The sequence below is a fragment of the Apodemus sylvaticus genome, chromosome 22 (assembly GCF_947179515.1).
Source record: "Apodemus sylvaticus chromosome 22, mApoSyl1.1, whole genome shotgun sequence".
In the NCBI taxonomy this organism is placed as follows: Eukaryota; Metazoa; Chordata; class Mammalia; order Rodentia; family Muridae; genus Apodemus; species Apodemus sylvaticus.
In genome coordinates, this window is record NC_067493.1 from 14521722 (window position 1) to 14664624 (window position 142903).

General features: G+C 44.0%; 5 protein-coding genes, 1 non-coding gene and 1 pseudogene across 14 annotated transcripts in view; 4 read left to right on the plus strand and 3 right to left on the minus strand.

The window, feature by feature from the left end:
• Positions 1–42664, plus strand: part of N4bp2l2 (NEDD4 binding protein 2 like 2) — a 69925-nt gene extending 27261 nt beyond the window's left edge. Inside the window, exons 7-10 of one of the 5 annotated variants that reach the window (XM_052168926.1) lie at positions 33901–35591; positions 38463–38553; positions 41063–41158; positions 42105–42664. In XM_052168926.1, coding sequence (XP_052024886.1) covers positions 33901–35591; positions 38463–38503 — 1732 coding nt within the window. In that variant the 3' untranslated portion in view covers positions 38504–38553; positions 41063–41158; positions 42105–42664. Of the gene's footprint in view, positions 1408–26281; positions 26310–33900; positions 35592–38462; positions 38554–41062 lie in introns of those variants that run through there. The other 4 variants (XM_052168925.1, XM_052168927.1, XM_052168929.1 and 1 more) reach the window with 4 other exon arrangements.
• A 5820-nt stretch (positions 42665–48484) lies between these two features.
• N4bp2l1 (NEDD4 binding protein 2 like 1) lies at positions 48485–72105 on the plus strand. The gene is made up of 5 exons (XM_052168723.1): positions 48485–48826; positions 67183–67310; positions 67626–67714; positions 69653–69729; positions 70732–72105. Exons 1-5 carry the CDS (start codon positions 48654–48656, stop codon positions 70979–70981), a joined length of 717 nt encoding a protein of 238 aa, XP_052024683.1. The 5' UTR covers positions 48485–48653; the 3' UTR covers positions 70982–72105.
• Positions 72106–73965: 1860 nt separating this feature from the next.
• Positions 73966–114690, minus strand: Brca2 (BRCA2 DNA repair associated). 4 transcript variants are annotated; one of them, XM_052168718.1, is made up of 27 exons: positions 114625–114690; positions 114043–114146; positions 110594–110821; positions 108850–108958; positions 108309–108358; positions 107741–107781; positions 107446–107557; positions 105766–105815; positions 104797–104908; positions 103004–104110; positions 96865–101652; positions 95181–95276; positions 91927–91996; positions 90984–91333; positions 88728–88909; positions 87306–87493; positions 86382–86552; positions 84524–84878; positions 83570–83725; positions 83340–83484; positions 82217–82338; positions 80423–80615; positions 79859–80022; positions 79627–79765; positions 76211–76452; positions 75650–75808; positions 73966–74772 (listed from the first exon to the last, which is right to left on the minus strand). In XM_052168718.1, exons 2-27 carry the CDS (start codon positions 114107–114109, stop codon positions 74194–74196), a joined length of 9975 nt encoding a protein of 3324 aa, XP_052024678.1. In that variant the 5' UTR covers positions 114110–114146; positions 114625–114690; the 3' UTR covers positions 73966–74193. The 4 variants fall into 4 exon arrangements, with proteins under 4 accessions (XP_052024678.1, XP_052024682.1, XP_052024680.1 ...); XM_052168720.1 differs by having other exon boundaries at positions 74566–74772; positions 75661–75808; XM_052168721.1 differs by lacking the exons at positions 73966–74772; positions 75650–75808; positions 76211–76452; ... (2 more) ...; positions 80423–80615; positions 82217–82338 and having other exon boundaries at positions 83383–83443.
• Positions 92662–92815, plus strand: LOC127673429 (uncharacterized; annotated as a pseudogene).
• A 2694-nt stretch (positions 114691–117384) lies between the features above and the next one.
• On the plus strand, positions 117385–125739 carry Zar1l (zygote arrest 1 like). Its single transcript, XM_052168494.1, has 4 exons — positions 117385–117969; positions 118483–118575; positions 123047–123121; positions 125537–125739. The coding sequence occupies exons 1-4, from the start codon at positions 117385–117387 to the stop codon at positions 125669–125671; spliced, it is 888 nt and encodes a 295-aa protein (XP_052024454.1). The 3' UTR covers positions 125672–125739.
• A 2298-nt stretch (positions 125740–128037) lies between these two features.
• Positions 128038–142903, minus strand: part of Fry (FRY microtubule binding protein) — a 393490-nt gene continuing 378624 nt past the window's right edge. For both annotated transcript variants that reach the window (XM_052168890.1, XM_052168888.1), the window contains 4 exons: positions 141378–141461; positions 130863–130973; positions 129800–130002; positions 128038–129531 (listed from right to left, as the gene is read on the minus strand). In XM_052168890.1, coding sequence (XP_052024850.1) covers positions 129273–129531; positions 129800–130002; positions 130863–130973; positions 141378–141461 — 657 coding nt within the window. In that variant the 3' untranslated portion in view covers positions 128038–129272. The remainder of the gene's footprint in view (positions 129532–129799; positions 130003–130862; positions 130974–141377; positions 141462–142903) is intronic.
• Positions 133816–133918, minus strand: LOC127673421 (small nucleolar RNA U13). Its single transcript, XR_007975160.1, has one exon. It is a non-coding gene; the product is annotated as a small nucleolar RNA U13 (small nucleolar RNA).

Consider the following 142903-nt stretch of genomic DNA (forward strand, 5'->3'; position numbering starts at 1 on the left):
ACTTCAATAAGCTGTATTACAAACAGTATTTTTTGTAGCTGGGACACAGCCGTGGTGTAAGCACTAATCTTAGAACTAGACAAAACCACATTACCCACCATTACACCTGTTTAGTGGGAACTGAAGACTTTGTGTTGAAGGTGATAGTCTAGCACTTTTTTGGTTTTTGTTTTTCGAGACAGGGTTTTCTCTGTGTGGCCCTGGCTGTCCTGGAACTCACTTCTGTAGCCCAGACTGGCCTCAAACTCACAGAAATCCACCTGCTTCCCAATTGCAGGGATTAAAGGCCTCATCTAGCTCTTAATTCTTTTTCTTGTTCACTTTTTACAAACACCTTTTGTAAACTAATGGGAAGACTGAGAAAGGAGCCCCTGAGTTGTTTGCCTCTCAATTGTAGTTGTGGTTAAACTTGTGTTTACATTTAGTAGAGTTCATTAAAAGATTGGGGTTTGGGCGTTGCGTCTTGTGTTGTAGTCTTAGTTGTCTTTTCATATGCGAAATCTAAACATTTTACTTTTAGGGTTAATGAATTCATCCACAGCTGGTTATTATAATTATACCATCTCCAGTTGGAGTTCTGAACTCAGTTTTGGGGTGTGTTTGTGTGTGTGTGTGTGTGTGTGTGTGTGTGTGTGTGTGTGTGTGTGTAAATGAAAGAATATTTGTTTAGGAAGGGCTTGGAGATTTCTTTTTTCTTAATAGTTTTAGAAGTCATGTTTCTTTTCTTTCATAGTCTTTTTCTGTGTGTGCTTTCCTTCTGTTTTCTGCTTAGCAGTCTTCCTGTAGACCCACTGAACCCAGTGTCTGCGCGAACTGCACCTGTGGCCGCAGGTCAGCATGTACTCTCTTGACCTTGTGGGTTAGTACAGTTTTGATACAAAAGGCTTCTTTGAAAGGTTTATTTTAAAAATCTATTATTGTGATACTCATTGGTTGAGATTCTCCTAAATATGGTGTAATTTGATGTATAGATTTTAAGAGGAAGTGTTTCAGCAACTATATTATGGTGATGGGAGAATTCAGTTGATAGGTTATAGCTGAAGACTAATGTTACATAGGTCTGTTGGAGAGTTAAGCCTCCTGCGGTGCTGTTACAGCACACCTTAGCTTACTGACACTTGTGGAAATGACTGCTGTCAGGTTAATGCCTGCCATTGTTGAGCCGTGATCCTAACACAGGCTTTTATAAACAGAAAAGTAATTTAAGTTGAACAGTTTGTCCTATATATATTTCTCTAGTAAGAATGGAAAAATTTAAATCTAGGGTGTATCTTTAACCACACAGACCTCTTTTTAATTTAGATTAAATCTGTAGTACTTATCAGTTTTTGAAAAGTCAATATTGAAAGAAGAGAAATTATAGCCATTTAATGTTTAAATGTTTTACACAAATTATATATTAATATAAAAATGTTAATATTTGCTGTTGTGTTTTTAATGCTTAACATTTATTTTTAAAATTTCTCATTTTAATTCACATTTGAAATGTATATTATTCAATAAATGGATTATTAAATTATATAAGTTGGATTTTTTTAGTCATGCTTAATTTTCAGACAGCATTCCCTAAAATAGGTAAACATCGTCTTATTTCTTTTTCTGTTTTGTCTGCTTATTATCTTAGATGTATTAGCTGTAAGTGTTATGGAAGTTGCATGATTTCCTTTTGTGATGCTTTAATTTTCAAAAATTAAAAAATAGAGGAAGCGATTTCTTAAACTTGCTTTATAAATAACATGGATTAATAAGTTTTATAAGGAAAATGTTTATACACTGGAGAATTGAGTATTTGACTTTGTTTTTACTAAAATAAATTAATGAACTGGGCTTGACGTTTGTTTCTTAATTGCGCAAGAGTAGTTTGTGATAGCTTTGTACTATTTATTGATGGTTTTATTTAAATAGGAAAGGCTAAATGAAAGAAGAGATAGATGGCATTGATTTTATGAGTGGATTATGGTGACTTTGAACTCAGGAACTGGAAAGCGGTAGATGGACTATTCTTGGAAAATAGTGAATTATAACACTGGCTACAGATCCAGTTTTGTAAGCTACCAGGTGGGTGCTAGGATCTGAACCTGGCCTTCTTCACCACTGAGTTATTTCTCTGCCTTCCAAATTGTCGACTGTGTTAAGTCTAAAGAATTCTCACCATTTTATGCTTTGTAAATTTCAGAGCACAAAATTGTTGTGTTGTGTTTATATTTCTGTCACGTGCAAGCATAGAAAATTTAAATAATTAAAAATGGTGAGAAATGATATCCTTAGAATTCTAAGGAACAATAGTTGTTGAAAATGGTATTCCCCTGCCTCCTTACCATTTGCTGTTTAAAAAACAGTAGAGGCCAGAATGAAATAATAAGATTGTCATAATGTCTTCAGAATTTCAGTGCCATGGAAGCTTAGATCTTATTTCTTTCATGTTTGAGGTATTTTTTTTTTAACAGAAGTCAGTGAACATGGTTAAGTATGACACCCAGGCTCCAAGCTTCTCCCTGAAACAATCAGTAAGAAAACATTGATCAAAACAGAGCATCTTTAGCGGGGGCGGTGGTAGCGCCTATAATCCCAGCACTTGGGAGGCAGAGGCAGGCGGATTTCTGAGTTTGAGGCCAACCTGGTCTACAGAGTGAGTTCTAGGACAGTCAGGGCTACACAGAAAAACCCTGTCTCGAAAAAGAAAAGAAAAAAAAAAAAAAAAAACCTAGGGCATCTTTACAGGGAGTTTGTCCTGTAATCAGTCACTTTTGATAGCTGGTGTCATACCAAAGCCCCTTTCTCCAGATTGACGTTACAAGGAGGCTTTGAGATAATCATGAACTACAATCAAGTCTGTTCATGCTTTTGATTATGTTTTTTAGGCCGTTTATAGTTATTAGCACTTCTCTAGACAAATCTGAAAAAAAATCTAGATAGTTGTTATCCTAATCTTAGGTGATCCACCAAAATGGTCCGTGAACATTTTCAAAAGTTCTCAAAAGAACTGGGCAGTGTGATCCTCAGCATAAATTTCAAAACAGAAATTCTCTCCACTGCTGGGAGCTTAGCCCCTAGCTGGGTCCTCTCTGAAGCAGCCAATGGGGAGAGCATTGGTGGGGGGCAAGGCTTGGTCTTGTGAGACAGTAAGGTTGCTTTCTAAAATAACGTTTACCTGTCTTTAAGTTGCTCTGAAGCCAGAAGCTTCAGACCTCTGGATGAATTAACGCCTGTTGATTAATAGAGGAAATGGAGGGCTGAGGGTGGTCCCTAAGTAAAGGATTGATTGCTAGAGTGACTTTCTTGCCAGGCAGGAGGGAGGTTTAGAGCAACAAACTTATATCGAACCAGAAGACGTCAATTCACAGAAGGAAAAGTTTTTACACAAATATGCATAAACACACATTCATTTGTATACACATTCATGCATACACACTCATATACCTTCATATACTCCTGTGGGGCCCAGCTACTTATATTTATGTGTACATACATACATACATACATGCATATGGAGCAAAAGACCAGTGTAGAAAGAATTCACACATTCTGGATGAAAGATAAGCTTTCAACCTTTATTGCATAGAGGGGGGGAAAGTCTTTTATTGCTAAGTGGATTAAACCCAAATCTGTAAGAAAAAAAGTTTTCTCCTCTTTAGTGAGACTAAGCTTGTCTTGCTGTTAAGGAACCCGTCCCATCCCATAGGAAAGAGAAGCCTGCCTGGTCTTTCTGCAGTCTGTGTACTCCTTCTCTCTTCCTCCTAATTCTGCTCTCTCGCTTCCTAATGCCATCATTTCTAGTTTTGTTTTGTTTTTTTGTACCTATTTTAGGAGAATAGATCACATTGTATCTTATGTCAAAGCTCACCACAAAGTTAAACATAAATTCAAATCCTAAATTGAATAGGACTTTGCAACAGTGATGCTTCCATATGTTTTCATTAAGTCTAGTTATTTAACTAGATACTCACTTTCTGTCACTAGCTTCATTGAAAGTTAAAAACTGATCCTTATATCTAAGTAATGAGGTTTTGTATAGATAAACCCTATCAATATTTTATCTTCTGCCCTTGAACCTATACTACTTCTTTCCTTTCCTTTTATAACCTTTGGTTAATTGTTTTACTGTTCTAAAGAATGTATTCAAAAGCTGACAGTTGGGAGGCAGATGCAGATGGATTTTGGAGTTCAAGGCCAACCTAGTCTACAGAGTGAGTTTTGGGACAGGCAAGGACTACACCAAGAAACCCTGTTGTGGGGGGGGAGTGAATATTCAAAGTTGTAAATACCTGCTTTCTATCTCATAAGCAATTAACTCATGATACCTGAAGACTGGTAGAGATTTTTGGTTTTTGGAAGCTCTAGTTGTAACCCTAATTATAAAGTACTTAATAGTTACTAGTATAATTTGAAGAATTCTTATAGAATCATCATTGGGAATTAAATAATTTGTCTATATATCATCACTATAACAGTACATCTTTGCTGATCTGCAGAAAATCTGCCCAGTAGGGTAGGCTGGATGCCCAGGAGTTACTACTTTCATAAGGACAGGAAAGGTCTATCAGCTGCAGGAATCAAATCCTGAGATTTGTCCCTCGGGCTTTGCCTGTAAAGGCTCATTCATCATAGTTCCATGGTGAAACATCTCTGACAGATCACCTACTAGCCTTTCCTAGATGGCGCCTGACACTCCCCTCACTTCATACTCCACCTCACCCTCCACCCTCCACCTCCCCATCACTTTCCAAGAACTTGAAATTTGAACATAAGTATGTATGATAGTGACGATCAGTATTTGTAGTGCATATGTCTACATAATTATCTTTAAAATACATCTAATCAGTTTATTATTTAACTGATTCAAGCTGGTGAATCCCAACTTAACTTTTTAAATCATTCTTTTATTGTCTTAGGAAACTTTTTAAAATGTTCACGGGTTGCGATTTTTAGTAAGAAAGGGATAATTTATTACTAAAGTCATTTAGTCTGAGTCCACATTTATCCTGTCTGTACTCCTTTTCATTAGAGGCTGTGATGGCTTGCATATGCTTGGCCCAGGGAGTGGTACTATTAGGAAATGTAGCCTTGTTGGAAGAGGTGTAACACTGTGGGCGTGGGGTTTCAGACCCTTGTCCTTGCAGCCTGGAAGCCAGTCTTCCTTAGAGGCCTACAGATGAAGATGTAGAACTCTCAGCCCCTCCAGCACCATGCCTGCCTGGATGCTGCCATGCTCTGGCCTTGAAGAAACTAGACTGAACCTCTGAACCTGTAAGCCAGCCCCAATTAATGTTGTCCTTATAAAAGAGTTGCCTGGTCATGATGTGTGTTCACAGCAGTAATGCTAGCCTAAGATAGAGACTTGCTCTTCCATTGCTAAGGCTTTAGCACTGCAGGCTCTATCACCTTGTGTGGAATCACAGTTTATTACCAGGGCTTACTTCCTTTTCTAACTCCAACCTCATCCTTGTTCCTGAGATCAGCACTTAAATACATTCAAGTCTCTGTTAAATCGTTTGTTGACAAAATTCACTGAATTATAAACCTCATAAGCAATCTATACTTAATGTCTTATTTCCTCATTTGTTACTGATTATATTCAACCCATTCTCACTCTAATTTTACTTAATTGACATAGAAGTCTCAAGAATGTTCATTTATATTGATAATGTATTATTCATTGCCAATCTTTGGCTATTTTGTAGCGTTTGAGTTTTGAACCTTTCTATAAGATATTTAGCATCATCCAACAGTAGTGGCACATGCCTTTAATCCCAGCACTCAGGAGGCAGAGGCAGGTAGATCTCTCTTAGTTTGAGGGCTGCATAATCTGCAGATCAAGTTCCAGGGCAGCCAGGGCCACAGAGAAACCCTGTCACAAACAAAACAAACAGAAAACAATATATTTAGTCTTACCTGGGCTGACTCAATAGGTAAAGCACTTTCTGCCCAAGCCTGAGGACTTGGGTTCAATTTCCAAGACCTATCTAAAGGTAGAAAATCATCTCTGCTAAGTTGTTCTCTCATGTCCACATATGTGCTGTGGCACACCCACCCCACCTCCATTATAATAAATGCAAGCAGCAGTTAAAAGTCTTTGGTATTCATCTGGAGGATGAATTTGGTTCCCAGCACCCATATCAGGTCCCTCATGTTCCCCTTTCTCCAGCCCCAGGGAACTGCACATGCTATATGCTTCTTTGACAGTGTGGCTTCTGTTCATAGCTCTGGCTGTTTCTTGAAAGTGTTTGATGCCTTCTGTTCCTCTTACTCTTTAGCTTCAAATTCCTCACATTCAGTACTAGACGGTCTTCTGTTGTGGTCCTTTCCAGTGAACCTTTCCAGTCCCCTCCTCCCCACTTTTGCTACCCCATAATTTTTATCTACACAGCAACTAGTTTAGTCTAAATTAAGACCTTGGAGCTGTGACTGGGTAGTAATATATATGTATATTCATACACATTAATTAGAATTCCCCTTTAATTCTACATAATAATGGAATTTTAATATTGCCTTTTTCTTCTGGACCTCATTTTATACCAGTCCTTATTTACAATATTGCTCTCTGTCTTTACTGTTCTTACCATCCGTGACCCGACCCAGAATAAAATGCCCCACCTTTTTCCTCTTTGCACTGTCCTATTGTCATACTGCTACTAAATTAGGTGTTATTTAGTTTGCCCATATGCATCTGACGCTGGCCTAGAACTTACTAAGTAAAACAGGCCAGCCTGGAACTCAGACCTGCCTGTCTCTGCTTCTGGAGTGGTAGGGTTCAAGACATGTCCCACCCACCATGCCCTGCTAGAATTTGTTCGGTTCATAGCTGCATCCACAAAAATCTAAAGTAGTGTTTATCATACTGGGCGAGTGAATAGTATTGACCCCAGATATATTTTTTATACTTGGGTTTCTCTTTTGAGCTCTAGTTTGTACTGAATTATCAAACTTCTTTTTCAATCCAGAAAGGTTCCTATAAACCTGTGGTCTCTCAAAATCTGGGTCTCCAGAATTTTCTGGAATGTATAGATTTACCTTCCCACTAGGTTTTCCAAATGGAAAACTTATAGTCTGATACTTTTCATTTTCTTTTTCTTGTTGTTATTAGAAGGGATTGTTTGGGGTTTTTGTTGGTTTGGTTTAGTTTGGTTTGGTTTGGTTTTTAAATAGAGGGCTTCTCTGCATAGGCTGCCCTGGACCAGGCTGGCCTCAAACTCAGAGATCTGACTGTCCCCAACAGATGACTTTTTTTTTTTTCTTTTTTGGTGGTTTTTCTGAGACTAAGGTTTTTCTGTGTGGCATCCCTGGCTGTCCTTGAATTCACAAAGATCCACCTGCCTCTGCCTCACTGCTGGAATGCTAGGATTAAAGGCATGCTCACCACCCAGCTCATTTCAATCCATCAAAAGGAATTTGCAAATTTTGCCACCTAAAATGTTTCTTGAATGTGGGTTTTAACAGCCAACATTTTACAGGTTTTTCATAAAAGGAATACTCATATTCCCTGTATTCAGGTGAAGAAACAATATTATCAGCAGCCCCTGTGTCTCTTCCTTGCTAGTAATCTTTTCAGAATAAAACCATGTTGTGGCCATGGAATGTTAGTGCACACCTTGAATCCCGGTGCTCAGGAGGCAGAGGCAGGTGAATCTCTGAGTTTGAGGCCAGCCTGGTCTACAGAATGAGTTCCAGAACAGTCAAGACTACACAGAGAAACCCAGTCTTGGAAAAACCATAATTGTGTTTAAAGCCTCAGTTGTTTTCCCATTGTTCTTAGGACGAAGTCTGGTAATCATGATGTGGTAATCAAGATGCTGGATCACATCCTCCTCCTTTCTGCACCACCTGCAGAATACCTTTGTGTGTTCTCCTTTTCTTTAGAAAAATGCTCCGACCAAATTTGGGAAATTACAAATGATGACCTGGAAATGGTGTCTATCTAGACAGCAATGTGAGCAGAAAGTACTGAGAGCCGGAGTAGAGAAGGGCTTTGTAGTAGGACTGCTGGCAGCTGAAGCTTAGGGTCGGTGCTGAGACAGAATGAAAGAAGTCTTTGAGACGTCAGGGGCTCCAGCACGTGGGTCTACCCTGGGAGAGCTCCCTGCAAGCATGTGTTCAACAAAAGACACATCCACAACAGTGGGTTTCAACCCCTTTTGGGTGGTCAAACAGCTTTTTCACAGGGGTCACCTAAGACCATATTTGCATGTTTATATTACTATTTACATTGCTATTCATAAATGTAGCAAAGTTACAGCAATGAAGTAACAATGAAAATAATTTTATGGTTGAGGATCATCAAAATATGAAGAACTATATTAAAGGGTCACAGCATAAAGAAGGTTGAGAACCATTGTCCAGAAGATCTCTCTCTCTCTCTCTCTCTCTCTCTCTCTCTCTCTCTCTCTCTCTCTCTCTCTCTCTCTCTCTTTTAAGGTTTATTTATTTATCATGTGTAAGTACACTGTAGTTGTCTTCAGACACTCCAGAAGAGGGCATCAGATCTCATTACGGATGGTTGTGAGCCGCCATGTGGTTGCTGGGGTTTGAACTTGGGACCTTCGGAAGAGCAGTCAGTGCTGAACCATCTGTCCAGCCCCCGATCCAGAAGATCTCACCAGGGCCACTGTTGCCACAAGAACAGAGGAGTCAGGTCCTTATTATAAGTTAGGCTGCTCCTCAGTGTGGAGGAACTTATGTTACTACCCTGGGCCTACAAGGCAAAATCGCCACTCATCTAAAGCCAAATGCTACAGTGTGGAACCTAGAAAGCTTTTCCTTCCGCTTAAAAATTTACTAAAGTAGCCTAGACTAGCTTCAAACTTACAGCTTCAGTCTCAAATCATAGGCTTATAGGTCTTATTCATTATATCGTGCTCAAAGAGAATCATTTGTAAGAATTAAAAATCTAAGGGCTGGGCGTGGACTCAATTTGATAATGCCTAATATACACTAGGCTCTAGGTTCAATCCCCAGTTGGCGTGGTAGTAAATGTAACTACACCATTCAAGAGGTGGGGGAAGGAGGACTAAAACTTCAGCGTCAGTCTTAGCTACACAGCTTAGACTACAACGGCCCTGTCTGAGAACCATCACTGCCAATAAAAACAATACTGGCATTTGCCTTGCCAGATTGCAGGACTTAGTGTGTGGCCTACTACATTTTGATTTCTTGGTTTTGGAAGGGGGAAGTTTCTCTTGTGTTTATCTCACCATTTGAATCTTGGAAGAGATGACTTTTCTGGTTTCACAGGCTTCATAGCTGAGGATAAGTCACAAGTTTAGCCATACCTGATTTTAATGGCACTCTGATGAGATTTTAGATGTAAGAGTTGATAAAATGAGCCAGGTGGTGGTGGCGGGGCACACGCCTGTGATCCCAGCACTCTGGGAGGCGGAGGCAGGCGGATTTCTGAGTTCGAGGCCAGCCTGGTCTACAGAGTTCCAGTACAGTCAGGGGTACACAGAGAAACAAACAAACAAAAAAAAAAGAGTTGATAAATGGGTTAAAATTTGGGGGCTACTGCAGATAGAGTCCTATGCCAGCATTGTACACTAGAATATGTCCAGCTCACATTTGTATGTGGAGGTGGTAATCCCTGTTGTTGGAATAGGACTGCAGGCTCTGACTGCAGCTGGAAGGCCTTTGAAGAGGTAATAAATCTTAGGTTGTCACTGGCCTGGAACTCACCACGTAGGCTAGGCTGGCTGACCGTGGGCCTGAGGAACCTGTATCCCTCTGCAGCACTGCAGTTGCAAGCCTACACCGCCACTCTTTTCCCCCCTGTGGGCTCTGAAGATTGAACTCAAGTGACTGTGTTTGTGAAGCATCTGAGTCATCCTGCTAGCCCTAAGTTATCACCTACAGCTTTTCTAGACTCGTGTGAAACTATTAACACCGTGACTAATGAGCGCTTTGTACTTGTGAGTGGTGGGAACAGAAAAGGAAGGCTAGGTTGTTCCATCCACTGCCCCATCTTTGCAAGCAGGCTAGTTTAACGCAGCAGTGGTCCTGAGTGCATAGTTGGTGATAGCACTTGCTGCCAATCTGAAAACCTGAGGGTGATCCCCTAGAATCCACACAGTGAAACCATGTTGTCCTCTGACCTCCACAGTTGCACAGTGGTATGACCCACACACATATATGCACATGTATGAACACATGTGCAAGTGTGTACAAAGTAAATAATTTATATTTTTTTAAGAAATCATTGAGGAAGGTATGCTGGAAGCTGAGGTGGGCCAAAAGCTGGTCTTATTGTGCCAAGCAATCAGCCATGATTTGAATGCAGAATAAAAACAAGTTTTTTTTTTTCAATTTAAAAAAGAATTTTAAGGTATTTTATGTGTATAAGTATTTTACCTGCATGTATGTTGGTGTACCATGTATGGAGGTACAGAAGAGGCCAGAAGGAGGTGTGGATCTCCTAAAACTGGAGTTAAGAGCTGTTTAACCACCACAATTGGGAGTAGGGAGTTGAATGTAACTGCTCTCTAGAAGACCAGCCAGTACTCTTAACCATTGAACCATCTCTCCTGCCCCGAAAAATAAAAAGTTCTTAAAGAAAATTACAAAATGATAACTGAAGTGCACACATGAGTTTTAAGAACTAGACTTTTGATGAAACAAATTTGCTGTGGTTAGAAGATCAAACTAGCCTCAACATTCCATTAAGCAATGGGCCTAACAAAACTTCAGTTCTACTAAAGCTGAGTATAGATAGCTTGAAGCTAGTAGAAATTGGTTCACAAGGACTAAGGAAAGACACTATCTTTTAAAAAAGTGCAGTCACAACAGCAAATGTTGACACAGAAGCTGTAGCAAATCATCCAGAAAACCTCGCTAAGATAATTTGTGAGGTTGGCTATTGGAAGATGCCATGTAGTGCTTTCATTGCTATTGAAGACCTGTTAAGGTAATTAAGGAAAGTGGCCACACTAAATACCCTTCACTGTAAATTAAAATTGGAAGAGCATGCCATATGGGGCTTTCATAGTTGTTGAGAAACCTTGACTTCAAGAGCTAAAATATAGTCTCAGCAGGATTTCTGGCATCTGGTGACTTAAGTTGAATCAAGTGCTTGCTTACTAAATTCAGAATTCCTAGGGCCATAGGTTATTTGGGAGCAATCTTATCTATGTTGAACAAATGGATCAATAAAGCCTTGATAGCAGCACAGCTGGGTAAAGTCCAGTATTAAGATCTGATAAGAAAAAGCATTCTGTGACTCTACACTCGGTCAAGAATGCTCATGTGCAATGAGATTTGTTGTTCTCATGCCTGATCACAAAATCGTCTATAGCACATGAATCAAGGAGTAACTCCACCTTTTTTGAGTCAAAATTTTAAAATACAACTTTTTTTAAAAGATTTATTTATTTATTATATGTAAGTACACTGTAACCGTCTTCAGACACTCCAGAAGAGGGAGTAAAATCTCATTACGGACGGTTGTGAGCCACCATGTGGTTGCTGGGATTTGAACTCAGGACCTCCAGAAGAACAGTCTGTGCTCTTAACTGCTGAGCCATCTTACCAGCCCTTAAGCCAAAATTTTAAAGGAACACCTTTCATAAGGCTCTAGCTGAAGTGGTGAGTCCTTTGGTGAATCTTTCAAAGTAAAACGAAAATGCTGGAAAGGAATCACCATTTTAAGATGTAGCCAAGAACATTTGTGATTCACAATAGAACAATACTCAGAAGTAGATTTCTGTCTTCCAGAATGACTGAGTGGTTAGACTTCAGGGGATAAACTGTAGATACGATAGACACTGAAAGGACTTAAAGCACCAGGATGAAAGGGCTTAAAAGGGGGGAGTATAGGGGGTTAGGTGAGTGTGGCTAGGGGGTATGGGGGAAGGTGTCCAGGCGGGCCCTTGCCTGGGTACCTTTGCCCCTGAGGGATCACACACACACACACACAGACATGGTATAGAATAGAGTTTATTCAGAGTAGGGGATGGGAGTTAGTGGTAGAGAGAGGTAAAGAGAGAGAGAGAATAGAAAGAGCAAGAGAGTGGAGGCCGGCCATTACCACATGGAGGGGGGAAGAGCCCCAGGGGCCGAGAAGTGAGAGAGTGTGAGAGAGCAGAGAGCAAAAGAGGGAGAGGAGGAGCAAGTAGCCCCTCTTATAGTGGGCCAGATCTCTGGGGCGGGGCATACCTGGCTATTGCCAGGTAGGTGTGGGGTGGAGCTTAGACAAAACCCCAACAGACACAGCAAGAGAACCAGAGTTATAAGCAAGGTTGAAGATATTACGACAATCTCACTGTAAAATGTCATAGTTGGGGTTTGTATCCTACCCATGATCAAAAGTTCCTTGGGGTCTATTCCTCAAGAAGTGTGAACAATGGTAAAATGACAGCAAACAATTTAGAATATTGTATCAATTCAGGTGGTAATTTGAAATATATGAACAGAATGCTGTCAATCAGCATCTCATATTAGAGAAAAACCTCATGAACGCAAGAGTCAATCAGTACAGATACCCTATCATTTTAGCCATGGCCACAGAGACCACCACAACCACAGCAGCCACCATCCTGATCAGTCAGCAGCTTTCTGTATCAAGGCAGTATTAGGAAGAGCAAAATCGTAAGTTGTTCCAAGTCTACATGGAAATTAGTGGGCTTTTTTTTAAAGCCACAAAGTACTTCCAGTTTATGTACATTTAAAAAAAATTACATCGGGCTGGAGAGATGGCTCAGTGATTAAGACCTCTGACTGCACTTTCAGAGGTCCTGAGTTCAATTCCTAGCAACCACACAGCTCACATCTGTAATGGGATCTGATGCCCTCTCCTGGTGTGTCTGAAGACAGCTACAGTGTACTCATAAATAAATCTTTAAAAAAAATTATGTCCTTGAAAATTAGATCACGTATAGTGAAACCCTGTCACAAAAATGAGCTGGTATGCTGTAAATATAATAGACTATCATGTAGTATGAATGTGTCTTCTGTGTGATTTGCTCTCTTGGAAAGGTACAAAACCAAGCCACCAGAGCCCTGAGAGGGATGTCCCCGGAAGTGTTCTCGTGGCACCTCAGTGCAGTGACTCTGTGGCTTTAGACTTTTTTGGAGCTACCTTAGGGATGATTCTAAAGGGTGGTGGGAGTTAGGATCCTCCTGTATGACTTAGAATCTCAAGTAGTGTGATGTCAAGTTAGTTTTGAGCAAGTGACTCAATTCTCTGAGATTTCCTTACAAACATAGTACCTTCGTAGCAAGGTGGTCAGGCGGGAAAGGCAGCAGAGGATGCTGCGCTTCCGCCTAAATATTTAACAGTTTTGTCATTTGTTCTGTGATTTTTGTTCGTCTGTTTTTGATCACTTTTTGTTGCTTGAAATGCACTAAGTATGAGCAGAGGAAAGAATAAACCAGTTAGAGATGCCATGAAAGGCCCAGAAGAGGAAAGTTTTATTTTTTTGTTAGATTTATCAAAATACTTATAGACAGAAATTAGCCTATAGAATGATTCAATTACTGATACATGTACCTTTTAAAAATATATTTGTTTTTATTTTATGTATATGAGTGTCTTGCCTGCGTGTAAGTATGTGCATAGCATGCATGTAATACCTGTGTAAGCCATAAAAGAGCATCAGAGTCCCCATGGAGCTGGAATTGCAGGCCATTGTGTAACACAGTGTAGGTTCTGGGGACGGAGCCAAAGCTGAACTGAAAGAACAAGTTCTTCTACCTGCTGAGCCCTTCTTCCAGCCCCCACTCGGGCCTTTTTGTGGATATTGGCAAGATTTTTTAATCACCTATGTTGTATGCATTTTTAGTAGAATTCAATAAGTGCTATCCTGTTTGAGGTTGGAAACTTCATATACATAGTTCTTTATAATTTAGTAGGATTATGAGGACAAATTTTTTTTAGTATTTCGTTGCTGTTTCTATGTTTTGTGAGTTTGATTTACCAATGAGTAGTGGGGTAATGGATAATAAACCTATTTCTGACTCATAAAACAACTCATACAGAGTCTTAAAAAAATAGATCTTCTTTACATCAAGCTTTGTATGGTATTCTCTTTAAAAAAAAAAACCAACTATTAAAAAGGAATGTAAAGCTTAATGAAAACAGTAAGCCCTCACTGCCTGTCCCTTGTTTGTCTCGGAGGACCACCCCACCTCCTTTAGAGTACATAATGTCCTGTGTGACGTTCGTGTTCCCATGTGAAATTGCTAGTTAATTGCAGCCCGGGCTCCTGTGAATGAGTCATTCAAGAGAGGAACATCAGATTGAGCAGACGCAGTCTCTGTTTCTATAAACAGCCCCGGAAGTGACAGAGCTGTCAAAAGACAGCAGACAGGTGAGCCGTCATGGGCAGGAGTCAGGAGAGACCCATAGGGTTCTAGGATAGAACCTCGTCAGCCTGCTGACTTTTAAATTAGTCTGGTCTGGCCTTTTCACAACGTGCCAGTGCTCTCGCCGCGCTTCTTAGGTTCTCACACTCAGAAAACAATACTTAGAAACAGTTCCCAGAAGTGTGGCTTTACTGGTTCCGGTGTGGACTATATATTTGTATCATGTATTAGGGAGATGGAGTTCATAGAACCGTTAGCTGGTGACCAACTTAAACTGCATAGGGAGACCGTGTCTCAAGAAAATACAAATCACAGTGGTAGGCAAGATACACAGTGCTCAGCAGAGAAAGGCAATCAAGAAGGGACAGCTTATCGCCTTATTTATCGTTAAGACCTTACAAGCAAGATGTGCATCAGTTCTTATAGAATCCATACAGAACTCTCTAGAAGTGTATGTGTGTGTGTACACTGAGATGTGTAGTTTTGTGAACTAAATCCAGATTTAAGCATGTTAATAACATGCTCTATTACTGACCTACATACCAAACACACCAAGAAATGTATATTCAGTGTTATAGATGCTTCCATTTTGGAAGCTAGGTAGACTTGCTGAAGACAGATCTGGATCCCCAGATCTGAAACTCAAGTGGGCATCAGTCTATGGGCAGCCAGAGTAAAAAAGTTAGCACCAAATGCTATGCTATGAAATCCTAGGCTGAGAAAATACTGGAGGGGGGCATGGGAGACTGTGGGGTCAGGAACCAGAATGGAACTGAACGACATTGATGGAGAAAAGAGTGACAGTCTTGCTGTGTGTAGACTGGGGCTCTGCCAGGCTCACTTCATTTGGCTGCACACTGTAGTTTTCCTTTTTATTTTTTTAAAGAATTATTTTTTTATGTATATGAGTACACTATAGCTCTCTTCAGACACACCAGAAGAGGGAATCAGATCCCACTACAGATGGTTGTGAGCTACCATGTAGGGGCTGGGAATTGAACTCAGGACCTCTGGAAGAGCAGTCAGTGCCCTTAACTACTGAGCCATCTCTCCAGCTCCTACACTGTAGTTTTATAAGGGGTTAATTATTGCATTTTAAAAAAAGTAGACTTTTTGAATGGTGGCAGACGCCTGTAATCCCAGCACTCTGGGAGGCAGAGGCAGGCGGTTTTCTGAGTTCGAGGTCAGCCTGGTCTACAGAGTGGGTTCCAGGACAGCCAGGGCTACACAGAGAAACCCTGTCTCAAAAAAACCAAATCCAAAATATGTATGTACGTAATATATATATATATACACACATACACTTTTTGTTCTGTGCCTATATGAGTGTCTGTGGGGATGTGCACACATGTGTGAAAGTACCTGCTGAGTCTGGAGATATTGGATCTCTCTGGTGCTAGAGTTGGAGGTGGTTGTGACCTGACCAATATCAGTTTTGAGAATTGACCTTAGATCTGCTGGTAAGCAAAGTTCTTTATTGAGGTCTCTCTAGGCCCTTTTATTTTTCTCCTTCATTGCTTCCTTCCTTTCTTCCTCCTCCTTTTCCTTCTTTCCCTCTTCTTCCTTTCTTCCTCCTCCTCCTCCTCCTCCTCCTTTTATGACTCTTTGTCATGTGGTCCAAGCTGGCTCCTTGGTCACCGTATAACTGAGAATAACCTTGACCTCCTGGCCTTCCTGCCTCCTACTCCTGAGTACCAGCCTTACATGTGTGCACCATGACACCCAGCCTGGGAGGGATAATTTTTTAGGTTGGAGTAGAACCTTCCTTCACTGTCTTGATTGCCCCTGAAAGTCACGGAGCTTGATAGGAAGTGAACACAGGGAAATTTCCTCCCTTCTTAATCTAGTTGTGAATGTTCAGCATAGGCATAAAGATTGAATGCACAGGCCAAACACAGGGAAGAGCATGGTAAGTATGAACAGAGTTCAGACTGGGGAAATGACTCGGGCCCAAGAAAAAATAACTTACTAACTGAAAATGTGGAAAGTATGGAAAAGAAGAAAGCCTTTGTGTTGTGTTTCCGTTTCTGTTTTGTAATCCAGACTCCCTGGAACTTATTATATAGCCCATGGTAGCCCTGCACCCATGATCCTCCTGCCTCAGTGCTGAGGTCACAGGCACAGGCCACCATCCACAACTCAATGCTTTTAGCCTAAGGGTGCTTGCTGTGGAAGAGTAATGGGTGGAAGCTAAAAGTCGAGGGTAGGAAAAAAGTCTTCTTCCTGCTTGGAAGAATGGGAGCCGTAGTGAAGAGGCAGTAAACGTTTGTTGTGTCAACAAATGTGTAACAGTGGAATTAGGTTTTCACCGTTTAATGGAGGATACTTAATGGTTAGAGGGAAGAGTACAGTGTCAAGTTGGGGGTCCAGGGAAGGTTCCACGGGAATTAAGAACTAAATCATCTTACAGTGGGATTTAGCAACTGGACAAGAATATAGAAAATGTATAGGCAGTGGCAACTGAATGATCAAACTTAGTGGCAGGAGATGAGAATCTGTTCATGCTGCAGTAGTTCTTGAGTACCCCACAATATCGGCATTGTTCTGTGTGGTACAGATGGCAGTGGCAAAACCCTTGGCCTTTGCCTTTCCCCAGTCAGCGTGGAGAAGCGGCCCCTGCTGTAGCCAGTCACACGGCCCACCGTGAAGGGTGGGAAAGCGTGTGAGCAGAAAGGCAAGGCGTGAGGAAATGGCTACCATTTCATCTGGAGTGACTGACAACCTCTAAACAGAAACTTGAGAGCAAGTTGGAGAGAGCAGTGAAGGTGCAGTTCAGGCAGAATCCTTCAAGTGGGGGTCTTGATGACATGAGACCGCAATCAAGGAAGAGCAAAGAAACCACTTGGAGTCAAGTCAGTCTAGGGCAGAGCAAAGAAGCAGGTCAAGAAACAAGAGAGAATATGAGGTCTCAAAGACTGAAGGACTGTGGACCTTCATCATGCTCGAGAAGGGGTGCCACTGAGTTCTGAGCTAAGAGATAGTGACATAACCCATGTTTTAGGACATAATCCAGCCCAACAGCCGTGTAGGAATGGCTTCAGTGACTTAAGAATGGCGGCAGGATTGTGTAACTTGCAACACCCCATGTAAGATAACTGTGACTTAAGATGGTTCAGCAGGTGAGAACCCTGGCTGCACAGATGTGAGGTACTGAGTTTAAAGCCCCAGAGTCCATGGAAAAAGCCAGGTATGGTCGTGTGCACCAGTAACCGTGGTGGCTGTAGGGGTTGGTGATCAAAGAATCACTTGGGCTTGCTGCTTGCTGCAGGCTCAGTGACAGACCCTGCCTTGGGGGGAGGGGGGAAGGGAGAGGGGGAGAGAGAGAGAGAGAGAGAGAGAGAGAGAGAGAGAGAGAGAGAGAGAGAGAGAGAGAGAGAGAGAGAGAGAGAGAGAACGAGAACACAGGACACCAGTATCCTCTACTGGACTCCTGCATAGCACACACATGTACACAAAAACATTTTAGACACCAGGCTCAAGTGCTGAATGTGTTCATACTTCAGAGAAGTCTGAGCTGGAAAAACAAGTGTGGGTAAGTGAGGGGAAAACTGGAGCATATTTGGCATACAAGGTAGGAGGCCAGTGAGTCTCAGCCTCTTCTACTTCATTTAAAGACTATGCTAGAATTATGCTAAGAGGCCTCTCTTCCCAAAGCATGGGAGCTCCCCTTACAGGTTCTATTTGTCACCCATTTGAAGAACTGCCAGTCATGCTGTTTTTGAAAGTCATGCTCTAGAGAAGTGGTCAGAGACCAAACCAGAAAAAGAGGAATCACTGAAGTCCTTGAAACATTTAGCAGCAGTGAGTCCTGCTCCCTTGTCTTAAATGGATCCTCCTTGGCCTTAGAATAGATTTTGAGAAGTTCCCAGGGACTAGCAGTGGCGTGGTGCTAGTCAGTAGAGGGCTTGCCTGTTATGTGCAACATTCAAGTTCAATAACCAGCTCTCTGAGTGCTACAGGACTGCAGTCCCAGCACTTGGAGTATGAAGTCTGTAAGGTCAGAAGTTCACACTCATCCTTGACCGAGTGGCAAGTCCAAGGCCAGTCTAAATTACCTGAAAAAAAAAAATCCATCCACATGTGAAAAGTGAGTTCCTAGAAAAAAATAATAAAGGTCAATACACCAAACTATACAATAATACTTTATCCAATACACATAGAATTACTGTCAAAATCTATGAAGATTTTTTTTAAACAATGCAAACACAACTTTTTTATCTTGTAAACAAGTAGCAAAACTCGTCCTGTGCTAACATCTATAAGGTAGCAATTTATGTTGCCCTGTTAGTAACAGTAGAAATGGTTCCTCTGGGTATCTTATAGACTGGAGGTTAAACATCATATTGTTGAACAGGTCCAGGGCTGAGGCACCTGTTGGTATTGGTTTGGTAACTGCATAAGATTAATGCAGGGAGGGGGCTAGTGAGTAGACATTTCTGGCCATTTTAGTAGTGCAGGTCCCTCTGTTTCTCTGCTAGTATTCTGCTTTGGGGACTCCTACTTCTCGGAGACAAACAAGGAAAGGGAGGATGCTTGGAAACCTGATGTCCTGTCAAATGGGGAAACCCATTTCCAAAGTGAAGTTTATGTCTTCTACTATAGAGAGAGGAACAGAAATGGAGGAGAAACATCTTCCATGCTGGTGCTTTCTAACAAAAGAAAAGAGGAACCACCCCAGGGAATGGTGCTCTTTTGATCTTGGTTAGGCGTAGCTTACTTCAACTACTGTGCACTTTTAATCAAGTTGATTATTTGTCCTAGTTTTAGTGATCGTAAATATCTCAAGGTACTGGGTGAGCCATCGGTCAGCATGGCTTCTGTCACCTAGTGTTCCAGATCTGTGACAGAGAATGACCTCTTAGTCTTAGTACCAAGGCAGGGCGTAGTATACACCTATCAGCTGGCACCTGGGAAGCAAAAGCAGGAGCTGACAAGTTCCAAGCCTGCCTGGGTTATGCAGTGAGTTCAAGGCCAGCCTGGTGCCTTAGTGAGATCCTACCTCACAAAGCAAAGCAAACAAGGAAAGGTTCTCTCTTAGTAACAGAGGGAGGCTTTGCCTAGGTTGTGCTAGGCCCTGAATTGATTGCCTGCTTCTAGAAAAAGAAAACAAACAAACAAAAACCCTAAACATTTCATAGAATGGGAGTCTCTGTGTGACAGTTGAGTCATTAGACTTTATCCAGTTATTACACAGACCTGGTCCTGAGAGAGGCACCATTCCCTGGGGTAGTTCCTATTTTCTTCTGTTCGAAAGCACCAGCATGAAAGCTTTGGTTCTCCTGCATTTCTGTTCCCCTCTCTATTGTAGAAGACATGGGTTTCCCGTTTGACAGGATACCAGGCTCCCAAGCATGCTCCCTTTCCTTGTCTGTCCCCAAGAAGCAGGAGCCCGCTAAGCTGATTTGGTCTCCACACTGTCCTTCCCAGCTCCCCATCCTAACACAGGGTAGACTTGTCCTGTCTTAGGCCAGAATACCACCAGGAGTGGCAGATTCAAGGGTGATCTTGAACTCTGAGTGAGGAGCATGGCTTTTAGGAATCTGGTAGTATTTCTGCTAATTAACTCAATCCTTTGGTACAGTGAACAAGTGCTGACTTTCTTCACCAGAGCAGACTATAAATATGTCAGAAGGGAGGTCAAAAGAGATAGCTTAGCAGCATATGCCTTCATATGAAGATAATACAGAGATTATAATACAGTATAGTGGGCCTGTGGGTCAGCGGATCTGTTCTCTTACTGGCTGCTTCATTCAAAACTCTAAGGAGGCTGCAGGTGCTACATGAAGACACTGGGGAGTCAGTGGCCAGCAGTGCCAGCCTGAGATTCACCTCGGCATAGCCAGACATTCCTTTTGAGAGACGTGCACGCTTTTGGTTTCACATCTGTGCAAGAGGCAAGCAATAGAGCAAGACATCTCTGTTCCTATCAAGACCCACTAAGCTCTGAAGGTCTGGGTGGGAGGAAGAGCACAGGCTAGCCTATAGGAAACTCATTTCAGTGGGGGTTGGGGGTGTAAGGGAAAGTTAATGACATGGATGTTAACCAGTCAGGGTGCAGCTTGATGGTGTGCTAGAGAAGGAACCTGGGGCTCTTTGGAGTCCCCAGTCATTGTCCTGTTAGTTGATGGGTCAGTAGAAATCCTGAAGGATTGGAATGCATAATTAGGAAGGCTAGGGGCTCCATCAGCCTAATGGTAAGCATTTCAGTAGTCCTACAAGCTAGGACCACAGGTTAGCTCCTCGATGTCTGGGATGTATACTTGGGTATCTGCTGCTGGGTTGTTTTGTTTTGTTTTGCTTTTTTCTCCTAATTCTTGGATGGAGCAGGTGGAGTCTGAGAGAACTGAGAAGAGGGTGGTTGATATGGGTGCATAGTGCTGCTCTCAAATCTGCTTTTTTTAGAATTAACTGAAGATTGGTTAGAATTACCCCTTCAACCTCTCCTGGGTCCAGGGAATAGAGGAAGGCTTCATACTTAGAATGTTAATGATAAGTCTGAAAACTGAAACAGAAGTGATAGAACAAAGAGACTTGGTTGATGTGGCCCGATGTGTTAGTGACAGGCCTGAGGTCTTGGAGGGCACAGCCGGGCAGTGACTACCTGTGGAAGTAGAGGGCCTTCCTGAGTCAGCGTCTTTAGAGAACTTAAAAGGAGAATTCCGCTTAATTCATTTCTAGAAGAGACCTAAAACAGGGCTAAGAGACCTAAAACAGGGAATGAAGGGACAGTCACAGAGGAAGGCACACAAACTATGTGACAAACGGTGCAAAGAATCTACTCGCTCTTTCAGCCACTTGATGCTTGGATGTATTATATCCACTTAAAGGCACAGGCTTGTAGTAAGTGTTGGATGTAAAAGTGTCAGGGACAATATTTAGGGTAAAATTTATATGGACATTTACTACAAATGATGCTGAAATGAGACACTTAGAACCTGGAGGTAGGCTCTTAGAATACAAGCGAGGCAGTCCGGATGATATTCCTCTAAGTTAAGAACTAAAGAGGCAAGGGAATACTGTGGAGACATCAAGCTGTGAAACTTGAGCAAGGAGAGAGAGCATTAGATAGCACAGTGGCTTACCGTGTGAGGGAAGTTCAAACCTCGCTGAGGGTAGTAAAGTCGCAGTGCCGGCGCAGTGACTCTTCAGTCCCAGGCAACACAGGCGATCCTGCTCCCAGGACGCTGCAGGTGCGTGGCTTTCACAAGTTGCTGCCCAGTGTGACCTTTGCATCATGCTACACTTAGGGCAGTGAGGGAAGAAAGAAAAGACACACGGAAAAGCAGACCGGTGGACAGAAAGCTCGGATCAAGTTCTCCAGCCTCCCGGCTAGAAAACGCACAGGGCTTAACTCAGTATGTTTATTGTAGTGTTGAGCAGACATTCAGTGTTAGTGCATACGTTAGTGGGCAAAGATTGGGGCTTATTACATAGAGCTGAACAAGGAGACAGGTCTCTCTAACTTGGCAAGGGACGTCTGTAGGGAGCAGTCATTAGGCAGTAAACATCCAGGTGAAGAAAAGCTATTGTAGACGTTTTCTGCACACCGTCAACAGTCCCATTTGGGCTCCCGTGAAGTCTTTGCCATCATCCAAGCCTCACCCCAGGGGAGTGGCTGTGGCATTCCTTCCTGGGTTTGAGCCTTTGGGGTCTTTGACAGATCTGGCTCACGTCAACATACATCGACTTAGGAGGGCTTCCATCGGGGCTTTCTACAGTATGGAGGGAATACATCTTATTTTCTCCCCCTCCTTTTTTTTTAAATAGCTACTGATACTAAATATCATTATTGATTTCTATTTGGTAGTATGTGACAGGCTACAGAACTGGGCTCTTAGTGCTAAACATACAGGGCATCTCCTTCAGCTGTCAGGGAAGTCCTCAGAGGTGAATCCACTTACTTCTAGCATCAATGGAAGAGTGAGGACTTCGTGCCTCCAGGACCCCGTCTTTCAGTCATTCTTTCTCATATCTGGATCTTTCCCTGAGTGACCTGTGAAGTCACAGTTGGAGCATGAATGAAAATAGACTCGGGTTTGTATCCACATTCTGACTTTAAATAAAAATCTTAGACTTGAACCTTGCTTGGCTGCTGAAGGGCCCGCTCAGCAACATCCAGAAGCTATTAATTTTGTAGCATTTCATAAATGATTTTGTTGAACAAATATGACGATGCTGACTGCTGATAAAGCCCGAGGATACGTGAAGACAGGAACACACCATTCACTAACTGGTGGTCAGCTGCTGGGTGTGTAGCCAGCAGTCGTAGGTGTGGTCTCCAGTACCAGAAGAGCAACACGCCATAGCTCCACGTGTGCGTGTGTAACTTAATGAAGCACGTGTAGACGGGGAAGCCATGCCTGCAGGACAACCAGGGAAACAAGTGTGGATCAGCCTCTTAGACATAAGTCCTTAGGACTTAGAGGATACATAAACTATCCAAGAAGTCACCTGGCCCATCCCAAAAGTCAGTTTCCAGATCGCACCTCTGGCAATGTGTGTGCTAGTGTCTCCCTAGAAAACGATAACGAATCACACAGCGAAAACTGCAAACAGGAAAAGAAAAGGGAAATCAGATGTATTCCAAAGCTATGGCTTCAAGCCCAGGGGCTCCACCTGTGCCGTGAAGACAGCGCACTGAGCAGCTTCTGCAAGTAGGAGGCACTCCAACTGAGCAGTACCTGTGGCTGGAAGAACTCAGCCCGGAGCAGCGCCCCAGGAGCACGCTGAGTCCTCAAACATACCAACCGGTATGTAAGTTATACACCAACAGTCTAAATGATAAGGATGAATGGGGCAGAAGCAGGAGCCGCCTTCTTCATCTTCCACGAGTTCCGTTCTGTAGACAGGACTGGCGAGCATGCAGGGGTACACACACCAGCACTGATGTAGGAACTGCTGTATTTCAGCTTCACCAGCAGCACAAATACAGCAGTTCACAAACTACTCACTTTAAAAAAAAATATGTATATATATATATATATATATATTAAGGAAAAACAAAAGCGAACACATTGGCACTGGACAAAACAAACAGAAGGCAAAGCGCCCAAAAGAAGACACAAGAATCAAAGACCCACTTATGCACACATTCAGGAATCCCATAAAAATACTAACCAGGGTCGGTCTGTAATACAGGACAGAGGACTTGCAGTTGACTCTTGCAGGACCGGTGCATGCTGTGTGCGTCTCTGAGTTCATAAGAGCTTCGATCAGGTTGATTCAAGGGCCTTGCTGCCTCAGTGACCTCCATCCATCCCCTCTGCCTCTTACACGCTTTCTGCCACCCCTTCCTTCAAGGGGTTTCCTGAGTCCTGAGGGAAGGGATTTGGTGGAGACATTCCATTTAGGGGTGAGCATTCCAAGGTCTTCTTACTCTGCGTGTTTGGCTGTGGGTCTCTGTCTGTGTCCCCGTCTGCTATAGGAGGAAGCCTCCCCGATGATGGCTGAGCAAGGGGCTGATCTGTGAGGAGAGCAGAATGTCACTAGGGCTAATGTTATTGCTACGGTGTTAATTTTTCCCAGAGCTATCTTGTCTCGGGTCACCCAAGCACTGACGGGTCTGGGTTCTATCTCGTGGAGGGCCATAAATAAAATCAGCTATTGGTTGGTCACTCATCCAGGCTTTGTGCCACCATTGCCCTAGCATATCTTGCAGGCAGGACACTGTCGTTTATCCAAGAGGTTGTGGCTTAACTGGTGTTTACATTTCTCCTTTGATAGTGTGCAGAGTACCTTCCTGTACCAAAGATGCTAGAACAAGGCGGTAAAGGCTGTGTGTTGGCACCAGCTGCATTTCCCCATGTTCGATGAATCAGTTTGTGGAGAGCAACAGCCTGGATCATATGGGGTTCCCATGGGGTCCCCTTTGGCCAACAATTCAATTACTTGTAATCCATTCCTGGACTGGAAGCTTCATGTGGTGACAAGAGGTGATATATATATATATATACATACATATATATATACACACATACATATACATATATGTGTGTATATGTCTGTGTATATGTGTATGTATATGTATATATGTGTGTGTATATGTATATACGTATATGTATATACATATATATATTATAATTTTAGAAAGTTTCTACTCTATTAGGTTTCCATACTAACCCTCAAATGGCCCTTAATTTTAGCTGTTCCTCCCTCACCCCCCCTCTTCCATCTGCCTCCCAACTTGACCCTCTCATTGCAGCCACCTTATCCAGTCACAACTCCTAAGTTCCATCTCCCCCTCCCCAACCAAGTCCTTTACTCTATACCTAACCTCTGTGGTTCTGTGGATCGTAGCTTAATTATCATTGTCTTAGTAACTAATATCCACATATAAGTGAACACATACCATATTGGTCTTTCTGGGCCTGAGATACCTCACTCAGGACGATTTTTTTCCTCTAGTCCCACCCATTTACCTACAAATTTCATGGCTTCGTTTTTTTTTTAACAGCTGAGTAATACTCCATTGTGTATTTACCAAATTTGCTGTTCTGCCGAGGGACATTCAGTTTTTTGCCATTATGAATAGAGCAGCAATGAGTGTGGCTGAGCAGGAGTGTCTCTGTGGTAGGATGAAGCATCCTTTGTTGTGTGCCCAAGGGCTGGATCTTGAGGGAGATTGCTTCCTGTCTCCCCGAGGCACGCCCACACTGATTTCCATAGTGGCTGCACAAGTCGGCACTCCTCCCGCAGTGGAAGAGTGCTCCCCTTACCTCACATGCTCGCCGGCCTGAGCTGTCATTTCTTTTATTGATCTTCGCCATTCTGACAGATGTAAGATGTTGAAAACTCGAAGCAGTTTCCATTTGAATTTCTCTGATAACTAAGGATGTTGAACATAAGTGTTCCTCAGCCATTTGGGTTTCCTCTTTTGACCATACTCTGTTTAGATCACTGCCCTTTTTATTTATTTATTTATTTATTTATCTATTTTCAATCATATTCTTTTTTTATTAATTAAATATTTTTTATTCGATATATTTTTTATTTACATTTCAAATGATTTCCCCTTTTCTGGACCCCACTCCCCGAAAGTCCCGTAAGCCCCATTCTCTCCCCCTGTCCTCCCACCCACCCCTTCCCACTTCCTCGTTCTGGTTTTGCCAAAAACTGCTTCACTGAGTCTTTCCAGAACCAGGGGCCACTCCTCTGTTCTTCTTGTATCTCATTTGATGTGTGGATTATGTTTTGGGTATTCCAGTTTTCTAGGTTATTATCCACTTATTAGTGAGTGCATACCATGATTCACCTTTTGAGTCTGGGTTACCTCACTTAGTATGATGTTCTCTAGCTCCATCCATTTGCCTAACAATTTCATGAATTCATTGTTTCTAATGGCTGAATAGTACTCCATTGTGTAGATATACCACATTTTTTGCATCCACTCTTCTGTTGAGGGATACCTGGGTTCTTTCCAGCATCTGGCAATTATAAATAGAGCTGCTATGAACATAGTAGAGCATGTATCCTTATTACATGCTGGGGAATCCTCTGGGTATATGCCAAGGAGTGGTATAGCAGGATCTTCTGGAAGTGAGGTGCCCAGTTTTCGGAGGAACTGCCAGACTGATTTCCAGAGTGGTTGTACCAATTTGCAACCCCACCATTTTTTAATCAGATTATTTGTTTTTTTTTATATGTTTTTTTTTTTAGTCCTTACTATATATTGGATATTAGCCCTCTATCAGCTGTATGATTGGTAAAAATCTCTTCCCATTCTTAGCCTGACACTGTCTAAATGAGGTGTCCTTTAACGCACAGAAGCTTGTCAGTTTCATGGGCTTGCCTTTATTTGTTGTTGCTTTTAGTACCTGTGCTAATGATGTTCTGTTCAGAAGGTCTTTTCCTGTGCCAGTGAGTTCAGGGCTACTCCACACTTTTCCTTCTATCAGGTTTAGTGTGATTGGTTTTACGTTGAGATCTTTGATCCGTTTGGAGTTGAGTTTTATGCAGGGTGTTAAGCATGGATCTATTTGTGTTTTTCTACTTGTAGACATCCAGTTTGACCAGTCCTTTTGTTGAAGAAGCGGTTTGCACCTGTGTGCCTAGATCCAGTGAGTTAGTTCAGAAGCCTCCCTGTCCTGCGTTCTCTTTGTGACAGTGTGTGGAAGAAGTCAAAGCTGGGTCTGCTACTTAGAGAACAGTCACAACTTAGACCAGACGGTTTGAAAGTGGTTGATATCAAAACACTGGATGCAGATAGACTTAAGCAAAAAAAACAAACCACACAGAGCTACTGGGAACAGCCGGAACTTAGCTCTCACGGTCCAAAAGCAATGTAAGTTAGATCTCTTTATAGTACAGTAGTGATGACACATTTAAAGTGACAGTATGTGGAAGATTGACAGACTCACACACATCAAAAACACGTAGAAGTATCAGCAAGTTCCCAGTGAATAGAATTATTGTCTAACAGTTGACTACATTTATGTTAACCTATTAATGTTAAAAGAAGGACTACAAAGGCCACAGCCACTGGGAAGTTTACCTTACTCAAGTAACTAATCCCCCATGTGCAAAACTAATAAAACACAGAGGGTCACTAAAGGAAAGAAAGGAGGAAGGGAGAGAGCTAGGGAGGAAGGAAGGTAAGCCTCTTGGGAGGAAGGAGGAGTTTGGGAAGAATGGAAGGAAGAGGACTGGGGTGAATACGGTCAACAGCCTTGCATATATTTGGAATTATAAGTAAATAAATAATAACTTTAAGATACATTTTCTTTTTACTATTGCCTTCTGATTGCACCAGTGTTGTGTGTAAGAAATAGCACTTTTTTTTTCCCCCTGAGACAGGGTTTCTCTGTGTAGCCCTGGCTGTCCTGTAACTCACTCTGTAGACCAGGCTGGCTTTAAACTCAGAGATCCACATGGTTTTTAGGCCATATACCTTTAGACAATTTTTATAGCCTAAGAACAGAGTACTTATGAACCTTGTGTTTGGAAAGGTTTAGAAGTACAGCTGATAAGTTTATCATTTATTTATTATTTTGAGATTTAGTCTCAGGTGTGTCAGGATGGCCATGAACTTGCTGCAGCCAAGGATGACCCTGAACCCCTAGTCCTGTGTCTACTTCACAGTCCGAAGGTTACAGGATTGAATCTGGACTCTCAAGCATGCTGGTAGACATTTGCCACTGAGCTGTATCCCCACCCAGTTGCTAAACTATTAGAACAACAGCTACGACTGCCAAACACCACCTGTGCTATTCCATGCTTCCGCTGTCCCGCACAAGGGCGCTTTGCAACTCTGCCCTGGAGATTGCTTCCTGCTGGAGGAGTGGGGCTTAGGGATTTCTCAGCTGCTTCTTCACAGACATCCACACTACCACGGCTTGGGCCTTCTAATTTCCAGCCCTCATCCCTGCCTTTCCTTAAATGTCTGTCCTGCTGTTATGTCAAGTCTCATGTGTGTTATCTAATTCATTTCCCTTTAATGTGTTCAGCAAACATCTCTTGCCCTACTGTTCTCAAGAGAGTTTGAAGTTAAGTCATAATGAAAGCAAGCCTGCCATGTGTGGTGGCACACTCTTTCATCCTAGACTTGGGAGGCAGAGGCAAAGCTGAGCTCTAAGAATTCCAAGGTAGCCTGGTCTACGTGGGGGAGTTCTAGGCCGGCCAAGGCTGCATCATAAGGGCATATCTCAAAATAAATAAATAAATAAATAAGGAAGTCATGGATGGAACCAGAGAGGCTGAAACAACCATAATGATTGAAATTATTTCTGCTGCCTCTGATACAGAAGCTTACACCGAGGTACACTTTGCTGTTTTTTAGGGCCAACGGGAATATTGGCAGCATTTGAGTTCCAGTGAGGGATAACACAAAGTAAGAAACAACACAGAGTCTTCTTACCGAGACTTCTGAGTCTGTCTTGATTTTCTTGATTCTGAAAGTCCTTACCAATTGCTGTGGTGCTGGGAAGACAATCTGGAGTTTGTTACTCTCCGTGTGGTTTCCCTGAATCATAGTTTTAAGCCTCATAACATTTGCCAAACTTACTTATTAATGCTGTTAATTCATCTACAGAGTCTTGTAACTCTTGTAAACTCAAATTTACAAGTCTTGTCAACTTGTATACTCAGATAATTATCTCCCAGAATAACATTTTTCTCCTTCCTTTCCATTTAGTTGACTGAACGAATTAATTAGGATTCGGGGATGGTGATATTGATAAAGTGCTTGATTAAAATGTATTAGGCGTTAGGTTAGGTCCCAATCAACCACAGTAGGAAAAGCAACATAGTGATGAATTCTTGTGAAACGATGTCACGATTACTGTAAACATTTTATATGAATGGGAGGCAAATGCCATGCCCCTGGTTCTGGTTTCACTAAACTTTTGTTTTTTCACCTTAAAGCAAAACAGCCTCATTTTATTGATCAGAAACTCAGTTGAATTTTCCCCATGAAAAGCCTTATTGCAAGCACAGTTAAAAGTGATAGGAGAGAAATATTGACTCCATTTTTCTCCATGCATTTCCCCAACTTCATATGTGATTCTCTTCTTTTCTCTTTCACACGTAAGCCATGCCTGCAATGTATTGCCAAGAACTTCTAGTATATATTGATTTAAAAAAAAAAAAGTGGAAGATGAACCCATAGACATTTTCAAAGCAATATGCAGGCATGATGACAGGGTTTCATGACTTCTGAGACAAATGTTACTGAGGTCCTATTCACAGCTAATTTTTTGTTTGGTTTTTTGTTTTGTTTTGTTTTGTTTTTTGAGACAGGGTTTCTCTGTGTGGCCCTGGCTGTCCTGAACCTCACTCTGTAGACCAGGCTAGCCTTGAACTCAGAAATCCGCTTGCCTCTGCCTCCCAAGTGCTGGGATTAAAGGCGTGTGCCACCACCTCCAGGCCACAACTAATTTTAACTGCTTTGGCATCTCACCTTTACCAAGGTGAACCACCTCATTATCCTACCAGTTATAACTGATATAGACAGATTTGGGGATAAACTCTTTGGCTCTTTGAAAAGCGCAGTTCTAAACACAAGGATCTGGAAGACCAAGTTCTGATGGAAAGCAGCCATCTAGCTGGGAATATTCAGTGTACCATCAGCGTGTGTCATTTCATTTAGAGGAAGAGGAAAGATTCGGTCATCTGTCCTATCCCCTAAATGGATGTCATTTAAGAGCACCTGTATTAATCTGTATGGCCATTCCACAAGAAACGTTGCCCCATTTGAGAAAGCCGCATAGCTACCTATGATGCTAGCTCATGACTGAGCCAGTCGGGGCCTGATCTGGGCTTCCCAACCGTAGCCCTTCCACAAAGCTGCAAGCGTTTCTCTAACCTGCTGTGCACTGACCTCTGATTGGAGGGATCACATAGATGGAGGTGGTGCTGTGGAGTTCTGCAGTGGACCTTGGTGCACCTGGCTTCCACCCTGGTGACCTGTCTTTGTGAACTCATTACCAACCACGCCCTTTCTTTTCATTCCCGCTTTCCCTGCTCCTCCCCACAGTCTGGGCTTCATGTGATGCCCCCTTAGTTTTGGTCAGGTTGGCTCACCTCTGAGAGCCCCTCCTCGTTCCTGAGAAGAACATTGTGCTCCTGCCCACCCTGCCCCGAGCCCTCGTCTAATCTAGTCTTAGTCATACCAGATGTGTTTTTCTTGCTTGGCTCCCATTTCTTCCTTCCTGTCAAGGCTGCAGTCTGTGCCTTTAAGTCTCCCGACTTCCTGCTCATGACTCACTCTTCCTTAGTGAGGCTTTTCTCTCCTCGCAGGGCCATTCATCCTTAAGTGACTCAGCGCAAGTGAGATCAGGTTTGACAGTCCTTGACACGACTCTGACGAGCCTCTCGCACTGTCTAGATCCATGTTCCTGATGAAAGTGCATCTACTGATGAGCCACCTCAGAGGCAAACACGTCCCCCTACCACGACCACCATGTCTCTTGTCTCACAGCAGCTTAACAAGGCTGCCGGTTGTTTCCAGAAGGCCTGGTTGACTCATTGCTTCTAGAAAAAGGACAGTAACTCCAAAGAGCATGAGTGGATTTGACGTGTCTTTGCTCACACCTCTAAAGCCAGCACCTGGGATGCTGAGGCAAGGAGGATAACTGACAATTTTAGTCTAGCCTGGGCTATAGAGAGAGTGCCAGGACAGCCAGGGCTATTCAGAGAGACCCTGTCTAGAAGGAGAATTGCCCCAGTTAGAGTTACTATTGCTGTGATAATACACCATGGCCAAAGCAGCGTGGGAGGGAAACGGTTTATTTGGTTTACACATCCACAGCACTGCTGTTCATTCTCAAAGAGTCAGGACAGGAACTCAAACAAGGCAGAAGCTGTTACAGAGCAGAGGCCTTGGAGGGTGCTGCCTACTGGCTTACTTCCCATGGTTATTCAGCCTGTCTTTTTGTAGAACCCGGGGCTAGCTAACTATCACCTCAGCCAGCGTGGTACCAACCCACACATAGGCTCCGCCCTTCCTCATCAATTATTAGTTAAGGAAATGCCCTACAAGCTCGAATGCAGTCGGATCTTACGGAGGCATTTTCTTCCTGAGGGTCCCTCCTCTCCGATGATACATTAGCTTATGTCTTGTCTACACAAAACTTGACAGTAATAATAATAATTATATTACTAATAACTGAGTGTGATGACACATGCCTTAAATCTCAGCATCCAGGAGGCAAAGGCAGGTAGACCTCAAGAGTTCAAGGGGAACATGGACTACAAAGTGAGCTCTACGCCTTCCAAGGCCACACAGTGGGACTCAGAAAACCGGGAGCAGCAGCGGGAGCAGAGGCTGGTCTTAATCCCCAACGCCTGAGAGGAGGAGGGAGGCAGATCACAGAGCAGGACAAGGCTCCTTCGTTCTAGGAAAGCTCAGGGACGCATTTTATAACTAGGTGTTGCACTTTGGACTGAACTAGAACATTTGTTGGATTACTCCAGTTCACAGAACTGACCATAGATGAAGTCTGTGCCCAAAGACTTTGTACAATATCTCTTTAGATGGAGGCTTCTGGGTACATTGACCTTCCTTCCCGTTCTTTCTAAGCCAACACTTGGGAATGTGTGAGAAAGAGTAGCAACAATTACATGATGCAGAAAAGTTTGCAGTGTAGGACCCGGGTTAGGAGACCAGACGAGGTTTACATAGCGTATCAGTGAGGCTGCTGAGATGGCATTAGTGGGTAATGTGCCTGCCGCGTGTTCTTACGGACCTGCGTGGATCCCTGGCACCTGCATAAGGAAGCAGAGAGCCAGGCACATGTCACTCCAGCACTGGGGCAGCAGAGACAGGGTCCTGAGGACGTCGCTGGACAGTCAGTCTACCCAAATCAGTGAGCTTTGGGGCCAGTGAGAGACCTTAAACATTTAGGCAGTACATGATAGAAAGGACAGAGAACATTGGCGTCTGGCCTCTGGACACTCACAGGCAAGTGTACCTGTACAAACACATGCACACCATGTGACAGACAGACAGACAGACAGATAGAGAAACTCACATTCGCCTTTTTGTCCTTCCATATTCATCTCTTTGCTGACTTTCACGCCTTTCTATCTATTGCTCTGTCTTTGCTGTTTCTTCCTATTTCTTTTGTAAAATTATCCTGTCTGTGTATTTTTGCCTACACACAAGTATATATGTTAGGCGCATGCTTAGTGCATTCAGAGGCCAGAAGCAGCATTTGATCCCCTGGAATTGGAGTCCCAGTCAGTTGTGAGCCACCACATGGTGCTGGAAACTAAACCGAGATCCTCTGTGAGCAGCGCTCTTAACCACTGAGCCGTCTCTCCAGCCCCATCTCCTAGTTCCCCTTCTAGGCGGTTGTCTAGGCCTCATCTCTGATCACTCACTGAGGAAGAGAGGAAAACTAGCCTTTATGTGCAAAATTAGAAAGTTCACTAAATCATCCAAAAGGGCCAAACACTGCCCCTTAGTACCATCTTCCAGGAGTGTCACCCTTTGGACACTGAGACATGTCATCTCTAAAGCTCATGATTAATTATGCAGTTGAGTTACAAGAAAGAAAAGAAAAGCCGGGCAGTGGTGGTGCACGCCTTTAATTCCAGCACTTGGGAGGCAGAGGCAGGTGGATTTCTGAGTTCAAGGCCAGCCTGGTCTACAGAGTGAGTTCCAGGACAGCCAGGGCTACACAGAGAAACCCTGTCTCAAAAAAAAAAAAAACAAAAACAAAAACAAAAAAAGAAAAAAGAAAAGCACACAAATCTCACAGTGGTCTGCGTAAACTCAGTTTTATGCTGGGCTACATTCACAACTCCTCTGGGAGGCATGAAGCTCATGGGCCACAGGTTGGACATGCCCAGCAGCATCGAGTACTGTGTTCACTTATGAAGAGCTTGTCACACTGTGCGTCATGGGGTGGTTAGGATACTGGCTTCAGTGCCATATGCTGTAACACATTGCCAGTCACTGTGACCACCAAACACCTCACAAAGAAGCAGCTTGGCCTCTGCCTTAGGATCACTGCTAGCCAGACAATGCCATTCCAAATACATCACCAAATCCAGGGCTTGGGGCCTCGGGGGCTCATTAGTAAGCATTATGTATAATGTGATGGAACACCTCGACTGTCAGCCTTTTGCTCTACATAGCCTGGTTATGAAAACCACATAAAAACCAAATCCAAAAAACCAAAAAAAAAAAAAAAAAAAAAAAAAAAAGAGCCGGGTTGTGGTGGCACACACCTGTAATGGGAGGCAGAGGCAGGAGGATTTCTGAGTTCGAGGCAAGACAGCCAGGGCTATACAGAGAAACCCTGTCTCAAAACAAAACAAAACAAACAAACAAACAAAAAACCTCAAATCCAAAAATCCAAGGTGAAAAAAAAAAAAAAAAACCACACAAAACCCTGCCATACCGAGGCTCTTCCAGCCACTCATCTTTCAAATCTAAAGTATTATAAAATCTGCTTCATTCTAAGAAAACTGCGGCTGAGGTGCTAAACAGGTTTTTTTTTTTTTTTTTTTGGTTTTTGGTTTTTGGTTTTTTCAAGACAGGGTTTCTCTGTATAGCCCTGGCTGTCCTGGAACTCACTCTGTAGACCAGGCTGGCCTCGAACTCAGAAATCTGCCTGCCTCTGCATCCCAGAGTGCTCTAAATAGGATTATAATTAATAAATCAATTCCTTTAAAATATCACAAAATATAAGATACCTATTCTGTACACACAGAATATTTTCTTTCATATAAATATTAGGGTTTCATAAATTGTTGGCTTATGAGAGGAGTGTGTGCATGTGAACTTTAACTTCCTTAGTGTGTCTTAATATCAGTGTAGCAGACTTTAAAATTTTATAAAAGTGATTGCAAATATGGTACGAAGTATACAGGCACTCTTTTTTTGTTGTTTTTGTTTTTTTGTTTTTTACTTTTTGGATTTTTTTTTTTTTTCCGAGACAGGGTTTCTCTGTGTAGCCCTGGCTGTCCTGGAACTCACTCTGTAGACCAGGCTGGCCTCAAACTCAGAAATCTGCCTGCCTCTGCCTCCCAAGTGCTGGGATTAAAGGCGTGTGCCACTACCGCCTGGCTTACAGGCACTCTTGTACTAATGAGTTTTGCACAATAATATTTTAGAGTGTGCTAATATTACACAAAAGCTGTTATGCATTTTGTTTGTTCTTTATATTTCAGAGGAAGAATTTTGAAGAAAAGTGGATATAGGCTTGACAAAACCAAACAGAAGAGAAACAGGACAGGAAAGAAAAGGAACAACGGTTTTAGTGAGAACTCACTTGCAACCTTAGGTCACCTTGTGCCTGGAGGTCAGGATCTGTCTCAGAGGGAAGGGGAAGGCTTTGAAGAGGCCAAGAGGGAACCAGGGCATCCCTTACCTCGTGATTGTAGAAATGGCCAAGAAGAGCAAAGCTGGCACGACAGAAAGATATCAAAGAGTTTCCAAAAGACTGTGTGTAGAATTGAGTCGGACCACACACCTAAGAACTGCCTCCCCAAGGAGGCGGAAGAGGAGAGGAGCTCATTTCCGGCTTCACCGTCGGTACCGCCTGCCTCTCATCGCACAAGCGCTCAACATCTGTCTCGTGCAGGGAGGGATGGCTGCTCGGGCATGAGGGTGGGACAGCATATGACGAATAGACATAACTCAGCCCTAGACACCCAGGTCGCATGTGCTCAAACCCCGTGCTCGTTTGTGCAGAAGACAGAGATGATGCATAAAAGTCGCCCAGATGAGTTTGCTGTGAATCATCAGGGTGGGACCAGAACGCCAGAGGAAAGGTTGGGAAGGGAACAAGGAGTCAAAGGCGATTGCTGGGCTTTTTTTACAGCTAGTTTGTGTGATGAAGAGTCACGGTTCGAGTCTGAGAGTCAGCCATATTTGGGCAGTTGGCCAGAGGGACCTCATAAGTTTGTGTGTGAACAGAGACCCAAGAAAGCTAGGTCTCGAAGACTGACCTGTCCTGATAGGGAAGAACAATTGGTTAAGTTGATTTCCACTTCTGAAGAAGCAACAGGCTCAGGAGGCCTAGAAATACCAACAGAGAAGAAGCTACTGATAGACTCATCTCCGAAAGCTGAAACTGTAGGTTTACCCTCAAACCCAGGAGCAGATATCGCCAACAGCCATGTCCCCTGTCTGAACTCCCCAGAGCACCCCTTAGAATCAGCAAAGGGTACCCAAGGGGTGCAGAGGGAGATCTGCAATTTGCCACCAGGGTCTAAGTTACTGGGACAGACTCATATCAACCCTGAAGAAAAGGAGAAATGGGACCTCTTAACAGGGAGACATGGGCTGAACACGGTTTCTTGGGGGAAAGATATTTCTGATAACAATACAGATGAGAAAAAGCAAGAAGTGATGCTCTTTGACTGTCGTCTGCCTTGGTTTTCCCTTGATAACCCCCATGACTCTCCTCTCAGTGTGACAGGGAAGGCTTGCTCCTTTCGCCTGGCCTTTTACAGACTAGGATGCACTGTGTATTTTTATAAAAACCCTGTCCCTTCTCTCATGATACATTACCTGTCTGCCTTTTGCATGGTATCTTTTCACAGCAAAAGAACACTTTGGACTTTGAAGTCTCAGAAAAGAGTGGATAGGACACTAACGGATGGCGGGTTTTTTCCCTCAGAAGTTTTAAGCAGCCAGCCCGATACTGTTTGTGCTCTGAGGATTTCTTCTGATCGTCGTTTTTCAAATGTGCAATTCGATGGAAAGCTGAAGATGTGGGAGGCCCGGGACCCGGTGCAGCATGGGCCTGCTGAGGACATCCTGGATGAAAACGGGAACTGTCAGTCCTTCGGGCCACTAGCACAGGCGGTTGCCTGTCACCCAGCCAAACTTTTGGGATCTCCTGGAGATTCAATGGGTAAATTGTTTTTATTTATGAAAAATGAAAGTTTAGGCTGCCAAGGTGGTACACACACCTTTAATCCCAGTGCTTGGGAGGCAGAGGCAGATGGATCTCTGTGAGTCTGGGGCCAGCCTGGCCTTCAAAGTGATTTCCTAGAAAGCCAGGACTATTACACAAAGAAATCCCATCTTGAAAAAACAAAACAAAACAAAACAAACAAACAAACAAAAAGAGCCCAGTACTATATGCAAATACTTTATGTCCTGGGTTCTCTCCTGTGTTAGTGACATCATGTAGGGTTGATCTTATGGTTCACAGAAGCAGGGAAAGCGAGGACCCCAGTGAGTAGCGCTGGGCTTGTTAATTCTTCATAAATGTCTGAGTGTCTCTCTAGAGAGACAGCTCAGCAGTTAAAAGCACTGGCTACTCTAGCCACAGACCCAGGTTTGGTTTCCAGCATCCGCACGATGCCTCATAGCCATCTGCTAATCCAGTTCCAAGGGATCTGCCACCTTCTGGCCTCCCTGGGTACCAGGCACAGGCATGACACACAGAAGCGTGTTTTTGTTGTTGTTTACTTAGTTTACATATATATGTGTTTTGCTCGCATGTATGTCTCTGCAGAATATGCATACCTGGTCTCCACAGAGACCAGAAGACAGGGGTCTGGTCCTCTGGAAGAGCAGCCATTGCTCTTAACCACCAAGCCATCTCTCTTTGTTCCTCATTTACATTTTTAAAAACATATCTGCGTATCTTTTTACTTGGTACATCTCCCTTCTTTGGCATAGTGGCCCCCAGGCACAGGTCTCAGTTGTGGGATTGTGAAAGAGGAGGAAGTAAAGATTGAGAGGCCCAAACCATCAGAAACTGCTGCCTTTTTGTTTGTTTGTTTGGTTTGGTTTTTTGTTTTTTTCCGAGACAGGGTTTCTCTGTGTAGCCGTGGCTGTCCTGGAACTCACTCTGTAGACCAGGCTGGCCTCGAACTCAGAAATCCACCTGCCTCTGCCTCCCAAGTGCTGGGATTCCACCACCACCTGGCTAACTCCTGCCTTTCATAAGCTTCTCTGAGAAGGCTCTGGGGCAGTCTGAAGAGAGGCTCACCATTCCACAACTGTTCCCTGTTCCTCCTTGAGTCCAGGATCCCTGAGGAGCCAGCAGGCCAGTGTTCTAATCCCCGAAGGTCTCTTGGGGCTTCCTAACACGATGAGTTTGGTGGGGTTCCTCGGTCCTGCACTCTTAGTGCTTAATTCCCCTCCTTACCTACTTTGCTCTAAGTTCTGCTGCTTCAGACAGACTTCATCTCAGAGGCTCAGACCCACGACTGGTAAATCTCACAGCAAAACCATCTCGATGCTTGGCCTCCTGGCCACGTTTATGACCTCTGAGATCCCCAAATAATCACATCTAACTACTGCTGTGCTTGGCTGTGCTCCTAGATGGCCAGCAAGACACCTGCCCAGACTTGAACAAAGGGACAACTGTCTTCTCTTATTGTTTTAACTTTTGGTAATCTCGCCAGGCACGTTGCCTCACAGACTCCGTGTGGCATCCACTTTTCCTTTTGACCACAGCCGTTTCTAAAAGGAACATTCTTGGCTTCCGTTTTTCCTTCCAGCCACATTCCTCCTTCCACAAACACTGTTTATTATCACCTTCTCGTTCTTTTCCTTTTTCTAGAGACGGGGTCACAGGTCTCTCTGCAGCCCTGGCTGGCCTGGAACTCTCTAGGTAGACCAGGCTGGCCTGGAACTCACAGAGCTCCAGCTGCCTCTGCCTTCCAAGGATATGGTTGTAATCCACTTCCATACTGAAGGAACCCCAAGAGAGCCAGAATCCCATTTCCTATTCAGTGACGGCGGTGATCAACTTTACTCATGGAGTATTCATTAGCTCATCGTTTGTTTGTTTGCAGTGATTTTAACTTGTGTTAAATCCTCATTTACAAACAAGGCAAGCTATTGATGAATGGGTTGTTTTTTTTTTAAAACTCATTCTGAAGTTTAATTAATACTTGATTATTTATTGATTTATTTAATACTTTTAATCATTATTAATTTTAATTATTTGATTGATTGGTTGATTGATTTAATACTTGATTATTGTTGATGATGATGTGTACGTAAGAGTTGATGATGGCCAGGTAGTGGTGGTGCACGCCTGTAATCCCAGCACTCTGGGAGGCAGAGGCAGGCGGATTTCTGAGTTCGAGGCCAGCCTGGTCTACAGAGTGAGTTCCAGGACAGCCAGGGCTATACAGAGAAACCCTGTCTCGAAAAAAACAAATCCAAAAAAAGAAAAAAACAAATCCAAACAAAACAAAACAAAAAAAGTTGATGATGATGTTGTATATTTAAGAGAGGAAGAAGTTTAGAATCTATTACTGGTGCCTCTGTCCTTTCCCATGCTGATCTGAGGTGACAGTTGTTAACAGTTTTAAGTTAGGGACCCCTCTGACATGCTCATAAAATCTATGGACTTTCTCTCAGGAAGGGGGCAAAATATGACACAAACATTTTCTGTTTATGATTTCAGAATAGACCTTAGGCCAAGGTTCCTGTCTGAAATATCTTCAGTTATTTAAGTTTTATGCCTGTGACACTTTCAATAATGTGTGTTTGTTAATGCTTGTGCATATGTTTATGCTTGTGGGAAAATCTGGTCTGGTGACATTTTACATATAAACATCAGGAAGATTTTTCAGTGAGTCTGAAATACTGTTCACTAATTGAATTCTGATACAAAGTCCTGCTTAGCCATTCCTAGAAATCTTCAAGATCAAACTTTAATCATAGTTCAGACAGCACATTTACATAACTTTATATTCAGAGTAAAAACATGTGTGACTTTGGAATGAATGTTGTCCCATACTTCCTATGTCCCCAGAACCCTTGTTACCGGATGACCTGCCACAGGATTCCTTTTGATATGGAAGTCACTCAAGATACTGCCTTTGCAATGGAAGATGTCAATAAAGGTATCTTTTTTAGGTTTCAGAGATTTCTTTTCAAAATAATTATGTTTGTTATACTTAATTATTGTGTATGTGCCTCTCTCTGTGTGCACATATTTGTGTGTGCATATGTATGTGGGTGCCTACAGAGGCTGGAACTATCAGATTTCCCTGGAGCTGGACTTATAGGCAGATGTGAGCTGCCTAAAGGAGGTGCCTATAAACACCCACACTTATTTCCCAGGCCAAGGCCACCTGATAGGGCCAGGAGGCAGGAAACCAAGCTTGGGTTGGAGGGGCCACAGTAAGACTGGGGCTGTGATAGTTTTATCCAGAGCAGACATTTTATCCCTTTATCAGAAACAGAAAATAAAGGCAATTGTCAGGATCGATGCGGTTACAGTTGCCAGGACACAGTGATGTTTGCAAGTTATACAGGGTCCACAAGGTTACTGTCTAAGACCCATTGGCCTGTCAAGCTTCTATGTTTCCTTGACTTCTGCGGGAGCATACAGAGAAACTAAACGGCCTAACCATTTCACTGCCTGAGGGAGTGCATAAGTCTCTCAAGAACGGGAAGGCTCATTGTGCCTCATGAGCCGTGGGCTCTAACTGGAAAAACTTAGAGCACATGCCTCTCAAGGTAGCCAGGCCAAGCCAAGTCCATGGCTCCTCACAGGCTCTGAGAACCAGTCAGGGCTCTGCAAGAGTAGTATGTATTCATAACTGCTGAACCATCTCTAGATAATATTTCTATAAAAATAAAATTGGAGGGTTATTTTTTATGAAAATTAGAAAAAGAATATGCATAGATGTTATTGTAATTAGCCCTAAGAGAACCTTGCATTTAATTATCTAAGTCTATTGAAGGCTATGCACTCTGAAGAGCTTACCGTTTTAGGAGAGTCTGCTACTCGTTGCATAACTTCTCCTGTCCAGCTCTAAATAACTTAGATTCATATTTGCTTGACTTGAAAACATCTCCTTGTTGGTGTGGTCTTGTGGTCCACGTGGTAAATACCCCTGCTCTTTTTTTGTTTTGTTTTGTTTTTTGGATTTGGTTTTTTCGAGACAGGGTTTCTCTGTATAGCCCTGGCTGTCCTGGAACTCACTTCTGTAGACCAGGCTGGCCTCAAACTCAGAAATCCATCTGCCTCTGCCTCCCAGAGTGCTGGGATTACAGGCGTGCACCACCTGGCTCTTTTTTTTTTTTTTTTTAAGATTTATTTATTATTTGTAAGTACACTGTGGCTGTCCTCAGACACTCCAGAAGAGGGCATCAGATTTTGTTACAGATGGTTGTGAGCCATCATGTGGTTGCTGGGATTTGAACTCAGAACCTTTCAAAGAACAGTCGGTGGTGCTCGTAACTGCTGAGCCATCTCTCCAGCCCAGCATCCCTGCTCTTAAGGGTTGCTTGCTTTACCCAGGTAGCCGGCGGAGGTAGCACGTAGCTGTTTTTTGTTTGCTTGTTTGTTTGGTTTGGTTTTGGGCTTTCTTTTTTAAAGATTAATAAATATCGAAATAAATGAGGCCTGAGGCACCTTGGGGCACATTTTGGAATCAGTTGTAAAATTTAAGTTTAAAGACAAAATGTAGAGCTGTTGCTTAAAGGTAGCAGCTATTTCTAATGGGCACGTTTGTTTTGCGTGTAAAACCGTATGTGCACTTTTATAAGCTGCTTTTTTGTTTTGGATGAGGTCATCTCTGTAGCCCTGTGTGACTTCAAATCCCTGCCTTAGTCTCTCCTGTGCTGGGCTGCTGCTCTTGGACCTCCATGCCCCGCTCATCGGTGTGGACTTCCGTCTCTCCTTAGTCCTGCGAGAGTCCATGTTGTCGCTCATGCACACAGAGAGCAGTGCATACAATGTCCAGACTGACAATGGTAGGGAGTGTCTCCTGATGTTTCTTTTGATATGTGAGGAATGCCTGAGCAGGAGAATTAATCATTATTTTATGTATTTCAATGATTATTCCTAGAGAAGGCGGAAGAATCTTGGTAAAAATAAAAATCCCTTGACCTGTAAGTACCTCTTGCCACGGAGACCACGATATGGTCAGGAGGGAATGAGTATTGGCGTTGCCGGGTTGTCATGGCGCAGATGGAAGAGTTGTTACCATGGCGCAGTTGAAGAGTTGTTACCATAGCAACCCTGTCTGTGCCACTCCATGTTCAATTCTTTTCTTCAGTCTCACATCTTTCTGTGAACTACAACAAAGCGTGGATTGTTGCTCCCTAGATTTATACCCCATTTCACCAGTAAGAATGTATTTCAGAGCATTCTGACAACACAGTGCAAACACACACACACACACACACACACACACTGGTGTGTGACCAGAGCTGCTGTAGTTTACATGTAAATATTGTATGTTAAGAGATGCTTTAAGAAAAGATATAACATGGATAGACCCTGTGTCATATATTTGACACAGAGAGCGACATTAAATAAACACATGTGTCGGAATGTCAGTGCATACATGTCTATGCTTGATAAGAAAGGAACACACACGTGTTTGGCATGTTTCCTAGATGTTTTCCTCTTGCCCCTGCTTCTGCTGGAGACGGAGCACTGCATGCTGGGAGAACTTAGAGCTTTGGAGAGGCCGCTCGAACAAGATGAGTGTGGTAAGAGACTGTGGGAGCTCTGAAGAAAGGGGTGAGAACTCTCATGGTGTTCCCCAGTGCATCTTAGACCTGGCTCTGTAAGCCGAGGGACAGCGGGTGAGCTCTTCCCTGCCCTCCATGCTGTGTGTGGCAATGGTAGGGAGTGTCTCCCTGCCCCGCCCCCCCCTGAGGTGAGGAGGCCCTACAGCTGAGCTGCCCATCCAAGGAACCTGCAGCGGCCTTGAGTTTATTTAGCTGTGGCCAATCCGAGAGTCTCTTCTCGGTGTTGACGGACGTGCAGCGCCTTAGTGTCGAGGACCGGCTCTGTATGTGCTTCTGGTTTTGAAGTCGCTCCTCCATTCCGCCCCAACTGTTCTCCGTGGCACTGGCCTCACCAACAGCCTCATCCTAAACCTTCATCTGAACATCTCACGAGGGCTGGAGCAATATGTGTATTCACTGCAGTTATTCCGAGAAAGAGCCTTCCGGTTGGGTTTGCACGGCATACTGACAAGGAGGTTTTAAAGGGCAAACAGAAATATAGGAAGGAAGAGGCAATTATAAGGTTCTCCTGCTGGGCTGTAGAAGTCCCGTGGTGGCTCCTGCCTGTTTCACAGTGCTCGGCACTGGTTGCCAAGTGTTGACAGCCACAGTCCTCTGTGGAAGCTGAGGCAGGCCAAGGATGTGCCTGTCCTGGAGCTGCTACCTGCTGTGTGACCCGAAAACATTAATCTCCTCACATCCTTGATTTTCTTAACTATAATATATAAGTAGATAATACCGCTTTACTAATGCGCACAGTACTTGGGATAGCGCCGAGAAGTCCAGGCTTTAGCGCGGGTTCATTTCATCCTCGCACACCTCCCGGGCAACGGCCTCCGGCAGCACCAAACTGTAGTGTGGTGTCTTAGAAGACAGAAGGATTGAGTCGGGAAACCTGCTCACAAATTTGCATAAATCCCTGTAGTGGTCACTATGAACGTCTGTACTACAAAGGGCCGCACCTCAGGGGCTGAGGAGAGAACCTGGCAGCATGGACTACAGGGAGAGACGGGATGCCAGGGCATGGCACGACCAGGGCAGCAAAGGGGACCCATTGTGTCTGCACATGTCTGGGTGTGTGCTACCTGCGGTGAAGATCTCTGCTCCCTGTCCTGCTGCTGAGAAATCACTGAGAAAAGCCAGGGAGCCCAGTGCTGACCCCCAGAGGCCTCCCACGCGCCCCTACTGGTCGCTGGCACTAGCCTCCAGTCATTGCTCCCGAGAAGCTGTGTCAGTGAAAAGAAAGAAAACTCGGCAAGCAGCAACAGTGTGAACACGGCCACTGCCTGATGCTGTTAGCTCGGACTTCCAGGGGAAAGAGAGGCACGGACAGCCCTGTAATAGCTCTGAGATTGGCTTAGTAAACCTTATGCAAGTATTGACCTATGGCCACAGCTCTAGGATCTGAAATCCCCAAAGGCTCTAAAATCCAAATGCTGTTTTGTTTATTCAGTGGTGAAATATACAATAAAATATATTACCTTAGCTATTCTTTGGAAAAATATTCATTTATTTTATTGTATGTGTGTGCGTGCATGAGTGTGTGTTAGTGCATAAAAGGAGCTTGAGGGGCTGGCAAAGGCACCAGATGCCCTGGAATTGGAGTTCTGGGCAGTTGTGACCACGGTGCAGATACAGGGAACCAAACCTAGGCTCTCTGCAAGAGCAGCGAGTGCTCCCAACCTTCTCTCCACCCCTATCTTCGGCTCCTCTCGAGTGTATTTAGTTTATTCATAACACACCCAGAGTCATGGCCACCCACCCCCAGGGCTGCTTTCAGTTTGTAAGCCCACTGCCCTCATCCAGCCTAGCCTAACCTAACCCAACCCAACCCAACCCAACCCACCCCACCCCAACCCAACCCAACCTAACCCAACCCAACCCAACCCACCCCACTCCACCCCAACCCAACCCAACCTAACCCAACCTAACCTAACCCAACCCAACCCAACCCAACCCAACCTAAACCAACCCAACCCAACCCAGCCCAGCCTAACCTAACCCAACCCAACTCAACCTAACCCAACCCAACCCAACCCAACCCAACCCAACCCAACCTAACCTGGTTCCCTAATCTGGCCTTCACCACGGCATCCACTTTTGTTTTTGAATTAAGCATGACATTAAAATTTGTCAGCAAGACTGACCTAAACAGACAGGGCGTGGCTTTTCTTATTTACTCATTTGGCATGTAGTCTTCCTGTCTCACTGCAGAAAAGGTGTGTTTTCCTTACTGTGCCCCTCGTTTTCAGAGTTCTCAGACAATGTGACCTCCAGGAATTTGGTTAGAGATCATGGAACCTACAATATAATTAGTGGCTACTATTAGTATTTTGTCCTATTTTGATTTAGTTGTACTTAAAATTAAAAAAAAAAAAAGTTTGAGGAAATACGAGTGATTGTTCACTTCCTCACAGTTCAGTGCAGGCATTTGCTTAACTGCTGACATCCTGCCTTCAGAAAAGGTCCTTCCTTTGCAACCCCCTTGGCCTACCTTCTCCATGGAATAACTTTTACAAAGCATGTGTGTGTGTGAGTGTGTGTGTGTGCGCGGGGGAGGGGGGTCTATTGCTGGGGGACTCTGGGCTTTCAGGGAATAGCCACACCATCCCTCAGAGGAGGTGGGGTAGTAGTAGGGGATAGGGGGAGGAGTCAGGAACTTCTTGCTCAGCCACACCTCCAATCTTCACCTCTGTGTCTTAACTGGACTCTCAACTCCCCTCAGTCTAAGCTCCGCCCATAGCCCCCACACCTTCCAGTGCCTGAATTTCCTGGGTATGTTGCATGAATTGTGCTTTTTGGCTCTCTGTAATTTAGAGCACTTTTGATCAAATCAATCAGCATTTGACCCTTTGCTGTCCAGTTTCTAGAACCCTGTTGCTATGACCCCTCCACAGTTTACATTTAAAGTGGTACCAACAGAACAGCAGGGGCTTCCCAAGAAAGCCCAAAGTAGCTTCCTTTGCACTCCAGGGAGGTTTCAAGGAAGAACACAAGTTACAAGCTTGCCTTCAACCTGCCGTGTCTGTAGTAGGGTTGTCATGTTCTTCAGAGTGGCCCAGCGCCTCCTCCGAGTTTACCCTGTGCCGGTGGAGTTTGTGTTGTTGCTAGACCGGAGGTTTTCAGCCACGGTTTGTGGCCTGCACTTGTCTTCTTGCACTCTGAAGTCCCGAAAGGCCGAGGAAAGCAAAGGTTGTTCACAGAGCAGGACACAGGATTCTAGCAGCACAGATCTCCCCATCCTATGGGCTGCTGTGTTCTCCTTTCCTTCCCTGTTCCCTCCCGCTGTCGTTTTGAGATAAGGGTTTCATTACGTTCCCCAGCAGTCTTTGAACTTTCTGTGCTCCTGCTTGGGCCTCCCAAATATCTAAGACTAAATGTGCTTAATTTAAGGTAAAGTAGCCCAGCAGTTGCCTGACCTCACCTGCCTCCTACAGCCTCCCTCAGGCATGCAGAAGAGGGATGGGGAAGAGCCTACAGCCCAGGGAGGAGACTGGCATCTGGAAAATTCCTTCTTTGGTGCTTAAAAAGCAAATTGTGTGGCTTTTTACATTAGAAGCCATAGAAGCCACTCGGCCTTAGCTGTGCCTGAGGATAGTATTGGACATATTTAATAGGATATTTAATAGGATAGCGGGCATACTGAGGGCAGTCGCCAGTTTGGACCATCCTTATGATTTAATAATGCTTACTGAATCACGGGCCACAAGGCTTAGGCTTGGTTCTAGAATGTTGCAATTTTCTATACTTTTTCTCTACATTTATCTATCACCTTCTAATTTCCAGAAAGACGCTTTGGGAAAATGGGCTAGAACTACTCTCCTTGGCGGTTTCTTGATAAACCGTGTGCAGTCACACCAAGTGTCCTTGCACCTGATAAAACGTGTGCGGTCACACCAAGTGTCCTTGCACCTGATAAAACATGTGCAGTCACACCAAGTGTCCTTGCACCTGCGGCAAACATCAGGCGCACTCCTTACCTCTGGGGAGGCGTCCGACAGCGGGAGAGTGACAGACTGTGGCAGGGATGCGCTTGAGACAGTGGAGTGCTGGAGTGCTGCTGTAGAGCTAGCTGTGTTTGGTCCATCGAACCTCATGTGCACATGAATGAGGGGCGGGGTTTGCTAGAGTTGGGTGGGACTTGCTGGAGAAGGGGTGGGGCATGTGGGAGTGGGGAGGCTAGGTAGGCGGGACATCCTTCTCAAGCTGGTGCAGAGGGGTTGACTGCCCAGCTTCTCTTTCACCCTGTGCTTCTTGCTTCTCCGCATCTTTTTTTTTTTTTTTTAAGATTTATTTATTATATCTAAGCACAGTGTAGCTGTCTTCAGACACCAGAAGAGGGCGTCAAATCTCTTTACGGACTTGAACTCAGGACCTTTGGAAGAGCAGTCGGTGCTCTTCCTGGCTGAGCCTTCTCTCCAGCTCCTCTCCACATCTTATTAAGATGTAAAATTTAGAAAAACATCAGTTCCCCAAAATGGCTTATCCGATGATGTCCCCCTCGTCCCCTTCGGTTCCGTCGCACCTGTGTTGCCCAAGCTGCCCCGGCTGCCCTGGGCTTCTGGGCTTAAAGGCTGCTTTTGCTTTGCCCTCCCTTTCTCCCACGCAGCGCCCAAGTGTTAGCTCGCTACGCCTGCCATCACTGTGTTCTCTCCGTCAAAGGGGTCATTTCCAGGACAGCACTGACAGTGAGGCATTCACTGTTTCTTATGCTGAACCATTTTTATTTTGTTTTCCTTTTGTTTGTTTGAGCAGGGTCTCTACACAGCCTTGAGTGTCCTGGAACTCACTGTGTAGACCAGGTTGGCTTCAAGCACTCACAGAGTGCCTGTCCATGTCTCCCGAATGCTGGGATTAAAGGTGTATGCCACCATGCCTGGCTTATATTTTTTAAGTCTTCATTTGTGTGTGTGTGTGTGTGTTTTAGAGTATGTATGCACACATATTAGGAAGTCAGAAGGGCCTTAGATCCTATTGCTAAAATTCTTTCCCTCAGAGAAACATAAACAACATCTTTATCCCTTCTCTTCATGGCCAAACAACAAACTGAGGCATGATTCCATCAAAGTTCACTCTGGAGAAGCAGTGAGTTTATCAGGCCTTCTTACACAGCATAGATGAGTGGTTGCCTTCTAGGGCATGAGTGGTCCTCACCTGAGAGGCCACACCAGAAAGTCTTCACCCAGCAAGGATGGGCGAGGGCCTTCCCATGGCTACATAGGTGGAGCCCCCTTCCCAGGCTGCGTGTTGTTAGGACACAGTTGCATTCCACAGGTGGAAAGAAGAGTCTTGTGACTCTCCCCAGTCCTCTAGTAGGAGAAGTAAACAGTCAACCACCCCGGCTTGGATCTGCGCAAGCCAGACCAGCCGAATACCTCAAGAACGGGGTCGTTTGGCTCAGAGGATAGCCCTGTACAACAGATCCCCTGGAAGCAGAGTTAAAGGTGCTTGTGAACCACCTCGTGTAGCCGCTGGGAACCAAACACCAGTCCTGATCCCTGAGCCATCTCTCCATCGAGTGTGTGTGTGTGTGTATACGTACACTCGTGCTCATACGAGGGTGTATAGCCTGTGCTCATGCGTGTAGAGCTCAGAGGACATCAGGTGTCTCCCTTATGCTCTCTGTCTTATTCCTTTCAGACAGGGTCTCTCACTGAGGCTGCAGCTGCTGAGCAGTGGACTCCGCCAAGGCAGTCTATCTCCACCCCTCTCAGCACTAGGGTTCCAAGTGCAGCCACACCCTTCCTGTTACATGGGGGTTGTGGATTTGAATTCATGTCCTCACGTTTGTACACCATGACTCTAGCCTACTGAGCTATCTATCTCCTCAGCCCTCAAACCTCAAAAAAAACACATTTTTGGATTTGCTTGTTTTATTTTGTTTTATTCTAGAAAAACAGGGATTAATGGGTGACCAGGGTTAAGGTCTGTCTATACTAAACAAGAAAGGCATGACCCGTAAAAATATGGAACACTTCAGGAATTTTCGTGGGGCCATGCTAATCTACTCTGCATCATTCCGATTTAAGGTACTGCCAAACCGAGCCCTTTAACCCCATTTTGTACCATCTACACCCCAAATGCTCCGTGGCCTTATGTGACTAGTAGTTCCTTACTGGACAGCAGAGGATTAGAAAGAAAAAGAAAGTATTTGAGGCCTAGGAAACCGTGTTTGCAAACGTGTGATAAAGATGGGTTCGGGGTGCAGATTTACTTCCCCAAATGTAAACCGTGCGTATATAAGCTAAAGGTCACTGCTGTTGGGACAAACGTGTCTTCTCGGTTCCTCATACTTCCCCAGGAGCACACAGCTTTTGCAGTACTAAGAAGGACTAAAGAAGTAGCTTGAAACGGGAGGGGAATTCCCGGGGGTGGGGTGGGGAGCAGCCTCACCCCACCCCCCACCCCTGGGAAGTCCAAAGCTAGCCCGACCGAGCAGGCAGCCGCCCTCCCTGCGTGCACAGCCCCTTCCTACCGTGACGATCAGGAAATCTCTGGTTTGGACATAGATTCTGAGTCGTAGAAAGGCACGGCTTCTTTCTCCACAGTTCCTTCTGTAATGCCCGCACCTTAGGTGCCAGACACAAAATGTTTTTATTTTTTACAACAGTTGTAGCCAAAGCCACCGATATCTCAGATGTTCTAGGATGTAAATTTTGAACAGTTTCATTCTGAAAACCAGGGCCATTCTTTTGCTTCTATAGGGAAATAGTGGAGAGTCACAGCCAGTCCCTACCAATGGGTGCCGCCAACTCCCGCAACTTGAACTTGGTTTTCTATAAATGGGACCAGGACAATCTCCCCTGTTACGTAGCAGCTGAAGGTGTTCGTGAAACCTCCTGAGTTCACCTGAGACCCGAGAAGTAAGAAGAGACTTAAAAGTTGCACATAGCCTTTTAAGGATAGTTTTGGCAGGTCGATAGCAGTACTAAGAACTGTACAGGATCCTGAAGGACTGTTCCTCAGCCCTTGGGACCCCAGCCAGGTGCAGATGCCCGGGCAGTAAGGGAGACAATGGCCTTTACTGTGACTGCTCTGATGCGCTGGTCACATTCTCTAATCTCCAACGGAAAGTATTTACTTTCAAGGTCTAGGCCTGTCTGAAGTGAAGTGACAGAGCTGTAGCAGAGGGCTGGGCTTTCACGGTGACTGCAGGGAAACCTCCCACTGTGTCCCCGGGGCCGGACCCCTTCCCTTGAGAAGGGCGGTGGAAGGCAGCGGGGGTGGGGGGAGAGCTGGAGGGGGCGCTGGGGGCTGCGTCACCCACGCTTCCCCGGCTGTCAGACTCATCGCCCGGGCCTCGCAGGTAGAGACGCCCCCTCCCGCGGTTCGCGGGGCCGGGGAGGAGGGGCTGGGCTCCGAGCGCCCGCCCCTCCATCTATCACATGGCCGGAGAGTCACAAAAACAACAGCTTTGGCCAAGATCGTGACTTCAGGAAGGGAGCCCAGGGCCCTCGCCGCCAGCCCCCTCCCCATGGAGGACAGTTTTCTGGAATCGTTCGGGAGGCTGAGCCTCCAACAGCGGCAGCAGCAGCCGCCTCCTCGGCCGCCGCCCGCGCGGGGGCCGCCTCCGCGCCGCCACAGCTTTCGAAAGCACCTCTACCTCCTGCGCGGCCTCCCGGGCTCGGGGAAAACCACGCTGGCCAGGTAATGAGAGCGGCCTGGCGCCCACGCGCGCCCCTGCCCCGAGCGGCTCCGCGCGCCGCCCCTGCCCTTGCCCCGCGCGCCCGAGAGCTTTGCCGCGCGCCGGCCCGGGAGGACGGACCTCGGCACTGCGCCTTGCGCAAGCCCCAGACGCCGCCGCCGGCCCTTCCCCGCCGCGCCCGGCCTGGTGCCCCCGGGCAACCTTCGTCCCCCCCCAGCCCCGGGTCGGGGAGGCCCGCGGGGACTGCTCTTCGGCAAAACCTGGCGGCGACTGCAGAGAAACCCCACTCCCCCGCAGGCAGCCGCCACGGCGTCCACAGCAGGCGCTGTCACCGGAGCGAGTTCGGGGGGGTCCGGGTCGGGGGTCCGCGCGGCACTGGCCGGGGCCCGGGGGCCGCTTTGAGATCTGGTGGATCGGCGCAGCCTGCGTCCGCTTTGGCGGCTGCGAAGGCGCACAGGTGCTCTGGGGAGGGGCGGGCTGGCGGCGCCACCACCGGCCGCCACTGACAGCCTCTCCGCGGGCGCCCAAATTCGTTCACTTGCCAATTGCGTAAGCGGCCCCTCCGGTCCCCGCGCGGAGAGAACTGCGCGCGCGGGCTTGCTGCCTGCTGCACCTTGCTAGGCCCGCTGCTCCAGCCTGAACGCCCTCCACTCCCCGCCCTGCACTTGGTGTTCCAGCAACATTGGACTGTTTGTCTCCTTGCTGTGGTTGATGATGCTGGCCCTCCTGCCTGGCTTTCCCACCTTTGCCCGACTGATCTCACTAGCCTTTTAAAACCGGTTCTATTACCTCCCCTCGCAGCTGCCTCACCCTGCCGTAGAAGCCGCCCTTCTCAGCGCCCTGGCTCCTGTTTACATCTCTGTGACTGCGCTTAGGTTTGCACACGATCGCTTTTTTTTTTTTTTTTTCCTTCTGTGCGATACTTGAAGATAGGGGCCATGTCTTACCCTCCATGAACGTTATCGGGCACACACTAGTCGGTAGAAGCAGTCACTTGCTACCCGTGTGCTTGCCATCTCATCAGATAAGGCTAGCCCTAGGACCCCGGAACCGCTGAAGAATCAAGGTGGCCCGCGGTCACATGCTGATTTCCATGGCACCAGGTAGTGATCATAGGGGGAGGGCCTGAGTCTGTTTGGATGTGGATGGTGGGAAACTGACATGGCCCAATAAGGGACTGACATTTGTATTGGGGTTCTAGTTGAGTTGTGGAGGAGAAGCATCCAGCTGATTGCTACCTTTGCATCTTAAAAGGATAGGTGACTTGCAGAGGCCACATTGGTACCCTTTTCTAAGACACCCTTCTGTATGTTCTTTCCGGAGGCTCCTGGCAGTGGCAGGTTGGGTGGTGTGGGGAATCTCCTTGGAACCCCGGACGAGTTGGTAATTTGGTGGTGATACAGCAATTCACAGCGGGGTCCATCTGTTACCAGGTGTTTTCAGGATGCCAAATCTTGTTCAATCTCACTTTCGCTTTGCAAACCTATACTCGATCACACGCTGAAAGTCAGAGAAGGAAGAAACTTTTAGCCATGACATCTCTAATCATGCTCAGAGAACAGGAAAGAGAGCAGAGCCCAAGCGAGGGTCGGCACTGGGAAGCCAGGGCTTGTCCCTGGGGAGTCTTTTAGGGGTCCTTTCTGTCTCTCCTTTCCTACACTTCTAGGATTTTAATTCCTGCTTGACATGTGACTAAGCAGAAGACATGGACAAGAGAACATCTCGTTAAACACCTGTAGGGACAGATTGGGTGAGCCCGGGGCCTGAAAGCAGAGGCCTGCTGTAGGTCTGCCTTGTCACCAGCTAGCTGCTGTCTTCAGCCACCCCGTGATTACTAAGAGGTGATTAACTTAGAGGGTTTAATAGGAATCTTTCTCTCAGCTTCCTGTTGCCAGACCTAAAGAGCACTGGCCTCGAGTCAAATATGGCCTCCTAGCCAAGCTCTGCCACTCACTGGAGATGTAGTTACTAGTTAGGTGACTGATAGGCTGAGATGAGCCCTCCGAGTTCCAGGGGCACACTTGGCTGAGGTCTGGAGGAAGCCTGCCTGGTCTCGGCCCCCCTGCTGTGCCGGGATGGGCATTGTATGCGGACCTCAGGAGCCTGGCGTGCTTCCGTGTGGGCTGTGGGTTTAGATATAAAGTTCAGCAGGGTGGGTTGCAGCCCAGAGCAAGCAGGAACAGGTCAGCAAGGCCTTCCCTGACCGTGTTTTCTCGGGAGGGAGTAGGAAAGAGTAGACTAGAAGACTGGTTTAGGTACACTGTGTAGGCCATAGAAACTCTAAGGTTATTACGCACTTGCTAGATGCTGGGGGTCATTTTCTCTTTATGCTTTACACATTTTCTATAACGGACGTGTATTTCTTAAATCAGACCGTAATAAAACTTTCTAGTTTAATGTTGGAGGAAGTTAGTTTGTGCAAATATGGGCTGATCTTCTCCGGTTTAACCTTTATCTCATTTGACTCAATAACGAATAAAAAAAAAAAATCTCTTTTAAAAATAGGATATGTCTTGTCTTTCAAGTCAACATTATATTCTAGAATCTTCACCTGTGTCTTTTGATACGTCCAACTATCTGGGATATGAAAAACATCTTTCTGAATTCTTTAGATTCTCTTTTTAAATTGGGGTTTATCTGGTTTAAACATTTTTAACCCCATGGCAGTACTTGAGCTAGCGTGTGCTCTAAAGCTACATTTAGAATCTGCTTTTAGCTAAGCATTGTTTGGGGATAGCTGCTTACGACAGACTATTCCAGTTCTGGGAACTCATCCTGATGAAACGCTTGGACAAGCGTGTGGATGCAGAGGAATGTTCTTCAGAGAGATTTTATTTCTTTTTATTTTTATTTTATTTGGTTTTTCTTTTTTCAAGACAGGGTTTCTCTGTGTAGCCCTAGCTGTCCTGGAACTCACTCTGTAGACCAGGCTGGCCTTGAACTCAGAAATCCGCCTGCCTCTGCCTCCCAGGTGCTGGGATTACAGGCGTGCGGCCACCACCACCCGGCAAGAGATATTTTATGTGACAGAAAAAAAGTAAGACAACTTAAATAAATATAATATATTAATTAAATAGTAAATATAAAAATAGATTGACTTATGTATGAGTCGCACAGTCACTGATGGAAGCACGCGTGTGCGTACACACACACACACACACACACACATGCATACACACACGCATGTACCTTGTAAATGTATTCTTTCCTGAAATTAAAGCCTGTCTTAAAAGATATGCACAGGTGTCAGCCTGCAGCTCAGCGGACAGAATGTTTGCCTGATATGCATGAAGCCTTGCATTCAGTCTCCGGCATCACAGAGAGCAGCTGTGGTGATGTACACTGGGGATCCCAGTACTTGGGCAGTAGAGACAGGAGAGGAGTATCAGGACTTAAGGCTACATTGTGAGTTCAAGACCAACCTGGGGATATGTGACATCCTGTCCCCAAAACGAAAAGCAAACTAAGCAGAAAGCTCTACACAGACACGCAAACCTCATTTTTATGCTCAAAGAAAGAGGTCTGTGTAGATGCTTAGAAAAGAACAGACTGAGCGAGAAGAGTAGACGCCCGTGCTGCTGACTGTCAGGAGTGGGGCCGGAGACTTCCGGCTGATGTGGGGCCGGAGACTTCCCCTAAGTCGTTTTCTAATTTTCAGCGATAATTGCATGTTGCTTGGTTACTTTAAAAAAAAAAAGAAAGAAAAGAAACTTTTGAAAGAGATGTGTGTGTGGTTGTTTTGCCTACACACATGTATGTTTACCACATGTGTGCTTGATGCCTAGAGACATCAGGAGAAGGCATTGCCTCCTCTGGAAGTAGAGTTGCAGACGGTGGTGAACCATCTTGTGGGTGCTGGGAGTCAAACCCGGGCTCCCTGAAGAGCAACAAGTGCTCTTAACTGCTGAGCCCTCCCTCCGGGCTTGGTAACGTTTTAAAGCGAAACATCAAGGCGCCAAGGAAAAGGCTCTGTGTTTAATGACTTGGCTGGTAACTATGTCCTTCTCTCAATGAAAAGTCCTTCATAGGTTGATTTCCAGTTGGACATTCGCTAGGAAACCCATGAGGCGATGAACCTTTTAATATCTATGGCATTTTATCTTGTTTCCTTTGTTTTAAAAAGATTTTATTTATTTTATGTATATGATGAGTACTCTGTAGCTGTCTTCAGACACACCAGAAGAGGGCGTCAGATCTCGTGACTGATGGTTGTGAGCCACCATGTGGTTGCTGGGATTTGAACTCAGGACCATCGGAAGAGCAGTCAGTGCTCTTAACCACTGAGCCATCTCTCCAGCCCTTTATCTTGTTTCCTTAACACGTGAGGTTCTTCGCTGTTAACAGGAGCCAACCCCACAAATACAGATTACAGAGTGCAGTAAACACAGGCGCTGTGGGATGTGAGGGCCAGCGTGGCATTAGTCACTAGTCAGGGGACACCATGTTCCCTTGCTTACTGAGACTTACATCCAATAAGGCTGTAGAAGGTGTTTCAAAGTAACAAGCAGAGACAAATTAACAAGTAGCAATCAGTTCTCTCTGTAGGCAAGGGCCGGGCAGTGGCACAGTGCCTCGGGCCGATAGCCTTCAAGGCTAAGGGAGCTGCGGCAGAGTGTGGAAGCCTGTTAGGGGCAGTCTCCTCCACCTGGAGGTGGGTCTTGTCTAGGCCTTGAAGTAGAGTGGGGAATGGGAAAGCACTTGCTGATCGGCTGGGCTTGACTGAAGGGGAGCTTTCTTAGCCTTGAACCCACAGGCCCAAAGCTGGATCTTGGAGACAATTAAATATTGAACATTGTGCCCAAGAGATGGCACAGCAGGTCTTTGAAGTGCTTGCTGTGTAGGCCTGAAAACCTCGGTTCAGTCCCTAGGGCCCACAGAAAGGTGAGGGGGGAAACTGACAGTATAAGGTTGTCCTCTGGTCACCACAGTCTTTTTTTTTTTTTTAAGATTTATTTATTTATTATATGTAAGTACACTGTAGCTGTCTTCAGACACACCAGAAGGGGGCATCAGATCTCTTTACGGATGGTTGTGAGCCACCATGTGGTTGCTGGGATTTGATCTCAGGACCTTCAGAAGAACAGTTGGTGCTCTTAACCACCGAGCCATCTCTCCAGCCTTGGCCACCACAGTCTTTGTGGTACATCATGCCACATGCACATCACACATGTGTGTGTGTATGTGTGTGTGTGTGTGCATGCACAAATGCACATGCACACACAGACACACACACAGACATAATAAAAATAAAGCTTTTAAAAGTTGGGAGACCCTTTTACTCTTTGCCTTGTGGTCCAGAACTGTATGTGTGTGCGCATGCGTGTGTGCATGCAGATGAGTGTGTGTCCGTTAATGTCTCCACTGTGGTTACTTTCACCTCTTTAAAGGCTAAGGATCAGTACCTGTGCACTGACTACCACCGTCTTTATTTCATCACCCTGGACAGAAGCCGCCCCGTAGCAGTAAAGCCTTCTCTCTCCTTTATTCCTGCAGCCTGCAAGTTACTTGGTGCCTCTGTGTTCTTGCTGGTCTAAGTGCGTCATATATGTGAATCATAAGTATCTGTCCTACGCCTCACTCGGTGCACAGTCCCAAGGCTCATGCTTGGGCCACATATGAGAACATCCTGATTTTATGTGTGAATAAAATATCCCACTGTGTGGGTATACAACTAACGCGTCATTGTGAACTGCAATAGGAGTCTTTTTATTCAGCCATTCATTCAAGTAGCCGTGTTTGAAAAATTAAACATCTTCATTCTTCTGTCTGTTCTTTGAACTTTTTTTTCTTTTCATCTTTCCCTACCTGAGAAAGCCAGGTCTTCACCACAGGGTTGGTCACATGCTGGTCCCTCTGTGATCTTCACCCTCTGGCACCAACACACTCGACTCGCTGCCTAATGACTGTCCTTTCTCCTCATTCACATCTCTCAGGACTGGAGGGATGCTTGTCTAATAAGATGTGGGGACAAACAGGTGAGGAGAAAGGCCATGGGGACAGATCACTGAGAACAGGGACCGGTTCCTGGACGACCAGTGGCTCTCCTTCACAGAAGGAAGACCAAGACACAGAGTTGACAGTATTCCATTTTTTATACATCACAATACAGTGACAGGCAGGTGACAGCTCAGACCTCTGGTGGTTCAGGCCACTGTGGGAAACGATTACTAGCATTTCCAGTTTTCCATGGTTTCACTAACTAGGGTCCTGGCATTACCTCCCTCTGGAGCTTAGACAAATGGAGGCTTAAATGCTATAGGAGGTTTACAAGAAGTCGGAGTTTATAAGTTTATTATCACTCACAAATGGCCAAGTTAGGGAAAGTGGCCCCCGCAGTGAAGAAACCTCATCACCGTGTGTCCTGGCACTGATGGGGCCACGAGGGAGGAGCAGCTGATGGGGGCTTGTAGTACTGCAGGTGTGGCCTACGATTGGAGAGGCAGAAGAAGTGGGTGCAGAAATCAAAGACCAGCAACTTCACAGAAAGGCTACGGGGTGTGGCTAAGGCTAAGGGGTGTGGCTAAGGCCACAGGGTGTGGCTAAGGCTAAGGGGTGGGGCTAAGGCTAAGGGGGTGTGGCTAAGGCTAGGGGGTGTGGCTAAGGAGGTTGCTAAGAAACTCTAGCAGTGTTCTTCTGAGACCTAGACTCTGCTATGTTAAATACCTCCATCAAGGTCATAGAGCCAAGCCCACTGCCACCACGTGTTTTCAATATTTGGGCTTAGATCTAGAGTCCTACACACGGCAGGCAAGCACACTCCCACAGACCTCCATCTCCAGGCCTGAACCAAAGCATAAAAGAGGCTAGTGGACGGATTAAGACTATCGTATCTGATCTACATCTTTATCTCTCTATAAAACTATATCTGAGTTATATACCTGTATGCTGGCACTTACTGAGTCTGAGGCAGGAGGATTGCTGTAAGTTCAAGGCCAGCCTGGACTATATTAGTGAAATCCTGTTTCAACAAATACTGCCCTTTAAAAAAAAAAAAGAAAAGAAAGAAAGAAAGAAAAGAAAAGAATTAGCCAGGTGGTGGTGGTACACGCCTGTAATCCCAGCACTCTGGGAGGCAGAGGCAGGCAGATTTCTGAGTTCGAGGCCAGCCTGATCTACAGAGTGAGTTCTAGGACAGCCAGGGCTACACAGAGAAACCCTGCCTCGAAAAAAACAAATCCAAAAATCCAAAAAAAAAAAAAAAAAAATTTAAAAATAAAAAAAAATAAAAAAGAATTATTTATTTTATGTATATGAATACACCATAGCTGTCTTCAGACACACCAGAAGATGGGAATCAGATCTCATTACGGATGGCTGTGAGCCACCATGTGGTTGCTGGGAATTGAACTCAAGATCTTTGGAAGAGCAGTCAGTGCTCTTAACTGCTGGGCCATCTCTCCAGCTCAACAAATACTATCTTTATTTTCTGTTCTGCCTCCAAAAGAAGTCTTGCATCTTGTAGGAATTAACTAAGAGTTGTTGCATGGATTGTTAATGAAGGGCAACTCTGGAGACTGCCTCAGAGACAGAAGTTCAGATGCTACTGTGGCTTTTGAGGAAGGAAGAAAAGCAAGAGGAAGCTGCTGTGTGAACAGATATGAGGGGAGGAGCGTGTGGTGCAAAAAAAATACACGGGAGAGCAGGCTAGACCATGCATCCCAGATAGCATTCGATACCGAGATCCCTTTTTTTTTTTTAAATGTATGAAGACATTTGATAAACGCCCCTTTCTTTGATCTCTAAATTAAAAATAGGTTTAAAAATTAAGATCAAGGGGCTGGAGCGATGGCTCAGCAGTTAGGAGCACTGACTGTTCTTCCAGAGGTCCTGAGTTCGAATCCCAGAAACCACATGGTGGCTCACAACCATCTGTAATGGTTTCCGATGCACTCTTCTGGTGTGTCTGAAGACAGCTGTAGTGTACTCATATACATAAAATAAATAAATCTTTAAAAAAAATTAAGATCAAATATGTGGTTGCCACTGCCTGTGATCGTCAGTAAAGTGAGGGTCACGAGTGACCTGGGTGGCTGCCCCTGGACCAACTAAAAGCCTGGGCTGGTTCCCGGTTCCTGATCCCTGGTTCCTGATCCCAGCTCTGAGAACAAGTGTTCATGGTTGACGAGCTGAGCAGAGTCGCAGAGAGCAGAGCCCATCGCTAGACCTGCAGGCTGTTCACAAGTCAGATAGCAAGAAGAGCTTATCTAGAGCTGGTCGGCCCAAACTGCCGTCTGCTGCTGGATCTCACAAACACGGCCTGCTTTGGAAGTGAGAGAGTGAACCGTAGGCTAGCCCCGGAACTTACTAGCCTTTGTGGCCCTTTGACTCAGTAGAGCTGTCTCAGGAAGTGGAAGGCTGCTTATCTAGTGAGGTACTGAGAAAAGAACTGAGAGATACAGTGGAGACTGAGGCCCATCTCCCAAGGTCGGGCCTCGGCCCTAAAGTGGGGGCTGGCAGGACCGGCCCTCAGGAAGCTGCCCAGGGCTCCTCCCCGCTCTCAAGCTGCTGGGTGCTTGGTAGACTCCTCCTCGCTCCCAGGCCTTTCTGGAGGCTGACCTTGAGAACAGTATCACACAGTTTGGGACCCTACGAAAAGAACTTGCAAAGTTGTGGCTAAAGAACATGGCATCCCTCAGGGCTGGAGAGATGGCTCAGTGGTTGAAAGCACTGGCTGTGTTCTCAGAGGATCCGGGGCTCGATTCCCAGCACCTACGTGGCAGCTCGAAGCCACCTGTGGTAACTCGTGTTTCAGGGTTTCTGACATAGACATACATGCAGCCAAAACATAGCCAACATAAAATGAAAGTAAATTGTATATTAAGGGGGGAAAAGCCATTCTTCATTCTCCAAGTATTTGTTACGTCCTGCGTGCCTGGCATTCATTCTAGATGCCGAGGTAAGAGTGCCAGACCGGACACAGAAACCCTGCCTCCAGGGAGCATGTCTTCTTCTATCCTGGAGGAGGAAGCCGGTTCCAGAGGGCCTGTGCTTTACCGTGTTACACACCCTATACAAACAAAGTGAAAATCCCAAAGCCCTTCGGAGCTAGTGCACTTGAAGTGTGCACCCCCATGTCCCAAAATGTGCATAGGAGATCAGACGTTGGAATTTCTTCCCGACAGGCATCATTGTGAGCACCCCAAGTGTCTGTAGAGAAAGCTAGAAATTGATAGGCTATGTTTTATCTTTAGCATTCTGACCTAGGGGGTTAGTGTGAGGGCTCTGGGATCAGAACCTGGGTTTGTGTGGTTTTTTGTTTGTTTGTTTTATGAACGTGATGAGTACACTGTCGCTGTGTATACCAGACACACCAGAAGAGGGCATCGGATCCCATCACAGATGGCTGTGAGCCACCATGTGGTTGCTGGGATTTGAACTCAGGACCTCTGGAAGAGCAGTCAGTGCTCTTAACCACTGAGCCACCTCTCCAGCCTTGTTTGCTTGCTTTAAATCGTGGGATAATGGAGTGCTATGTGGGAGTTATAGGGGATGACTATAACTGTGTATCAACATGAGATCTAAAATATGCAACACTCCATCCTTCCACTCATATTTCAGGCAATGTTCTAGGTACTTGGGAAGCACTAGTGAAAAACATCAGCTCCTTGCCCAGGGAGGCCTAATGCACTAGCGGCAGGGAAACAAGTGTGCGATGTAAGGGAATTAACCCCGTGGTTCCGGGAGGGTGCTCTGGAGAGCGGAAGTGAAGCCCAGGAGGAGCCTCAGGGGTAAAGCGGCCGCTGGCTGAACTGAGCCCCAGCACCATCAGGAGATGGTGTGATGACAGCGCTGGGTGGATGGTCAGCAGGGTCAGCCTTGCCCTGTCAGCCTAGGGGCTGAACTCCTGGTTTATGTTGCAAGGCTGTCTGCCATGCAGAGAGGAGTAAGGGCTCTGAAGAAGGCTGTTGACTGAAAAGCAGCTTACAAAGGAAAAGGACCTTGGTGGGGGGGGGGGTGGTGAGGAGGGGCGGGATGTGAGGGAGATGTTCATGGGGGACCTGGGAGGGAAGCATGTAGGGGTGATTGTGTGTGTGTGTGTTAAAGACTCTGAGGTAAACTTTAGAGCTGTAAAGTTCTTTGGAGTCACAGGTTAACCGAGTCGCAATGCAGAAAACCACACAGTAACTTAAGAGTGGGAATATGGCCCGTGCAGTGCTTGTGACATGTGACATCTTTGAGCTGAAGACGCAACAGTGATGGCAGGAATGGGTCCCAAGACATCTCCCTGAGAAGGCTGTCACAGTGCTGTCATTTCCTGGAGCGTGTGACAGCGTGTGCTTTAAAGCTGCAGTTTCAGGGTTTCTTCCTCTTCCTGTGGCACAGACAAACGTGAAGCCAAGAGCTGCCGGGCAGGGTGGCTGGGACGCCCTTAGGAATGGTGACTGCACAGGGCTGGCGAGGATGACGGGACAAATGTGACCAAAGTTCAGTGATGTAACTCAGTGTAAGAATGTCATCATCGGCGCTGGAGATGGTCCAGAGGTTAAGAGCCCTGGCTGGGTTACAGAGAAGCTGGCTTCATTCACAACCCTGTGGTGGCCCACGGCCATCTCTAATCTCACACTGGAGCGAGAGGGGATCTGATGTGCTTTTCCGGTCTCCACAGGAAACACGGTGCCAGACACACACCCAGGCACTCACAGACACATGCCGGCTTTTCTTTTTATTTAAGGAAGTGTCATAAGAAAAGGCAGGGTGTAACTGTAGGTGAAGGCACGTGTGTGCAGACTGTGGCTACATGTCGCAGTATGTGAGACAGCAGGATGCACTGTCAGAGCTAGAAGAGCGCCCAGGCTGTGACACCACGCAGTCTGGTTGTCTCTAGACCTGAAGGAACATGCGGCTGGCAGTGCCACTTGGAAACTCTGAACCCTGGCCAGCCATTTAATCTCTCCAAGCAGCAGCCTCGTTATCTGCAAACTGGAGGAACTATTGTTTACTTTGTGAAAGTGTTACAAAGGCTAGGGGGAGCTCGGACACACCAGGGTCTTCGTTTGCTGCTGACCACTCTGGGAGAGTCACTGAAACCATCATGGAGGAAGAAGGAAACGTTTCTCATTGACATTGTTCAGGGGCACTTCTGCAACAACAATAGTTAAAAAGTAAAAGTATAAAATTTTATAAAGGAACTATTTTCACCACTGAATATAATAAAAAGTCTAGTAAAGAAGGCAAGAGGAGCCGGGCGGTGGTGGTGCACGCCTGTAATCCCAGCACTTGGGAGGCAGAGGCAGGTGGATTTCTGAGTTCGAGGCCAGGCTGGTCTACAGAGTGAGTTCCAGGACAGCCAGGGCTACACAAAGAAACCCTGTCTCAAAAAACCAAAAAAAAAAAAAAAAAAAAAAAAAAAAAAAGGAAGGCAAGCGGATTGATCTAAACCTAGGAACAAAATGACAAAGCCGGGTGACAGCTCTAACTGTGCAGTCACGTGGCACAGTGTAGAAAGTATTTCAAAATGATGGGAAAGGGTGAGATACTTAGGCAACAGTTTGGGGACAACTAGCGTCCTAGGTAGAAAAATAATCAAGTTAGATCCTTAATTAACACTTTTTAAAATATTTTATTTATTTTACGTACATGAGTACACTGTAGCTGTCTTCAGACACACCAGAAAAGGGCATCAGATCCCATTACAAATGGTCATGAGCCACCATGTGGTTCCTGGGAACTGAACTCAGGACCTCTGGAAGAGCAGTCGGTGCTCTTAACTGCTGAGCCATCTCTCCAGCCCATAAGTTAGGTCCTTAACCTAACCTGTGTATAAGTGAAGTTTCAGATGGACCGAGGAGGAACATGCAGTAGAATATTGGCACGGTGACACGATCCTGGGTGCAAACTACTGTTCTGATGTCCATCAGAGGCACCATTTGAAGATAAAAGAAGCTCTGTGTGGCAGGGCTACATCTGTGAAGACTTAACCTTTATAATCTAGAGAGTCCTGTAAATAACATCAGAAAGCAATTGCTCTATCCTATAGGAAAGTGGAATTCGGTAAGATAAACCTCCTGACGAGGGGCCTCTGCTCAATACGCAGGAGGCGGCAAGAATAGCACACTGGGCTGCCAAGAGGCAATTCTTAGGTAAGCTGTCGCACGTCCCTGTGAATAAGCGTAAGCTGCCGTGCATTGAAATGTCACAGAAAAAAAAAATCTCATAGGATGAGAAACAATTTGTCACGGAAACAAAAACCTGCTGGCGAAAACTTGGTATGATTTATATCACATTCCTGTTTTTACCCAAAAGGAGAACATTTTAAAGATACAGTCTGGGAGTGCGGGCGTACGCCTTTAATGCTGGCACCCGGGAGACACAGGCAGTCTGATCTCTGTGACTTCCTAGTCAGTGAGGCCAGGCGACCTAGTGAGACTCTCATCTCAGAAATGAAACAAACGGGCTTGAGAGATGGCTCAGCGGTTAAGAGCGCTGACTGCTCTTCCGAAGGTTATGAGTTCAAATCCCGGCAACCACATGACGGCTCACAACCATCCGTAATGAGATCTGATGCCCAGATCTGATGCCCTCTTCTGGGGTGTCTGAAGACAGCTACAGCAAGCAAGCAAGTGGGGCCAGAGTGAGAAGCAAAAGTATCTGAAGACAGCTACAGTGTACTTACATATAACAAAACCAGTGTACTTACATATAATAAATAAATACATTTTTAAGAAATGAAACAAGCAAACAAATAAACAAACAAACTTTGGGCCAGGTGATGGCACTAGCCACCAAGCTTTACAGCCCTACTTTAATCCTGGAAGGGAGAGAAACGACCCCTGACACTTGTCCTCTGACCTCACATTTGTGCATAAACACACACAATTAATAGAGGATTTAAAGATTTTTTTTTCTATATAAGATCAAATGTTAGAAATTATTTTTAGATGAAAGAATACAGGAACCTATCCTTACTCCCCCTCCCCCAACCTGGCATTTTAATGTTTCAATGTGTATCTTTGTTCATTAGGAGAAACCGATACTTTTCACAAGCTGGAGCCTCTTTTTCATAAGAGGAGCCAGCAGTGTATCAGGAGCTAAACTTGGAATCCCAGTGTTTGGGAGACAGAGGCAGGGGGATTGGCTGTGACTGTGAGGCCATCCTGGTCTGCACAGTGAAGTTTAAGCCTGTCAGAGCTACTGTAGCAAGCAGGTGTAGGATGGGCTGGGCAAGGTGGTGCACGCCTGCGACCCAGCTCTTGAGAAGCTGAAGCAAAAGTAGTTTGAGCTACTTAGCAATGGACAAACACGTAAGATAGAGATCATGACGAGAGCGGAGAGGAGGCTCGTTATAAAACAAGTCTACCTAGAAGACGGGATGAGAATTCCAAATGAGAAACCTGAAGACTTGCGGGATCTCCGGGCGTCGGAGGCGTGGGGAAGGCTGCTGGAAGCCAGGCTAGCTGCGAGTCACGTGGTCTCGGTTCCACACACTTGCATCATCACTAAGCCAGCCAATGGGCTTATTTCACAGTGGAAGACTCGAGGACACGGACTGTGTCTGCATGGGCACAGTGGGTGGACGTCACGTGAGATCAGGAGAAACATCTCTCCTCAGTAACACCCTTCCAACAAGGTTTAGTCTGGCCCCAATCCTGAGCAACAACCAGAAACTCATCTGGACTCTTCCAGAAAGAGAAATTACCAAAGATAACACTTGGAATGAATGAAGATCGTTTGGGGAACCGCAAGAGGAAATTTTAAATATTTAAACATAAAATGAATTAAAGCCAGGTGGTGGTGGCGCACGCCTTTTATCCCAGCACTCAGGAGGCAGAGGCAGGTGGATTTCTGAGTTCCAGGCCAGCCTGGTTTACAGAGTGAGTTCCAGGACAGCCAGGGCTATACAGAGAAACCCTGTCTCGAAAAAAACCTAAATAAATAAATAAATAAAAATAAAATAATAAATAAATAAAATGAATTAAAGTAAAGTTCAATTATGAGAGTTGAGAGGAAATTTTGAAATCTTTATGATATGAATTCAAGTATCGTGCTTACCTAGAAGAATGTTGGCAGAGAAGGAACCCAGGAATAAAGAACCTTGAGTAGAGGAGACAGAAATATTGAGGCCAAATATGACAATCTAGTGACTTTAGACAGAGGGTACTCAGTGTCGATTGCTGTGTATTTCCCCCATTTGTATATAATTTTGAACATTTTCTAATTAGAAGTTGTGGGCAGCAAAAAAAGGTCCAGGTGCAAACTAAAGAAGGAAAAGGGAGAGGAAATGAAGTGTATCAGACATGTTGACCAGAGAGGATGTGTGGATCTTTTCACCTTCAGACCCAAACAATTCAGTTCTAGGGAGAACTTACTGAGAGGATGTTCAATACACAGAACTATGGTGGGTAATTGCCCAAGCTGGGTCCTGAATAGGGATCTGTCCACTAACGCATGTCTGAAAATGCGAAGTCAGGGGTACAAGGGAGACCTTCCCAGTCTGCAAGTCCCCAGCTGATAGATGCCCATCACATCCTAGTTCTTGATGGCTAAATAATTGTGGGAGAGTGGGGCTGGTGAGATGGCTCAGGGGTTAAGAGCACTGACTGCTCTTCTGAAGGACCTGAGTTCAAATCCCAGCAACCACATGGTGGCTCACAACCATCTGTAATGAGATCAGACTCCTTCTTCTGGAGTGTCTGAAGAATAAATAAATCTTTAAAAAAAAATTGTGGGAGAGTAAGTCACGAAGTATGGATTAGCACCCGAGTTTCTCCCGTGACCTTAGTGAATTGGGAGGGGGCAGTGGAGTAGGGGAAGCTACATGGAAGTCAATGTCTATTTTCTCCCTGTTCTTCATTTGTTCAGTTGCCCTAATGCATGAGGCTCCTGACCACCCTAGAGAAGGCTAGCACTGAGGCACGGCCCTCCTCTCTGAAGCCCGTCACAGAATCACCTCTGTGTCGCTAGTGTTTCTACTGTCTTGAATTTTCAAGATGTTGCTATGGCTTTTGGTGCTAATTTGACATTTAGATAGAAGTAAAACAAAAAAAAAAAAAATTAAAGGGACAGACCAAAGGGAAAAGAAGACTGGCCCCACACGGGTGATGTGCACTCTGCTAGTTTGCTGGGAGGACTGTGGAGCCCATGGTCACATGTGTCTCAGAAACGGAGAGCCCATGATGCCCCGTGGTGCGCCTGAGCAGTATCACTCTGAGTAAAATCCAAGTCAGAAAGGCCAGCAATGCTCTGTTCTGTGTGTTGTCTAGAAGGGACTAAGAAGGAAATAAAGTGTGCAGCAAACAGCATGTCTTTAAGTCCACCTAGAGAAACCACTAGAAGCTTAAACTTCTGTCCATAGCGTAAAGCCACCAAGAGCCCATAAAGATCACACATGGAAAGCAAGGTTCATCTCTGGAAAGGTTCAACAAACCAGACCTACGAAAGGCTAGTGACAGAAGACAGGTGAGAGCCAGTCTACGAGGGACAGTAGATGCGGGGAGGGGTCCAGAAGAAAATAAGCCTTGGTTTCAACAGTCACTTAGCACACAGGGGGAGATACAGGGCAAATGACTTCCATTTGAATGGTAGATTTTATTAGAACAAGTCATATTTATGAAATAACCCGAAACTTGAGTGCGTTGACCAATGTCTACGTCACTCAGCAAAATTTAAAATACCCGTCTATGAAGTGGCTTGCCACACCCACCACCCCTCCCTCACTCTGCTCTCTGTCACGTCACTGTTTGCCTTGGAGGTCAGGGCTTTGGGTGTGGGTTTGACCTTTTCTGCTGGGTCAGCAAGCTCCTCGAATGTTCTCTGTGGAGACTGACTGACCGCTTGTCCTCCTCTGCCCTCTGGCGACTTCTCCCACCCCTCACCACTCTCCAGACCTGTCCGTCACTGAGCCTTGCCATATTTCCCGTGTTCCCAATTCCTTCAAGAACTTGAAACTGATTTCTATCCTGCCAGTTCACACTAATTCACTTTGCCTGACATAATATGGTGTCCACTCCTGCCCTCCTGCCCAGGGACCTGAAGAGTCCGAACCAGCCAAAGCCAGCCCACCAGAAACTCAATCTCACTGTGTGAAGGACACACACCAGGCAAGACCAGAACTCTTGGGCTGACTCAGCCCAAACTGTGACTCCCCAAGCCAGTTCCCTCTCCCTTCCATAAGCAGACTTTCTGTATGTGAGAACTACCATGAACGGTTTTTAGTGTCTTTACCATAACCCTGTCCACTTGGGTGGTCTGCGGTCCCCGGCTTGGCTTCCAAGGTTTGGGGTCACACTTCGGACAGCTTCCACCTTGCCAAGTTCCTCTCTGCGTGCAGCGTTTCTGACGACTTACTACAAGGAATCTGTCTCTGCTTTTATTCACCCTGGGTGTGCCACTCCTGCCTTCTCTTATCCCCTTTCGCAAGAGGTAAAAAGTTCCTCAACCCTCAAGGTCCAAATTAAATGTTATCTCTTTTGCAATGTCTCACTTATCAAACTGTTGCTGTTTCTGGCCCAAATTGTTTGTGTTTTGTTGGTACAGCTTGTCCTATGTGGGTCACACACACTGTGCAGGAGACCTGGTCCCTTAGCCAGCGCATCCAGTCTTGAATGTAACTACTTTAGTTTTTGCGCCTTGACACTTTGTGTAACTTAGTGTCTGGAAATTGTCAGTCGGGGTTTAATAAGTTGGCTAATTGATCCTTTGATAGGGACATTTTAATCTCAGAGCTGAAGAGTTGGAGCCCTTGCTGCTCTTAACCTCTTGATTCCCAGCACCCACACGGTGCTCACAGCTGTCTGTAATTCCAGCTGCAGGAGATCTGATGCCCTCTTCTGGATTCCGTGGGTCCGTGTGCAGATGGAGTACCAATAGATAAAGATAAAAACAATAAAGCGAAATATATGCCTACATGTTCTCACAAGTCTACTAAGGACAGTCAGGTTGCTGTTAAAAATCAAGGTGTTCCTTGGATTCCCCATGTGCCACCACAGACTGTAACAAAGTGCACTTACTTTGTCGCTTTTTCCCTAACTCTGCTGTCACGACCTCTGAAGAATGCAGGTAGAGATGCTTGTTTTGTCTCTGGGTTGTGTATGTACTGACATGTCAGAGCGGAAGCTCTTACCCTTTACCTCTGACATCCACTGTAACACCCAGAAAGCCCCCATGCTGAGGTGCTCTGTGCTTGGGTCCTGTCAGCAGGCTGGGTTGGTAAGTTATGACTGACCCTCAGGTTTCCTGAGTACCTTCCCCTTACAAAGTGCTGACCCTCCAGTCCTCTGCATTGTCCTCTGTGGCTTAGAACTAAGAAGACAAGCTCAGACAGACGGGTTCATGGCGGCTGTGGGGTAAGCTTGAGGATGGAGCCCAGCTCTATAGCTCCCTGTTCTTGCTGAGTTAAAATAGCCTACCTCCATCTCTGCTGAGACCAGAAACTGAAAGGGCATGCGTGGTGCCTCCACCTGCTTGGCCTGTTGTATTGCCGCCCTTTTCACTCTCCACAGCTGTGGGAGTGGATTCCACTCAATAGCAGAATCTGTTGGGCATCCATCGGACAGATAATAAGCTTCTCCAGTTTGGGGTTTTTGGTTTTTGTTTGTTTCTTATTACAAGGAGGCTGTTCAGTACCAACCTGGCCACTATCTGATTTGATAGTACCTGCTCCAAGATATGACACAACCCCAAACCAAAGCATCTCTTTTGAAATTCTTTCCTGCAGATCTTAACTCCCCTCTCTGTTAGGCATAAAGGCACTCTCTGTGATGTTACTTGTTTTCTGTGACATTTTCATATTTCGGTTGGCCCAGAGTGGTAGGGTTAAGAAGGCACAGGGGCACCATTGGGTTCACCTCTCTCCTTCTCTTGTGCTTTTTCCCACTGGTTTAGGTATTGTTAGAACTCAGAGGGTAGCTCACACACATCTCCTTTATCCACATTTCATACCTCAGCAAGAACTAGTTGCTCAGATGGGTCCTTACAGAGATCAGAGCTCCGAGGAATGGGACCCAGGACAGGTAAGAGTTTAGGGGCCAAGGGAAGGGCTGCAGTGTGGGGGCATGGTGCCCGACGGGAGGTGTGGGGGGCACTGCTGCCTCGGAGGAGTGGCCCTGGTAACTGATGTCCACCAGGAAACAGTCACCACGCCCTCGACCTAGCCTTGGAGTTTTAGTCGATCCGGGTCGACTCAGGAGGCAGTGGCCGTGACCAGTGACCTCTCACTTTTAAGAGTTGGCAACATGCGCAGCGGCCTCTCGGCCTCCTGCCTCCCGTTGAGGAAGGATGACTTCCGGAGATAATTGGTTCTCCTTTTAAGTGAAGTTGAAAAATTCAAAATGTGGAGGTCTCAGAATTATTATCTGCCACTGAAGATGGAAGGGAACTGTTTGTCATGGGAGACTCCCTTTTCTGTTTCTCCACTTTGCAGACAGCTGCAGCGTGACTACCCCAGAGCACTGATTTTCAGCACCGATGACTTTTTCTTCAGGGAAGATGGCGCCTATGAGTTCAACCCCAACTTCTTGGAGGAAGCTCATGAGTGGAACCAGAAAAGAGGTGACAAAATTCCTTTCCAAACCTGGGGAGGCTTTATGCATGTCCATTGTAGCAGCTTTGAAATGAATACCTTTCATGGAAAGAGCTTTAACCAAAAGCTCTGACTTTTTTTTTTTTTTTAACTGGGAAGAATGACAGGGCTTTTAACCCCTGTAGATTCCAGCAAATGGAACCCCGCAACAATGGTTCAGCATTTCACTGTGTAGCATTTAACTGTGTGAGGAGTCTCCTGTAATGGCAGTAACGATAATGTGGATGATGCTTGAACTGCTGACTGCTGCATGTTGTTCACCATTGTGTTGCATTGTGTTACAGCAAGGAAAGCAATGCGGAATGGCATATCCCCCATTATTATTGATAACACCAACCTGCACGCCTGGGAAATGAAGCCCTATGCAGTCATGGTAGGGAGAAGTATCATTCTGAATTCTCAGTAATGGATGTTTTCTGAGGGAGTTGAAACCTTGGTTCTTTCCTCTTTGTCTAGTCATCCATGATGTCACATTCACTAATGGTAGTTCTCGCAAGGAGCCAGTCAAGTTGGGAATGTTGTCTTGGCCTTTCTCTGCTGTTCAGTTGCTGAGGGGCCACTTTACCTCTGAGGGTCCTCAGTACTTAGTCTGAGTCCTTGGTAGATATTTTCCTCCTTCCTTCCGTCCTTTCTCTTTTTGAGACAGGGTCTCACTATGTAGCCCTGGCTGTCCTAGAACTCACTATGTGGACCAGGCTGGCCTCAAGATCTGCCTGCCTCCGCCTGCCCCTTTGCTAGCTCTTCAGTCGTGGCTGCTTTCTGTTCCGAGGAACATCCACGAACGCTTGCATGGAGATACAGACTAGAGAACTCACTGGCCGGGCTGTGGGTCCCAGTGAGTCAGGGCTACCTGCTGTAGACGGGGATCTCAGCACTCTTGCTGGGAGTTCCAGGGCACCAGAATTTCTTAGTCTATGGACAGATTTAGGATTAACAGTATGATGCTATCAGGGCAGTAGAATACAAATATCAATACATTACTCCGCTCCATTTTGAGCCTTTCAGACTGTTTGTATCTGATGCTAACAAGTTTTCATTTGACAAACAGAGCAGGAGGCAGACAGCCTCTTGAGTTCCACATGGCCCCTGGGTATCGTGAGTTGTCATCCACAGAGCTCCTGGTAGTTTAAGGATCTTCCCCCTCCACATTTAGGCAAAATAGCAAATAGACAGGTTTGCTTCTGTCTACTGATGCCCTCCTGTCAGTTCTGCTCGGGCCCAGGGGTAAAGCTTGGATGAGTTCACATTCAAGGCCACAGGAGGCACGTGGGGCCACAAAGAGCTGCTGCACGCAGGCGCAGCTCGAACCAGCATGACGGACCATCCGTCGGTGGCTTTCGGGAAGTCCTTTCACTTCTCAGTTTTGGGTACCAGCCAGCCACAGCTGTTAACCCAGTCATTAGCTGTTCTTACAGTGTGACAGTTGAATTCTTTCCTGAATAGAACCACCTAGCCAAAGCGTGAAGAGGAAACTTAAAATACTTAAAATGTATTTATTAGTTGATAAATAATAGTGATCTTACATGGTCGTGGAGTGAAGGGGGCTGCTCTGGTGAGTGTGTTCCTGCCTGAGTCAGGGTACTTAGATCATCTGCCACCTCAAGCATCACTTTTGGGTGGGACAGGAACATCCTCTCTTGGCTGTCTTGATTTGTGTAATACTAACTGTAACCCCCTCTGGTCTAACCGCACACCACAACTTATGCATGCTGCCCAAGGAGGAAATCCCTCAGCTTAGCTCATTTAATTACGTTTTTAAACACATCGAGCACTAGTGATAACCGAGGGCTGTGTGAACAAAGTGGTCAGCTTTCGGATGCAAAGAACATTCCGATGTTTACAGAGAGCCTTACTCATTTTCTAAACTCACAGAAATTGGACCAAGCACTGCAGAGCAGGAAGATCTGAGTTTGCTGGAAACAGTATATAAAATATGTGGGGATCACTCTTATAAGTGGTGCTCTCGGTTACAAACCAAGATGGGAGGAGGCCAGCCAAGATAATCGTGGAAGTGGCTTTCAGAATTCCCCAGGTTCACTGTTCACACCTGTTTCATCGTGAGTTCAGTGATCCGTCTTAAGGATGCTCAGACGCCTTTTAGATAAAACTCATCATCTTTTGACACTGAGACACGTCTAACACAGCGGGAGAGACTAGGTGTGGGGATGAAATGCAGGAGATAGATTTAGGGCCTGGGTGATTTGTAAAACAGGGGGCACTTGGACAAGAGTGTGGTGAATGATAAGTGAATGTGAACATCCCCAAGTTACATGCCATGTCTTCACTGTCTTATGTGCTTCTGAAAAATCAGGCGCTTGAGAATAATTATGAAGTTATATTCCGAGAACCTGACACTCGCTGGAAATTCAACGTTCAAGAGTTAGCAAGGTACCTCTTTGTTTTCCTAGTTCCTCATTCTGTATCCCGCTGTTTTCAGGAATTTCAGACTGAACAAACGCATCTTTGCAGGCTGGGAATGGACTAGTTTTCAGACCAGAAATGGTAATTCTTAGAAACTGATAACTTTGGAACTATTAATGCGAGGCCCTTAGCTTTGAGCCAGCTGTCTAACATGACGCTAAATGCTAGTCCTCGGCTTGGGCCTGGTCCCTTAGAAGGCCATACTTCACTTTGTGCTCAGTTGCTTCCTCATTAATGAGCATTTAAGGCAATTGCTCCACATGGGACAAGATCTTTGGATGTTAAGCAGAACATGACACATTCTTGCTGCTTTGATTTATACAGCAACACATGTCCAAACAGTAACTTGGTTTTTAATGCTTCTGATAACCACATTCCGTGTTACCTGATGCCAAATGATACAATAGATGCAGAATATTTTCTAAAGCAAGTCTATAGTCATTCCCATAATTGCCTAGTTGATAAATCTAACATGGCTCAGGAACTCTAGTTTGTAATTGAAATCTTGACAACTGAATTTCTAACCACATCCCCAACTGGTATTTGTACCATCCCGGAATTTAAGATTGTTTTAGTAAGCATCGTTTAATGGTATCAGACTGGTATCCAAACTGATAACATGTATGTATGCCATGAACAAGCAGATCACTAATTGCCTGAGTTACATCTTGCAGTGTTTGTTCAAAGTCAACATCACTTAGGCTTTCTTTAGAAAGGTCTGAAGCCTTCTTTCAGAAAGGTCTTTCTAAAGCTAAGCCTAGGTGTCTTGGGGGTGTGCAGAGTAGCATGAGAAACAGTGGCAGAGCTGGAGAAGTACCTCACCAATAAGGACATATACTTTTGCCTGGTCTCCTGAGGCAAAGCAGTAGCCATGTAGTGTGTACGATTTGTATGTAATATAAGTTACTTATTTTGATAGACTGCCTTAACTTAAGACTTGTGGGTTTTCTTTTTCTTTTTTCTATGTAGAAGAAACATTCATGGGGTCCCAAGAGAAAAAATACACCGAATGAAAGAACGGTATGAACACAATGTTACCTTTCACAGTGTCCTTCATGCAGAAAAGCCAAGCAGAGCGAACAGAAACCAGGACAGGAACAGCGCACCGTCCAGTGGCTCTGGGTACTGGAACACCTACACAGAGCTGCCCAACCGAAGGGTTAATGGCCACTATGCCAACGAGAGCTACAGAAGGGGCGGCTACCACCATGGATATTAACGGCCCATGTACAGCCACTGCAGAATTTTCCTAGAGAACGTTTCTACTTCAATTTTTGGTATTTATTCTTTGTTCAGTTTTAGCCAGAGCTCTAATTCCAGTGTAAAACCCAAGCCCAGAAGTTTCTGAACAGAGGTTGTTATATTCGTTATCTCCAACAAGCAGTGTCAGCGTGCGCCCGTTCGCATGGCCTGATACTGGGAATAGGCTGAGGAGCCCAGGGTCTTTCTCCAGGGAAAGAGTTGATTTGAAACTGAAATCCAAGATTATCAATTAGTTGCCTAGAGTCATGAATGAAACAAGATGTCACTAGTACTGTAGGCTACAGTACCACCGTCTCTGACCAATCCATCTTTTCCATAGAGCTGGAGAGGTGAGGGAGGCAGAGGCAGGAAGCAGCTATTAGATCTTAGACCATTGCTGCTCTGATGATCTGTCTGCTCTAGAGCCCTGAGCCATCACTCTAATGGCGCTGACTTTTAGACCTAATGCAGAAGGGAGTGCAGTCCTTCAAGGGAACATTAGGGGGTGGGTTACTCCCTCATTTTAATGATGCACCACTGTTAAAAATGCCTGTGAATTCTTAGTAACAAAGGCACCTAAGAGGAATCAGTACCGTTACAGTCAGACCCCGCAGACAGCAGCGTCCGGACAAACTCCTCCCTCTAGCTTATAGTCCAACAGTGTAAATAAACCTGCTTTCGCAAAACACCAGTTCTTAAGAATCATCAAGTGATTTCTAAGATGCTGCCTGTCACGTGATATTAATTAGTAACCCAGATGTTTAGGAGTGCACAGCAAGGAGGAGCCAGGACATAGGTCATACAAGGAGATACGAAAGTCTTGCCCACCCACCGAGATGAGCAGTCTGACTGTTTTAGGTGGTGTTGCGACAGTAAACTGTAGAATGGCCCTCATTGATTATGGATCTATGAGTCCAAATTAAATCCCAGCAGGCTGGAATCAGATTCACTGGTACAAGACCATGACAAGACCATGTGAGATGTATGCTCTATTTATTTTTGGCCAACAGCTTCTTTCTAATGTTTTGTGAAATATTATTTTAAGTGTCTTATATAATGGTGCTTTTATGGTTATTAAAATTGTATATGGAATTGAATTTATATTGGGTTTTCCACTGAATTTATTTTCTGTTTAACAAAACCCAAGGACTTCAACCATAAAATAACCTTTACATATATAATAGGCCTATTCTTGAGTCACTGTTAGTAACTGGGAGGAATGAGGCCACATGTTAGAAGACCTGCCTGCCATGCCATTATCAATACTATTGGAATCCACTCAACATCTTCATGACAATAAGCAACACACTTAATATTTTCCAATTGGTGTCTTAGTAATTAGTAATGTTATATAAAAATAACCCCAATAATAACAATTAGAGAAAGCCCAGATGATGAGTCTCATCTCTGAATTGGGATGAATCTGCCATCTTAACTTTGCATACGGCAGCCCTGTAGCAAATCATTTAGTTTTCCTACCTGCCAGCCCCAGGTAGCTGTTGGACTCACAGCCTGAACGCTGCCTATGTACATGACTTTGGTATGGATGGCTCTATGCATCTAAGTTGGCAGAGGGGAGAAGGGTCAGAGCCCACATGGAATCCCTTCCTCTGGTTCCACACGTGCAGCCGAGGACCAGATCCACGTTCCCTGACGTGGCTGGTTGACCCTCAGAGCTTTGGTCTGCCTGAGCTGAGGTGAAGACTACAATAAAAGGCTTTGGCTTTGGGCCCGGAGCCTCTCAGAGCTCTCTGAGTCTCCTGCCAACCATGTCTCTACTCTCTCCTACATGGAAATCCAAAATGCTTGGTTTGGAAGCACAAAACTGATGAAACGCCACCAAGTACGTATTGAAAAGCAGTAGTTCCTTTCCTTTCCACGCTCTGGCTTCTGACTTACGGCCACTTTGAACAGCCGTGACTGACGTGCATTACTGTGTCTCTACCTACATTATTCATGGAGCTGGCTGAGTGCTCTGGAACCAAGGGCTCTCAGTTAAGAAAAGTAACACTAAATGCTTTTGCCATTCATCCCTGGTCATACAGTCCACAGTGTTGGCTTTAACCACTGTCACTTTCAGAAGGAAAATATGCATGTGTAGCAAAGTTTCATACTTTGTTCATGCAGCGTGGATGCTTGTGGTTTGTGTAAAAGGTGTCTGTACTAGCTCTCTAGAACTGGTGGCCTGAGAGAAGGGAAAACGGAAGAGCACTTTTGACAGTATTTACAAGAAAAAAGGTTAAGTATCAGCTGGGTGGTGGTGACTCATGCCTTTGATCCCAGTACTTGGGAGAAAGACAAGTGGATCTCTGAATTTGAGACCAGCCTGGTCAACAGAACGAGTTCCAGGACAGCCAGGATTACACAGAGAAACCGGGCCTCAAAAAAACAAAACAAACAGTTAAATTTTATAAGTAGCATAATTCCTATTATTTAACTTGTTTACTCTGCTCTTGGTTCGGTCTCTAGGACAATGATTAGGACATAAAGACCGAATTATTTTGTGAACAGAATTTAAGTCACTAAGAGTAGAAGGCTTGCTTTCTGGCCGAGGCTCAGTGAGCGCCCACTGTGGAGGGGGCTGTGGTCAGGGAAGGACGTCGTTAACAGGCCGCCTTAGCCTCCTGTGTAGTGAAGGATGACGGGACTCCTCTCTGCCTCCCCTGTGCTGGGATGGCAGACATGTGTCATTATGCCTGACTAGATTTCTAGCTAGACTAACTTGAGAGACTACACCGGAACCATAGAAAGTGATTCTGATGGCTCCTATAGCTGACAAGGATGAACAGCCGGCTGGAGGTGAACTTTACTGTTGTGCTATTTATCCTGACAGGATAGAGCTCTAGCAGAACCAATCATGCAGGAAAGAACACGATTTCATAGGAGTTCCGATTTAAAAAACTTCAAAAACAGGAACTAGACTATGTAGTTAAAGTAACCCTACTTAGCAGTGACCCAAACTAAATGCAAAGCTATGTTTATTTTGTATGTAAAATAATACTTGTAGTGATAAAGTCCTTAAGCTTTTTAAATTAGTTACTGTACAACCAAGACAGAACCAGGTAGAGCATCTGAGTCGCAAGTGAAGGCTTCAGTAAGTGTGCAGTTACTCCTGTCTTGTCACACGCACACTCCTGAGTAGTCTGGAACTGTACATATCTTACAAACCGCGAGGCTAAGACTCAGCAGCTATTTCCCACTGCTGTCGTCTTTACAGTCCCCGAGAGACTCCTTCCTGGATCTGGGCCCTACGTGTCTGTCCAACCTCTGTGCTGGCTGGGGGTTATGTCCTTGGGGTCCAGCAGTCCTTGTGGAATTGCCGGGAAACACTTGTTCATTTCCTCCCACTGAGTCAGGCACAAAGGCTTGGGTACTGAGCAAGGCAAGTTCTTCATCAGCTACTGAATCACAGTCCGGAAGGGAACCGCCATTGGCCTTCTGCAATGGTGTCCTCCTCCGTGGGGAATGGGGCTCTTTTTTAATAGGTGTTGTGTATTTGGTGCCACAGCTCCGTGGTGGCTGAAAAGCCTTCTGCGCAGCTGGAGAGACAAAGGTACAGATGGGACTGACCGGGGGAGGCAGGGGCAGCCGGCTTAGGAGATCCAAGGCTCGTCTTTTTCGACAGGTTTTGGGGTCATCGGTCTCTTTCTCCCCACTACAAGACTTTGCTGCCATCTGGGCTGAGTGAGCCAGGGGTGTAGACTTCCCTTTCGGTGTGCAATGTGATAAAGGACTTTGATAATTCTGCTGACCAGTAGGTGAAATCCTCTAACAAAACACAAAAAAGGGAGCCTATCATAATATACACTTGTATATAAATAAATAAGAATTAACCTTTCATTAAAAAATACTTAACACACACCAACAGGACACATTCTTTCTTATCCAATTGCTAACGGGTAAGTCTAATATAAGATTAAAAACAAACAAACAAACAAACTACATCATTTATGCTTTAACTTTCCAAAAGTGTTACAACCCCCCCCCCCAAATGACAGGCTTGTCAAAATCATTTTAAAAAGGATACACACGTCACGACAACTACCCTCTCTTCTGAGCATTCACTTACTTTGTGTATGTACATGTTGCTCATGTGCATGTGTGTATGTGTGCACGCAAGTACTCACATGCTACAACACAGTAAGGAAGTCAGAGGACTCCCTCCAGAGAACACGGCGGACCAGCCTGGGGTTCTAACACCTTTCTTTTCTCTAGTCCTGAGTCACAGGCAGCTGTTTCGCTTCTTTCTTTGCCAGGCTCCCAACTGTAACAAGGACTTTTCTTGTCTGGGGTGAGGATTGCTTGATTGAATTAGGGTGCTAAGTAGTGCCACCAGTCTGGCCAGCCCTGGCAACCAGGCTTCCTGTGATTAATGAGTCACCTGAGTTTAGAAACTAAGCAACAGCTGTGTGCCAGATTTCCTGGCTACAGGAGCTGGCAAAGGACTTTGCAAGCACATGTTCTCGACGGGCCAGCAATGTAGTTTGCTTCAGGAGTTTTACATTCATACTTCAATAAATAAGATACAATTTCCACATACCCTATGCCTACAACAGCCACAGCAAGCTAACCACAGGTTAAATGCAATTTAGTTCTACTATATTTGCTAGAACATACAAAACCCCTTACTTCCATACTAACTTACCAGTAACTGACCTCTTGTACCGAGATCTGGAGCAGGGCAAGGGGAGGCTGCGTGGGGCTCTTGGGTGGGGTCTTTGTTTGGGGTGGACCACTTGGGACTGTCTCCCTTAAGCATGTGCACAAGCTTCTTTTCGGCCTCCTTGTAAAATGTATCCATATTCTACGAGAATAAATTGGAAAAGCCTGTCCTGAGTTGCTAATTCACACATTCATGTTCTCAGAAAGCGTTTTCTTTCAAAAATAAAACATTTAAAACAGAAGAATGAGACACATTTTTGCTTGTTCTTTAGCTAGCATCTTGATATATATACCCCAGGTTGTGTGTGTGTGTGTGTGTGTGTGTGTGTGTGTGTGTAGTCTGGACCTGCAGGCATGTGCCACCATACCTGGTGAGACACTCAAAATTGGATGTAAAACCAGTTTCCAGTAATGGGGTGAGGAGGGAGGTTGTGACTGGGCACATATGGGGTGTGTGTGAATGAGCATATGTGCTCAGTGCTTTCACTGGCTGAAAGCACTCCCCAGGCAACTGTTGGTTCAGCTTCCAAGTCCCTAATCTCACCTCAATAGCATGTTTCATTTTGTTGATTCTCTCCTGAAAGTAGGCCTCCTTTGGACTGGCAGAAAACATGGATAAATTCCCAGCAAATAAAGTCGGCACTCTTGATGTGTATTCTGGCTGGCATTGGAGGTTGCTGGCAGCAATCAGCACACGTGGCTTTATGTCTTCATTAACGTCTATCCCAAATTTGACCACTAATAAATTAAAGCATTCGTCTGACAGGTAGACCAAAGGAGCAAGACCTAGGATGAAAACGCCAGTCGTCATTGTCTTTAGAACTGCTAGGACATAGCCCGGCGGTGGTGGCGCACGCCTGTAATCCCCGCACTTGGGAGGCAGAGGCAGGCAGATCTCCGAGTTCGAGGTCAGCCTGGTCTTCAGAGTGAGTTCCAAGACAGCCAGAGTAACCCTGTCTTGAAAAACAATAAATAAATAAATAAATAAATAAATAAATAAATAAATAATCACTACTTAAAAGTGTACAGTTCAGGCCACTGGCTGCAGTGCTGTCTGAAACTGTCAAACGCTGGCTGCAACCCTCCTGAGCTCTCACTCACAGGGGAGCAGCTCTGTTACACCCACACAGTGGTTTTCTGGGCAGCTGAGAAAAGAAGGAAGAAAACAGCAGGCAGAGCTAACATACACATTTCTACTGCTCTGAGCCAAGAATGAGGAAGGCTGAATAGCAAACGAACAGGTGAGGTCTGAAGGGGCAGAGGAGGGCCAGATGCAGGGGAGACTTCCTCAGGAAGGACAGAGCGTGTGAGTTTTACCGGGGCAGTTTTACAGAGACAGGTTACAGAGAGAACAAGCTAGACACAGGTGAAGACAGAACTAGCCAGAGAATGAGGAGCCAGAGGATTAGAACAGACTGCCAGAGTTAGTTTGAAGCCAAGCTGAGCCATTCGGTCAGAAGCCAAGAGAAGCTTCTGCCAGCTTGAATCAGTCAGCTTAGAGAGGAGTGTGGGCCAGAATAGCTGAGTTGACCAGCTAGCTATTGTTCAGAAATAACCAGAAAGGATGAGCTTATTTAGCAGTAAGCCTCTGAGACAACAATTACATCTGGTGAACAAGAAATCTTTACACCAGCCGGGCGGTGGTGGTGCATGCCTTTAATCCCAGCACTTGGGAGGCAGAGGCAGGTGGATTTCTGAGTTCGAGGCCAGAAATTCTGGGTTATGTGGTAACACTGTGGTTTAATATTAAAAAAAAAAATCAATACAAACTGTAAAGTATATCTAAGCACCCATCCACCTGGTTCTCCTATGCCTCTCTCCACTCTCCCCAGGCTCTACAGGTTTCTCTTCAGTTTTTTCTGGTACTATCAGTGAGGTCTTTTCTGTCCCCTCCCCGTCAGTTCCTCTGATGTCATTTCTTCTCTTTGGCCCTCTATTGTTTTGCTTGTTACCTCCTCCTCCCACCACAGTGCTCCCAGGAAGGGATTCTTCTCTGCTGTGCACCTGGCATGGAGCAATTACTCAATACATACTGATAGATTACACAAAAGAGCTACCCGCCTTCTACAGCAATCAGTGTGCGACTCAGTGTGACTCAGATGACACGGAATGACATGGTTATGTGGCTGATGAACACAGCAGTCAGAGAAAAACCACACATCACTCAGACACTACTCACCAAACACAACAGGGAAGGAGGAATGGAGCGGAAGGGGGGTTAGCAGGTGTAGTGGAGGACAGAACGAAACCTGTACGGAAAACGCCACAGAACAAGGACATTCTTTAGATTTTCAAAGTGATTCTGCTATGAAACTTTAGACCCTCAGGATCAGGGACAAAAAACAGATCTGTAAGATGGAAAGGAGCTTGCAGGACTACAGAAACCGACAGCACGAGTTATGTCACCACGACGGGACAGACTCCTGCGTGAAACGACAAAGTGAGATGTGCACAGTGTGTGCAGAAAGCAAAATTAAAGACAAAGCTGCCTGTGATCGTAATGAATAAAGATAGGAAATACAATGATAAAAGCAGAAATAAACGTATTGTCACACGAGTGACATTCCTGAGGCAAGTGACAAGGGAATGAGCAGGCGCAAAGACACGAAAGGCACAGCGTGAAGCTCTGGAGCTGTCAGGTGCAGGGCTGCAGAGCTGCTGTCAGGGTGAGCACTTCCATTAGGGAGCTTGCTCTTCCAGAGGACGCGCGCTTGGTTCCTGGCCATTTCAAAACAAAGCAAAAGAGTGTTACAACAGAAAGGACAGGGAGTGACCAGAGACAGGGGCAAAGCTGGTGTTCAAGGAATGTACCACATGGTGTAAAGCTTGTCCTATGGTGCTTGCTACTGTAGGGTCGGAGATAGGGCCCTGACCTTACAACACTGTATCCCAGAAGGGAACCAGTTGTGTGGTGGACACACTGTTAGGTGCTGAGGAGTGCTGTTGCAGGATATTCGATCGTACTGTGAACTCTAAGATTGTGTTATTTACTGAAAAAAAGTCTGTTTCTAGTTGTGGTGTGGCTCAACCTAACATACACCTTTAATCCCTCTGGCTGGAATGTAGAAACGCCCTTAGTACACACCTTTAATCCCAAACAATGGAGGTAAGGCTAGTTTGTAGAAGGAAGCAGTGATACTTGAAAGTCTAATTGAGGGGAAGACAAAGTGTCAAATCAGAGAAAGATTTAACAGAATGAATCAGATATGGGTTATTCCCAACTCTCACTAGAAAAGGCAAAGAGGTTACTTATGAGAGTACCACAGAAAAGAGAGAGAAAGAGGATGGTCCGTGGTAGAGATGCTGGATATCAAGTCTGATATCTCAAGTTTGATCTCTTGGCCCCACCGAGGAAGAGCTGACTCCTACAGGCTGTTCCCTGACCTCCACATACATGCGAGTACACCCACACACATACAGAGAAATACACATAAATACGTACAAAGATTACTTTCCCATCTCTACTTATCAAGCCTATCAATGAAGCTCCACTAGCTGTTAGTTAAAAACCTTAAAAGACAAAAGATGTTTGAGCTGGAGAGATGGCTCAGTAGTTAAGAGCACCGACTGCTCTTCCAGAGGTCCTGAGTTCAAATCCCAGCAACCAAGTGGTGGCTCACAACCATCCATAATGAGATCTGATGCCTTCTTCTGAAGTGTCTGAAGACAGCTACAGTGTACTTACATATAATAAATAAATAAATCTTTAAAAAAAAAAGATAACGTTTATCCGTGGGTGATGGCACATCTTTAATCCCAGCACTCAGGAGGCAGAGGTAGGCAGATCTCTGAGTTCATGGCCAACCTGGTCCACAGAGTAAGTTCCAGGACAGCCAGGACTACACAAAGAAAAACCCTGTGTCAGAAAACAAAACAAAACAAAAAACCAAGCCAAATTTTAAAAGGCAATGTTTTTGAAGAGAACCATTGAAAAGCAACATTAGAGAGACTGTACATTACCTATCGGTTTTACAACAGAAACTACAACTCCCACGACATCCACTTCAGAACAAGGAGGCTGAAAGGCTGGCTCTGACAGTCTGCTGAAGTCAAGGGGCTCCCTGGGCTGGTAAACCTGGAGCAAAGTCTCACTGGAAGCCTACGGAAAGCAGAGCAGAGAGTCAGCATACTGAGGCTCCAAGAAGAGCTCTACATTTATCAAGATGGAAAATGTGTACGGAGAGGTGCAGACCGGCAGCTGTTGATATTGAGTTCTTTTTGTGGCCGTTAACTGGATGTTGGGTTGTTCAAATTTACTCTTCGATTTTGACACTGCAAGATGATAGATTCTGTATCTCTTTCCTTCTGATAATAGGGAGGATAAGTCTGATGGTGGACGCCAGATACTCAACAGAGCTGTTCAGAGAAAGAGGACAGGACAGGTAGACACATTGGCGACCACTTACTGAAACATAGCACCAACAAAGACCCAAGGCACCCCTGCTCTGTGGGTGGGTGCTGTAGCCCATTTTACTCATTTGATTTTACATGAGTTTCTTTTTTTCTTTTGGTATTTTGGATTTGTTTTTTTTTCGAGATAGGATTTCTCTGTGTAGCCCTGGCTGTCCTGGAACTCACTCTGTAGACCAGGTTGGCCTCGAACTCAGAAATCTGCCTGTCTCTGCCTCCCAGAGTGCTGGGATTACAGGCGTGCACTACCACTGCCCGGCTTTACATGAGTTTCATACTTTGTCATTTGTAAGATCACTTTTTAATTCAACAAACTAGATTAAAAAAAAACAATTTGCATACTAACCTGATTTTCCCCTTTTCTTGTAGTTTGTGACCCGTAGCTTCCACACTGTGGAAACATCCCTTGATAAAGCCTCTTCTTGCTCAGCGGACTCCAGGGCCTTCCGGAATGCCGACTGGATCCGTGCTTGTTTCTTCTCGTTCAGCATTTGTCTGTAGTTGTTCAAGATTCTTAGCTGCTCGTCACTGAAGCAAGCCTGTGGGCATTTAAACACTGAGACAGCAGACACGACAGCAGTCCTTTCTACCCTAGCAGGGACACCTCCAGCAAAAGCAGACCACACCTGCTCAGCCTATCTATCACACAATGCTCTAGGATCTCAAACTGCCAGAGTCCCTGGGACAGACTTCCCTAGGGCTAAGCTAAACCTTGACTACTGAGTGTCTTCTAACCACAACCAGCACCTAAATTTCAATGGCTGACGTGGACATTAGCAGAAGGATGGATCAGTGCCTGGAAACATCCTAACTCACCTGACCTTCCCAAGCAGGTCAGAATTTGTGTGCTATCACTGCCTCAGTGCGGGAGCTGCTGCAAGCGAGGCACAGAGAGTCAGCACCTGCACAGCTGACACAGGAGAGCTGGCTCAGTGGCTTTAATCCTTACCTGTGTAATAAACTTAGTTAAAAAATGATTTATTTTTTTATGTGTGTTAGTGTTCTACCTGCATGTATGTATGTGTAAGGGTGTCAAATCACTTGAAGTTAGATTACAGACAGTTGTGAGCCGCCATGTAGGTGATGGGAATTGAACATTGGTTCTCTGGAAGAGCAGCCAATGCTCTTAACTGCTGCAGTCCAATAAACTTAATTTAATAGTTCCTGCCGGGCAGGCGGTGGTGGTGCACGCCTGTAATACCAGCACTTGGGAGGCAGAGGCAGGCAGATTTCTGAGTTCAAGGCCAGCCTGGTCTTCATAGTGAGTTCCAGGACAGCCAGGGCAGCTACACAGAGAAACCCTGTCTCGAAAAAACCAAATCCAAACAAACAAAAACCAAATAGTCCCCTTTTGGAACAGCAGATATAATTTCTAAGAAGTTTTTGTATATTCATCTATTTCATGTGTGCACGTGTACCTGTAGCTACAGGCATTTGTGAGCTGCCTCACACAGGTTCTAGGAACTTCAGCAAGAGCTCTGAGTGTTCTTAACAGCAAGGCCATCTCTCCAGACAGAATTTTGCTATGTCTCCCAGGCATACAACTTGCCATTTGGCTGCTTAGTCCCTAGAGTACTTGAAACACAGACATGTGGCACACAGCTAGCTAAAAGGCAAGCTTTGCCTGCATTATAAAGAAAGAAAAATATAGTATCTGGTTGTAGTGGTGCATGTCTTTGGTTCCAGCACTCAGGAGGCAGAGGCAGGCAGATTTCTGTGAGTTCAAGGTCAGCCTGGTCTACAAAGCAAGTTCTAGGACAACCAGGGTTACACACAGAATCACTGTCTCAAAAACACTATTAAAAAAAATATTTAAGTTGAGTGTGCCTAAGTCAGAAGAAAACCGGAAGGAGCTGGTTCTCTGTTTGTACCCTTTGGGTCCCAGGGAGTGAACTCAGGCTGTCAGGCTTGGCAGCAGGAGCCTTCACCGACCAGTCTTTTGCTTGCAAGTTAAACTATGTTAATGTTATACATGAAACCCTCAAACGTTTTCATTCTCTACTTGATGCAGAATCAAGAACTTGCCACAGAAATCCTCCTGAAAGATGCAATATTTCAACATGGCCTTCCTATAATGGCCAGCAGGAGAAAGCTTCCCAGATGGCTGGGGACTGAAGCTCATCATCTGGTCCCTCCTCACCTCAAGGTGATCGGGGTCTGGTGCCTCCTGCACAGCTGCATAGAGCTCTGCCCCGTCCTGCAGAGCATGGACCTGCTGCTGTGTGAGTGCACGGGACATCACACACCGCTGTGTTGTGTCTTCTGTGGGAGGAAGGGAAGAAAGCATCACTGATCAGCCAGACCCAAAGCATGGGAGCCAAAACCATAAAGTCAACAAAAGCACCCAAAGGAGGGAGGGCAGACAATAAAGAGGCACACAGAGCAGCAGGCCGGCTCAGCTGACAGTGGCACGAGTCACCAAGCCTAACAGCAGGGTCTGATCCCTGGAACCCACAAGGTAGGAAGGACACAACCAACTTTACAAGCTGTCCCTGACTTCTGTACATGTGCTGTGACAGGAAGGAAGACATTAAAAACACACAAACACACAAACAGCTATCTATCAATAGCTTCCTTTAAGAAGAGGAGAAGGAAGAAGAGGAAGGGGAGGAAGAAAAGCAGCAGCAGCAGAAGACGATGGCGGCGACTGTTGGAGTCACCGTTAAAGCACCAGACACAGGGGACTGACTGTAACTTGTAACTTAAATAGCTTATTTCTCATACTGATCCATTTACTCATGAAAATGACATAATCTAATGACAGTTTTAAATAAACAGATAGTGGAAGTCCAATCTATGTTTTAAGAATTCGCTTCTGAGTAAGCGTGCATGTGTGTTTGTATGAAAGCGTGACACTGGCATGAGGAGTCATGGATCCCCTGGAACTGGAGTCTGAGGTGGCTGTGGGTGATGCCCGCTCAGGTCTTCCGCAGGACCAGAGAGCACTCTTAACTGCTGGCTCAGCTCTCTAGCCCCCTAATATTTCTACAGATGATACAACTACAGAAAAGTTCTGGGGAAATACATGAAAACATAATCTTTTATAACACCAAGGTCTGTCACCTTTCATTGTCTCAATGACCTAAGGAAACAGTGACAATTGAGATCAGTCCAGTTTTCATTGCTTTGTATGTGTGGTATTTATAAGTTAAAAACCCAACAGATGCAAAAGTTTTAAAACAGCAATTACTCAATGAGAATTCATGTAATTATAAAACACTGTAAGAAATAACAAGTTGTATCACAAAGCCCATTCATTTTACCTTCGTGATCTTTAAACTCTGTGTGGACTTTGGTGAACAAGGCCTCTAGTTTCTTTTGCTGCGCCTCTGCAAATCTCAGTGCTTCTCTCTCCTCTTCTCTCTCACTACGAAATATGTACAATCCAGACACCGTCTTCTCCACCCACTGACAATGTATTGAAAACAGCAAGGAACATTCAGATTCTCTCCAAAGAAAGAGATTACATGGTAAGCTTCAAAAGGCGCCATACCTGTAAAGGGTACACTCTCTGAACAATGATGTCCACACAGCCAACGTTTCCTCCATCACTGAACAGTGAGGACAAGGGCAGAGGGAAGGGCCTGGGGTCACGAAAGAACCCCAGCTTGCTGTGCCAGCGAGCAGGTCGAGTGCTGTTTGCAGAAATCTGCACAAATGAAAGAGGAACTCAACTTAGAGGTTAAACAGAGGCCAGTCTGTGGTGCACACATGCAATCACAGCACCGGAGAGGCAGGGGCAGGTGGATGGGTCTCTGAGTTCAAGGCCATCCTGGTCTACAGAATGAATTCCAGGATAGAAAAAAAAAGTTAAATACAAACTGAATTCCTTTTAATAATCTCATAAAGATGATTGATAAAGGCAAAAAAAGTGAGTAAGCAAAAACTGTACAAAAGAGAAACTACTTCAACATAATGTATTCCTCAAGAATATTTCTACTGTAGGTCTTGGGGTGTCATCTACTGTAGTGCACTTGCCCAGCATGTAGAAGGTCTGATCCTCTAGCAGTACATATCTGTGTATATACACACATACACACGCACACATACACTTCTGCTACAAAGGATTAATGTTGTTTAAATATTTCAAATAGAAAAATAGGTGAGGGGTGGGAGATGGCTTAATTGTTAAAGGTCTTGCCCTGTAAGCATGAAGATCTATGTCCTGTGTACAGAACCTCTGGGAAAATGCCAGGGATGGTGGCATTCTGGAACAGACTGTCTCTTATTGATTAACTGCAAGTACATTTAGCTCAAGAAATAGCTCTGCTTCCCCTAATCACCAGAAACTGTTAGGAGAAGTTGCTTCTTACGTTACTAGTACATTGTCAAGAAATTCTATCCTTTATGATCGAAAAAAATACAACATTTTAAATAAATTACCTCTTTAGAATATAACAGAGTCATGGGCTGGTCCTTGCCCAGAGTGTACAATAAGTTAGCTTACCTTTAGCCTAAGGGAATCTGGGGCTTCCAGAGGTGCACAGGCATCAGGAGAGCCTACCAGCTCTGCTCCCTGAGTGATGATCTTCTGACCCACAGTCAGTCTGCCACTCTTTACAAGAGCCAGAAGTGGTGGGTCTAGCTGGGCCCTGACAGCGTACCATCCATCTGTGAGTTCGATCGTGTCTACTTTGTGGGCATCCTCACTACTAGTTTTACTGTCTGAAGTTTCAGAGACATGTGTGCTTGGTGACATGATGTCAGAAACACAGAGGATAAGTGTTTTTGCAGCTGTATCATCCCTTTCCAGTATCTTCTTTAGAGCCGATCTGCTGCTGTTGTCAATTTCCACATCATATCTGAAAAGGAAACAAAGATGCTGATTCTAGGAATGTACTCCTGGAATCTCACTGTAAACAAAGCCAGAGAATACTTGAAAAATAATGAAGTTGGTTCATCAGGCTAGACACACAATATGGCAGTCAAGAGAACTTGTGGCGCTACCATGAGGACAGAGTTTAGATCCCAGCACATACATAACAAGCTGAGTGCCGAGTACATGCCTGTAACTCTAGCTCTGAGGTCACTGGAGACAGCGAGCTCCAGATAGCTGGGGATTGGCTTCCATACTAGCCAAGAAAGTGGGTTCAGAGAGAGAGAGAGAGAGAGACCTTGCCTTGAAGGACTAGGCAGAGTATGCTAGTGGAAGACACCAGATGCCCTCTTCTGGCCTCCATGCATGCACACAGGAGTGCATATCCACACACATACTCACAAATAAATAAATAAGCAAATATTTTAAAAAAATAGTTCATTAAGCCAGGCATGGTGACAGATACCTTTAATCCCAGCATTTAGGAGACAGAGGCAAGGGGATCTCTGACTTCAAGGCCAGCTTGGTATACAGAGTCAGTTCATAGAACAGCCAGGGCTACACAGAGAAATCCTGTCTCAAAAAACAAAAAACAATCAAAGAAATATTGAAAAGATATTTTTTAAGATTTTAGCTGGAATACAAACTGAACCACCAACCAAAGAACATGCAGAGGCTGGACCTAGGCTCCCTGCACATTTGTAGATGTGTAGCTTGGTCTTCATGTGGAACCCATAACAACTGGTGCAGGGGCTATCTCTGACTCTGTTGCCTGACACTGGATCCCCTATCCCTAACTGGATGGCCTGGTTGGGCCTCAGTGGGGGAGAATGTGTTTAGTCCTGCATGTCCCAGGGTGGGACAGCACCCAAGGTGGGCCTCCCCTTCTCTGAGGAAAAGGGGAAAGGTTATTGGGAGGAGGGACTTATAAGAGGGGGACTGGGAAGAGGGGGCCGTAATGAAGATGTACAGTAAATAAAAGAATAAATTATTGAAGAAAAGAATTTAGCTAGAAATACAGTTTCTATTGTTAAAATAAAAAAAGAAAAGTCAAAAATGTTTTATTAACAATCTTTAAATACTGGATTAAATTAGCAATTCACATGTTGAAGGGTTAAAGAGAGGGGTTGGGGAAAAGGGACACAGATATGTGAACATCGATCTGCCTTAAGTGGGGGCTGTCACTCACAACCTGTTCATACACCATTTTGGGTACAGAAGTCAGGAGCTGCCGGGCAGCAGTGGCACATGCCTTTAATCCTAGCACTTGGGAGGCAGAGGCAGGCGGATTTCTGAGTTCGAGGCCAGTTTGGTCTACAAGAGTGAGTTCCAGGACAGCCAGGGCTACACAGAGAAACCCTGTCTCTCAGTGTAGCCCTGTTTTGTAACAAAACAAAAACAAAACAAAACAAAACAAAAAAAAAGTCAGGAGCTATACAGGACACTGCAGTGAAGGGCACAGTCACTTACTGCCATCCTTTCAACTTGCCTGTATTTTAGTTGAAGCAGCACTCTTTCTGGGTTTAGGCATCTATTAGCAAATTCCTTAGGAAAAGCAAATTCCATAGCTGCCAGTTTCCATACAATCCACCTGTAGTGGTTAGCGACCCAGACACTAGAAATAAGCTTTGGATCCACACCTGGAGTGTCACACAGAGCCCTGAGCAAAGAAATATATGGTACAATAAAAACACAGAATAATATCAAATTCTACAACTGTCACTACTGTCTTGTGCATGCAGGATCATGCAGGAAGCTTGTGTACGTAAACACCAGTAAGCCAAAGTACACTTCTAAGTTGCTGATGTGTAAGCACTGAGATTTTTCTGATTATATTACTGACATTTATATATTTGTTTACATTTTAGTGCTTATAATTTTAAATTTTATTAAAATATACAGTGAAAGAGGAAATGACAGAAATGGAGGAATACCATAAAGCAAGTTCAAATTGAACTTTCTCCCTTAAATTGGTTATAAAAATATAACCAATTTAAAGAAAACAAAAAAAACATACTTAAGTCCCAGGATAAATCACATTCAATTTTCAAAAGATTTCAAAAGAATGTCTAGAGAGGCCGGGCAGTGATGGCACACACCTGGGTGCACTCTGGGTGGCAGAAGCAGGCGAATTTCTGAGTTTGAGGCCAGCCTGGTTTATAGTGTGAGTTCCAGGACAGCCAGGGCTATACAGAGAAACTCTGTCTTGGAAAAAACCAAATCCAAAAAAAAAAAAAAAAAAAAAAAAAAAAAAAAAAAAGACTGTCTAGAGAATTAAAATACACTTTAACGAAATAATCCAGATTTTTTTAAAAAAATGACTAGCAACTTTTTAGCTTAAGAGCCACAAAGAAAGAAAAGAAAGAGGAGAAAGAATATGTAAGTTAACACAAATCTCTTCTCCACACAGCACCTATAAAATTCTTCTTTTCCAGCTTTCCCATCTTTGGAGGGGATCAGCCATCCACCATCTGCCAACTGAAAGCCTTTGCCAGCACACAGATCTTCTTTACCAAAATGATCCTGAATGTCAAACTGAAAATACTCAGCGTTTTTGCTGTTAATGTTTATGCACTCTTTAGAGACGCCATACATATAGAGCTGTACAAAAGAAGCAATAGAAAAACATAATAAATAAAAGTCAAATACAGACCTAGAATATAAACAAAACTGACCTTATTCAGAATTGTTCACTTAAGTCCTAAAATAGTTACTATAAAATAAACTAACTGGCCCAGGAGCATCACTCAATGATAAAGTGGTACTTAGCATATGAAAATCACTGGGTATGAAACATTCATGCACACACACACATGCGCAGACATGCACACACAAAACAACACAACCCCCATCTGTACTAAAAGCACGCTTATAAACTGCTCATGTATTCAGGAGTTGGTTATACTTTTTATTTCCCCTTGTATCTTCCTGTCCTTAAATCTGCCACAAGAAGGCACTGTGGGGACAAGCAGATAAGCAATGTCTGCCTTCCCCAGTGGAAGGCTGCGCTTCTCCAGCAGTATATAGACGAAAACTGAATGAATCACAGATTAGCATGGCCCCTGTACCAGGCTGACATCCAAAGTCACTTAATGCTCCATGTTTTTAGCCCATTATGTTGTACAAATAACAGGTGCCAATAATTGCCTTTTAGAATCCAGAAGCTAAAGTGCAGGGCCCTGTCGGGTGTTTCCTCTCACACAAGCATGACCAACCAGGTGTCTTTCCCTTCAGGCAGCGGCTCTGGGTCAGACCCGCGTGTTAGATAGAACACAACTCTGGGCTCTTACCTCTTGGCTGTTACTTAACCCTCTCTGTGCATTAGCCCTTTCGCCTGACAAAACGATAACACACTAATCACAGGAGGCTGTAAGGCTGAAGCCATCGGTCACTGAGGCATGTGAAGCTAGCTCTAAGAGGAGTGTCCAGTGCACACAAAGCTTCAGCACACACTGCTGGCATCACTGCTGTCACTACCAGCCTTCTGCTCAGGAACATTCTACCAAACAGTAATGTCTTTACTAGAATCAGATATCAGAACCTTCAGAAAGCAGTCACTCACACCTTAAATCAAGGCTGCTTAGGTTCCCCTCGTGACTAGCTCAGAGCACCTGTACCATCAGGACAAGTGGGATCTGGGGCACAAGCAGCAGTTTTGCAGCACAGATTGCTTTGGTAAGGGAGGGCAAGCCTGGCAGAGGAGGGAGGCTGCCCCTTCTAGACAGATGAGGAAGCAGGGTCCCGCTTCCTTTGGTCAGCAGTAATCTGTTCATTCTTAAAACAACTTGCAGACTCCAGCTGACAGCATGAAGTTTCCCTTAGGAGCGCAGTGTACCTGCTTAGGAGAACATGCAGAAGGAACCCTGTCTCCTACTGCAGCCTGCAGAGAGATCCGGGGCAGGGTGGATGATTTTGTAAGATACAGACTGCCTGGCTGCGGACACAGATGATGCCTTTCTTTGTTTTTAATTCGTGTATCCTGTAGGTCTCTGGCATTCTGAAGGCTTGACATTAGATCTGTTAAAGGACAGTTTACACAAGTGAAATAAACAGAGTGCTGGTGGCACACACCTTTAGCCCCACACTTGGGAGCAGAGGCAGGAGGATCTCTTGAGTTTGAGGCCAGCCTGGTCTACATAGCAAATTCTAGGACAGCCAGGGCTGAACAAAGAAACCCTGTCCCTACCGTCCCAACCTCCCCAAAAAGGCACAGCCTGTCTTATGAAAGATGTGTTTGTTTTGATTCAACATGCAGAGAACAGGGAGCTTAATCCCTGTTAAAGTCTTCAGGTTGAATAACAAATAGAAGTACATGTAGTTGTTTTCAGTTTTGGAAGGGAAAAAAAAAACATGATAAAAATAACTCAGGTCACAGCATTCCTGAGCCATGCCGAATGGCCTTCTTGCCTCACTCAAGCCTAAGTTAACACTGAACTCACTGAACTCCAAGCATTTTTTCTGTTCCAGTATCTTCATAGGTTTTTGGGTTTTTTTTTTTGTTTGTTTGTTTGGTTTGGTTTTTTGGATTTGTTTTTTTTTTTTTTTTTTTTTTTTTTTTTTTTTGAGACAGGATTTCTCTGTATAGCCCTGGCTGTCCTGGAACTCACTCTGTAGACCAGGCTGTCCTTGAACTCAGAAATCCGCCTGCCTCTGCCTCCTGCTGGAATTACAGGCATGCGCCACCACCACCTGGCTATCTTCATAGGTTTATACAGTTCCCAAGGGAGGCTGTTTTGGCTTTTTTGATTTGGGTTTTTATTTTTTTAAACAGGATCTTGCAATGTAGCCCACACTAGCCTGGAACTCACAATGCTTCTGACTCAAAACTCTTGAGTGGTGGCATCAGAGGCCTGAAAACATCATGCCTGGCCTTGTATCACCATCATGTTTGTCTTGTGCGTGCCTGAATATGTGTGCATGTGTGTGTATATGCATGTATGTGAAGGCCAGAGATTAACTTGGAATATTTTAATCCAACACTCTCGATTTTGAGACAGGGCCTCTGACTGAATCCAGATCTTACCAATTTTACCAGGCTGGTTGGGCAGACAGCTTTAAGAATCCTGTTTCAACCTCTTTAGCATTGGAGTTATATGTGTGCAGTGCACACTTGGATTTTACATGGGTGCTAGAGATCTGAACTCAAGTCTTTACACTTGTGCAACAAACTCTTTATCCACTGAAATAGCCCCAACTCCTGCCTTTTGTTTAAGAAAAAAAAAAAAAAAACCAGAAGAAAAGTAGTTATCTTTGAAAGAAATCATTAAAACAATTTGAACCTAATCTTTGGCTTCAGAAAAGCTGAAAGGTTAAAAAAAGGTCTGGGGCTGGAGAGATGGCCCAGAGGTTAAGAGTACTGGCTGCTCTACCAGAGGTCCTGAATCCAATTCCTAGAACCCACACGGTAGTTCACAATCATCTGTAATGGGATCCAATGTCTTCTTCTGGTGTGCATGAAGACAGAGCATTTACGTACATGCAATAAATAAACAAGTAAATCTTAAAAAAAGGTTAGGAAAGTACTCATCACCACAAAAGGGAGAAAACACTGAGGATAGCATTAATAGCATCGTGATCTACTCTTGTGTCTTAACCTGTGGTTGTGACCCCTTTGAAGCTTGAAGGACTCTTTCACGAAGGTCACCTAAGACCATCGGAAAACACAAGCATTTATAGTTTATAACAGTAGCCAAATTAGAGTTATAAAGTAGCAACAAAAAGTTTTCTGGTTGAGGTCACTACAATGTGAGGAACTCTATTAAAGAGTTGCAGCATTAGGAAGGTTGAGAACCACTGCTCTAATCAAAAGGCGAAAACTAGGAGCTGCAGATGGCTCAGCAGGTAAGAGTCTTTGTGCACAAGCCTGAAGACCCAAGTTCAAATCCCAGATGTAAGATGGAAGGAGAAAACCAACTCCCCAAAGTTGTCCTCCAGGTGTGTGGCAGCTCACATACCTGTACACACACAGAAATCAAAATTTTAAAAATTATTACAAAAAGACAAAAACCATGTCAAACAAATGTTGCATAATACCTCAAGGTTTCTCCTCCCTCCCTGTTAAGATTCTAGTGGCCTCTGGGGGGGTAGTCACCTTTGTTAAACCGATGAATGTCGTTGTTCCCGTCTTCCCTGTCGCTATCTGTGCTCTTTTGGTTCTTTCCCTCTAAATTAACATCCGTGCTATTAAAATGTTCATCTCCGTGAAACTGTGCTTTCATCTTGAAAGGCGGGACAAAGACTTTGGTGGATCTGCCCATGACTGAGTGTCTGGTCCTTTCAGTTCTTGTGGAAGAAACCTTGTGAGCCGGTAAGATGGAAACTGTAGGATTGCTTGAAGACTTTCCCAAGGCTGAGTGTCTCGAAGGAGGCCCTTTAGAATGAAGCCCGTGAACAGGTGAGGTAAAATGTGGGCTCTGGGTTTCTTGCCTTTCTTTACTTGAGCTGCATTGGAAAGAGAGTACTTAAGTATGTTTGTTTGCCAACAAATACATGTACTCTGTGTGTGTGTGTGTGTGTGTGTGTGTGTGTGCTGAGAGACAGATCTGGTGACTGATTTGCTCTTGCTAATGTTTACACCAGGCTGTCGTTATGTGCGGGGGTGGGTGGGTGGTGGTGGGGCCCACATGCTCCCGCCAACCTGCAGGGTGTTTATGGGCTAGTAACAGAGTCTTCTCTGGAGCCTTAGTCTTCCACTCCAATCCCACCTGTCTTGCTTTTCTTTCTTCCAGATAGTTATACATTTTCTAGCATACATTTCTAATTCATTCTAAATGAGTTAAAGTTATTAACTTTAAAAAAAAAAAATCGGTCTGGAGAGATGGCTCAGTGGTTAAGAGCACTGACTGTTCTTCCAGAGGTCCTGAGTTCAAATCCCAGCAACCCCGTGGTGGCTCACTGCCATCTGTAATGGGATCTGATGCCCTCTTCTGGTGTGTATGAAAATAGCTACAGTGTTCTTACATATTATAAATAAATCTAAAAAAAAATCACTTTTTTCCTATGTTATACTAAGATTTTTTTTTTTTAAATCTTACCAGAAGGGTCCACAGGTAACCGGCTCTAGAGACATGTGGTGCGTGAACAATCTTCTGTCTTTTATTGTGCCTAAGAAAATCCAACTAAGGTTTTAGTTGCCATTCCTGTTTATTATACATTTCTGTAAATGTTCACTAAATTTTCTTAGACATTGAAGTTTTAAATATACACTATGCATATTTAGTAAATAATTATTGAGTGTACTGAACTTGCAAACTAATTATAACTATAAACAAAATAACCAACATTCAAATCTCAGAGAAATCAGTTTTAAATTTAGTCTTAGTGTTAGTAATTATTACAGTTAGCTCATAGCCAGTGTAAATATCATCTCTAAAGTTTGGTTTTACAAAGGTTCAGAAGCAGCCGGGCAATGGTGGCACACGCATTTAATTCCAGCACTTGGGAGGTAGAGGCAGGCGGATTTCTGAGTTCGAGGCCAGCCTGGTCTATAAAGTGAGCTCCAGGACAGCCAGGGCTATACAGAGAAACCCTGTCTCAAAAAAACCAAATCCAAAAACCAAAATACAAAAACAAAAACAAGATCAAAGGTTCAAAGCAAAGCTTTAGATAATAGTCATTCTCAATATGTAATTTATGGTTATTAGACTTCCAATTTGTCCACTAATTAGGGATTAACTGAATAAACTAGGATATAGCCACATGACTGTTTACTATGCAACCATGCAAATGAGTAAAAAAGACATTTACATATTCATTAAGTGGCATTCCCTAGCTTTGCATATTGGTAGTGTTACAGCCAGTGAGGATTATCTGAGGTGCAATTATAGCTAATTAAAAATGTTTCCCAATACTCTGCCATGTTGACTTGAAATAGAGTTGGCATTGGCATTTCTATAGAAGCTGTGAAAAAAAAAAAAAAGCAGCATACTTTCCCTGACCAAAAGCAAACAAGGTCTGAAAATGTAAAGAGATATTATTATAGAACATTTATAAAAGTAAACTGCAAACCATGGAGTAAGAGGTAGGAAAGCTGGAGAATAGCCTGGAGTGTGACTGGGGTGGATTTAAGACTTCTCCAAGTATAGCTTTCTACAGCATTTCTGAATGAGTTATGCAAATGTTGTTTGCTCAAATATAAGATTAAAGAATAAGTAAACTGGGGTTGGGGATTTAGCTCAGTGGTAGAGCGCTTGCCTAGCAAGCGCAAGGCCCTGGGTTCGGTCCTCAGCTCTGTTAAAAAAAAAAAGAATAAGTAAACTGTACGTTGGAGCAATGGCTCGGCACTGGCTGTTCTTGCAGAGGACCAGGGTTCAACTCCCCAGCAACTACACAGTGGCTCACAACTGTCTCCAGTTACAGGGGCATCCAATGTCTTCTTCTGGCCGCCACACAGCAGGCACATACATGGTACACATATATACGTACAGGCAAAAATACAAATACACATAAAATAAAATAATACAAAAATCCTAAAGCTGGAAACAAACGTAATCTATCAATTCTGCACATGCAGAATTATTTGGACAGGAAAACACAGCACAATATTTCTTTAAGGATTTGTAAGGACAAACAAGAATTGCAAAGAATTCTGTTTTAAATGTGTTTTATTATTTTGTGTGCATGAATGTTTTGCCTACATGTATGTCTGTGAACCAAATACATGTATAGTGTCCGAGGAGGTGGGGAGTCTCCATGTGGATGCTGGGAATTTAAACCTGGCTCCTTTCCAAGAACAAAAAGTGCTCTTAATCACTAAGGCAACTCCCCAGACCCAGAATTCCTATGCCTCTATATATGAACCATCTATGTCTACTCTACAGGAAGGTGATTCTATGGGTGATCTATGAAACAGAGGCTACAATGATCTTTAGAGGCCCCTCCATCAGCACTGTTGCACACACCTGTTTACTATACAAGAGCGCATTTGTACAGCTTCTTATTTGTCTATAGAAGTCACACTTATCTTGAGACAATTTATTTTCACAGTTAGGCTGATACACAGTAGCTACTTTATTGCCATGGGATTACCATAGGTACTTGAAAAAATAAAAGTACTAATTACTCAGATTTGGGTATTCAGCAGTTTTTTGTCTTTTTATTAGAATTAATTTTACTTATCGTTATTGTGCATATATACATGTGTGGGCAACCATGTATGCACATTTGTGTGTTGTGTGGGGAGTGGGGGGGAGCGGTATATGCAGGAGGAGGTGAGAGGACAACTTCCCGAAGTCAATGCTGTCCTTCTAAAATGTGGTGCACTGGGACTGAACTCACGTCATCAGTCTAGGTGGTGGCAGGTGCTTTTACCAGATGAAACACTTTAGCAGTCTGAGGTTTTTCTTAAATAAATGAAATAAGGTTATATCTACAAGGATAATAGCAAAAATATTTTTGTCTGAGGTAAAATTTAGCTTTTAAATAAAAATTAGAATTTAGAGAAGTTTGTGTCTGGTATGTATATTTTCTAATATTTAAGACTTTTCAGACTAAGAAGTCTATCAGTGACATAGGTGGTTAAATGTTGGGTAATAAAGTTTGTCAACTTGGACCTGGGAGATGGCAAATAGGAAGTGACTGCTCTTGCATAGAACCTGAGTTGAATTCCCAGCATACAACTGAAGGTCACTCCACCTCCAGGGACCTGATGACCCTGGCTTGCTCAGGCACTGCAGCCATATACATGGATACTAAATAGGTTTTTTGGTTTTATTTTAAATACAACAAGTTAAGCTGAGTAACACACCATTAAACCCAGTACCTGGGAAGCAGAGGCAAGTGGATCTCTGTGAGTTTGAGGCTAACCTGGTCTACAAATGAATTCCACGAAGCAAGGGCTACACAGAGACACCTTGTCTTGAGAAACAGACAGACAGATAGATGGACGGACGGACAGACAAATGTTAGAAAAATAAAAGGAAAATCAAAAGACTGTAATGGACTAAGGAGGCAAGGCAACATTTATATGTAGTAAGTTGAAGGATGGAGTCAAATCATGACTAAGAAACGTCCACCTCATTTGGTAGCAGTGATCATGTGACGAACTGGTGCAGATCATTTACCGCTTTCATTAAGTCTAAAGCCACTATTTCATAAGCAGCTTACACTTGCAATTACATCTTTATAAGTGCCTTAGTAGGCCTCATAGATGAACCATTCACATACCAAATATGTCAAAAGTTTAACAATGAAACCATTCTGTACACACAAATGAACCAAGAGAGGAAAGTGTAAAAATAACATGCAGAGTACTTGTTCAGGGAAAAAATATGAATAAAAACAAATTTACCATCTGGAGTGCTTTTTGAAGGCGTTAAACATTTTCCTTTACTTTCTATTATCCTGTCAAATTCATTTAATAAGCTTCTTTTGATTGGAGGTTGTCCTAAAAAGAAAGTTCCATACATATTTGTAGTTATATCAGTTTTACCTATTAAAAGCCTAGATTTCCCCTTTTATAACTAAAGTACTGACTTATACATGGTAAGCAATGAAACAAAACAAAACCCCAAAGATTAAGTATTACAAAGTTAAATTTGCTCATACAGAATGTGACCTGTATAATATTTGATGAAGTAAATCTGTTTCTGGCAGGATGGCTTATAATAAAGCAACTTCTAGGTCTCACTCCACAATATGGTGGGGCTAGACAAGAAGATATATAATTATTCCAATACTCTTGTGTCCACAAGCTTGTAAAGGAAGCCAATGTCTTTTAAATCACGCACATGAGGGTTGGAATGTTAGTTTTGAAAATGATCATCATCCGGGCATGGTGGCCTTTGGGAGGCAGAGGCAGGCGAATTTCTGAGTTTGAGGCCAGCCTGGTTTACAGAGTGAGTTCCAGGACAGCCAGGGCTACACAGAGAAACCCGGTCTCGAAAAACCAAAAAAAAAAAAAAACAACAACAACAAAAAAAACCCCAAACCCGAAATTGATCATGATTGCCAATGTCAACTGATTGATTATTTAAATATTCTTTCTAGCCTGAGACACTACCAAAACATGCACACTGTGGATTAACCTAATAGTTTCACTAAGTCATTAGACATTTAAATGAGAAATTAGAATATAGTCCAATAGTAGTAAGAGCACTGATATTCTCCCAGAGGAACTAGGTTGTTCCCAGAACCCACGTAGCAGCTTGCTACTCTTTGTGACACCTGTCCCCGGGGATCCAATACCCTCTTCTGTCAGACACCAGGCATGTACATAGTACAGAGAGAGACATACGTGCAGGAAAACCATCCATAAATATACAGAATTCTAAAGAAGAGCATGGCATTATTTACTATTAAACTATATTCAGAATATTTGTGAAGGAAGCAAGCAAACACTAAGTTTTTTGCCTAGATAAGGTGTCAGGTTCAATGTTGATTATGTTAAATGAAAGGTTAAAATGTGATTTTAAACATCTAATCAATTAATTGATGGATATTTTTGAGACAGGGTCATGATATTTAACCCAGGCTGCCTTGAACTTAACAATCCTCCTGCCTTAGGTTCTTGGATGCTGGCATTACAGCTATCAAATATCATGCCTGATAATACTAAACATTTTATCTACAATTACCTTGTGAGAGGAATTAACTATACTTTGTGGATATGGGAATGGGCTCAGAGAAGTGAGGTAACACGTGAAGAGTACAATAACTATGTCATACACAGTACTAATTACGTTTTGGGGCTATACTAGAAACCAGGTTCTGTCAGAATTCTTTACACACATGAGAAATACTAACATTTCACTAGCTTTGTTGAAAATAAAACTTCTTAGCATTTTTTAACCCATACTAAAAATACACTAAAGATCTTAAAATATGACTTGTTGCTACAGACTTACAGATGTCAAGTTCTAAATCACTGTCCTCCAAACTCCAAAGGAAAAATAGTTTTTTAACACCATATCCTGAGATTATTGAGGATGAATCACTTGAGAGACCAGTATACCAAAAGAAAAGTAAATACTTACCCATTGCATCAACAGCCACTCCTCCTCTTTTCCTAGTTCTTGAATTTAACAAAGTCTCATTTGGGGGGCATGTAAACTGTGAGCATTTGGCACGAGTCTGTTCAGAATCCGTCAGCTCATCATCTTCCATAAAAGCTTTGGCACTCTCCACTGCTTCTGTTTCAAAATAGTTCTCTTTGGAGTAATATTCTCCTACATTTGTTTTCACAGGAAAATTAGACAATGTTTCCACTTCATCAGTTTCTATTTTTATGTCTTGGGGTAAGGTTTGTTCTTTTTCCAGAAGACTAGCCTTCCTATGGGATATTCTTGTTCCTAATACCAACTGTGTGTCTTGCTTTCTCCTCATCTGAGAGAGTTGGGAAGAAACTTCAATAGATTGAGTATTGCCTGAAGAACCACCTTCTTTATAATTACTAGGTAAGCTGGATTTATCATTATAGGTTTTCTGCAGTTTAGAGTTTACAGGGAATTCTGGGGTTCTGTTTTCAACACAAGATTGAGGAAGTATTTTTGATACATCTTCAGGTGTAGATGAGTGCTGGAGAGTATGTTCAGTTCTGATCAAATCAAATTCCTCTAATATTCCTTTAACTTTGTGTAAGGCACTTTCTGAAACTGTGACCAGTTTTCCACCTGCAGTGCTAAATCCAGAAAATACAGATGAATTGACATTGCCCGGGAGGACTTTTGGGAGTGACAAAACACCCTGGGTGTTATGCACCACAGACTTTTCTCTTTTTACAGAATGATGTGATTTTTCATTACCTTCCAGTGACTGTTTAGCATCACCATCCATTTCAGAAAACACGTGTCTTGCCTTTTCTAATGAAGCAGCTGATACTTGTACAGCTTTTCCACTTGCTGTGCTAAAAATTCCGGAAGTGTGTGAAGGATGGACTGCCTGGGGAGGCTCTCTTATAGATTTATAAGTATCCCAAGTTTCCAAACTAACAGGTGGTGTTGCAGCTTTCTTCAGTCCAGACACATTTTGGTTATGTTGTAAAATTTGTTCATTCTGAGGATAAAAAATAGCCTCATGTGAGTTTATGCAGATATCACCTGAAGAGCTAGGACATATAAAATCCTCTGAATGATCTAGTGCTTTATGACAGCTCGTCTGGCAAGTGTCTGGTTTAGTCTCTCTGTTTTGCTCGATTATTTTATTACATTTATCTGTGACTATCTCTTTCATTCTTACAGTTTCTTGTGAATGAGCTGTAATGAACATGGGTGAGTCTACCTTATAGTTCATTGAATCCAGCATTGCTGAGTCAATGGCTACATTTTTATTTGCATATGAAGCATTAGTCTCCAGTTTCTGAACACAATCTTCATTTACAGTTTGTGGGCATAGACTTATTTCTGGCTGAACATCAGAATCAAGTTTATTTTTAAAGAAATATCCCAAATCATTATGCATGTCATCACGATGACAAAAACTAGAATGAGATAGATAGCTGTGACACACATTAGGGTCACTAAAGAGGGCTGAAGCTTGGTTTTCAGAGACATGACTTGTATTAATTTCAGTTCTGATAACGACTAAACTACGTTCATATGAGGCATTTCCTGCAAAATCTTCAGTGTGTTCCTTTACACATTTGATTTCAATAGTATTTCTTGTTTCAAGCTTATCACTCTGTTCTCTAAGCCATTTTCTGCCTTTGGAAAGAGAAGTCTCACTGATACAAGTTTTTCTACTGTCCCCTGTAGAACATTCCAAAGCAGAATCTTTAGTGACTGGGTAAGAGAACTGACAATTAGAGCAATTTCTAGGATTCTCTTCTATTTTATTTTCTATGTTTTCATGTACTTTGGAAGAGGTACCATTTGATGTTGTGAGATTTTCAGTTTGCCTATACATATGATAACTTTGCTGGGGTAGCATTTCAGTCTCCTTAGAGACAAAATTCTGCATTTCTTCACATTTTGAGGCAGTTACTTCAATTTTCTCATATGCTAATGTAAGTCCTTCTTTGTAGTCCTCTCTGTCCTTCAGGGGTTTTGATCCCCGATGACTAGAACTGGCAGTTTTCCTAACATATTGTGTCTCATCAAAAAGGTTTTTCACTTTGTCTAAAGATTCCTGCATAATTTTGACTTTCTTCCCACTAGCTGTATGAAAACTCAACAGTGTAGGATCTTTGATACTTTCTATTTCAAGTTCAGGATACTGTTGAAGAGCTGGTAATTGACTGACAGTTCCGATTGGGAAATGTTCTTCAAATGCCTTTTTAATACTGATTGCTTTCTTGTGACATGAAATATTCATTTTGTCCTTATTTATGCCACTAAAAATTTTAGAATTCAAAGAATCCGAAATGTTCATTTCTTCTGTTTCCTGATTAAAAATATTCACACTTTTATTTAATGACTCTTTGGAGACTCTGATATTTTTCCCGCTTGCTGTCTGAAAGGATATATTAAACTCTTTTGTATTTTGTTCCATCTTATTTGAAGGTAGGTGTTCTTTATCTGAAGATTTCATACGACAGGTTTCCTCAGCTTTCATGACTTCTAAACATGTTAAATCTGATATACTTTCCTTAATTTGTGTGTTTCCCTCCCTCACATTTTGGGTACATGACTTAGGAGACTTATTGCCTTGATCAGCAGCACGAGGCAAATCACCGTCACCTTTATGAATAGAAACTGTGCCACTTGTACTTGATTTACTACCATCAGAGTTTTCTAATTTATTTCTTTGAGAGCCAGTATAGTTATCTTCATGTTTTGTATTCTTTACATAATTTTCAGAATTTTTGTCAACAAAAATATAGGTAGACATTTCAATATTATTTTGTAATGTTACTTGGCACTTACTAGATTTCGCATCAAAACTTTTATCAGTGTTTTGTTTCTTTATCTTCACCACAGAAGCAACAGAATCATGATGTGCACTTGAAGAGAATCCTCTTGGTCCTACTTTTGCTGAAGGCTCCTCACTAATATTTTCAATGTCACTGAACAGTTTCATAGCTTTTTTCAGAGCCTCATTAGACACACTAAGTTTTGTGCCAAGAGCAGAACAAAATCCTCCAAACTCCATTTCATTTATATTTGGTAAAAAACACAATGTATTTTTGTTACAAGTGTCTTCTAACACGTGAGGAAAGCTTCGTTTAACTCCAGTCAAATCTTCAAATTGCTTGCTGTGACCTGTCTGACCTACAGAGGAGGGAACCACTGGGAGATGAAGATCAACATCTTTCCACTCCTCAGAAGCAGTACTTACAACAGCCATCTGCTTTCCAGGCACTTCAGATTTATTACTCTGTGCAATGTGGCTTGGCTTTCTGAACTGTGTGAATTCAAACTGACTTCCTGATTCTTCCAAGATAGTAGATAGTTCTGTAATTTCTGCTTTTTGGCTAGGAGTTAAATTATGACTTGAATGAAAATCTTTCTTTAAAGATAACATCTGAGGTGTTGCATGCGTATCTTCATGAGAAACAGATGATGGACTATGAGACTGTGTAGATACAGTAGCAACTAATTTCAAATCAAATGTTTGAGATTCATTTAGTCTCTTCTGGTTTGCTAATGGATGGGTATTAACAATATCAATACAAGCTAAACTAGTAGGATACTGTTCTTCAATATCTTTGAAGAACATTTTGCTTTTCTTGACATTATGCTCTGAAAGTTTTATTTCTTTATTGGAAGCTGTTCTGAAGCCACCTCCAAAATTATGATTCAAAACTGGATCCAAGAACTCCGACCATCTGTCTGAATAATCATTGTTCCCATCTGATTTCATATCCAAGGAGGAACTCAACTTGAAATCTTTGTCAGCGGTTTCTTTCTGATGCTGCTCTATAGTATTTCTGCTCTTCTCTGTACAATCATGGACCACAGCTAATGAATCTGAGTCCTTTGTAATCAACACTTGGGCTCTATGCTCATCATCTAGGTCTCCACCTACTGCCATGGGAGAGTTCTTGAGACTAGGCCTTTTTGCGTGGCTAAGGTCTTCTTCCTGAAGTTCCACAGTACTTCCTAAATCAGGCTTACTGCTTTCATTGGTTACTTGAAAAGTAAAATTATTCTCGTCTGGGAAAAGTTCTTCAGAATTCATATTGACTGTTACTTCTGAAATAAAAGGTGAGTCTTTTTGGTCCTTTTGTATGACTGCTATTTTTGCATTTTGATTGAACTGTGATTTCACTGAAGAGGACACTTCTAGTATATATTTTCCGGGTGGCAGAAGCTCGGGGGTTTTAGAATTTTCAGTTAAGATACACATTTCATTTACTCCCAAAGGGATGTTTTTGCTTAATTCAATATTATCTTTACAGCTCTCACACTGCAGGTTCTTTGGCATTTTACACATTTCCCCTCTAGAATCCACAACTGACTTTGACAGAGGTGCCTTTGAGCTGGGAGTTAATTTAAGAGTACTTGTTCTGTTGTGGCCACTGAGAGGGTTTTCCTGTGATTCAGAGCTAATGCTGCTGAGCTGCACTGCTGCTGAATGCCTTCCTGAAGGATGACATGCTGAGACTATGACTTTTTCCTTTTCATCGGAAACCTTTGGACTTTTTTGATCATTTTCACATGGTTTTTCTGGCAAGCATGACAGAAAGTCAGCTTCTAGGGCTGTATATGGCTGTAGTTTTTCTTCATTGACTATTGCTTCTTTGTCATTAAGATCCTGAGATATCAATGCATGAATATAACTAATTTCTTTACTAGCAGCAGTCACAAAAGAGTTGGTCAAGGACAAAGATGGCTCTTCTGGATCATTCGGTAAATAGCTTCTTTTGACAGAAGAATCTGATATACCTAAATATAAGAATACAGAATGATGGGACAAGTTAGAGTACAATAAATTGCACCCACTCAGTGCCTTTCCCAAGTTAAAGTGTTTAAAACAAGGAGTACAAGAAGAGCAAATGGTGACTGATAGATTTAAAACAACACCCTAAATGGTTGCAAATTAGTACTAAATTACTAAATTTCTACATGACAAGGCTAAGGAGCTAGCTCAGTCAGTGAAGTACCTGTCATGCAGACCTGAATCCAGGTCCCCAGAATCCTGTAAAATGCTGGTTGTGGCAGAAGTATCTATAAACTTCAGGGTTGTAGGATGGTAAACAGAGACAGATAGATCCCTGGAGCTCAAACATCTCTTCAATACTCTAGTGCCATTATCACCGACCTACTCACCATGCTATTTACAATTTCTCACAGGGAGACAAAACCGATTTCACATGATGAAGATGAAGAATAGAGAAGAAGCAACAAGTCTCCCTTATGTTCCCCAGGCTTGTCTTGAATTCCTATTCTCAAATAATTCTCCTGTTTCAGCTTCCCAAGTTAATATCATTTTTTAGCTATCCAATTTGTACATAATAAACACAATAAACACTCTAAAGCAGTAGCTAAAGCAGTCAAGTGTAGAGTCCAGCTCATACATTTCAAGTTCCTAATGTGTTTGGATAGAAAGCTGTCTTAGAAGTCATACAGCAAGACACAGTGGTGTGGTTCCAACTACTTGGGAGACTAAAGCAGGAAAATCACTTAAGGCCAAGTTCAAAACCAGCATAGAGTACAAAGGGGGGGGGGGACAAAGGGATGGTGGCTTAGGGTGTGAATTCATTTGCCATTAAGCCTTCGGCTCTGAAGACCCACATGGTGAAAAAAGAAAAACTGACTTAGGTAAGTTGTCCACTGACCTCCACACATACACCACGTGCCACACATATGTCTACACACATATACACAATAAATAAATGCTACAAAAGCAAAAATCAAATAGCCAACAATATATGGTGTGAATTGCCCCAACAAGTTTCAATGACATAATTCTAAACACCAAATCCAAAGTCTCACCAATAATCTATATAGATACTGTCTGAGAATAAATGGTTCCTAAAACCAGGTGGAAGTAGCCCACACATTTAATTCAAGCACTAGTGAGGCAGAGGCAAGTTCCAGGCCAGCCTGAGTTCCAAGACAGCCAGAGTTACACAGGGCTCTCACAAAACCAAAACCAAACGAAACAAAGAAGAGATCTAAAAAAACTACAGAAAGAAAACAAGTGTTTACACTTTTTTTTAAACTATATATTCAAAGAAGAGAATTTAATCTCATCCATTGGACTATATATGTTAGAAGAAAAAAAGAAAAATACCTGAATTCACATTTGTAAAGGTGAATGGTACTTCAAAAGCACTTGCTTTAAACTGGGCTGAGAGATCAGGAAGCTCTGACTGTCTGTGAGTCTGTAGTTGTTTTCCTTGATGAGGCGCATCGTCACTTACAGAGTAAATAAACTTTTTTCTTTTATTTTTTAGAGTGGATATTAAACCTGTATTTTTCACAGTTCCATAAGTGTCAGTGAAAGTGGTGGGCCAGCTTCCAGTGTCAACTAAACTAGGACATAAAGAATCCTCTCTCTGTGAGCATGCAGTATGTATTTCCAATTCACCTACAGAGGCTTCATGTTCTTCTGTAAAGGTTGAGCTGGTCATACTGTCTGAGAAAACAGTACCCAAAGTCTCTTCAAGTGGCTCTCTCATCTTGAATATAGACTTCCTGATACTATGAGATAGACAGGCTACTTGACTTGTTCCAGATACCATTTGCTTCCCTGCAGTGGAGTTTTCATGTGATTCAAGATGCTGTCCTTCATGTTCCTTATCTACCAGAGTTTCCTCACTGAACATCTTTTCTGGTTCTGGAAGACTAGAAATATGAGGAAAATTTTCTGAAGTAACAGAGCCAGTACCTTCTTTCTTCATATCTATGAAGTCTTCTTCTGAAATATTTTGGTTATGAGAAGAAATATGAGGTAAGGGTATTTTTCCTGTCTGGGTTCCCTTTAGACCAGAGAGGTTTGACTGAGACCATCTACTGTCTGAGCACTGTACAGCTTCATTGCAGATTTCCTCACTCTGGCTGTAAAAGGGCTTCTGGTTTGTTACATCTGGATCTAAGGGCTCGCTATCTCTTGGTTCAATTTCAAGTGCAAATGAGTTTTTATCATCAGCTTGTCTTCTAGCTTCTTCACTTAATTCATCAGTTCTTATTTCACTGAAAATTTTCTTCCTGGTCTTGCCCATTCTCATTTTCTGTAGATTTCTGGCTCTATGCTTAGGAACGCATAAAGAGAAACTATCTTCTTCGGAAGTATCAACTTCTATCTCCCTATCTTCTAGAACATTTGGTACTGGACTTCTAAGGCAGTCTTTGAAGCTATTTATTTTGCCAGATGAATCTCCTAACATTTCTCCCAATCCTGTTAAAATTCAAAACAACAGCACATTTTAACATTTACAATGCAACCATATTCTTCCTATTATTCTCACAATTCTTTCAAGAAATGGCTCACATTAAATAATACACAGGTCAGCAGGACGGGGTTATTCTGAATGCCAGTTTGTCAGGCAAGTCACTCTTCTCCTAAAATAGGATCCCAATGTATTGAAAGTCTTTATTCACACCCTAATCTTAAATACCTCATTTTTTTTCAGTTCTATACAATTAAAGGTCACCTTTAAAAGTACTATGTACTCAATCTAGCTTAGTATTCTAAGAACTATCAATACAGATGTAGCAAGTCAATTATGTATTACTACAACTACAAAAAAGAAATCTATCGAGTTAGTTTCTATGTTCTATATTTCAGAGGTTGAGAAAGAAAAGCAACAACATTTCTCCCTAAGAAAAGAACAGTGTCGGGGCTGGAGAGATGGCTCAGTGGTTAAGAGCACTGACTGCTCTTCCAGAGGTCATGAGTTCGAATCCCAGAAACCACATGGTGGCTCACAACCATCTGTAATGAGATCAGATGCACTCTTCTGGAGTATGAAGATAGCTACAGTGTACTCATCACATATATAAAATAAATAAAAATCTTTAAAAGAAAAGAACAGTGTCATCAATTCAGATCAGCAGCTCTACTAAACAGATATACATACTCACCCTGACTAAAAGATTCTTGCTGGTTTTTGTTTTCATTTTCAGTCACTGAGGGAATGGATTTATCATTCTTTCTCAGACTTTCATTGTGGTTAGAAAAATAGCTTTTCAAAGTCTGTAAAAATGATGTTTAAAATCATTAATTAGTATAACTCTTTCATTACACACATATATACATGTTACTGAATAGAAAGAAAAAATTTTATAGGAAGAAATTGCATATAGGATCATGTTAAGAAACATCTCTGCCAGGTGGTGGTGGTGCACACCTTTAATCCCAGCACTTAGGAGACAGGGGCAGGCAGATTTCTGAGTTCGAGGCCAGCCTGGTCTACAGAGTGAATTCTAGGACAGCCAGGGCTACACAGAGAAACCCTGTCTCGAAAAAAAAAACAAACAAAACAAACAAAACAAACAAACAAACAGAAACATTTCCAAACTCTTAGGAAAATTATAAATTGCAGTTTAAAAATGCAGGATAGTTGGGGCACAGTGACACATACATATAATCCTAGTACACGGGAAGTAGAAGCAGGATGATCATTCCAAGTTTGAGACCAAATGGTTTACACAACCACTTACAGGCTGGCTAGTAGTTGACAGCTACTGAGAAAAGGAGAGTCATCTTTGGTTAAGGTATAGCCACTAGTAGGTTGCCCCTTTCTCCAGTACCCCATACCCGTATGCCCCGAGAGGTATTAATTGGACTCGGGATCATTTTGAAAAGAACAAAATACATGAAGTTGAGAGTAGGTTATGTTGGGGAAGATCATGGGGGAATTGGAGGAGGAAGAGGGGTTGAATATGTTCAAAATATATTACATACATGAATGGGCACCTCAGAGAATTAACAATTTTTTTTTTTTTTTTTGGTTTTTACAAAGCATAAGAACCACTAACAAAACAAAAGCAAGTAAAGGCATTGTAGTGAATGAGTAATGTCGAGAGCACACAAGCCCAACAATGACTTACAGCCGGAGTGTCGGCACGAAATGCAGTTCTATGTACTTCTTCATCTTTGGCTGTAAAACAAAAATTAAATTTAGCTGTAGTGGATTATATATTATACATTAAAATTAATACACAAACTTAATTTTTCAGGAACACCTCTCCCCCACACACAGACACACATCTGAAAGTGTGTGACCAAAGCCAGCAACAGGGAACGCCAACATGGTCTAACTCATCACCCTATTTCTTTTTTTCTTTGTTTTTTTTTTTTTTTTTAAAGATTTATTGTTATATGTAAGTACACTGTAGCTGTCTTCAGACACCAGAAGAGTTTGTGTCAGACCTTGTTATAGATGGTTGTTAGTCACCATGTAGTTGCTAGGATTTGAACTCAGGACCTTCAGAAGAACAGTCAGTGCTCTTAACCACTGAGCCATCTCACCAGCTCCCGATCACACTGCTTCTTGATGTGGTTTGGTGATACTAGCTTTATGTTCTCTACAGGGCAGATGAAAGATCTGTAAGGTTGTGTCTTCAAAGGCTCCTGGGGAGCTTTTAGCCTCTATTTAGACAATGATACAGACAGAAGGCATAATTAATGCTAATCACTTCTTAGCTTTCAGCCTTTTTACTTTATTATTTCACATAAACAACAAAAAGAGGCTGGAAAGATGGCTCAGCGGTTAGGGGCACTGACTGCTCTTCCAGAGGTCCTAAGTTCAGTTCCCAGTTCACAATCATCTGTAATGGGATCTGATGCCCTTTTCTGGTGTGTCTGAAGACAGTGGCAGTATAATCATATACATAAAATAAATAATTATTTAAACAACAACAACAACAACAAAAGAAAGCCCAGTCACTTCTAGCTAAATGGATCAAAACTAAAGTTATTTAGCCAGAATCATCAAGCCCTAGTTTGAGGGCTGGCAAGATGGCTGAGAAGGTAAAGGCACGAGCTGCCAAGTCTGACACACTAAGGATCTTGGGAACTCATATGGTAGAAGAAAAGAACCAACCCTGTTAATTGTCCTCTGACCTCTACACAAATGTTGTGGCACTTGCACATGGGCATACTTGCTCACACGCAGAATAAAACAAAAAACAAAAACAAAACCCAAACCTAAAATACTAAGAAAAAGTTATGGTTTGAATATAAACTCATAATTTGAGGATTACCACAGTCATACACATATCTTATAAATGAGCACACATATATGGCATGGTTATATTTTGTGGCTAAATGTATATGAGGTTATCATATACAGATGGCAGAGTGATAAAATATGTGACCCTTTGATTGCATTTTAAATAAAACACACAAAAAAATTATTCTACAAACACTTATCACACAGTAATATGTGTTTTCATGGTTGCTTACATATTTAACCTTTATTTTTATTTTCTGTATATGGGTGTTTTGTCTACAAATATGTATGTACATTAGAATGCATTACATGCATTCTAGTCTGAAAAGACTAGAAGAAGACACCAGTTCCTCTGGAACTGGAGCTAGGAACAGTTGTGAGCCACCATGTGGGTGCTGAGAAGTGAACCAGGATCCTCTGCAAGAGTAGCCAGTGCTCTTAACCACTGAGCCATCTCTCCAGCCCTTCCATGTTTTCTTTCTAACATACGATTGGAGATGACAACTTAGCAGTCTCATCCAGTTCTTCCTGTCCAGTACACATTTGTCACTATTACCTATGAGCACAGTGGAACTAAGAGTTGGTGGTGTAGCTAATGAACTTGTCCAAGACATATCAGGATCCACTTCAACTCCCAGACTCTCAGAAATATGTTTTGGTGTCTGACCCTACAAGGAAAGATGGCTGTTAATTTACAGGAACACTGACAATTAATTCAGACTTTATCACTTACTCAATGCCTCTGTGAGACAGTATGCTAAGTACAGATCTCAACTCTTAAGTCAAAGGAATAATACATATTGTTACATTCTCAACTGATATACCATAAGTAACGCAAGCAGAACATTTACCTCCTCGAGTTTTGGTGTATAAAATAAACTTCCAGATACCACTGTGGGTTAAAAAAAACAACAACAAAAAACAGAAAATTAGATAATTATTAATATTTTTTTAAAGATTTATTTATTATATGTAAGGATACTGTAGCTGTCTTCAGACGCATCAGGAGAGGGTATCAGATATCTTTACGGATGGTTGTGAGCCACCATGTGGGTGCTGGGATTTGAACTCATGACCTTAATAAGAGCAATCGGTGCTCTTACCCACTGAGCCATCTCTCCAGCCCCAATTATTAATATTTTTAAAACCTACAAATAAAAACCATAAGGCTGGAGACATGGCTCAGCACTTAAGAGCACTGGCTGCTTTTGCGAAAAGCCTGCGTTCCTAGGACCTAATACAGGCAAATCACAACCACCTGTAACTCCAGTTTCAGGGGATCTCACTTCTGGCCTCTGGCCACCAAGGCATGCACGTAGTATATACACACACACATTGGCAAAACACTCATACATACAACTTAGATGTAAATAAGGTCTCAAAAGACAATGAAAATAAGAACATTTGCTGTGCTCATACCTGGCTTTTCTCGTTGTGGTACCGCCTGTGTGCACCGCAGAGTAAGGGGGCTGGACAAAATGAAACAGTGGCCTCAGGTGAAAAGTACAACAGCAGCAACAAAGAGACCACTGAACACTGACGCGTAGTGGTTTTATACTTTTGGAGACAAGGGCTTGCTATGTTAGCCTGGGCTGGCTTCATACTGTGCTAGGATTTCTGGAGTGGATTACAAGTCCTGGCTCAAAGTTTCTAACATGAAAGTTGCTAAATTAAAGAACATATTACATGTTATTTAAAAACATAAGTTCTTTCAGGAGACACTTTGCCAAAGCAATCTGGAATGACAGCTTATTTCTGTGAAACACACACATGCAAGAAAATGTTTTATTTAAACACATCTTAATAACAGATATGCAGGATGACAGTTCATGACTGAATCCCCCTAGCCTAGAGGATTCTGAGTGCAAAGTCAGCCTGGACTACAGTAAGACCAGACATTAAAAACAAGTATATAATACATATCTTATACACTTACAAAATAACAGCGGTCTCACTATACCTTTCACTGAGACAAGACTTCAGAGGCGGACTGGCAACATCCACCACAGGGTCCATTTTGGCCTTCATTTTACCGTGATTTTTAAGTTTACTACTTGCAACAACTTTCCCTGAAACAGTAAAATAATCTAGTGAGGATGCAGACACTGCACATTTTGAGCTTTTACTTTTTGAACTTAAGAATGGAAAAACAAACAAACAAACAAACAAAAGGATGTATAGGGAGCTGGGGCATGTATGGGAAATGTATGACATCACAGACAACACCTAGTCCAACATGACTGTCATTCTGTGAGAAGCTTTCACCCTTCAGTTTCAGACTCCTGAATATAAGTGGGAAAGCAGGGCTTCATGGCTGCAACCTCCCCTGCTCCCTTCCTTCCTCTTTGGTGTTGGACACAGAAACTAGGGCTTTTCTACTGATGAACATGCACACTACTAAACTACACTGCTAGGCCGACGGCCTCATTTGACGTGACTGTTCTGATGCCACCCTTCTGCATTCCACTCTTGGTTGTAACCCAACCATTGGGCTTCTCTGAGAGAATGCTGTTAAACCTGAGGAACTGTGGACAGATGTTTGTTTCCTTGCACACCCCTTTCTTGAGACAGAATCTCTCTATGTAGCCTTGGCTATCCTGAAACTTGCTATGTAGACTGGGCTAGCATTGAACTCATAGAGATCCACCTGCCTCTGCCTCCTGAATGCTAGGATCAAAGGAGTACACCATCACCGACCGGTAGCAAATCTGTCTTCTGACTATATCCACAGCAATTACAATGCCTGGCATGCTCACTGAACAGATCACAGGAGGTACTCTACAGAAAACGGAGCACTAGCCAGGCAGTGGTGGCGCACGCCTGTAATCCCAGCACTCTGGGAGGCAGAGGCAGGCGGATTTCTGAGTTCGAGGCCAGCCTGTTCTATAGGACAGCCAGGGCTATACAGAGAAACCCTGTCTCGAAAAAAACAAATCCAAAAATCCCCCCAATAAATAAATAAATAAATAAATAAATAAATAAATAAATAAATAAATAAATAATTTTTTTTTAAAAAAAAGGAAAAGGGAGCACTAGGTCAAGGAAGTAATAAATATTCCAGAGACAATGCACAACTTTACTAAGTGTTTGTAAACACCTGGCACCAAGGTCAGAGAAACTGATATCAAATTAAAATACTCACGGGAAACTGATTACAAAAAAAAAAAAAACAAAAAAAAACAAACAAAAACCTCCACCCTATTGTAACTTGAAGAAATATAGCTTAGTAAACACCAAGACAAGTCATTTTGAATATTTTGAATAGCAAAGTCATAATTTAGAAAATCTTAGTTGCTGACATGTTAATCATAGGAAGAAAGAAAAGAGGCATTTATTAAATACCTAAGTTATTTCATTGAACAGAAGCTTATCACACAGTATTTCCACCATCTACATTCTTCAATCAGGGAAGAGATGGGAAAGACTGATTTGCACAAGAGAACTCAGTACATCACAGAGCTGACTTTACATACAACTTTGCCTTAAGTCCCAGCTCATGCACCCTCCATCACATAGCATGATTTACCCAAGTTAAATCTATGGTGAACTAACTCTTTGCTTGTTCCTTTTTTGAGAAAGGGGCTCGTAAGTACATAGCTCTGGCTGTTGTGTAAACCAGGCTGGCCTTGAACTCACAGAGATCTATTTCTGTCTCTCTAATGCTAGGATTAAAGACATGTGCCACCACACCTAGCTACAGTTACCTAATTCTTGGAAAGGCGACTGGTCTAGTGGTAGAGTTTCACTTCGTTCTTTGAACATTATTGGAGTTGAAGCAAAATGATGGTAAGAGGGATTCCTCTGTGGTGTTTTAAACAGCTGTGGTTCATAACTGTGGGGCTTATATTCAGATTCTTCTGGAGGTTCAGAATTATATGGTGGAGCTTCTGAGGAAAGTTCTTCAAACCAATTGAGGCTTATTGGTCCTAAATCTGCAAAAAAGGCAAAAATCTCATATTAGTTTTAATGAAGGACATGGAGAAACTCATGAACAATGAAGATCATAAGAAAGGACAGGGATGCCAAAGGTGATTCCATCCGTGCTGTGCCTGACAACCTGAGTTAGACTGAAACACACACTCAGAAGTTGTTTTCTTATTCTTGTGTCATGGGGATATATGTGCACACACATGTAAAATCAGTAAATAAATGCAAAAAGGTTCAAAGATTACAGTGATAAAGGAGATCAAAGAATAAAGATCAAAGAATAAAGGAGAGGCATGGTTGTATTCACCTGTTATTCCAGCTCTCAGTAGGTCTGAGACAGGAGGAATACAATTTTGAAGACCTTCCAGGCAACACATCAAGACCTTTATTTCAAACTCCAAAACAGTGCAGCAAGATGGCTTGGCAGGTAAAGGTGCTTACCATCAAGGCTGATGACTTCACCTCATGACTAGAATCCACAATAGAAGTAGAAACCTCCTCTAACCAACCCACCTCCCTGTCCCCACCACGAAGTAAATCTAGATATATAAACAATAAAACAAGCTAATACTAAACAAAAGGAATTTGAAATGTTGATCATCTGGGCCTGGTGATACACAACTATAATTCTAGCACTTGAGGGTTGAGGCAGGAAGATCTCAAGTTTGAGGCTGGCCTGGGCTACAAAAATCCTTCTCCTCACTTGGGTATGATGCCACAACTTATAATTTTATCATTTGGGAGGATACAGAAGGAGGACTGTATAAGTTCCAGGATAGCTTGCCTATATACTGAGACCCTATCTTAAAAACTAATCAAGAAAGTAAGGGGAGGAGAGGAAGCAGGGGAAGAGAGAGGAAGGACAGATAAGGAGGGAAAGAAAGAGGAAGGAGAAGGTGAGGGGGAGAGCAAGGGAGCAATGGAGAGAAGCTAAGAAGAGTCAGATAGATCTCTGAATTCAAAGCCAGCCTGGTCTACAGAGCAAGTTCCAGCAGAACAGGCAGGGATATACAGAGAAACCCTGTCTCAGAGGACCAAAAAACAACAACAACAACAAAAAACCCAAAAGACTCCATAACCTAGTGCATACTAAATACAGAAAACAACAACAACAACAAAAAAACCAAAAATGAATAAAACAAAGAGAAAGAGAAGAGAAAAAACAAACAAGAATTACAACCACTAATTACTTAAAGGTTTATTAAGCAAGATTATTAGTCTTCTCTTTTGAAAGTGCACTACCATTTGTATGATTCACAAAGCTTACAAGGAGATAGAACTTAGGTATATTACCTTTCTAACTTTCTTAATAATACTCATGATTTAGAATTTAAAAACAAAGCTATCCACAGCAAGCATGTACTCCATAGATCAAACTGAAATGATTATGAAGACTCCATCAGTATGACAAGTATTTGAGTATCGGGCAGAGAACCTCTTTCAAATAAACACGAGAAAGAGTCTTACACAGCAACAACAAACATCAAACAGGACCCACCCACCCTATACCGAGGTTACTCGTGGCGCAGGAGGATTCAACACATTTCCATAATCAGAGCATGACATCCTTTGCCTTTTTCACAATGTCAACATCTGTACAACAAGGGATGGGGTATGTAAACACCTGGCGCATCTACACGACAAAAGGGTACGCCAGCACTCAGCATTTCCTACCAACCCAGAGGGGAATACCAGGGACTGACTAGTAAAGTAAAACGAACAGTGTGAGGCTCATGTTTCAATCTTATTATTGCCGTGTATCTAATGTATGTTAGTGTATGTTGCCAATGTGCAATGTGCAGTCAAGAACTGCTTCGGTCTTTCTACCTTCATGTGACGTCTCACTTAGAAACTGGTTATCAGGGCTGGAGAGATGGCTCAGCAGTTAAGAGCACTGACTGCTCTCCCGAAGGTCCTGAGTTCAAATCCACTCGGTGGCTCACAACCATCTGTAATGAGATCTGATGCCCTCTGCTGGGTGTCTGAAGACAGCTATAGTCTACTTACATATAATAAATAAATCTTAAAAAAAAAAAAGAAACTGATCATCAGACCAATGTAGCACACACCTTTACCCACTAAGTCACCTGATGCGACTGAGCTTAATTCTTTAGCCTGCTTTTCTAATACTTTCTGAGAAACAAAATGCATATAGCATTTCTGCAGACTGAAATGTCGCAGACAAGCACTTGTGATGAGCTGTGAACAGAACTAATGCACTCTTCACAGAAGGCCATCTTTTCCTTGGAAGGACTGCCAGACAAACCAAGTGAGTTGCAATATTAATGGACCTGATCTTTTTCATGCACTGTCAATACTTACAACATCTAATTCAGAGCCTGGTATTGCTGTTCACACTGCAATCCCAGTACTCAGGATGGTCACTGAAAGTTTGAAACCAGCCTGATCTACAGAGCAAGTCATAAATCAGTCACGGCTACAGAGCTAGACGATGTCATCTAACAGAAAGCTGGGGTTGGAGAGATGACTCAGTTGGTAAGAATGTCTAGTGCTATTTCAGAAGACTCACTCAGCCTAGCATCCACGTCAAATAGCTCACAACCACCTGTAACTCCAGCTCCGGGGGGATCTGATGCCCTCTTCTGACCTCTATAGGCACCTATACACACAGAGCATATACACAGACACACAATTTACTATATCTGACGCCATAAGCTGTTTCTGACACAAATGACCTTCAACTCCTGATCCTTCTGCCCCTACCTCCCAAAGGGTGAGATTGTAGGAATCTGGTCTTGAACTCATATTTAATTAACCTGGCTCAGTCTTCTGCCTCAACTTCCATAGGATTATAAGTGCGTGCCATCACACCTAGCTCATGTAATTTTTTGTTTGTTTTTCTGAGACAGAGACTCTCTATAAAGTCCTTTATCTCTCTCTTAGACTAGGCTGGCCTCAAACGCAGAGAAGTCCACCTGCCTCTGCCTCCCAGGTGCTGGGGTTTTTGTTTGTTTTTAAAGCAAGCATTCACCTTCACTTATTTTATTGATTTTTTGGTTTTTGTTTGTTTGTTTGTTTTTGTTTTTTCAGACAGGGTTTCTCTGTATAGCCCTGGCTGTCCTGGAACTCACTCTGTAGACCAGGCGGGCCTCGAACTCAGAAATCCGCCTGCCTCTGCCTCCCGAGCGCTGGGACTAAAGGCGTGCGCCACCACTGCCCCGCTGAAAATAAATTTTGATAGGACTGAATTCACCAAACTCAATACCTGCTGTGCTGCATCTCGCCTTAAAAATTTCCCAAAAAGTTGGTCTTCTTTTGTATTCAACGGGCATTTTCTCTACAGTATTTCTCCGATGCTCTTAAAGACGTCTGCAAAAGACAAAGTAACATAACACTTCACAGGCCTGTTGTGACAGGTAAAACCAGAATCGCTGGTAAGCTTGTCCAATGGAACTACCTTAGGCCTATCTTTCGGGACAAGAACAGAACTTATCATGAAGATGGGGAAGAGTTTATAATTGTGCTTCAAACCAAGCGACTATGGTGGAAGCCAATAGCAAGAAAACGTAACGTTATTCAGAATTACTCGTGTTAACTAATTACGGAGCTGAGATGCACACGTTAGGTCGGTCATCCAGCAACTGCAGACTGGAGCGGCTACTGCGGACTCCAGGGCGCGCCAGATCCCTCTGGGAGGACCCCGCGGGCTGCAAGGAGGGACCTGCTCCGGGCTGAGGTGGAGCCTGCGGCGGCCGCGAAGGAGGTCGAGGGGCTCCTCTGGGATGTCAGGCGCGTCCCTCGCGGCCCCGCAACCCCGGAGCGCGCGCCCACACCTGGCCCCACTAACCCGCTCCGGCGGCGGTCGCTGACTGACGGCGCTGCCTCGCTTCTCAAGCTCCCGCGAAAAGCCCGCTCTGTCCGTGACGTCATGACTACGCGACGGGGACGCAGCGCGAGCGCCGCCCGGAAGTCAGGGACCTTCTGTCTCTGTTCCCGGCTAAAGTCGGCTCGTCCATCCGCAGCCGAATTCCTTTCTTTCCCTCGGGTTCATGTTTGTCTTGGCGCCCTGGGGACACACGATGTGTGTGTGTGTGTGTGTGTGTCTTTTTTGGTTTCTTCTCGATGTGGATTAGAATTGTGTTTAAGGTTTCTTTTCCTGTATCTTCGGGGTCCTTGCGTTCTGTTTACTTTAATCTCATAAACCCTGAAGATAGACTTTGAAGGGATTCGTTGGATCTCTTTACCCTCTTCCCCATGTCGCCACATTAAATAAATCAGCTTTCCACTTTAAAATTGACTCTTTTAATTGTCTTATTGAGGACAGGTGGTAGGGCCTGGGCTCAAGTCTCTGTCTCTGTCTCTCTCTCTCTCTCTCTCTCTCTCTCTGTCTCTCTCTCTGTCTCTCTCTCTCTCTCTCTCTCTCTCTCTCTCTCTCTCTCTCTCTCTCTCTCATATATACACACACACACACATACATTAATAACAGTCCTGCAATATTAGTACTCCGTTCTGCAGGAATAGGTCCTATCTTTTACAATTTTAGGAAAAGATCAGATCACCATTCACCATGTTTCCTGACTTTTCCAGTAACTGACCTAGAAACCCGAAACATTCTTACCTCTACCCTGAATTTACTGGGTAACAAGCTCAGTGCGTGACTTACTGTGGGTTTGTAGTTTGAACTTTAGAAAGCCCTCGATTGGATCCCTTGACACATTTCACACCCTCCTTCCTGGCCCTCAACAGCTCATGCCTATGTTCAGTGTTCGTGGTACAAGGACCCTCCCAGCCACTTCCATCTACTCTATAGACCTTGTATGATTTGAACTCAGCTGCTCAGATTGTTTACTACCAAGCATTATTGAATTTAATCCATTATCTGTTAAATTAATCATTTTCATAAATGTATATGATGTGCACAGCATCTTGATGGTCATACACATTGTGAAGAATGAGTAAAAGTCTCACGGTTAGTATAGTCATACCCTCACATAGTTACTTTCTATGTATAGGTGTGTGATAGAGAATATCCAATCTATTCTAGCAAATCTGTAGGATGCCATACAGTATGTGTGAATGAGAATCTCTAGGGGGAAAAGCTGTGTCTACAAAGGTTGTTGGTCAAAACTCAGTAACTGTGAAGAGTTTGGAATGTTGCAGTTTCAGAGCCTAATTAAAATTTAACACCCTCTGTCATTAGGTCCCTAAAAATGTATTCTTTACTCACTACTGTGGTGTTGTGGTATAATACCTTTAATCCTAACAAGCATTAAAAACAAAACAAAACAAAAAACCCAAAAAAACAAAAAAAACCCTTTGCAATGTATTAGCAAAACCGTATGAAACCAAAGGTTCAAGGATGCTATCAAATAGCAACCAAGGCGCATGGCTGAGCTCTCTCCCTGTATGTCGCCCGTCTCTCTGATGTTTCCACCAACATATTTTTTGGTTTCGAGTCTAGCCTTCAATGGCTGATCTGCCTCTCCAGCCTGATCAATACATTTTTTTAATGCTTGGATTTATGATTTTCTTTGTTCTGTTACTATAGGTGTGTCACGAAACTGCCTCCACGTTGGAACATAGAATTTTGACTCTTGGATGAGCATGAGAGCAGAATCTCTTAACTTGATTGATTTCACTTTCTTTACATATACATACAAATGATGGGATTGCCAGGTCGGTGGTTGTTCTATTTTTTAAAGAAGATAGGGCTGGAGAGATGGCTCAGCAGTTAAGAGCACTGGCTGTTCTTCCTGAGTTCGATTCCCAGCAACCACTTGGTGGCTCACAACCATCTATAATGAGATCTTGGGCCCTCTTCTGGCAAGCAGGTGTACTTGGAGATACTCATACATTAAATTTGAAAAACAAAACAAACCAAAACTTTTTTAAAAAAGATATATAGTTTTTAAAAATACATATATGTATGTTGCTCTATGTATGTAAGTGGAGGTCCAGAAGAGGATGTCAGGTAGCTAGAGTTACACAGGTGTTTGTGAGCCACCTGGTGGCTGGGAATCCAAGTTACTGTGGGCACTTTGCACTCTTAACCACTGAGACATCTCTCCTGCTCTCCTATTTCTAATTCTTTTTTTTTTTTTTTTTAAAGAGGGAGTGGTTCAAGACAAGGTTTCTCTGCATAGCATAGCCTTGGCTGTCCTGGAACTCACTCTGTAGACTAGGCTGGCTTCTAACGCAAAGATCCACCTGCCTGTGCCTCCCAAGTGCTGGGATTAAAGACTTCACCACAGCCCAGTCAGTTGTTAATTCTAGAGGAACCCCCCACCCCGTGTTAGTTTCCATAATACCCATACGAATTTATTTCCTCACTCATCAATACCAGATCAACAAAGTCGTCACCAAGAGTAAAATTCCCAGTTAAAGCCTGTGTGCAGAAGTCAGAAATAAAAAACAACCTTGAGAGAGAGGGGGAAAAAAAAGTAGGCGCTGCAGATTGGAAAAGTGGGGAAAACAATTAGTCTCCTAGGTGACTTCAATTAGGGAGCTAACAGGCCGCCCCCATCCCGGAATAAATGAAGAAACCTGGGTGAACCCAAACCAAGTCTACAAAGAGGAAGAGGCAGGTGAGGGAGGAAATGACCCTCCAATGGAGAGCCTTTGCTGTGTTCCCTGTCACTGTGGAACCCCGCAACCTTTGACCTACCCTGGCCCCTGGAGACACTGTCAACAACAAAACTGGTTGCAAAACATGGGAGCTCCCATTTTCCTAGCAGGGCCTAGGGTACCAGCAAATGTCTCTCATCCCTGTCTGGACCCTTACAACAGGGTTCAGACAGGGATGTTTCCACTTCAGGCTGTTTCTACTCAGATGAACCCCAACCTGAGTCTGCGGCTATGCACGGCCAACACCAAGGAGGTGGGCGTACAGGTGAGCCTTCGAGTGCACAAGTCAGTGCAGTGCTCACTGGGGTCACAGACACTATACAGCAGTTCCCTCTCTGACAGAATCAGCTCCAGGCACCCCACCGAAGCTTGGGGAGTAGGGCGGAGAGACTTGATCCGGCGACCCCAGCCTGGGGAAAACAATGGAAACCAGAAGCTCACAAGACCTACAGAGGCCGATCAGCTGTTGCAATCTCCATGGAGCCGGGCCAGGCAGGAGCAGCTCCCACCGCTGAAGGAATTGAGGGAGGAATATGCCCCCAGCCCCCAGGACAGGAAGAACAAGCAGGTACGTGCAAACGGAGTTCTTGTGGGACGCTTGGCTTTTAGCTGGTTTCTCTCTGCTTAACCCTTCACCGTCTCCCCTCCTCCGATTTCCAAATCGGTAAGTGCTAACTATTTCTACCTTTTCTTGGGCGAGGAAGGTGGAGTTCCGGAAACATGTACTTTGTTTGCATGGTCTGGATGTTTTTCAAGTTTTGGTAAGGTAGGTGTGGAGCCTAACTTTAAAACGTCCTATATCAGTATTCATGGTGTAGATGAGGGGACAGTAAGCTTCAAGTGTGTGAAAAGCGAACCTAGATTTTTACTTTTGGAGATGTTGCTGTTGATCTTGTGGGAAATGGACAGGAAACACCCTAGTGCTGCCAGCTAAATTAACGGAGCTCTATAGAGAATTGCTGAAAGCAGCGTCCAGGAGGTAAATGCTGTTGCGTTATGCCATCAATTACGAAAGAAGGATCTAGACTCTTCTTCTTCCGACCCCCGTTAATAGAAGACTTCCATTTGTATTTATTTTCAGTTTTTGGAACCAAAATACGGCTATTTTCACTGTAAAGATTGTAAGACGAGATGGGAGAGTGCTTATGTGTGGTGCATCACAGGTACCAACAAGGTAAGCATGAGAGGAGGGGCGTGGGTGGGGGAGGCACGCATTGGGGGCGGGGCACCGAGGCCTGGAAGGTGCAGGTGCGTCAGTGGGAGAACTTCTTTCCACCTCTTCACTTTGGCATAGTTGCTGACAGGCGATGAGGATGAGTTTTATATTGACACTTCCATTTGGGTGTGAAAGTCAATGATTTTTTTTAAAGATTTATTTATTTATTTATTATATGTAAATACACTGTAGCTGTCTCCAGAAGAGGGAGTCAGATCTCATTACAAATTGTTCTGAGCCATCGTGTGTTTGCTGGGATTTGAACTCAGACCTTTGGAAGAGCAGTCGGTGCTCTTAACCGCTGAGCCAGCCTCGAAAGTCAATGATTAAAGAAGTAAATTATTCTCAGGGGTGGTAGTATATAACCCTGCAACTGCGGTGCTTGGGAGGGGAAGGGTGAGGTTTGAGACGAGCTCAGACTACATAAGAAGACCTTTACATGAATGCAAAAACAGAAATAAAAAGGAAAGGAAAGGATATGACTGCCTCTAGGTATGGTGGAGGAGAAAGTTTATTGTAGGAAAAAGGGAGACATACACAGAGGCAGAGACAAATCTCTGAGAGTCCAGAGTGGTCGCGACCCTGAACCACGTGGGGGTGGGGAGAGGAAGGAAGAGAGGGAAGTAAAACTACAGCAGCCAAAAGACCAAAGGAACAAAAGAAGCAGAAGAGGGTGGGGGCGGGTAACCAAAATGTTTGAATTAGACAGGGAGGAGCCTCTGGGGGATGGGAAGCCCAGACCTGGGCTGGAGAGTTCAGCCTGTGCCAGCCTTACCCGGGTTCACAGGTAGGACTGAGGGATGCTGGGAGAACCTGGAGGCCAGGTCTGCTTTGCTTTATTAAATAGGCTCCTCAGGCACTTGTCCCAGGTTTGAAACTTAACATTACATATCTCTCAAAAACAAAGAAGCAGTTGGGAGACAGATGGAGCTAGACCTATGAGTTTCAGGTCTACATGAGTTCAGGACGGGAAGAGCTACAGAGTAAGACCTCATCTCAAAACAAAACAATGAAAACCTCTGCGGTGTCTACTAAATACTTAGTTTAAAAATCAAGTTTTCAAGTTGGGCCTGGCCACACAGGTCTATAAGTGACAGTTTGTGCCTTAAGTTTAATTTCCTATTTACTTTTTTTTTGGTCATAGTTAAATTCGGGTCTCCTTATCTACTCTAGAGATTTCTCCTCTTTTTTTCCCCCACCAACTTGGGCTGTTCTGAGGCTAAATCTTGACATTGTTTCTTGCTGATGTTCTTTGAGGTTTCACTTCTTATGTAAGTTAAAAGTATAAATTAGGTTTAATCAATCATGCCTTTAGGCCATTTTTTGTTTGTTTGTTTGTTTTTGCTTTTGTTTTTCTGAGACAGAGAATCCCTAGGTAGCCCTGGCTGGCCTGGAACCCTCAGATCTCTGCTTGTTTCTTCCTCACAAGTGCTAGCGGTAAAGGAACGTACCATGCTGCCTAGATATCCTAAGGTTATTTTAAGGGATTCTGTCACCTCTGCAGATGTCAGGTCTTGCATTTCTGTCAAGATATTAAACTCCTTCATAGAAACAACTGATAATGTCTGTTAAAATGACCAGGCTATTTCTGTACTGGTATCTATTAACTACTTTCAATATACCCATCCCCCTTTGGAAATCTAGCTATTTTCCTTTCTTTTTGTTTTTTCTTGAGTTAGGGTCTCATGAACCACATGTTGGTCCCAAACTTGCTGTATAACTGAGGGTGGTCTTGAACTTTTTGTTGTTTGTTTTTGACATGGAACTTACTATGTGAGCCAGGCTGGCCTTGAACTCATAACTCCTCCTGCCTCTAATTTCCTGAGTGCTGGGACACTGTGTAGATCTTATGTTCTTGGAGAGTAATTTCTGTTCTTGCATACAGGCTAGACTTCATGAAGCAGGCAAGTTTGTCTTCCATGTGTGTGCCTGCGGCAGAGAGAGAGCCAGCTCTTCCCAGTGTAGGTCTTGGTCTCTGCTCTGGGCGGCTCCACTTCAGGCCCCAGGCCAAGAGGACACTGCAGCCTACAGGCATTGGAATTGTCATTGGCGTTTACTTCTGTTTATTGTGTTATTTGGTGACATTTGAAGCAGCGCTTCAGGCAGCACAAGATGCTCAAGAACTTTCTATGTACTAGAGGCTGGCCTTGAATTTCTGCTTCTCCTGCTGGGATTCTAGGCGTGTGCCACCACACCTGGTTGGAATTTGATTTTTGTTTTTTTGTTTTTTGTTTTTTCGAGACAGGGTTTCTCTGTGTAGCCCTGGCTATCCCGGAACTCACTCTGTAGACCTCGAACTCAGAAATCTGCCTGCCTCTGCCTTCCAAGTGCCTGGAATTTAAAACTAAGTTAAACATCTAAATTCTTCATTCAAGAAATGCAATGGGTTCAGACACTCCCCAAGTACTAGTCTATAAAGAACAAGTCAGAGAAATCAGTTCAAGGGATGTGTTCTAGAGGTGGGTGTGATGCACAGGCCTGCTGCAGTCCCTGCATTTGGGAAGTAGAGGAAGGCAGATCTCAAGTGAAAGGCCTGCCCTGGGCAAGGTGAGATCCTATCTCACAAAACAAGGGGCCCCTTCTGAACAGCCAGAGCTCTATAATAAAGCTCCTTTCTCAAAACAACAGACAGGTGTGTTCTGATAGGAGCAGAACAGACAAAGGTTCAGCGTGGTGGTGAGTGCACTGAAGTCCGTGGCTTGGAAGCAGTGTGGAAATGACACAGAAGTGTGTGTGTGTGTGTGTGTGTGTGTGTGTGTGTGTGTGTGTGTGTAAACCTGCCTGACAGACTACATCCTGCTGTCCAGATAAGTTTTTCAAGCAGATAAGTCTTCTCAACCTGTGGGTCAAAAACACAGACAATTGCATTGCCACACATAACAGTAGCAAGGTTGCAGTTGTTAACCAGCAATGAAAATAATTTTCTGGTTGGTGGTCACCAAGGTATAAGGAACTATAGAAAGGTTCGGAGCATTAGGAAGGTTGAGGACCACTGCTTTAAGGTAACAGAAAGGCCAGGCCTGGTGACACATGCTTTAAATGACAATATTTGGAGGCAGAGGCAAGCCTGTCTCTGCAAGTCTGAAGCCAGCTTGATCTACAGAGCAAGTTCCAGGTCAACCGGAGCCATATGGTGGAGACCCTTTCGCAAAAAAGAAAGAAAGCCAGAGACACTGCCGAGTAAACCAGGGAGAAAATGTCCCCTAGACGTTGTGCAAAGCGTAGAGAGTGATAATGATGCCACTGGGAAGCCACAGACAATTAAGTTCAAGCAGGAAATCTAGACATTTCAGGGCAAAATGACTGGGGCAGAAGGAGGAATTGGTCTATACAGTGGAGAAAAGTAATAACAGCTACTCCCTGTCGAGTACTCCTTTGGGTTATATTATGTATGCTGCTGAACAGAAATAGAATAAGACCTATAGGGGCTACAGAGATGGCTCAGTGGTTAAAAGCACTGCCTGCTCTTCCAAAGGTCGTGAGTTCAATTCCCAGCAACCACAGGGTGACTCACAACCATCTGCAATGAGATCTAATGCGCTCTTCTGGTGTGTCTGAAGACAGCTACAGTGTACTCATAGACATAAAATAAATAAATCTTAAAAAAAAAAACTATAGGAAAAGTAATGCTATCTCAGCTTACAAGTAAGGGAAATGGAACACAGGGTGAGGGTTCCACAAGTGACTGATGGAACTCCGAGCTTAAAGCCTCAAGGTTCTAGGCTGGAGAATGGAACCATCGTTGAAGAGGACTGGGGTTGAGTCCCAGCATCCACGAGGGCTCACAAGTTTCTGTAACTTCTGTGTGAAGGGATGCAGTGCCCTCTTCTGGTCTCTGTGGGCAATGTGCATGCATGGCGCGAGACATACATGCTGGCAAACAACACAGAGACTGAAAAAAACCACATGCACATTACGAAAAAAATGGGAAAAAATAAAAAATCCTTTAAGGGTAGAGGTTACACATAGATCTGGGGACTGGCTGACCAGTGGTGGCACACGCCTTTAATCCTAGCACTCGGGAGGCAGAGGCAGGTGGATTTCTGAGTTCGAGGCCAGCCTGGTCTACAGAGTGAGTTCCAGGACAGCCAGGGCTATACAGAGAAACCCTGTCTCGAAAAAAACCAAAACTGAACAAACAAAAAAGAACTGGGGGCTGGGCTAGAGAGACAGCTCACAGTTCCTAGCACTCACTGCTCAACCAGACGTTCCCAGCACCACATGGCAGTACCACCACTTGTAACTACAACCCCTCTTCTGACCTTTGTGGGAGCTGCGTACACTCAGTGCATATGCATGCAGGCAAACATGCATACCCAAACTTTTAAGTAAAAAAGAAAAAAAAATAAGCAAATTATTAAAAAAGAACAGGAACCTAGGAAATATATGCATATATCAGCTTGTATTAAAAAGGCTAATTTCTCTTTAGGTTTATTTCAAACAGCTCTGTAGCAAGTGCCAAAAGAGTTTTAACCCTTACCGAGTAGAAGCGATCCAATGCGAGGTAAGCACGTAGAACCCTTTGTCTGTCTGGTTACCGTCTGTGTACGTGACGCCTCTATCACAAAGTGTTTGGGTCCCATAGATCCTGGGTCTTGTCATGGGCGTATTAGCTTTTCTTTTGTTTCTTTTTTGACTTATTTATTTATTTTATGTATATAGGTACACTGTTTCTGTCTTCAGACACACCAGAAGAGGGCATTGGATCCCATTACAGATGGTTGTGAGCCACCATGTGGTTGCTGGGATTTGAACTCGGGACCTCTGGAGAGCAGTCGGTGCCCTTAGTTGCTGAGCTATCTCTTTAGCCCCATAGGTTTTCTGTATGTATGAAAGCTTAGAATTATTTTAGGAAAGGAATACGGGTATAAATTCCACTAATATTCCTCCCACTACACTACTCTATTCCATCTATATTATCCCATATAACTTGTGGTTTCTCCAGGCCACGAGCTTCTCTTCCATGAAGCCTTCTTCCTGGTAGCTCCTTCCCCCACTGTTTATTCCTGTCGCTCCTCCCCTCGGCTGTCAGCTCCTCCCCTCGGCTGTCAGCTCCTCCCCTCGGCTGTCAGCTCCTCCCACTTCTTCCCGCCCAATCATTGGCTCAAGCCTTTATTTGAAAAGTTAAGGTAGGGGAGAAGGTTCACAAGAAAACTCCTCATCTGCAGCCGGTCTGAGGAGTGGAATTAGCATCAAAATACAAGCCCAGGGCTAACCACAACACATCCTGACTATAATCTTGTGACACTGGGAAATAGCAAATTCAGGAGTTCAAGGCTAGACTGGGCTTCTTGTCCCCCTTGTCCCAAAAACCAAAACAAAGCAGAAAGTAATGTGCCTTCTTCAGGGTGTCTTCAGAATGTCATCCTTCTGATGGTTAACTATTACATTTGTATTCTGTGTGGAATGCTGGTGTGTTTTACACATTGTTTCCAGTGGCATGGCTGAACCCTTGTGAAGATGTTGTTCCTGGGATACTCAGTTCAAGAAAGATGAGATAGTTTGCCAGAGGTCAGATTTATAGGTTAGACCTTGATTGGATTTCATGGTGTCTTCAGTGTTTGCATATGAACTCACATGGGCAAACATACATTCACATAATATATATGCTTATATTAACAATTTAAATATTAGATGCATAAGAATTTTAAAAAAATTTTCGGGGCTGGGGGCTGGACAGAGTCTCTCTGGCTGTCCTGGAACTCACTATATAGACCAGACCGGTTGGCTTTGAAATCTCCGAGATCTTCCCTTTTCTTTTCTTTTCTTTTTTGTTTGTTTGTTTGTTTTTGCTTTTTATTTGTTTGTTTGTCTTTTGTATTATTTTTTGTTTTGGTCTCTGTGTAGTCCAGGCTATCCTGACACTCACTACATAGCCTAGGCTGGCCTTGAACCTAGAGATCTGCCAGCCTTTGCCTCCCAAGTGTTAGTTAGGATTAAAGGCTTGTGCCACCACTACCTAGCTTAAGAATTCTTAATGGTTACAAGAAAACATGAAATTTTTACAACTAGTAGCAAACACAGTTTTACGTTAACTCCGAGGGTCCTCAAACTGGGCCAAAAGGCACAGCACAAGAGATCTTCCATTTCCTCAGTGGTGTTTCCTGGGCTATGGGTAGCAAGAACTTGTCAGCTTTATCCAAATGCAATTGTGTCAACTCTTGCACAGACATTTTTCTTGGTATTTCCTAAATGGTACAATTTTCAATGATATTACAATGATATTACAGAAATGGTTGTAGACCCTGGAAAAAGTATATGGTAGTCAGAGGACAACTTTCTCTTCCTACCATTTCCTATTGCTAAGCCATTTCATTGCCCTTTCTAATCATTAGCTCAACTGTTTCTCTCTCTCTCTCTCTCTCTCTCTCTCTCTCTCTCTCTCTCTCTCTCTCTCTCTCTCCCTCCCTCCCTCCCTCCCTCCCTCCCTCCCTCTTTCTCTCCTCCCCCCCACCCCCCAAGACAGGGTTTCTCTGTGTAGTTCTGACTGTCCTGGAATTCACTCTGTAGACCAGGCTGACCTCAAACACAGAAATCTTCCTGCCTCTGCCTCCCAAGTGCTGGGAATAAAGGTGTGCGCCACCATTGCCTGGCGACCTCAACTGTTTCTAATCTTTTGTTAAATGAATCATTGAAATGACTGAATTTTTTTCTTCTAGAATTTTCACCTAAAATTAACTTTGATCAAGGAGTGGTGGCTCATGAATTTATTCCCAGAACTAATTTAAGCAGGAGGAGCAGACAGGTGGATCCCTGGTTTAACATAGCCAGGGATACCTAGAGACCTTGTCTCAAAACAAAGCAAACAAACAAACACAAAAACCAAACAATAACAGCAACTAAAAACAAACAAACACGGGCTGGGTTCAAGCTTGGATCATCAATTGATCACTTACTGTTCTAACTTTGCCTCCAAAAGACTTGCTTAGGAGCCTGCTGTTCCTGTTCTCAGAAGAAAAGACACATCGATCTCCGGAGGCCACATCGCCAGGAGCTCTGTGGTCACTGCAAAGACAAGAAATTCTCCTGTAGTGTCTTCTTCAGCTTTAAATAGATCCTGTGACAGCGCGTGCCATTCCTGGTTTGTGGACTTGATGGTGGTGTAGTCCTCTGCGTAAATTGGCACCGAATAAATAAATAAATAAATAAATGAATAAATAAATAAATAAATATAAACCAGACCATGAGAAACACATTAGTGGGCAATTCCTGGGTAAAAACATCAATATCGTACTAGAAGTGGTAGGTTGTTGACAAGAATAAAGATGAGAAAAAGTCAGGTGTGCTGACCCAGCCCTTGGGAGTCAGAGGCTCCCAAGGTGGATCTGTTTAGGTTCAAGACTAGCCTGCTCTACTTAGTGGTACTACCTTGCCTCAGAAAAAGAGAGGCTGGGCAGTGGTGCATACCTCTAATCCCAGCCCTGGGGAGGCAGAGGCTAAGCCTGGTACACAGAGTAAATTCCAGGATAGCCAAGGCTACCCTGAGAAACTCCCTTTATTTCCAAAAGAAAGAGGGGGAGGGAGAGAGGAAGAGGAAACGAAAGGGAGAATTTAAAATTCATTTTAAAAATTAATATTTTTTAAAAATGTGGCCAATTTTTTTGGGGGGGGTAGTTGGGGGACAAAATTTCTGGCTGCCCTGAAACTTGCCGTGCAGACCAGGCTGGCCCTAAACTGGGATTAACTGTGCGACAAATTTTTACAAGTAGTATTATAGTCAGTAAGAATGTAGGGTTACCCAAGGGGGCAAGGTCCTTGGTTCCCACAGTCCATAATTATAGCACATGTGGGACTAGCACCTAGCATGTGTCTGGCATTGTTCTAATTTACCACAACAGCCGTTTAAAGACAAGGATGGGATTGGAGAAATGGTTCAGTGGTTAAGAGCACTGACTATTCTTCTGGAGGTCCTGAGTTCAAATCCCAGCACCCATATGGTGGCTCACAAGCATCCATAATGAGATCTAATGCCCTCTTGTGTGTCTGAGGACAGCTACAGTGTCCTCACATATAATAAATATTAAAAAAAAAATAACCGGGTGGTGGTGGTGCACGCCTGTAATCCCAGCACTTGGGAGGCAGAGGCAGGCGGATTTCTGAGTTCGAGGCCAACCTGGTCTACAGAGTGAGTTCCAGGACAGCCAGGACTACACAGAGAAACCCTGCCTCGAAAAAACAAAACAACACAAAACAAAAAAAAGACAAACCCTTGCATTGCTCAGGATTGCCTGCAACTCACTATATAGTTGAGGATGACTCAAGTCTCTAGGTTTTACCTGGAAGGTGCTGAGATTTCAGTCTGCGCTATCACATCTGGCGCACAGCAGCCATACTATGTGGGAAATGTTAAGACCTCTCCTAGGTGGGGAGAGGGAACAGAGAGGTCATAGAACTGAGCTGAGACTGAACTTAGCATGACCAGGCCTTGTTTCCTCCTAAGTACTGTGTTTACATTTTCTCTCCAACTAGGATGGCGACCCATGAAGTAGGAAACATAGGACTACGATAGAGAAGTTTGTTTGACTAGGGAGAGATCAGATGGGGACAGGCAGTGGGCTGGTGCAGAGAGACAGACAGACGGACACTGGGATGGTGCTTGGAGACAGACCGACAGTGGGAGGGTGCACAGAGACGGAGCTATAGTCAGGATGGGGAATGGAGTTGATACTTTGTCTACAGCTTCATCTTTTAGAAAACAGAGAAGCTTCTGTTGGCTTTAGAAGGGTGTTTGGGGGTGCAAGGAAGCACCATGCTCATTAAACTCATTTATATGAGTCTGTGTGTGGCCATGACAGGAGTGAGCTACCCTGCCCAGGTCCGATTTTTCTCTTTGGTCAACAGGAGATGATGGAATGTTACAATCTTGGGTTTGGAGGGATCACTCAGAGGTATAGCCCATATTGTTCTCATAGATGCCCTCAGTGAACGTCACAGTGCCTGGGCCAAGCAGCTCACATGTGTCTGAAGTACAGCTCCAGGAGGACCAGGCTCCTCTGGTTTCCACAGGTACATGTACTCAAGTGTACATTCCCATGCACACACACACACATACATGTACACAGAATTAAAAATAACAAAAGGGTTAGGGTCTGGAGAGATGACTCAGCACTTAAGGGCACTGGCTGCTCTCCCAGAGGGCCATAGTTTCATTCCCAGCACCCACGAGGTGTTCACAGCCACCTGTAACTGCGATGTTTTCTTCTGACCTCCCCAGACAGCAGTATGAACATGGGACACATCCACACACTCAGGTGTACACATATGTAAAGTGAGATGTCTGTATCTATGAAGAAAAGTCACGTTCTTATTCCGGTGCCTAATTCCAAAGAGATGGTACTTCTCTCTGGATCCAGGGGCCATATACTGTGCAGCCGGGTGTGTGTCATTCACAGAACACAAGTATGTAGTCTACCCAACAAATATCAAAGGCAAATATTTTAATTTCACTAGAAATAAAATCCATGGTCAACATGTCTTTTGTCTTTTAGATTCCTCTGTAATCTAAAGGCAATTCTGAACAGAATTATTAACGAAGATCACATCACAAAAACTTTAAATGTATTTACACAGTGAATAAGTTACATAGATCAACTCTGAATATGCTTTGGATGTGCAACAGATCACATGCCCACATCTAACACTCGACAGCGTTGGGTTTGAGGAAGGAACTTTAAGAAAGACCCTTTACACATATATTACAAATAAAGTATGACATCATTCTTAAAGAGGCAACTCACAGCTTCCCTTTATGACTCTACTCCGAATGGCTCCTAAGGGACGCATGCAGACAGAGGAAACGACTTGGGACTTCTGTAAATAATTTGCTTTTCTACAAAATGGCAAAGGTAATGCAAAGGGACACTCATTCTTCTGTAGTATAAATAATGCTTATTAAAGCAACCTTTGTGTAAAAAGCAGCCCTGATCCTTAAAAAAGAATCCATCTGGATCTTTCCTGGCACAGAGAGATCCCTGGTTTTCAGAAACAATAGCCTAGAAACTTCAGAAAGGTACTTCCTAGCAGCCTCGTTTAGATACAGTGTACATTAGATTGTAACTCATTTACAATTCCCTTGTCAATCACACAGGCTGTCAGCTTTTGACCTCCTTACAGGTTTTCAGTGGCCAGCTTCATTCTGCCTGCCCCTTTTGAAACTCACTAAAACAAACACATCCCTCAAAAAAAAAAAAAAAAAAAAAAGGAAAGAAAAGAAAACTGAAAGGAAGCAAAATAGGTGAAAGGGAATGAATGTACAAGCTTTAGAATATAAATTTCTTTTTCAGGTGAAGAAAACATTGCACTTTTGCCAATCTAAAACGGTCTCTAGAAAGGACAGGGTCGTTTAGTGTGGTCAGCTTTGGTAACGCAACGCAACGGAAGTCATCTCCAGGAGTGGGGTTGCATTTGCTGGGTGAAGGGTGGCCACACATCAGGATGGATAGAGTCTGTCTGTCTCAGCAGGTCCTAGGCTGCCTCGGTTTGGACAGTATTGCTACACATTGGAAGTTGAGTCATCTTTTTTAGAAAAAGTCCTACAGGTAAGAAGAGGGGACTGCTCCGTCCAAGTCTTGTGAAGGCTGAGAAGACACTGAATAAGATCGCCCCAGCATGGCAGCACTGCAAGCTTAGAAACCATGGGGGACAGGAGGCTCCTGTCAGAGACTAGTGCCGGACACACTGGAGTCTGGGAGGAAAGCGGTGAGGACCCGGTAGCTCTGGGCCCTGCGGATCATGTCTCGGATCTCCATGTTCAGCTCCATGAGCTTAGTGCAGATTTCAGTCAGGCTGTGGTTAGACCCCACCAGGGCATAAGTACCCGTCTGTCCCAGAGTTTGGTGACGGAAATAAATATTCAGGAGTGTCTGGACCTCATCGTCAGAACTGCTTCCAAAGATGTCATTGGGCCACAGGCTTCTGTGGGGAAGAAAGAACAGTAAAGATTTAGAGGCATGGAGTTGGGAGGTATGAGTCTTGGTTAGTATAAAAATGTGCGCAGTGCTCGTAGTGGCCAGCAGGGGGCACTGGATTGCCTGGAACAGGAATCAGAGATTGAGGTAAGCTGCCAGGCGGGTTTTGGGACTTGAGCTTGTACACTATGGAAGAGCAGTGGTCTCGAACCAACAAAGGGGCAGGATTAAGTCTGTGTTTCCTACAACCACCCCTGGAGGTACAGTGGCGCCACCTGCACTCCTTGATCTGCCGCAGGGCTTTGCCAAGTTCATTGTTCTTCAAGCACTCCAGCATGGACTGGATGGCGGCCTCCGTGGAGGTGAAGGTTGGTTCAGACCACGCCCCCTCGATGTACAGTGGGTCTGTGGCGATGGCTGCCGTGGCCTCTTTCAGGTTCCTCTTCAGATCACTCAGTTCTCTGGACATGTTCAGCAGCTGTTTAAAACAAATGCAATGCATTCCGGTACAGAAGTTTGGTCATGAGGGTCTGGTTAAGCAGAGACCCCCTATAAATGAGGGAGCTGGGTATGGTGGGACATGTCAGGAATCCCAGGACTTGGAAGAATGATGCAGGAGAATCAATAGGAATTTGGGGCCAGCCTAGGCTACCCAGTGAAACCTTGCCTCAGAACAGATAAAACAACAAAACCCCAGTGGCCAATGTGGCGTATATAAAGGTGTAGGTTATATAAATATTGAATCACAGTTGGTTGACACCAGGTGTCCACTCTCCGCACTTGCCCACCCCTTCGCTTTCGCTCCTAGGGAGACTGGAACCCATTTATAAGCGCTGTACCCGATTTTAATTTTTATATTCAGGTGCACTAGAGCATCCTGATGCTGAAGCAGGGAACAGAAGCCTCAAGACATCCTTTCTCACCTTACCTATGATGGGGGTTAAGTGTGAAAGGCTACATGCCAAGGAGAAACCCCACCAGGGTGATGTGAAATATCCAGGGTAACTGTAGGGGTAAGGGGGCTTGCTCCCCAAATGTAGGGCTACCTCACTCTCTTCATCTTAGCTGTGGTCTTTTTCTAGAAAACCATTCAGAGTTGAGACTAGAAGTGCATTTTTTTCCTCACTCGTGCTTGAACAAAATAATAATAATATGGAAAAGTAACCAAACCAAACCAAAGATGGACCCAATTTGTACCATTATAAGTGGGGTGGAGGACAGAGGAAAACCACACCAGCCCACCAAGGAACCCACGAGGAAGCCACCAAGCAGGCGGTTCTGCGGGGCAATGAAGGAGCGGGTAGCTCTGTGGAGTGATGGCCGAGCGGGCAGGCTCACCTCTGGCACCGAGCTCACTTCGTGCACTTGGCCAATGAGCTTGCAGTAGGACTGATAGAGCAGGAGCAGCTGGAAATGCAGCTTGTACAGCCTTTGACACAGTTCCAGTTGCTGTGGGTGGGGGGGTGGGGGGGATGGGGGAGAAACAACTGTTAGTGCTCAACCTGCGAAGTTGTCAAGACCCAACACGAGGATTGCTTCTCTATCTGTTTACCTCCCAAATAAGAACCCAAACCCACTCAGTAGCACCAGGGAGATGGTCACAGTATAATACAGAATGTCAGGGTTTTTTTTTTTTTTTTTTATATATATATATAGGATATTGAATGGCTAGTTAGGATGGGCTCTAAAAAGAATGGGGGAAAAATCACATTTCAGTCATATATGCCAACAAAATACCTATAAATTATCCCTGAGCAGTTGTATTAATTGTTTACAAGCTACCGACTGCTTTTTAAAAATACTTATTGTTTTTTAAATTTATTTATTTATTATATGTAAGTACACTGTTGTTGTCTTCAGACACTCCAGAAAAGGGCATCAGATCTCATTACAGATGGTTGTGAGCCACCACGTGGTTGCTGGGATTTGAACTCAGAACCTCCAGAAGAGCAGTCAGTGCTCTGAACCACTGAGCCATCTCTCCAGCCCCTACAAACCACTTTTAAACAGCCTTTATTAAAGGAAGCGCTGACAGGCAACACCTACTAGTCCTATGTGTTAAGTTTTTGAGTTGCTACTTGGGAGACTACGGCGTAAATCTGGGATGCATTGAGTGGGCAGCCACTCCTGAAGTCTGCAGAAGGACAAGCCACACAGTCTGAAATCGATGAGAAAGAAATCCCAAGCCATCCCACCACCAAGGTTCATAGCGCTCTCAGAGGGAGCTCCTCTCGGCAGCCTTTCTTTTATCAACAGCGGGTTAGCTCCCAGAATGGACGGGCTGTTACAGAGCACGGGGAGAGCTTCTGGTACCCTGGAGATCAGGGCTCAGAATTCTCCAGTGAGATGAACATCTGCTGTAAGTCAGATGTGGAAACACTCCACTGTTGGGTTTGGAAGAGGCTACAAGAAGCCAGGGTCAATGGGACCTGTGCTCAGCGACTACAGAGAACTCAGCTCAGAACTGAACATGGAGGCAAATGAAATACTCTTCCCTGAATCCGGTGAAGAAGATGCGCTGTAAGACTTTTCAGTTTTATGCAGTATATTCTGTTGCTATCACTGCTGTCCTTTTATTTTGATTTTTTTTGTTTCGTTTTTTGTTTTTCAAGACAGGGTTTCTCAGTGTATCTCTGTCTGTCTGTCCTGGAACTCATTCTGTAGACCAGGCTGGCCTCAAACTCACAGAGATCCACCTGCCTCTGCCTTCAGAGTGCTAGGATTAAAGGCGTGTACTACCACTGCCTGGCTTGATACTGATTTTTAAGTTACTAAAGATGATGCTAAATGAATCTTCCCTCTTCCCCAACTTCCTTCTTTCTAAGAGAAAATCAATTCTGTTTAGGGTTTTTCTTTTTTTCGCCCCCAAATACCTGCATACATGCAAATAGCTTTAGAGAAAATAATTAGTTGATCTGGCTAGGTCTTTGGTTGTTTCAGTAAAATTCCTTATGATAAGTTAAACTCTTCTTCCTTCCTTCCTTCCTTCCTTCCTTCCTTCCTTCCTTTCTTCCTTCCTTCCTTTCTCTTTCTTTCTTTCTTTCTTTCTTTCTTTCTTTCTTTCTTTCTTTCTTTCTTTCTTTCTTTCTTTCTTTCTTTCTTTCTTCTTTTGAAATTGGGAAGATTTTAAAATCTGGTATGGAATGTAACTATCAGGACCTTTTCGAATTAACTTTAAAAAGTGTAAAAAAAATGTTTTCTTCCCAATTTAGGGTGAAACCTAGCCATGAAAACTCTTGACTTTCCTAAATGTCAAATGGTGGTATTTATTGTTTAACATTTTCCACTGGGACAATGAGAAGAGAATTCGTAGCAATGTAGGTTTCTATTTGGGGGAGAAAACAGTTCAGAAGGCTACAGATAAGCTGCCATGTCTCAATCTACTAAAGAAAAGAAAATTAAACCAAAAAGGGAGATCATGCTAAAAGCTACACCAGTTAACAGTAAAAATAAGGTTGTTGTGGGTCTGTGCCTCAGTGGACAAAGAATATGAAAGAAAGTTAACTTACTGCAAGAGATTCCATTTGCTACGCAGCAAGCATGGTGCAGGAGACAAAGGAAAGGAAAGAAAGTAGAGGGTCAGTGTGGCATGCAACAGACAGCAGGGCCCTCTTCCAGGAGCAGGGCTGTCGTGCCAGCAGCGTTAGCTTGGCAGGCCCAGACCCGGCCAGCACTTGCCAGTGTTGTAACGGTTCAGCATGCACAGCGGTCTGGGTAAAAACAAGCGTTAGTGGGCAACGCAGCTCTGAACAGACGCGGCTTTCAGTCCCTGGGATTTCCTGAGTCTGTCTGGGAGACGAAAAGTAACCTTTTGGTTTTGTTGTTGTTGTTCTAGTTGACTTGGATTTCCTGAGTCTGTTTGGGCTACTAAAAGTAACCTTTTTGTTGTTCTTGAAGATTTGAGGGCACTAATGTGAACGGAACTGAGAAATCTGAAGAACCTTCCCCCAGCAAATTGGATAGTCTTTGATATTGGACATGAGTGTGGGTATGTGCACATTAGTGTTGGTGCCCTCGGGGACCAGAGACATTAGATTCCCACAGGAGCAGGAGTTAAAAGCAGCTGTGAGTCACCCAACATTCATGCTGGGAACTAAACCCAGGCCTTAGGCAAGAGCAGGGCAAGCTCCCAATCACTGATGCTTTCTATCCCTCAGACTGAGAGGTGCAGTAGGAGGCTGTTAGATAATGCTACCTCAAAGAAGTAAACGATGCATACTCCCAAACAAGCACACAGCATGGTAAGTATTTCCATGCACTTTATTTTTGATTTATTATTTATGAGGATGGTTTTCTCACACATAATTGCTAATATTGTAACAAGGTCTGTGGGAGGAACATGTATCGCAATGTGTGAATACCTGATCATCACACTTATGAACCAAAAAAAAAATTCTTTATAGTTATTTTTATCTGCTAAATAATTCCTCAAAGCAATCCAGAACTGGGTATTAACTTAAGATATTGAAAATTATTTACCAAGTATATGTTATGTTCAGCTACCTTTTTTTTTTTTTTTTTTTTGAACAGGGTTTCTCTGTGTAGCCCTGGCTGTCCTGGTACTCACTCTGTAGACCAGGCTGGCCTCGAACTCAGAAATCCGCCTGCCTCTGCCTCCCAGAGTGCTGGGATTACAGGTGTGCGCCACCACCACTTGGCTTACCATTTCTTAAATGTCACCGATGACATTGTAAAAAGAATCAGTTCATAGAAGTTTTTGGTAGATGGGAAGGGGATACTACAGTCTGAAGGAAATATTTAAATTTTTTTTCAAAATCCTGGTTTAGACCAGGCCTTGTGGAGTACATTCGTAGCTCCGGGACTCTGGAGGTTGACACAGGATGACAGAGTTTGGGGCCAACCTTGGCTTATAGTAAGACACTAACTCAGCCCCTCACCTAAACATCAGCTTTATTAATTCCAATTTTGAGTCCATATAGCTTGGTTCTGAACTTTCAAAATAGTTAAGGACCTATCTTACTCCCTTTGTAATCCTTGGCATGGAAAATTCTTTAAAAAAAAGAACCCCAAACTTTTGGGCTATCAGTTTACTGTAGTGTATTTAAAGACACCGCCAGTGACTAACACAACTGTCAACTCATCCCCAGTGGCCTCAGATGCTAGAACCCACCTCTGATTCCTGGTCTCTCCCTCCACTTATTATAACCATGACATGGCCATGATAGGTGTGCAATGATTGTAAATTTACTGAGTTGGTTTTTTTTTTTTTTGTTGTTGTTGTTGATTCTGGTCACAAACCTCTCTAAAAGCTTTGAAAGAGAAACACCTTAAAGCCTGTGTTATACATTATATATGGCCAAGGCACTGGAAAACATCATGTCTACAAGTGCTGACATAAAATGTACTATCAGATTAGGTGCATAGGGCCAGTTTCTGAAAATTACTTTTAGCTGTATATATGTGTGCTCATGTCTGTGTGTGTATGTATGCATGTATGTGTGCATGTATGTATGTGTGTATATGTATAGGGTTATGTGCACACACTTTCAGAGGCCAGAGGTGTCAGAACACCCTAGAGCCGGCGTTACAGGCAGCTGTGAGCCACCTGGTATGGGTGCTGAGAATGAAACCCGGTCCTCTGCAAAGGCAGCCAGTGCTTTTACCCACTGAGCCGTCCCTCCAGCCCAGCACAGCCCAGCACTGAAGACTCCAAAGCAACACCAATCCAAGCAGCTCATCGAGACCGACGTGACGTCTCTGGTCAGTGAAGGCAGATGGGTTTTCAATGCTAGATGGGCTTGGTCCTGAGGACTGTCACCAGGTTCTCCCACTCAGCTCTTAGGGCACAACTGTGTGTTGGCTGGGTGAGGGCCAACTCTGAGCCGTGCCTGGCGCTCCTCCTGATCTCCCCTTCTTAGGTGGGCTAGTAGCAGCAGCTTTTGTGGCCTTTGTCCTCTTGGATTCCTTCACTAGGCTGCAGACTGGAACCTCATTTGCATTTAGGGTTTCAAGAAGATAGTAACGCTGCCTTTCTAAGGGACTGGTTCATGGAACATGACAATCCTTCCTTTTATCTTGGGCTTGGGTTTTCCTTATATCCATGTTTTAAAACATGTTTTATATCCCATTAGAAGTCATTTTAAATGTATCTGTACTCGGGCAACTTAAGGTCCTTTTGACCACGCCGCGGGGATGGATGTGATTGCTTTATATGGCCCCAAGGATTTTAGAAATTTCCCCAAAAGCTTTTGATGTAAGCTTGAATTTGGAAATGTGTTATCTAAACTGGCTGGGTGGGGCTGGGTGGGGGTGGAACCTGGTGTGTGTGTGTGTGTGTGTGTGTGTGTGTGTGTGTGTGTGTGTAGGGAGTGGCAAGAATCCAGATGCTAAGAAGAAATCCTAAACAACTGAAGAAAGTTTGCAAATTTGCAGGGAGTTTGCAAATCACAGAACAGAAGCAGGCATAGTGGAATGTGACTGTGGGCCCATCACTCTGGGAGGCTGAGGCAGGAAGACTGCTGCAAGTTTGAAGACAGCCTTGGACTTGAGATTTTTAATCCCCCTGCCTCTGGATCCTGAGTGATGTACTTATAGGCATGCATGGCTGAAAGTCACATGTGTGAGCTAAAAGGGATAGAGTTTAGATTCTATATAGAATGCAGCTTAGGCTACTGATGAAATTCTTTGTGTCTTAGCATGTGAGTGCATGACATTTAAGCAGGCAGGAATGCTAGACACTTACCTCTTAATACTAATCGGGTATGATGCAGTGACAACTACCATTCATCCCTCCCTTCCTTCCCTCTTTCCTGCTTTTTGTTATTTTTAATTTCTGCAGTGCTGCAGATTGAACCCAAGGCTTTGCACAGGCTCGGCAAGTCACTACCAACAGTCTACATCCTCAGTTGATGGCCATTTTGTTTGTCCAGAAGGAAAAAAAGTTCTTTTTTTCCAATCTTGTTCATGAATATCTTTCAAAGTTAAAAAACCTCAAAGCCTGTGATAAAGGTACTACATCTTGAGGTATTTACTATTTTTAAATCCTAGCAGACACAACTTTAGCCAGGATGGGAGTGAAGATTTGCTTTTGGAAGACAGACAGGTGGACCAGATCCGAAGGCTGAGATTTAGTGGGCTTCAATCTGATTGGAGAACAGCCTGGTTCAACATTTAACTTGTTTAACTAGTATTAGGTCATGGGTGGCAGCCCATATTCCTGTGCTGTATCGAGACAGGAAAAACAGCAGAGTGTTTTTGCAGAAGAAAGGTCCTAATAGTTGGAATGATGATTTGAGGACAAGATGCGCTGAGTGTAGATTCTTATGCTTGAATGCACCCAGAGTCAAATACAATTTGCATGTGAGTATGTCAAGGAAATACATTCTAACAAGCAACACACCTTCAGCTCTTGTGGGGATGCTTTTACAGAGCCAGAGAGGTAAACAGTGTCTGCTACTTTACAGGGTGGAGGTTGAAAATATTGCCAGGATGGGGCTGGAGAGATGGCTCAGCAGTTAAGAGCACTGTCTGCTCTTCCAGAGGTCCTGAGTTCAAGTCCCAGCAACCACATGGTGGCTCACAACCATCCGTAATGAGATCTGATGCCCTCTTCTGGTGTGTCTGAAGACAGCTACAGTGTATTTACATATAATAAATAAATAATTTAAAAAAATAGTTTTAAAAAATTTATTTTTTAAATAAATAATTTAAAAAAGAAAAGAAAATATTGCCAGGAGAGACCAGAGGTGGCAGGAGTTTCAGCTTCTTGACCTAAGTTTACGTGAGCTTCAACCACCAGGGGGAGCTACTCTAGAACAGAGGGACCAGTGGGAACCGGTTTTTAATAGATGAGAAACTGCCAGTCATAACAGGGCTTTTTCTGTCTTGACTGGTGAAGGCAGGGATTGGGAGACAATCCCCAAACACCAGGAAGCAGAACAGTATGTGCACATGGACAGAAATGATCTTGCAAGACAAATGCTCACCTGTTCTCTGTGCTATTTAGCGTATTCTGTATCTCACCCTAGAAAACTGCTAACTAATATATAGTCACCAGGAATATAACTGGCCTAAGGCTCCAGAATGATTACATACATGAGATTAAAAGCATCTTCCCCAGACAACCAGTTATGGCCCAAGTTCCCTGGTGACCACCGTGTCCATGAACCAGCAGGGTATCTTAAAGTCCATGCTAGTGCCAACTGGGGCAGACCTAGTTGGTTTTGCCAGCAGCAGGTTAAAGGCATCAGACTAGATGCTGCTTCCCCCCGTTTTTCCCTAACCCCACAATCAGTCTTCCCCCCACCCCTATATGTGCTTCTGCCTCTAAGAGTAGCTTAGGGACAACTTGGAGAGATGGAATACGGCATTTGCAGCTCCCCACTCAGCTTCAGCTTGACTCAAATGCACAATGAAATATTCCTTCTTGCAGAGGGATGTAGCTTTGCTGGCAAGGGTTTTGGGTTGTTTGTTTTGTTGTTTTTTCAACTTGACGTAAACCAGAGTCACCGGAGAGGAGGGAACCCTGAGTTGGGAATTGCCTACAGTCCGGTGTGTGGACAAGTCTATGGGTAATTTTCTTGATTGATGTGGGATGGCCCAGCCCACTGTGGGTGGTACCATCCCTAGGCAGGGTGGTTGGTCCTCTGTTTTATAAGAAGGCAGGCTGTGGGGAGCAAGCCAGTAAGCAGCATTCCCCCATGCTCTCATCTTTGGCTCCTGCCTCCAGTTCCTGCCTTGTAGCTGCTCAGTGATGTGAGGTGAGATAATCCCTCGCCTCCCAAGTTGTTTTTAGTCACGGTGTTCAGCATAGCAAGAGGAGCAAATCAGGACAGTTGTAAAGGGGCAAAATGAGGTCATTGCACACAGTACCTGAAAGTAACCCCCCCTTTTTATTCCCAAGCCTTTACTGTATACCGAGAGCTGCCGCACCGAACTGAGTGACTGAAGATGAACTCCATCTTCTAATCTTTCTTTAGTAAAAGACACAAGAAAAAAGAGAGGAGGAGCAACAAGTACCAGGAGCCACACAACCATGGTTCAGGTAAGGGAGGTCACATGCACAGGGGCCGTTCCCTGATGTGACATCACCTGCAACATTAGAGCCTCCTTAGATTGTGTGCATAAACTATGATGTCCCTATGTGTGTGTGTGTGCGCGCGCGCGCGCGCAGCGCGCGCGGCGCGCGCGCGCCGCGCGCGTGCGCAGTGAGCTGGAAGTGCTGCGGGGGGGGGGGGGGGGGGGTATGAGGACAAACGGTGAATGGAAGCCAAGAAGTAGAAACAAAGACCTACGGAGAAGTCAAATAGCAAAATGAGTGTATTTGAAAGTGGGATGAGCCGGGCGTGGCGCACGCCTTTAATCCCAGCACTTGGGAGGCAGAATTCTGAGTTCGAGGCCAGCCTGGTCTACAGAGTGAGTTCCGGGACAGCCAGGGCTACACAGAGAAACCCTGTCTCGAAAAAAAAACAAAACAAAAAAACGAAAGTGGGTTGATCTAGCTTTAGTTCCCACTTACCTGTAGGGCTAGCACTCAACAAACGGATCAGAGGTTTGGTTTCAACCCATATTCCTAATATAAGTCTGTAATGTATTAATATATTCCTCCAACTGAATCTTTATTTTGGGGTGTAATGGGATTTGATAACAGAGTCAATGCTCAGGTAACTAGTCATTTTTATACATTGTATACAAGCTCTACTATAAACTGGGCTACGCTCGTGCTTATTGTAAGGTCTAACCTGGAAGCTGGAGAGATGGCTCAGTGGTTAAGAGCACTGACTGCTCTTACAGAGGTCCTGAGTTCAAATCCCAGCAACCAGCCAGGCAGTGGTGGCCCACGCCCGTAATCTCAGCACTCTGGGAGGCAGAGGCAGGCAAATTTCTGAGTTTGAGGCCAGCCTGGTCTACAGAGTGAGTTCTAGGACAGCCAGGGCTACACAAAGAAGCCCTGTCTTGAAAAAACCAAATCCAAAACAAAACAAAACAAAAAAAGAAAAACAAATTCCAGCAACCACGTGGTGGCTCACAACCATCTGTAATGAGATCTGATGTCCTCTTTTGATGTGTCTGAAGACAGCTACAGTGCACATACATATAATAAATAAATAAATCTTAAAAAAATCCCCCCCAAAAAACCTGGGCAGTGGTGGTGCACACGTTTAGTCCAAGCACTTAGGAGGCAGGGGCAGACGGATTTCTGAGTTGAGGCTAGCCTGGTCTACAGAATGAGTTCCAGGACTTCCAGGGCTATACAGAGAAACCCTATCTCAAAAAACAAAACAAAACAAAACAAAACTCTCTAGAAATGTGCAGGACAGTGGCGACGCATGGCTTTAATCCCAGCACTGGGGAGACAGAGGCAGGTAAATCTCTGTGAGTTCAAGAACAGTTTGGTCTGCAGAGTGAGTTCCAGGATAGCCAGGGCTACACAGAGAAACTGTGTCTTAAAAACAAAACAAAAGTCCCAGGAAACTGAAGACTGAAATGTGTTCTCAGAAAGAGCAGAAGTTGCTTCCTATAATCCTGCCTAAGATTTCTCAGCCTTACAGTTGCTTTTCTGGTCACTTACCCCAGGGCTTACGGAGGGAGGGGCAGGGCTGTGGCATATTCAGCTCTTAGCACTTTGAACTTGTTTGGTGACAGTGACCAAAGTGGTATTGGATTACTGGTGTCAGGTGGAAAAATGTCACCCCAAACCTTACAGGGCTCTTTATACATCGGTGCAGCCTGCTTCTTGTATAGGAGGGTGCGTGATCTGGAAGGCCTTCTTCTCACTGACGATGTAATTCTGGCGTGACGCCTGCTGCGCATAGACTGGATCGTGTCCCCGCCCGCCCCCCTCAGTTTGTCTGGAACCTGCGGCTAGCCAAGGCTTCTGCGATATCTGAGGAAGTGTCTCAGGTTTGCCTTGCCTCTTTTCACGTGTTGGTCATGTGGCCTCTCTTCAGTTCTTAGACCATCATTACGGCCCCTTCTGCCTCAGGACCTTTACACAAGCCTTTCATCCTTACCCGCTTCCAGTTACCTCTAGTTCACATTTGAGATCACTTCTGTCGCACATGTCAACTATGAAGCCTTCCCAGGGCCACACGCTGTCTGATGCCTTAGCTCTGCTGTGTGTGTTAACAGCTCACTTTTCTTACCACAGGCTATTATGCCTCAGCGATGTCCTGACTGTCATCTGTCTCCCTGACAAGAGCAGGGCAGAGCCTCTGGTGGAACCATTAAACCCAAGTAGGAGGCGCTTAAAGCCTAATTGTGGAATGAATAGTTTTCTGTCAGCCTTCTTCCCAGGGTCCTGTATCATATAACATAGACGTAATCAGCTGCCGGTATGCGGTATGTACTTAGGGCTGTTCTAACTGGGAAAATCTTTTTAGCAGTGTTTGGGGGGAAAAGTCAATGGACAACTTTCCTTTACTTCAATGAACTGTTTCACTGAAGGAACTAAGCAGTCCAGCAAGGAATGGCAGAATGTGATTTCATATTCTGGATTAAGAAACGTTCATTAGGAAGTGATTAGCACAATTTAACAGCATCTGGCAAAAAGGTTAGTCTGATGTCACTGTTTTTCCAGAAAGGAGAAATCAAAAGTTCCCCAGTCCCATCAATATACAACCATTCACGGTATGGGTGAACACACAACCATGCACGGTATGGGTGCACACACAACCATGCACGGTATGGGTGCACACACCACCATGCACAGTATGGGTGCACACACCACCATGCACAGCACAGATGCGCTGCCTTCCCCTATTGGTATCATGTGAACGTGGAAGGCGGCTTCTTCCTCTTCTTCCTTTCTCAAGCTCCATGCTTCTTGTGGGGCTCAAAACCAACCCAGAGCCAGACTACAAGAAAGACATACTCTTAACAAGCGTTCATTACCTTTTCCTCCGAGTCCCCAGGCTGGCAGGTAATCACGCCATCTCTCGAGCCGCCTGCAAATGTTGCCTTACAGTTGGCAAGCCACTGTTGTCAAGAAAAAGAGAGATGGGACATGGGTAGATCCACAGATGTCCTGAGAACGGTTAAATCGTGCGGTGTGTTGGGAAGACCTGATCAGGCTTCTAACGAGAGTAAATACAAGTTTGCTGGAATGACGTTTAGGAAAGGAAACTTGAATGGTTAAAGATTTGCTGAAATTGAAATACCTGCCATAGGCTCACAATTTCTTTGTAAGATTTACGTGTGTGTGTGTGTGTGTGTGTGTGTGTGTGTGTGTGTGTGTGTGTGTATTTTTCTGATATGCCTAGATTTTCTGGGCTCAGCGTTACAGGTGCTTGTGAGCCATCATTTGGTTCCTGGGAACCACACCTGGTCCTCTGCAACTGCAGCCAGTGCTCTAAACTGCTAAGCCATCTCTCCTGTCCCTTAAAACAAAATTTCATGACCAGATGTAGTATATGCCTTTAATCCTAGCACTTGGGAGACAAAAGCAGGCAGATCTCTTTGTATTTAAGGCCAGCCTGGTCTTGAGTTTTTTGGTTTTTTTTATTGTTGTTGTTTTTTTGTTTTTGTTTTTAAAACTAGATCATTCCTGATTTAGCTATGAGTGAAAATAAATACTTATATGGTTAGAATAATTTCATACAGCCGAGATTAGGAGATAGGACCGACACTTCTCATAGGCGAGAATATTCTGGCCTAGCTGCGTACCTACTTCTCCATTGTGATCAGGAGGCTGCCAAGGGACAGGCCCTGGAAGAAAGACCGTTACAGCCACGGCTCAGCCATTCTGGTGGGGACCCACATAAGCATGTGGGTAGTACTAACACAGGTGTGAAATGGGCTCTTCGGGCACAACACAGTGAGCCCTGAAATTCCCACCTGACACCAACAGGTTAACTCGCTTCACCAGCCAGAGAGAGAGGATTGCCCTGACAGCTGACAGCAGAGAACCTGGGGAATATAGGTAGGTGGCGAGCCACAGAAATAAGAGACAGGGGAGTTATGGCAGAGTCTCAGAACTTTTTCCCTCAGAAAGCTCATGGGAGGTAAAAATAATAACAGAATTCCAGCAGAGGCAGGCAGATCTCTGAGTTCGAGGCCAGCCTGGTCTACAGAGTGAGTTCCAGGCCAGCCAGGGCTACACAGAGAAACCTTTTCTTGAAAAAAACCAAAAAATGTGAACATAACAGCAGCAGTAGCAGCAGGGAAAATCTGCAACCAAGTAAGCTGTCAGCCACACAGAATGGACTCATGACATGACAGTTTTTATGATTGTCATAACTCATAGCTTCACAGTAATTTGCCAGTGAGATATTATCAGATGACCAATAACAGATAGCAACTGAGCTCTGATTTGAACTGAAGTCCATCTGACTTCAAAATCCATATTCTTTATCACAGTGTCTGGAGAATTTCATTGCAGGACATAGATAAAAGTAAGTGTCATATGTATACCTCGTCAT

Excerpts from the sequence above, each read along its gene's own strand:
- Brca2 (XM_052168718.1), bottom strand. The coding sequence starts at position 114,109 with ATGCCCGTTGAATACAAAAGAAGACCAACTTTTTGGGAAATTTTTAAG. Across the intron at positions 101,653-103,003 it reads CTTTACAAATGTGAATTCAG|GTATATCAGATTCTTCTGTC; the intron begins GTATTTTTCTTT and ends TCTTATATTTAG. Across the intron at positions 74,773-75,649 it reads GTACAAGAGGTCAGTTACTG|AGGATTTCACCTACTGGTCA; the intron begins GTAAGTTAGTAT and ends GTGTTTTGTTAG.
- N4bp2l1 (XM_052168723.1), top strand. The coding sequence starts at position 48,654 with ATGGAGGACAGTTTTCTGGAATCGTTCGGGAGGCTGAGCCTCCAACAG. Across the intron at positions 48,827-67,182 it reads GGGAAAACCACGCTGGCCAG|ACAGCTGCAGCGTGACTACC; the intron begins GTAATGAGAGCG and ends TCCACTTTGCAG. Across the intron at positions 69,730-70,731 it reads AACGTTCAAGAGTTAGCAAG|AAGAAACATTCATGGGGTCC; the intron begins GTACCTCTTTGT and ends TTTTCTATGTAG.
- Zar1l (XM_052168494.1), top strand. The coding sequence starts at position 117,385 with ATGGAGAGCCTTTGCTGTGTTCCCTGTCACTGTGGAACCCCGCAACCT. Across the intron at positions 118,576-123,046 it reads GCATCACAGGTACCAACAAG|GTTTATTTCAAACAGCTCTG; the intron begins GTAAGCATGAGA and ends ATTTCTCTTTAG. Across the intron at positions 123,122-125,536 it reads TAGAAGCGATCCAATGCGAG|ACTTGCTTAGGAGCCTGCTG; the intron begins GTAAGCACGTAG and ends TGCCTCCAAAAG.